The 126,935-nt window shown below is 38.4% G+C and overlaps 2 protein-coding genes and 1 long non-coding RNA gene across 6 annotated transcripts; 1 reads left to right on the top strand and 2 right to left on the bottom strand.

Moving 5' to 3' along the window:
• Positions 1–44,883: 44,883 nt before the first annotated feature.
• Positions 44,884–98,382, bottom strand: TRAPPC8 (trafficking protein particle complex subunit 8). Of its 4 annotated transcripts, XM_039730071.1 has the most exons (31): positions 98,034–98,382; positions 92,266–92,460; positions 89,616–89,699; positions 86,795–86,884; positions 85,207–85,381; positions 84,661–84,814; positions 83,106–83,187; positions 81,419–81,666; positions 80,313–80,428; positions 78,734–78,884; positions 77,322–77,422; positions 75,731–75,836; positions 74,068–74,199; positions 71,862–72,086; positions 70,732–70,840; positions 69,829–70,023; positions 69,513–69,643; positions 68,368–68,442; positions 67,548–67,674; positions 66,371–66,528; positions 65,157–65,599; positions 62,260–62,407; positions 60,930–61,026; positions 60,406–60,474; positions 60,241–60,281; positions 58,483–58,668; positions 57,863–57,964; positions 51,065–51,112; positions 49,597–49,742; positions 47,975–48,064; positions 44,884–45,926 (listed from the first exon to the last, which is right to left on the bottom strand). In XM_039730071.1, exons 1-31 carry the CDS (start codon positions 98,188–98,190, stop codon positions 45,692–45,694), a joined length of 4,416 nt encoding a protein of 1,471 aa, XP_039586005.1. In that variant the 5' UTR covers positions 98,191–98,382; the 3' UTR covers positions 44,884–45,691. The 4 variants fall into 4 exon arrangements, with proteins under 4 accessions (XP_039586005.1, XP_039586006.1, XP_039586008.1 ...); XM_039730072.1 differs by lacking the exon at positions 51,065–51,112; XM_039730074.1 differs by lacking the exon at positions 89,616–89,699.
• A 22,969-nt stretch (positions 98,383–121,351) lies between these two features.
• On the bottom strand, positions 121,352–122,296 carry LOC120512153. Its single transcript, XR_005629950.1, has 2 exons — positions 122,045–122,296; positions 121,352–121,479 (listed from the first exon to the last, which is right to left on the bottom strand). It is a non-coding gene; the product is annotated as an uncharacterized LOC120512153 (long non-coding RNA).
• On the top strand, positions 122,285–126,905 carry LOC120512152 (E3 ubiquitin-protein ligase RNF138-like). The gene is made up of 3 exons (XM_039730160.1): positions 122,285–122,810; positions 123,684–123,849; positions 125,493–126,905. Exons 1-3 carry the CDS (start codon positions 122,698–122,700, stop codon positions 125,610–125,612), a joined length of 399 nt encoding a protein of 132 aa, XP_039586094.1. The 5' UTR covers positions 122,285–122,697; the 3' UTR covers positions 125,613–126,905.
• The last annotated feature ends 30 nt before the right edge of the window (positions 126,906–126,935 follow it).

Below are 126,935 nucleotides of genomic sequence, written 5' to 3'. Positions count from 1 at the left end.
CTTTTATTTTCATGCACTAAACTAGAGCAATCCTCTCTGCTCAGTGCAACAGGAGCCTCTATATTATTGGTAAGTAAAAATTAAATTTTAAATTTCTGGTTAACTTACCAAACAGTTGGTGGAAACTTTGAGTAACAAATATATATATATATATATATAAATAAATTATCCTCCCTCTGTTAATAATCTACAATGGACAACTCTTATAGACCACATATAATATCTAAATGCCTCATCATAAAAAATTGTACTCATCCAGCTACATTGAAACACTGATTTTTGTTCCTCCAGTTTCTTTTGCTGCACAAAATATTTTGCTGTTCTCATTTGCTGATGATCTCTTTTTCAGAGGTCGGGAGTCCTGCCTCATTTTGCTATCTTAGCAGTCTTAAATTGTGATGCTTTCAGAACTATTTCTGTTAATTTTTCAAACACACTGAAAAAAACCCACAGATTTCACTATCAGCACATAGCTAATTTTAAAAAATCTCATTTATAGAGCATTAGCCAGGTAACTGACAAAAGACATTGACATGCACCGTACAATGTCTCAGCCCTAAACAGCAGATTGAAGCACTCTATTAAAATGGATAGTTTGTGTCACCAAACCTCCTGGTCATCTGAGGCACAAAAGTGTAGCAGAATGCCTCAAATTACTCCCTCAGGAGAGTGAAAGAAAATGGGGAGAATAGGTAAAACCTTGGGAGAAAAGCACTGGATGCAGTATTACACACTGCAATACCTTATTAGGCCCTCTTGTGGTTATCAGCTAATTCCATGAAAAGGTGCTGTAAGATACAAAAAAGCACTAATATGATAATATTATATAATTAAAATTAATATTAAATAATACATAATAATCATAAAATAGTACGTGCCTCTTCCTTTTTGTAGCTGGCCCCTTCTCCAAGAAACTGTCAGTTTGCACAAGCAGCTTGAGTCTCAAGGACATCTCTTTTCTTACTTTCTAAGTACACTGTTTGATCTGCTGCTTGTCAAGAGTGGAAAACATTACTGGAGGTCATCGAGTTTCTCCCCTGAGGAAGTCAAGTGCTTCTGTTTCTCTTCCAGTTTTCTCAAAAGGAGAGTCTCCTACCCAGGCAAGCTGTTTCCTCAATGTATGAAGTGCCAACCCGCCCCAGACTCAGCTTCAGAGGGCGGAAATCTGTAGGAACTCAGAAAACCTTCTCCTTCATGGAAAAGTATTTAAGCTTCCAACATTGTTCACCACAGGAACTGCTTTCAGATTTTCAGAGCACAGAGCAGACATGAACTTTTCTGCTTCCCCTTATTACAAATAAAACACATCACAGTAACCAGACCCTCTATTTATAGCAATAAAGTTCAATAGCATGCAAAGACTGGGGGGAAATAGAACGAAGGCTTTGTTCATCTGTTGCAGCAAGAGTGGATTTTGACATTTTTCTTTGAAGAAATGCATAGACCAAATTTCAGATAAAGACACTAAGTACATAAATAGTGCTTTTCTGAGTCAAAACTAAGTAGCACATTATTTTCAGTAAAGTAATTCTGGGATTATGAATGTCCCCAAAACTATAGATTTAAAGACAGAACTCTGTTTGCTATTCATTATGTTAATCCTTCTGTTTTCTTTATTGAAGTTCATATTCTGAATCTTATGCCTTTTCATATTATTTAGGAGTTCACTGTAGGAGGAAAAAGTCAATCCATTAAAGTAATTTGCATATCAGAATAGTTGACTGAGCACAAGACTCAAACACTGAATTTTAAACTAGAAGAAAATAAAATATACCAGCAGGTACTGAGCTAAATCCAAGTTTAGCCTTGGCCACCACTGAGAAATATTTATCATAAACAAACATATGGTTATTTGCCTGCAAGAACTTTTATTTCTTACTACTTGGAGCATGGCGAGTATTCTTGGGCACGAGATTATTTCAATTTCAGAGCGTTGTAATTTTTTTTTTGTTTAGGATTATTACAGAGTTTATAATTTAATTCCATGTCTCATCACCAGTTAAAAGTAAGCTGTGTAGAAGCTCTAGGTACAAGAAAACATGTAGGATCCACATTTCACTTTTTGTTCAACCACAGTATCAATGCCTGCGTAGACAACCTCAAGGGGGATCATTCTAAGGTTTTCTTGTTTTAAATTAACTTGTGGTTGTGCATCACATTAGTTTAATTAATTTAAGTGCCAGTAAGTCAAACAGCTGTAACGGGTAATTATGCAATTACACATAATTACTTCACTGAGATGAGTTATAATGTGAGCATTCTTATTAAGCTTGAAAGTCAGGAGGAAAACACTGTGTACAAGCATTGTTCTCATAATAGCCAGCCATAAGTTGTCTCCACATTCACTGTCAATAACGTGGCATTTAGGTCAGGAGTTGCAACTGATTGCATTGAAGAACTTACTCTTTGGCAAGGAAGTAAATCCATATTGATACTTGAGTCATGAATGAATTGCAGCCCAGAGACAAGAAAACAAGGATTTGTTTCATGATCCCATGTCCTGAAAAGCTCAGTGGAGTTTTTAAAGAGTTATGGTAGTAATTTCAGTCTGTTAGAGTAGGCATTCAGCTCTGGAGAACCAAGAACTGCACTTCTTGGATAAGACGATATGTACAAGGATCTTTTCTCCATTCATTTTTCCCTACTGTGACATGAAAGTTGAAACAAAAAAATGGAATTATTTCTCTGGCACTTTTCCTAGAAGACAGTAATTCTTGAGCTAGACAGAATCAAAATGAAAAGAACAACCTCCATTTTGATGCCTCTTATGTTGAAAGAAAGTGTAAAGAATTTATACCACCTTCTGTCAGCAGAAATTCAATTAAGACTATCAGTCAAATACTGCTGGATTCAAGTATTTCTCATGTGTATAAGTGTTTTGGGACTGGCATAATTGTTCTACTCATCCCAGAAACCACTGTGGACTAACGAGAAACAGTGAAACTCTCAGCATGTTAAGAAAATGCATTGCATAAAACTCTGCCATTGAACAGCTGATTGAGAGTCCTAAAAATATTTAGTGTTTTTGTTATTTGAATAAGGAGCTTAGGGCTGTTCTTGCTAAATAAGTCCAGCAATTCATTTAGGAAAACCAAAACCTCTCCCTGCATGGAAAACAGAAGCTGGCTTGCAAACAAGTCAATTCTTTGAAACATTAATTTATCACAGAGGCTGATTTTATTTGGTAACAGATTTTTTAAAAACTAAAGGAAATTGTTTTTTCCTATAAGACTCCCTACTACAACGTATTGCTTCTGCTGATGCAGTGTCCCAGAGAGACTGGACAAATTCATGGCAGAAAAGTCCTTCAAGAGCTGTGAAAGTTTGATATAAATCTATGATATAATCCTCTGTCTTATGAAGTGGCTTGGAGACAGAGAAATGGAAACAGACTGGAAAAGCAGAAGTGTGTGTGGATAGATAGACTAGATAGATAGATAGATAGATAGATAGATAGATAGATGGAGATATGCCTTGCCATGTTTTTTTTTTCAAAATATCTTCTCCTGAACACTGTTAATACCATAGTACTTAGGTCAAGAGTTGCATCTGAGTTGCATTGAAAAACTCATACCCTTTGGCGAGGGAGTAGAGCAACTCCCTGCAGTCCCAGTGCTTTTTTACTCAATTAAGATCTCTAGTTTTTATCTTTTTCTCTAGTTAATTCTAGATCCCAGTGCAGTCTGAAAAGGGGAGGGGGAGAATGGGGGTGCACCATCAGACAAGACTTGAGATGATGGCAGAAGTGTAAAATTCTGTGGCATAACAGGAGGGTCAACAACATTTTTCCTCACAAATTTGTTTTCCTGAGGTGGTATTTAGCATTCATACTATAACAACTGACAATAAGTTACCATTACTGGACAATCTCTAAATTAAATCCTGCTGTGCTGGAAAATGTATTTTTACATAGATATCAGTTTGCCAGAGGAGAAAAAAGAAGAGTTGTGTAGGATTTGCCCTCTTTCCATTGAACTCTTGAGACTGGAAGGCACCTCTGAGGTCCTAGGGCCAATCTTCTTTCAAACAGGACCAATTTCTAAGTTGTGAGCAGGTCATGAGCTCACACCTCACCCAGTCCAGCACTGAGTGTTTACAAGGGCAGAGATTCCAGGGACCTTCTGCTCAACCTCTTTCAGCACTGAGCCTCTTTCAGAGTAATTTTCTTCCTTATGTCCACCAGGAATTACTCTTGTTCCTTGCTGCAATATGTGCACACTGATCTTTGTCCTTTCAGTGTATATTTTCAAGAGGAGCTTGTCTTCCCTATAATCCCTCCCTAGATCAGTGATGGCTGCCCTCCTTAACCTTCTTTTTTCTAGGATGAACAACCCTGTGGTGATAGCATGGGACAGCACAGCTTGAGATTATAAACCTTGCCTGGAGTTAGCAGCTCAGGCTCAGCACCAGGGTGTCACAAGCAGTGGCATTACAGCTTAGAGCTGCTCGTGGTGCAGTCTGCAGGCAGAGCAGGTTTACAGCAGCCTGCAGCCTCTCTGGTCTCAGGCAAAGCTGTAAGGATGCTACTGAGTTTCTCCTGAGTATTTAATCTGCTGGCAATCACTAGAACAGAGCACAGTAATAACCAGCTTTATCTGCTGAGCAGCATTAGCAGAGAGTTAGAGTCTAAGCTGCTGGAACTGAGCCCAGACACTCAACTCCAGTAACACAGCTTCAGTTTAAAAGGATCTGCCATGAATCTTTGTGACACCGGAGAGAACAAAAATTCCATTATTATTATGGATCTGTATTCCTGTAGCAGTTGGATTCCCCCCATCTTAGGTGAAGACCAAGCAAGCACAGAACAAAAGGCTCATCCCTTGTCAAACACCTTGCAAATACTGTATATTCCGAAAGATATTGCTGTAACAGAGAACAAAAAATAAAATTCAAATTCCTTGAAGAGAGAGGTCAACACATTATAAAATATTGAAACAGATGTGCCAAGAGTACCTTGACAACATTACGAAACAAGTTATGGTTACCAAAGAGATTAGTTAGGTATTGTTATTGCTAACAAAAAAGGTTATCACTGCTGCAGGACAAAGCTGAAAGCATCCCTCCCGACTTGTAATTGTTTCTAACACAACAATTAGGCAGGATATGTCATTCATCACCTTTTATGTAATGACAGACTAATTAGATTCCATCTAATCTTAAAACTTCAGTAGCAACAAATTGCATCTCTTGATTTTTCTGTCACATCTTTAATCATCTCTCTGCTGGAGGATTTTCTTGGTATTAGAGGTGTTAGGTATGATTCCAATCACACATTTTATGTCCAAGTACTTTGCTCAGTGGAAATACTTCCCACTGTGCTCTGGTATTCTTGATAGAGTTTTGGGAACTTGAGACTTGCTAGTTTTCTAAAACTTTTGTAGTATTCAAGGTGGAATTAAATTCTGAGGAATGGAGAGAAGATGTGTTAGACTGTTGGCTTTTGCAGCTAATATTTTCCATGAAACTGTGGAAGAGAGCACATACTGGTGTGGAAAAAACCTCACTATTTTTTCTGATCTGAATTTCATGTAGTAAAACAAAGTAAGGCAGCACAGTTTCTTCACCTGCCCTCTTTCTGACTCAGTCACTACGTTTATATTTGATGAATGTGCCAGGCAGTTCACTGGCTAAGATAGCACAGCACCTCTCAGAGGAAAATCTTAAAATATTTTCTATTGGTCAAGTGTAGGGCAGGAGAAGCTCTGTGTAACTGCAGCAGCAACACTGGGGCATTCTGACAGGACTAACTTGATCTGCCTGAAGTGTGTTGTGCACATATGAACACTTTTAGTTGGCAGCAAAGCACTATTAGGTCATTCTGTCAGCTTTAGCTGAAACAAAGACTGCAGTTTTGTCTCTACAAGTTTAAAGAGAGCATCTCAGCCTATCATCTCTGCCAGCTTCCACTTGATTGATGGTGAGATAGACTCTGTATTTCAGGGTGAGTGACAGCGTAGGAAGTCATTACATGCATGGGTGCTTGCTCTAGGAGTTTGGTTGGAGGCTTAGTCACAGTGTGTTAATTCCAGCAGAAATGATTATTAACACCAACACATCTTAAGAATTCACTTCCTAGTACAATTCCATGTGACAAAACCATGAAGCAGCGGTGTCACACATAGTGTGACTATATAATAGTTACAAATACTCAAATACTTCATCCGCTCTTTAACTGCAGACCATCAAAATCAGCAGCACATGAAAGGTATTTCACATGAAGATGTGGACCAAACAACACTTCCATCCTGTGAACCTTCTCTCACTCATCCTTTCCCTTCTCCTCCCTGATGGTCTGAATCAGTAAATTAATTTCACTTTAAAAATTCTGGAATTAAAATCTTCTGACTTGTTATTTCAAATGTAAACACATAGAGCCAATAGTGAATACATGTCCAAGAGACAGAAAAGCATTTCCACCATGCTTTCAGATATCTGAACACCCACATACATTTAATTTCTTAGAAAGATATCTATGCATACACACAAAAAATCTTATCTTTCCCAGCTCTAGGGTTTCTATATTATTTTCCTGTTTATTCTGCTATTACTACACTATTGCACCTAGGCTGGGCTCAGGGTTTCACTGCCCAGATTTCTTTGAGAAAACATCACTTTGTAAAGTTGGCATGCAGGTTTCCATCCTCCTTCCATCCTGAGCAGAACAGTGCATGCAGTAGTCAGCTGGAGATCACTGCTGACTGCTCACACCTCAAGCTTCAGGCAGATGAACCACACCTGCAGAGATGCAATTTTCTCAGGTTCACTGCCCCCAAATACTAAACAAGAGTGCCATTCTTAAATGGTTTTCTCCTCTTCCTGACAATTTGTCAGGATACTTTGTCTGCAAAAGTAGCATCATTTGAATGTAAAACTAGAAGGAAAGAAACAATTGGGAGATGAATACAACTACAGTAGCCTAAATATACCACAGGCAAGGTAGCCAGACTGGGTAAAATTTATAGTAATTACTAAGAGATACAGCCAAATACTTAAGACAAAAGGATATTATATATTTCCTCTGCAGAGACAGAGGTTCACCATAACCGCTGACTTCTTTCCTCCTGGAACAGATTTCAGCGAACCTTCCCCACACTTTTACCAGAATTTCCTCCAGATAGGAAGAGCAGCATCTCAGAGCAGCACAGTGAAACCTGACAGCACTCACTGCATCAGAACCTACAGGCTCTGATACTAGTACTACAAGGAAAGTACCTTATTGTCCTGTTTTTTTTGGCATTGAATATCCAAAAGACTACTGAGATGTTGGATTCCTGTTTGGTGAAAGGACACCTCCACCTGTTTTAGATACCTCATTTACAACCCTTCCTCTCCTCTCTCTTATTTCTTTGAATATCCAAAAGACTACTGAGATGTTGGATTCCTGTTTGGTGAAAGGACACCCCCACCCTGTTTTAGATACCAACACCTCATTTACATGCCAGCAACCCTTCCTCTCCTTCTTCTCATTTCCTACAGCCTAGAGAAGCCCCCAAGACCCTAGAGAGATTGATGTTATATTAGTTGTTGTCCCTGCCTCCAGAAGCAAACCTCAGACTTAAATCTTTATTAATTTGTTAATGTGCTCAAATGTGTTACTGTGTTTATAGACTACTGAGGAATTCAGTCCTAAGTACTGCATTTTGCTAATATGGACAGTTTATTTTATATTACAATGGAATCATATTCCAGAGCCTCTGTGAAGCCTGTACGTGATTAGAGACTGATGTCTCCCAGGCAATTCACCATCAGGCTCTGTCCTAAATATTATCTTTAATATTTTTGAGTAATTTCAAGTTTTAAAGAGAATTTTAAGAAGGCTTATTTTGTCTTCAGTGTAAATGGCAGACAACAGTGACAAGTGATGAAGGGAGAGCAGTGTTTTGCTGTAAGTCCAAGAACTCAGTGCCCCTCTGTATGATACACAGCATGACAAATGCTATGGCAGTAATATCAGAGTACGTCCCTTGCTCCCAGGCACATGTACTCCATCACAAAACTTGCCTGTGAATGTATGACTTCCTGCAGGTTTTTCTTGTGTATAGGTAGATTTTCAGGTTATTAATGAATTAGCTTTGATATCTTCTTTGGATTGAGATTGTTGTCCAACTATTAAGTTACTAATATCCACTAAAGAATGTTTAAATTGAGGCAGTTTTGGTAGACTCTTTATGGTGAAATACTGAGAAGTGAAAGAGCTGTACAGATACAGCTGATAGAAGTAATTTGACCTGATTTACAAATAGACACTTGCTGACATTAAGGAAGGGGTCTGTTTATTCTAGGACAACAAATAGCAGCTTACTAATCAAAGAATCATAGGAAAGACAGTCTGGGAAGTCGCTACCTTAAATTTAATATGAAAAGGGAAGAAAGTTTGTGAGGAAATTGTGAAGACTGAAATAATTGTGAGCCTCTGGTCATGCAAAGTTTAGTCCCATAACAGAATAATCACACATTAAAACTGGAAAGTGCCATTCATTAAAGCAAAAGTGAGTTTGTGCAGCTTGACAAATACTCTACATGTATACTCAAGGTTTTGTTTTATACCTGAGCTAACATGCAGAGTCTGTTATGCAGAATATATCTGGAGGGGTGGTTTAGTGGGTTTTTTTTGATCTCTTAGGGAATCTGATGGGAAAAAAAGACAAAGGAAAAAACAGGAGGAAAATAAGCTTTTACACAAAACACCACCATTCTTTTTAATCTATTACCTAAACCAGACAAAAATGAAGTTTGGAAAATTTTAAAAAAAAAGTCTGCCTTGCCCCATAGAATTTACTCTGTCCTATTTCCTTACACCAGGCACTGTGGTACTGTGGTAGACCATGCTGCTCTTCTCACATTAAAAGTTCTGGTATGGAAGCAGGACCCAGCCACCCATCTTTTGAAAATTCTCTAAAATTTATATGGGACATGGTAAAGGAAAACGATGCACACATATTTAACTTGATAACTCTCTTACCCGTGAAAGGCTTTCTTTTATACCTGATTTTTAGAATTTTAGAAGTATCTGTGTACTGTATCTGCTTACTATGCTTCCAGTAGAGTCTGACTCCTAGAATTTCTCACTCATGCAGAAGTGTGATGGAGCTTTAAGATTAACTGAATATTCACTTCAGCTTCTCTGTATCAGTCTCAGAAGTCTCAGACAAAGGCATAGTGCAACAAATGGAGATGAAAATATTTTCTATGTTCTTTGGCAGTTGCCACTGTTTTGAGGAATTCCAATTAGATATTCTACAGTTATATATTTCTTAAATCAAAGTACCTTATGGAATGCTATCAACTTTGATTAACTTCAAGGTTAAAAGTCAGGCAGGTTACCAGCAAAAAAGTGTTTTCCAGACATTGTACTTAACCTTCTTTCCTGCCAATGTACTTGGCAGAGTAATGAACTGCTGAAGCTGGAAGATTTCTGATCTTTTATTTCCAGGTAAACCAACCAATAAACTGCCTTGGACCTAAAGCTATCATAATTTTCTAGTTCCCAGCTCCAGAAAATATGAGCAATTTTATTTCACTGAGAATTACAGTTATAGGGAATGCATTCTGGGAAACCGACATGAAGGGTGATGAATGATGAACTGACTGTAGCCCCCATTCCCTGTTCGCCTTGTGCTGCTGAAGGAGAGGTAAAAAATCAAGAGGGAAGTTAAGCCTGGGAAGGAGGGACAGATCATGGGAAGGTGTTTTAAGATTTGGTTTTATTTCTCATTATCATAGTCTGATTTGATTGATACTAAATTAAGTCAATTTCCCCAAGATAAGTCTGTGTCCTGTGTCAGTAACTGCTGAGTTATTACTCCCTATCCTTATCTCTTCCCATGAGCCTTCCGTTATATTTTCTCTCCCTTGTCCAGCTGAGGAGGGGAGTGATAGAAGGCTTTGGTGGGCACCTGGCATCCAACCAGGGCTAACTCGCCACATCCTCTTACATTTTAATACTAAGGATCAAGCTATGAGCTGTTTCCAACAACCCAACAGAATGCTGATGAGGTAGAAAGGCTGTTTTCATGATGCCAAAAATATATTTAAAAGCAATTGGATTTTTAAAAAAGCACAACAGAAAACCCATAAGAAAAAAAGATCTTCATTTGATGAGCAGCCCATTAAAACCATGCTATAAGGGATCATTAACCATAAGGAAAAAGCATAATTAGCCAAAAGCAATTAGTTCAAAACTCAGTTCAGACTGATTGTTATGCAAATGTCCTGGACTGGAAATTATATTCATGGCCACTGACCCTTGGATGCATTAATTTTTAGAGGATATGAAAGAATCTGTGTTTCTTTCTTGGGCAGGATGAGGGGGAGTACAGGTTTTACCACAGAAATTAATCAGTGGCCTCTGGATTCAACTGTGGTATTTTAAAACTGTAATGCACATATTTTATAAAGATAATAAGACAATTTAAGTGAGAAAGAACATCTCCCGCTGACAGCATGATATGAATTTGCTTTTTTTTCAGAGTTCAGTGTAATCACAAATTCAGTGTAGGGCCAATAGCTTTCCCAACACCTTGTTTCCTGTAATGCTTGTACAACCTGGATATACTCAAAAGGTCAAAATATTCTGACAGATCTTTCCACATTTGAAATACCATCCCAGATTGACTAAAAAGTCACCATTTCTCTTTGAAAGCTGTATTCTTTCATGCAGCAGTTGTAAGTTTTGGTGGTCACATTTTTTATATGTGTTGTCTGCTTTTAAGAATGCATCTTTTAAGAATATCCTGGGAGACACTGCCAAAGTTTCTACTAACTGAGGTCACAGTTCATCAGTCACAGTTTTCTAATTCACCAGGCTGGACAGCTTGTCAGGAGATTAGACTATTTATGCTCTGTTCTTAGTAAACCCATTTTATAATCTTGCAAATCAAAATTAATAACGTAAGTACAATCCTTGCTGTTATCAAAGTTCAGGGAAAAAAAAAAGAAATTTGAATGTTATGGACCATCTGCCTTTTAAAAATGCATAATGTTGATTCTTTTGATTCTTTTCCAGTCTTCCAAGACCTTCCCTCTCCTCCATTAAATCTCCATAAGTGGATGTAAGTGCTAGTGTTTTATAGACTACATTGGCTGTTTCTTTAAATTCCCTTATAAAATGCTTTTTAAATTGCTTTGCCAAGGAATTGCAGCACATCTCCATTAGCTAAACACACTTGAGTCTGCTCTTTAGCCTCTCGTGAACTTCTCTCCCTTCTGTAACTACTTCATTAAAATTATCCTATTGTCTTAAATTTTTGTGAAGATTGAAGCAAAGAATTGAATCCTTTAACAATCTTTTATTCACCTCTTACCTGTTCTTTTCTTTTTAATAAGTCCCTGGGCATCCTGAGGGACTTATTGAAGTGGCAGAGGGAGTCCAGCAGCTTTCCCAAAGACTGATGTGTGCAAAAAATGGCTTTTCAGAGCAGCTGGGTTTCAGCTGCCCCACTTAGATTAAGAGCCCACTTGGTGTAAATGCACTCCCATGCTGCAGAAATAACTGGAGAATTTTCAGCCCTCCATCATGTAGGCCATACTGTGTATGGAGTTACCAAAGCTCCTCTCTAGCATCAGGCTCATGGGTTGTGCTTGTTGAACACAGAAGAAAATATCTCCTGAGTTCATTTATGCAAGATTCTTTTGTAAAACTGCAAAAAATGTCACAGGAAAAGTGACAGGAAAAATATTTTAAGTTCTGAAAAACTTTAAAATTTTAAAAATTAAGATTTCTTCTTTTGGCAATGATAAGGACACAGCTTTTTATTAAATTGTCTTTTCAAAAAATACTTAGGGATTTGATTACAAATGTCTTTTGCCCTTTTCCCACTGTTAGGCTTTCTTCCTTTAGGAGGAAAAGGAAAGGGAAATGGTCAAGCAACAACAGAAGGGTTGAATCTAGCTTTTACAGTAGATCATGAGGGCAGAGGGGTTTTGTCCTCAGCTAGGGCAAAGTGTGCTGTCCTTACCAAGAAAAAATTCCTCTTGATCTCCTTGCAGATCTCATGTATTCCTTCTTTTTGCATATCAGCCCACCTAACAGAATGGAGGTTTTAAATCCTCTATCTATGCTGAAAAAAACCCATTGTCTTCACATCTCTAACAAGCCCTGAATAGTGAGTTGTATTTCCAAAAGGATTCCCTGGCAGAAAGCATGTTTTTAAGACTAGGTAAATTGTGAGTACACAACTAACATGGTTTTCTTTCTTTCACTCTTGTTGAAGTTTTTAGCTGCACTCAGCTGCTCTACATTTTGCATCACCTTTCTAAACAGCTGCCACCACCCTCATACATAGTAGCCTACACAGCTTTTTAAAATGAGGTGGTAATTTTGTTCACTATGGAAACATTTAAAAGATACACAATGTTACAACAAAAGGAAACTGCAGTTTCATAACGTGCGCCATAATGAGTCTGTCCTGTGTCAGGCAGTACAGTCTGTACAGTAAGAACATCTTGTCTTTATTTCAGTCCTGGTTTTAACTTTTTCAGCTGAATCCAATGAATACTGATACCAGAAAGCTGGCACCAATGAGTGCATTTGGACCAATCTGCCGGTGCAAACATGTGCTGCAAGAGCATGATAGAGAGAATCATGGAATCAGTTAGGTTAGAAAAGAACTTTAAGATCACTGAGCCCGACCATTAACTCTGCACTGCCAAGTCCACCACTATACCATGTCCCCAAATGTCACATCTGCACATCTTTTAAATGCCTTCAGTGATGGTGACTTCACTACTGCTTTGGGTAGCCTGTTCCAGTGCTTGATCACCCTTTCCATGAAAAAACTTTTCCTAATACCCAATCTAATCCTCTCCTGTGCAACTTGAGACCATTTTGTCTCATTCTGTAACTTATTATCTGAGAGAATAGATCCCCACTTCACTACTGCCTCCTCTCAGGTATTTGTAGAGATCAATAACATTTCCCCTAAGCCTCCTTTTCTCCAGGCTAGACAACCCCAGCTCTCCCAGCTGCTCCTTGTAAGACCTGTGCTCCAGACCTTTCACCAGCTTTGCTGACTTTCTCTGGTCATGATCTAAGTAGGGAGCTGATAGTCGAGACAAGCAAAACAAAATCAGCTCCCTTTCAGCTGGACTGGGCAGGGTCAAGAGTGAAAAATAGAAAGAGCCTAATAGTGTACCTTCTGAGAAATCACTCTGCCTTAAGGTTTGTTTAGTAAGTTGGTTTCATTGGGCTGGTCAAACTGGGTTTAGGGCTGTTTAGGACTGTTTAGGGCTGGCCAGACACAGAAAGATATTTAAAAGACAAATGTGATTATTTGCAATGGGGGAACCATGGGTTGGACAGTGAATGAAAAGCAAAGTATTTTCAAGCTGTGGACTTGGATAGTATTTTAAAACAATGTAACCATTTCTGTTGTACATCTCTGTACATCAGGGAATACACTGACTGTGACCACAGTCCATGGAGAAGCTGTCTGTGTTTATGCATATAGAACTGAAAATAATGCCTGAAGAAAAAAAAATCTTTTCCTGGAGCAGCAGGTAATCAGCATTCAGCAACAGCCTTGTGTCAGCATGAAGCCTGATAGGAAGCAGAGAAGTAAGATAATTGAAAAGGAAAATGTTTCAGCACTCAGGATGACTTCTGCCAGTCTCTCTGAACTAAACCTCAACAACTGACTGGCAGACAGTGTCTGCCAGTGTCTCTCTGTCAATGGAATAGGTTGGCCCTGACCCTCTTCAGAAATTGAGACACATTAAACAAAAGACAACAAGACTCATCCTCATTTCATCTCACAGCTATTAATTTTACGGTGTGACTCCTCCAAATAACAGATGCATATCCAGAGCTGTGCCCAGATTCCAAGTGATGGGAGACCAATTTCCACCACCTTGACTCCTTTAATTACACTGACAAGCCTCCTGAAATCTCTGCTGTGGTTCTTCATCTGAAACGAAAATGCAGCTTATTCTCAATAGCGTCTGTTGAGCTGAGAGGAACGAGAGGATTAATTAGTTGCAGTTCATAAAACAATGAGATGAAAATCCATGAGTAACTGCAGAGTGTAATTGGCAATAATGATACAATCACCTCAGTGCAAGAACAATGGGATTGGGCCCAGATATTTTACACCTGTAACAAAATTCATCACTTGCACTGGGACCATGGGTAGGGAGAAGTCTGGATCACCAGCTGGCTCTTCCACTTTGCTGGATGGTGCAGCTGCCTGCTTCTCCTCGAGGCTGCCATGGGGGCAGAGCAACTGCTCAGCAGAGAGGCATCTCCTCTACATCTCCAGACTTTTTCCTCAAATGTCTGTGGCCAGTATTCAAGAGTGAAATTTAAACCAGTCTGTGGCCCTTTAGAATCAGAAATTAGAAAAAATGCACATTTGAATCAATTGTTGCTTTTCACAGAAAGCTTATTTCACCAGCTTTGCTGACCTCCTCTGGACATTATCTGAGTAGGGAGCTGACTTGCAATTTGTCTTTGGGATTGACATGGCCTTTAATTCTTCTCATGAAAAGACACTTGGCCCACATATTTTCAAGGAGCTCTCAGTCAATTTCTTGAACTGCATCAATGCAGTTTCTAGAGCAAGGAGAGGATTCATCTTGCATAATTTGAACTATTCAAAAATTCTGTAATTCAAGCTCCAATAACCAGCTAGAATTCTATGAATATGCCAGGAAAAAATCTACTTCTGTCTCAGGTAGGTTGTTTCCAGTTATGAGTTCATTTTACCACAAAAACTATTGTTGAGAATAGCTGATCTGTGCATTTGTCTTTTTATTTCATTATATTAGCTCACAAAAGCCACATATCAACTATGCACACCAAGGAGAACTGTTCATAAGTGAATGTGACTTTCACACTGTGAGATAGGTCTACTACCCCATTTCTTTACATCAGTGTGTGATTGGTTCAATTAGCACAGAATCATTGAATCAGAGAATGACTGAGGCTGGAATGGACCCTAAAGATCATCTATGTTAAACCTCCCACGTTGGCATCCACTAGATCAGGCTAACTAGAGCCCCAACCAACCTGGTCTTGAGCACTTCCAGGGACAGAGCATCCACAGCTTCTCTGGGCAACCTCTTTAGTGTCTTACTACCTTCTGAGTGAATTATTTCTTCCTAACATCTTATCTAAATCTCTCCTCTTTTTGTTTATAAGCATTTTCCTATCACTATCTCTCCACGTAAAACGTGGTGCAAAATCTATTCTACACTTGACAGGTTCTAGCCTTTGATTTTCTTCTGTGGAGGTGATACCACCTGAGGCAGCAGTTCCCTGTGCATCACTACACAACTAGACACAGGGAGGACAACAGGCATGCTGGATTACATCCAAGTGTTCTCCTCATTTTGCCTAGACTTAGCCTCTCATTGAAGCAAAGAAGAAACATCTTGCCTAATTTTAGGGTCAGCCAATAATACGCAAGTGTTAAGACTTCAGAAACAATGATCTGAGACTTTACAGAATACAAAGAAATCTGTCATAAGATTGGGTGGCTGGTTAAGGGACAATGTGATGATGTGACTTAGAAAAATATGTGTAAGACTTACATAAATGCATTAAAAAATTAGTTGTTATGGAAACTGTTAGAAAAAGCTAACTAACTAACAGGTACAAAAAAAAAAGGGTTTAGAATCTAAAATCCCTTAGTGTTAGTAAGAAGATGATTTAAATAAACTATAATGGACTCTATTATGTCTTTATCATAAAAATAGAGAGAAATAGCTTTAACTCTGAGTTATCTACTCATAATTAGACACAGTCATGGAAATTTCTAACATCCTTTCTTAACAAAGGGGTCATCAAGCATCCTGCTGTTGCTCTGCAGTATGAATAAAAAAAGCAATGCTTTCTTCCAATATCTTGCAAGCCAGACAGATTTTCATTTTAGTTATTTGTATTTCCACTCACAGATCTCACTAATCAGAAGAGTCCCTGTGGTCCTGATTATCATATGGGGATAAAAGAAAAAATGCTATCACAATACACATTGCATCCCCTATGCACCCAGTAACTGTTTGGATCAGGAAGTCTGACATAACTTACAGAGTTTTCCAAGTATAAATCATTACATAAAATCTTAAAATTCATCAAAGTGTAGGCATATAGCCATATAACAATTTCCTAAAATAAGGCAAGGAGTCACCCTTGCCCTCCTGCCTTTAGTCTGGGCAGTCCTGGATCACAGCTTGTGAACAGTATGGTTTGGCTGAGAGGAATTTCCAAAAATCTTTTAAACGCATCCTTCTCATGAAGACAAATCTATACAAAAACCTTCTTCACAATATCTCACGGGGAAGCAACACAATTACAAGTGAAAAAAATTCTTTGTGTCTGTAAAACAAGCACAAGATATAGTCCACATACCAAATATAATGGCAGATGACGCCACTCAGAAATTTACAGGCAAAAATCTCTCTTGGGGAACTATAATTGAGCTGGAATTTGGGGAAAACCTTGTGGTTTATAAGGAAAGCTTCACAACAAAAATCACAACTTACAGAGTATATTTTTACATTATGGGTACATAGAAAAAGAACATACATGTCCTATACTTGCAGCATTAAGTCATCTTTGTAGTTAGATCTTCAGCTGGTGAATGTCAATTCACTCATGCAGACTGGAAAAAACCTGGCTGTTGGCACAGGCTGATTCAGCTGCTTCAAAACAGACATTTATTAGAGTATGTATTGAGTAAGACAGGGTAAATTCAGCTTGTTGTCACATTTGAGTAAATGGTGCTTAACAGGACAGAACCACTGGTAAGAACATCCCTGGTGCAGTGACATTCAGCTGGTCACCCAGGCACAAAGAGGCAGCAGCACCCTGTTGTCAAGCCTACCAGAAACAAAGTCAAGTTGCTTGTTTCCATGAAAAAAGTGGAAACCATGTGCACATTAAAATCTTTCATGGCTTCCCTCTTAGGATTACAGTTTGTTTCTTTAGTAAGAATGCATAATGACTGGAAAAGATACTGACTTCTAGTGGAAGACAGATTTTATCAAATTATACATTTTGAAAACAAATTGAAAAACATTAAACACTTGATAATTACATTGCTTATTTTAAAAATTATTACAGCAAGAATATCATTGTCTGAATTCTATTTCTAACTTTTAAATGTCTGACTTGTAGAGTTTCACGTGTTTCCAACAGAAAATTAGTCATTTCCCCATAAAAAAAAATGCATATATGCTATTGTGTACATGTATTCTCAAACTATCCATATAAATCCTGTAATTGTACATGCAACATCCTCTGAGTATTGTGACATCCTATCCCTAAGAGGATAGATGCTCCCAAGATCCATAGATGTCCATCATTGAAAAGGAACAACAGAAGTCAGAGGGTTTGCAAAAACTTAAAAATGTTATTTGAGAGAGAGACAATGAATGAATGAATTACCAGTCCTAGTTCCAGCACCATCCTGGCTTTTTTCACAGCATGTTCTTACCAACAAACTTTGGTTGGCTTCATGACCATCCAGCTATAGGTGTTTGAGACAAACACATTAGCACTTTATCTTCTGGGCTTCTAAAAGTATCTGAACTTACTTAAGTTAAAAAAGGAAAATAAAAAAAAAGAAGCCTTTTTTTCACACATCTTTCATCATGCATATGTTTATTTTTGCTTGTCCAGTCCAGATTTTTCTATCTGTCCATCAAACTTATAAAAATTAGAACTAGAAATACACCACATCAACCATGCTTGATACATTCAACAATTCAAATTCTGAAACTACCTATGTTTTTCCATGACCCATCAGATAAAGTATTCTTTGCATCCAGTCTGTTTCCAACTAACAAAATCTCCTGTCCGAAGGAGAGCTATCAACACCTACAAACAGGTTTCCAGATTCTCACTTTTACTGTACAGGAATCAGCACATGAGAACAGCCATTCTTCTTATTTTTAGCTCCCATCTTTCCCTTAATACACTCAGTAAGGTAATTTGCATTAAACTATCCATGGGAAACCATTACTCATTACAATTAAGATAAATTACATGAAGAAAGAGAACACATGCAAGATGAGACAAATGTATTTGTCTACACATTTAATAACTGGTGCAAAGCATTATTTCAAAGTTGTGTTCCAGACAGGTTCTAGCCACTCATTTTGGCTGAAGGGTTTTTTAAAGCCTTCTAGGGAATCCTACTATGAAATGGTCAGTGTATCCTAATTTTTCTCAGAACATACCCCACAGCCTGGGTCCAGCATTATAAACAGATGCAAAACATGCTTACTGCAAAAGTGACTTCAGTGAGTGTCACCCCCAGCCTCGTGCATTTTGGTATCTTCAGGACTTACCTCAGCAGGATAAACTGTTTGCATTACAGAACAGGAAATCCAGAACTGTTGGATGCAGTACTCAAGGTAGGGCCTCACAAGAGTTGAGTAGAGGGGGAAAAGTCATCTCTTTTCACTTGTTGGCCACACTGCTTGTGATACAGCCCAGGATGTCTCCTAAGCAAATCGTAGGACCTTTCAAAATAATAATTTCAGCCCAAACTGAAGCCCACCACTCCAGATTTAATCAGAAGCCAGAGATCTGACTGGGCAAAATATTGTCCTTATTAAAGCAAACAGATTTGGCATCTCAGAAACTGAGCAGAGTAATTAAGGCTTTAAAGATTCTGTTAAGTATAGTACAAAAGCATGTGCAAAGTCAGTTTAATCGCCTTGATTTTAGTACCAGTCCAGAGCAGAAGAGCACTGCAGGCCTGGAGACAGTACAGGGCACTGTCATGATAGAGGTGGGAAAAGATAACTAGGCTGCCTGGCACTGGCAGTTCTCTTCCTAGAAAAACTCTGGTGTTACCACTCATTTTCCTGCGTAAATTATGAAGACATAAAGCTTTCTCCTGCATGTGCTAGCCAGGAAGAGCTGACAAATGAAAATTAACCTTCAGAACCCTCCCAGCACTCCAGCCATGGAGTGGCTTTTTCTAATGAAAAGTGGCTGGAGCAGAAATCACCAGCATTTCCAGCTACAGATCCTCAGATTTATCCTCTTTCATCTGCTGCCATTAGCTTCCTAGACATTTACATTCCCAGTTTTCAGTGTCTGTACCCCTAAAGCAATTAAAAGCACAAGATCCTTTGCATTCTAGTGACATTTATTTCCTCAACAAAATATGTTTCATTTACTTTAAAATGCAAGGAAACAGGTGTGTATTTTATACCTGTGAGGCTAGGCTGCCCCAAGGATTCAAGACTGGTTTATATCACCAGTATTTCAAATAACAAATGGAGATTCAATATAGATACAAATCATGAATATTGAAATATTAGAAGTTACTTTCTTACCTTGTCACAACCCAGCACGGAGCTCTAACTGAAATATTCTGTATATGTCGTATTTAGTTACCAGTATAATAATTACATAGCAGGCTTGCTTTTTAATTATTAAATCTGTAAACACTGAATTATCTGTGTATCTGTCATGTAGCATTTAATTTCAGCAAGTTTTAATGGAAACCATGTAGATGCTTGAGATCACTCTGTCCTTGGTACCTACATCTCAGCACATATGTCACTCTGTTAACACCTGCCTACGATTTCAGACTTGACAGCTACATGTATGTCAATTAGCTGCAAATTCCACTAAATTAGTACAAGCTGCAGATCTTCAATCAGCCTGAAGAACATTAGGTCTCCAAATGTAGCAGCTTCAAGAGAATAGCCAACTTCTATGTTTAAAAATTTCATTTGCAGAAGAATTATATTGTTCAAAAATGTGCACACATTTTGAGAATATATTGTAAGGGTTGTATATTTACACTACACTCCACCATTAATGAACTCTCTTAGGACTTGGATAACTGTTTGGTGTATCAGTGTATTCACTCTATTAAAGAAGATAAGTGAATCATCTAAATCATAAACCTTTAAAAATCTTCACTCTCAACTGATTGTTCTATACCTTTATGGAGACTCTGACTTTATTGCTTAAGATTGGCAGAATTATCAGGAATATTAGGAGAATGAGCAATGCACAGAAAACAATGAAAGGAGAGGTTTTGGTCAAGTTCAAGAAAGACACTTTAAAATTAGGTCATGGAGTTGTAAAACCCTGTGCTCCTACTGCCCTTTTAGGAAATTCCGAATGATTGGAGCCTGTAGGTAAACATGCATGATGTCAGAGACAGCCCATCCCACACACCTGAGACCAGCACCAGGAATAGGCAGGGAAGTAAAACTTAGGATTTTTCATGCCTTGGCTCAGAGTATCTCAACATACAACAGAGAACCTTGCTATCATGCAGATGCTTGTAGTAAAAGAAAAAAGAGTCAGTAAAGGATCATTCACTATAATAATCAAGAAAGTTTATGATAGAAAGTTAAAAGTAATTTTTTTGCTTCTTAAGAAATAAATCACTAAGAGCTATTGAATAAGAAGCCTCAAGCATAAATGAGTTAGAAGAATCATGCCTTCCTGAGATTGTGTAATGTGAATCAAGAGGATTGAGTGCTGTCCTTCCTGTGAATCATATATTGTTCATAATTTCTCTCTTCTGTAGAACCTTTTGCTCATTTCGGCAGCCAAATTAATTCTTGTCTGTAAAACAGAAAGAATATTTGCAGGGGGTGCTTAACTATTCTCAGTTCACTAATGTGATATGCTTACTGCAACAGAGACTTAAAAGATTCTGAGTTACTGGAGGCTACATAGAAGTGGAAATATGCTCTCAGAAAGTAATTAGACAAGCGTATGACAAAGCCAATAAAACTATATTTTTGTCTTTCATTTCAAAAGGAATTGCTATGGGTGAGGTTTTTCTGCTGAGAATAGAAAGTTTTTCCTACAAATTGTTTCTGACAGGCTAAGTGTATCTATTTTCAAATTCTGTAAGACTTAGTCCAAATGAATGCTTATAAGCAGCAAATTAATTCCACTGATTTTTTTTTATGCCTCAAGGGACTATTGCAGCCTCCACTTTGTTTTCTTCTGCAAAATAACAAGCCAGTGAGTCAATGCATTGCTAAAATAGAGGAAGAAGTGAAATAAATTAGAAAATCACAGGCTAAGCTTTGAGAGTTCATGTAATGGATTTTACCCCTCCCTTTATTCAAGAAAGCACAATATAGTAAAAAGAGTGAAAGCAGTAAAATACCATTACAATATTATGGTTCAGAAAAAGAAAACCCATAATTCATGTTGGTGTCTACTCCAAAGCAATTCAACGAGCCACTTTCCAATCATTTCTCCCCCCTTAAAACCTTAAAACAGACCTTTGGCAGCACTTTTTTTAAACAACGTGGCATTATTTGTTTGTTTATTCTTGTGTACATAGAGGTCACTGTATGAGCTCAGTTTAGTGGTACTGACTTGTACAGGTGAAGACAACTCCTCTTCAACTCTCTTGCTAAAATCTGGCAAAATATTTTAATGCTATCTAATTGTTACTGCCCCAAATATTTTGGTAGCTGTCTATTGCTTTTTAAGTGAGTGCTATGACAATATATATCTTACACAAAGTACATATAAATGGGCGTGGCTTCTAATGTAGTCAGGAACCAGCACATGCTGCCTGTAGATCTGAGTAGAAACAATGCTCTAGTGCAGCAGGAGCCTTTCACTGAAAAATTTTGTCAGCTGTATATCTTCAGAGTAATCCATCCTTCCTGCATCACAGACTGCCTTGGCTGGGATCATTATATACATCCCAATGGATTAAATATTTCAACTCCACTTGTCCTTCCTTCCCTAGGGCCACCTACATGTGTGAAGAAGATCTAAATTCCCTCAGGAGAGGAATTCCAGTGGTAGTTTTAGGGCCAAATTTCCTCATGGGGTTATACACCTATGGAGTGTGTCCAAAGCTGTTTTTTCCGGTCTTTCCACTTTCAGAAATAAAGGAGCACCCAGTGCAATTGTGAAAGCCAAGAACAAAGCCTTCCCACTGATCCAGATCACAGATGAAAGTAGGAGAACATAAGCATGGCACTATCCCATAGCCTCTACCAGAAAAGTGTTGGCTCTCTCTGTGCAAACTTTGCTGAGAATCACCTCACCATGACCCCCAAAGCCTGGGGACAGAAATACATAAGAAGGAGAAGCCAACAGGCTAAGCACCAAGCAAAGCAATATTTCCAAATTTGATTATGACTGCACTGATGGTTTGGGCTGGGTTGTTTGATGTTGCTCAAGTTTTCATCAGTAAGGGAGATATTTGCCGTGATTTCCCATACTGAAGAGTTGCATTGTGCACAGAAATCATGAAACTAGCCAGTTAACATTCCACAGAACTGTAGTTTGCTGGCCAGTAAAGCTAAGGCATGTTGCAATTTTTTCTTGTAAAATATTCCAAGGAAATTATGGCAAAGTCTGAAAAGCAACAGATAAGAACAACTGATAGTATTATTCCTGCCCTGGGATGAAAGGGATGAAAATGGTATTCATCAGGCTGTAACAGAAGTCCGATGAACTTGGGATGACTAGAGGCTGTCTCACACTCTTGATCTGTCCACCTTTACCTCTGTAATCCTTTTCCAGGTTTTAAAAAAAACTTAAAGTGTACTTCTTCCCAAGATGCCTGGCAGCTTTGTAGGACCTGAACACCTGGAAAGCCTTGGGTTTTTATACATGCAGCAGTGATCACTATAAATGAGTCGTCAAATGAGAACATGTAAAAATGAAGGCAGCTTTCCTGGAAGGTCTGAAGCATAATGAAAGAGGATTTTTCGTCTGAACAATGCTCAAATAGGGATCTGAAAGCACTTCTTTCAAGAGTCACTGTTATAAATATTTCTGCTACTCAAAAATAAAAGTCAATCATAAATTTGATCACCTGTGCTAAAATAAGGGAAACTCTATTTCATATTCTGCCAAGATGAAACATGTTTTCTTCCTTAACAAGACTTGACAGTAACACACACTCAACATGTTCTTTATCAGTCCTCTCATTTCCTTGCCAAAAACCTTACTAACTCCACCTCTAATCAATTAATATAATTAAGTCAATAGTGCAAGTTTGGCATTAAGATTATTTGTGTCTTCATGTACATTCTTGCCATTCATGTGCAGTTAGAAACAGCACACTGACCATTAATCCCCAAAGAGCTTTGAAATGCCTGCAGCAAACCACAGCACTGCTTAGCTTTACAAATAAAACATCTGTTTAAAGTGGACAAAATAAAATTAAAAAAATCTATTAAATGGGTGTAATTCTTTTTTCACATCAAGAGTAGATTTACACATTGTAATGAATTACTGAGATTTAGCATCTTGTATCCTACAGCTGAGGGTCTTCTGTGAAGAATAACCTTTATCAAATTTGATTTACATTATATTTCCTTCTATGCTCATAGATTTTCCCACCTGTAATTGGCCACAGATTTCAAGACTGCCTGTACCAGTGCGTGTATAATACTTTGAGTTTTAGAGTAGTGTAACACCTTCCATTAATGTTTGTGGTAAAATTCCTAGTAATTTCAAAAATATATATAACAAGGATTGAAAAGTCACAATCACTATGTTAATGCATTGTAAAAAAAGCAATTTAAGACAAATTAACCTCCATGGTGTGCAGGTCAGGAATTTTTCTCCGGAAATTTTTCTCTGGAATTGCATTCCAAAATTTTACAAAATCAGTTTCTCCAATGAACAATTATAGGAAAGAGATGTGAAATATTCAACCTTTTCCTTTTCAGTCAAATGATTAATCAGTGTTTTAAGTCAGATACTTCAGAGGTATCTCAGATTATATGCACAAAGAAATACAAGTTGAATGCCAGTAGTTTTGTCCAAGGTTGCAGTCAAAGTCAGAATTGGAACAAAAACTGAGCACAATCCCCCAGACTAAAGCCTTCATGATTTAAATTGAATGTACTGCAGACAATTCAGAGATGGTACTTGGACAAATGATGAGATATCTTGAAATGTCTAGGGAGAACTAAGCTCGGTTTCTGTAACAGCTTAATCCCAAGGAACTCCTGGGGAAGAGGCAATTTTCTACATCTCTGCTCACATTCATAATATTTATCTGCATTATCTATTATGCTCAGAGCATGTTTTCTCCAGAAGTTGTCAAACCCGTGCATCAGTGAAGAGGTCACATGAGAACAATCATGTCCTCTGTATGTATTATAATTGATTTTTATGGAACTGTATAATAATAAAAGCAACATCAGTTATCCAACCTTGCAAATTCACAAGCACCAACAGCACTGCACAGCTCCCATTAAAATTTTTAAAGGTCTTGCAAATGTCAATCTAAAACAGCACAGAAAAAAACCACTGCAGACAGACGTTTTAACATAGGAAGCAGATTAATCATAACGTTACTTGTGCTTTATTGTTGTTCTTTTTTTTTTTTTGTAAATATATTCAGGTGCTACTAAACAAATAGATTAAAGTGGGCTTAAATTGAATGCTATAGTGGTGTAGTTATGTTAATATGTTTTAGGAAAGGGATGGCCACTTAATGCACAGGGCAAGACAGATTAAAGAAAACTGCAGGAAGATGGTAAACCTTTATGCTTACACAGACATTTCCATGGAGCCTCCAAGCACAGACAGCCTCCAAGAAAGAGCTTCCACAGTCATATTTCTGGGCTTAATCAGAATTGTAAAAGTCTCATTTTAAGTGCTCAGGTCATTTTCTGACTTTAGTTAAGAATATAAAGATTGGACATTACTTAATATCCCCTTAAACTGCAAAAGATTGAACTCTCTCAAATTTCAGGAAAAGGGTTATTAAATTTAGGACAGTCTGTATTTCAGGCATCCTATGTGTCAGCTTTGAACATAACTACAGTGCTACTATAAAATCAAGTAAGATATATATTGCTCAGTTTTCCTAGAAAAATCTGTTGTGAATGGAGTTAAAGTAATGAAAAAGAGCTTCTGTCAGCTGTCTTCATGTTGGTCTGAAATACACGGTGGCACAACTCCAAAAAATGTCAGTGTTATCACTTGCTTTCCTGCTATGGGGCCAGACCATGAGAATCCCCTGAGACCTCACTGCCATGCATGTGAGACCAGGAGCAAAATGAGGACACTGACATGAAAAAAAATGTCAATAGAGCTGCTACAGCAGATATGTAAAATCTCCCACATACAGGGTTTGACACATCACACAATTTAAGGGCAACGACCTCAGATGCAACTTTCTTCTACCACAGTCTGAAAAAAAAGGAAAAAGTCTAGAAAAGGCAAGTCCTTTTATTTATTTTGTTTTTTCTCCTCTCACAGGTTTATTGTCTTAACCAGTATTAAAGAGATCATCTGAAGCTGTTCTTGTCAAATGGAAGTTACCACAAAAATATGATGATGAAAGCTCAGGAAAATCCTCCAGGTATATTCTCAGGCACTTGTTTGAGATAATACGTTTCCATTGTTGGTCATATCTCACTTTCTCTTTAATTTCATTTAGGGTTTTTTTTGCAAAGGAAAATCTCTTGTTTCCTGCTTGATCACTGTGACCTGCGGCTGGCTCTTGCTCCACTGACAGCAGCTCACAATGAAATGGCAGCTCAGCTTTACATGTTTGACTTGAGGGAAATGTGGGATATGTGAAAAAAAAAAAAAAAGGCACCTGGAGAATTTAAGACATCTCAGCAAACAGTTAAAGCTCACACTTAAGTGCTAAAGCACCAAAATCCACTACTTTTGAATTCACTGCTGGGTACCAACACCAAATAGTGACCTTGTAGCTGCATTTCTTTCCTTCAGTGTAATAAGAGAAAGTATCTAAATTCAACTTGCCATCTTCCCTACATCTTCCTATAAGCTGCTTATTCTCACTGTAGCCCATCACTTGGTTCTACATAAAGACTTCAAGGTTTTGTAACTTATTTAATTCTTTCTGTTATGGAAACTCTATTCCTACTAGTCTACTCAGCTCCCTCTGTCATATTTCCAGCACCAGATATTGTGTAAAAATTGTAAGGATAACTGTGTCAGCCTTCTGTGTGATATCAAAATAAGAAAATAAAAACAGATATAGGAATCTTAAAGATGAAGTAAATAAGACCACATCCTCGTTGATAAAAATAAACTCAGAAAATGTCCATTAAACAACATTTTGAGAATCACCTGAGCAGTCATTTCCAATTGTTCTTATTTGCAGTGTTTGGAAATCTGCATTCTTCTGAGCACTGTAAATATTTCTCCTTATTCTTTTGCAGCAAATTTTTATCTAAAATTCCACTTTCTTAGGACCAGTAAAGCCATTGTAATCTTTAATTCCCAAGCTGCTACATCTCCAGAAACCTGCCACCTAAGCAGTTTCCAAGAACCTCCCGTTTTGCAGATATTTGTAATAGTTTTAGAGCTAAGTACAGTGATTAATTTTGCACATTAGAAGTCAATCTCTCTGAATGGCTTACATAAAAAAGGTTTAAAAACAAACAAAGAAAAATGAATTAAAAAGTTCTTGTCACATAAGAATTCTATATCTGCTTTTAAAAAGGTATAAAATGTGGAAAGGTTCTGAAAAATATGCTGAATTACATTTTGAACTTTGTGGTTTAAGAAACTCTAAGAGGGTACCATGCTCACTCTGCCAGCAGTGCTGATGGCAAGGCAAGTGAAGTACTGGAAGGGGAATTGGGTACCTTGAGAACATCTTATCACAGCAGTGCCCTTAACTTCCATCTCCTCAAAAAGGCATTCTTCGGCTTTATTGCCCATATTTCTACAGCACGTCACATCACCTTCATTTTCAATAGCAATTCTCTCAAGAATTCTGAAAATAAAAGCAGAATGCAAGAACAGAGACTAATGTGAGCCCAAAGGTGCAGAGCTGAGCACAGCAAGGGAACATGACAGATAGTCCCCAGAACAGCCAAAGATCCTATTTTGGCTGTTGTCACTGCTGGTCTTATTCCCTGGATTCATACTGTAGTTTTGGCCAGGAGGAGATGGGAAAGGAATCTTCCAGCAAATGAGAAAACATTTCCATCACACCGTTCTGGTTTCTTTAGTTAACTGAATATTCTTACCAAGGCTTCCAATTTATCCAGTGCAATTACTAGAGTATTTGTAATTTTGTTCTACTTGTTTCAATAACTCAAACAGTAATGAGACTCCATATCTTATATAAATCTCTGAATGTTCTCAAGTACTCCATTTCCCGTCTCATTTATAAGGTGGAAAAGGAAACTCAAAATTTCTACTTTCCGTTTAGTTGTTTGCTATAATGCCTATGGGAAGCAGTTATTGTCCTCATTTTGATTTTTTTAAAGTACTATTTAAGAGTCCTTATTTGGTTTTGAGAATCCTTGCCAAAACAAAACCAGATAATGAATGATTTGAAATACAATTTATTTCCACAGTGTAGATTTAATGGAACTCTACATCAAAGTAACAGTGGAGTTTGTGGCCTGCAGGAAAACCTCTCAGAAGACAGTTTTTCCCCCTCAACAAGAATTTAGTAATGAAGTTCAGTGTCAGGATCAGCTGCTGCCATAGGAACCTCCTTGAGGCCAGGAAGTTCAGTGAGAGGAAGTCAGTTCTGAGAAAAGGACTAAAATCTAGAGGTCACAATAAGAAAGAGGTGGAAATATGATGCCTTGTTATCCCTGCAGGAACCTATTACTTCAATTTCCTTTTTTATTGTAAGTAGGATAAATACACCAGGCATTTCTCATTTTCTGTCTGTGCTGCAGGCTTTTCTAAAGTTATTCTGCTACTGCCGCAGCACCCTCTAAGGATCACAGATGGCACTTTCAGAGACCTGTGGGTCTCTTACTAATGGAACATTCTCAACTAAAATTTCCATGCAAATACAGCTGGTATAGGAAGTTAATTGCCAAATGAAAAAAGATACCTAGCCTGCAAATGTCCTCCAAGCCACCAGTTAATAACACAAGCATTGCTTTTTTTCATGAAAATGTCATATCTCTTGTATTTCACAGCTTACAATGCCCAGCTACACCTCACTCATATGCACATGGCCACCTCCATGTACATCCTCACAGGAGGTGGAAAAACATTCCTTAGAGATTAAGATCTGAAACAGATGAGGGAATCTCTTCTCTGATGTCATGCTGCCAGTCCCTGTCTTGTGAGAAAGAAGTTGCATCACTTCAAATTTACATCCTAGGTTACCAAAGCGATGTGGTCAAATACACCAGACCAGCTAGAAGAGGAGTAAGGAGAAGGGGACGTGACTGAAGGAGAAAAACACACTAACAAAGAGAAAATGTGATCCTGGAATGATGGGCTCCAGAACAAGCTGTGCTTGCCAGCTCTGATCCAAAAAGACCCTTTCTGTAAGCAAGTGCTTTGACACTGACACCACAAAGGTCAAGCAGTCACGTGCTGGCTGCTGCTTTACAGACAGACACCGCTCCTCATTCCCTGCTCATCTGACATAGATGAACTTTTGACAGACATATGGAAGGATTTTAGTCCTTTCAGATTAGAATTAGCTCAGAATGGATCCAAACTATTTCTTCAGAAGTGCTGCTTATTTTCACAACCATCCCAGCTTCCAGTGATAAACTGACAATGGATAATGAATGGGAAATATGTCCTCACTATTGTTTCAACTTCTTCCTTGAAAAATTAAAGAGGAGTCTTGTGGGTGCTGTTTTTCTAAATTGGCAGGAATAAGATTTACATATCTATAAACACTTTGGAAGTATCTTACATTAGAAATCATGACAGAATTTTTCTAGCAGCTAGGAAAAGCTGCATGTGTCTTAGCCTGGGATCCTGAGTCTGGGTCAGAGGAAGAGTTTAAAGTCAATTTTTATGTACAACCTTCAGGAAATATTACTGTTCCAAACTAACTTACTGGTCAAGCTTGAAGGAAAGGGGAAAGTTTTTCTAGGAATATGAATCATGAAAAATACATTCTTCAGTGCACAAACAGAAAGTAGATATCAAGAATTGCAGAGTGACATAGTGAGACTAGACATGATTTTTTGACTCATTCCAAAGGCATTCTAAGATTATTTTAATACCACAGTTCTGTTCAAAAAGTTTGCATTGTTGTTGGATTTTGCCACACAATAAAGGAGAAAAGCCAGAGTATTTTCTAGGAGTTTTTTATGGCTCCAAATTCTTGCTAGTGTTTAGAATGACTCCTTGGGGAAAGAAACCAAACAGAAAAGGGTAATAAACAATCATTAACTTGAAAAAGAGAATACCCAGCAATGTGCAGAGGGAGGTCTTCAAGTGAAATGGATTCCTCATTCCTGAAGGATGAGACCATAACTCTGATATTGTTTTTATGAAAGAGAACTAAAATTGCCTTCTCCTTAGGGACTGGGCATGATCTTCCAGCTCAACTACAATGCCAGCTAAGGAGCTGTATCACTCCTCTTTGGAAGCAAGAGAAAACACATTGTAACTTAGAATTGCCTGGACTGTGGCTTTCCCCCAGGCTTGGCAGATGATAATAAGTAGATTTCTTCAATCCTGAGAAGTTCAAATGGAAAAGAATGAGAAAGAAAAAACCTTCAGCCCCCCCGCCATGATTCAGAAGACTGGGCAATGTAATACTTATTCCCCTCCACAACACTATCCTTTCCTGGGACCAAGAAATGAGAAAGTAAAAGACCCACAAGATCAGCATCAAGCATCTGTTTTACCAGGGAATCCTCTTGCTCAGAAGCAGTGTTCAAATCTCAGAAGCATCTTCCAGGCTGAACATGTAGGCAAAAAGTCTTGGTCCCACTGCCACGGGACACCGACATCATCAAGTCCAGAGCCTCTACCTCCCATGTGGCCAAGGGAAAACAGCACAGCGTGGTTTTTCTTCCTATAGCAGTCAGGATCACAACCTGTAGCTGCTTAGAAAATCCCAGTTTTATAATGGTTCTATGTCTGACAGAAGACTGGATTTTTGAAGAAAAATAGTGTATTTCATGTGTCATGAAATATCTTGACTATCAGCAAGAATTTGCTGTTGGGGTTTGAAAGATGTCAGAAAACATATGTGCCATGCATGAATCCTGATTGCTACCAACAAGAACTCTTCCTGACAGGCCTAATACAGCATTCCTGCATTTAAACCTGATAGGCAAAATGCAAAAACCTCACCCTTCAACATTAGAAAACGTTGCAGTAAACAGACAGGACTCAGTTTCTTCATGCAGGAAAGCTAATTCTTTATTCACAATGCTCAAATTTATAGGAAAAATCAGAAGGCACTGTGTTAGACTTAATTGGCTAATAATACATTCACACTTAGTTTATTGCTCAGGAAATGGCCAACATATTTTGTTCACTGATTCTTATGGGATAAATTTTTTGTTTATTACAGGTGCAAACAGTTCTCTTACCAGAATAGTTTGTTGTGCTAATTGCTTTTATTCTTATGATTTTTCACACGGGAAGTACAAGCTGACTGCTAGCTCAGCTAGAGTAGCAGGGCCTAAACTATATTTTATAAGGTCTTTTTTTATAATATCTCTAGTTGTATGCAACAAGAAAATGCCAGCATCATTCAGCTATGAGAAATCATCCAAAACACAAATTGTTCCAGTTCTTACTCATTTCCAAGAGATGGCAGACCTACAATATCATGAGGTGTGTTGATGATCCCCCCATTCATTCCAGCATTTCTCTGTAAACAGCAACACTTTTCAGTTTGGGAAGATATGTAGTTATATCTGACCAAACATTCCCAATGTCATAATAGTCCCTGCATGCAGCCCAGAAGATTTACAAGTCCAGTCACATCATACTCTCTTTTAAGCTTCAATTCATTCTGACACAGAAACCCCTGTTTGCATGATAATTAGTCAGAACAATATCTCTTAATGGAAAAAAAGAGATATTTTTTCTGTTTAAAGTGTTTCTTGTTTAATTAAAAAAGAACCTCCTTTGGTCAGCTCTGACAGCAATTCTTCTTATGCAACCAGAAGTACCTCTCAGCTAGAGAAACAGCATCTGGAGCAAAAAGACAAAAGCTCTTGGCATGAAATTCATTCTGTCCAGTGCCTGCTCCCCCAGCCTCTTACACCCCTTCTTAGGATCTCACACATTCACAGCCCCTTGGTTTCTCTGCAAGGGAAGATGTGCTCCAGTGCTGTGCTGCACCTGAGACTTTGTGTCTCCAAACATCAATAACTTGATGTTGAGATCTCAACTTGATGTTGAGATCAATAACCCCTGATCAATAACTTGGTAGTTGAGATACAAGACAGATGAAAACCCAAAGTTTGCTTCCACAGCCCAGTCCTTTCCAAAAGTGTTGATATTTGAGATTCTCAATCTCAAATATCAACACTTACACAAACTGAACAATCATAAGCTTGTGGCCTCTGATCTGACACAACTGTGAGTGCCAAGTGAGCACCAAGTGAGCTGGCAGATGATACCAAGAGGTCACACTCTATTTCTGAAATGGCATGGTGATCAGGGGAGGTTCCCAAGGACTGAAAGAAACTCACACTAATTTCCCACTTCCTTTCTTAATTTATTTTTAAAGTCTTCTAAAGTAAAGCTAAAATAAAGCTATTCTTTCACAACAGAGAATACAGCTTTACCAGGTGTTTTTATCTATATAGACACACTTATATACAAATATCATATACATATATCTCCCAGGGAGGATGTCTTTCTCTGATAGCCATTTTTAATCACCCATCCTGCTCTTTCCTCACTTCTATGTAAGAAAGTCTTTCAAAAGAGCCAGAAGGGCTTTGAGCCCTCCTTGAGGGCCAAGAGCACTCCTTGAAGTGTTGACACTGATCAAAAACAAAGGTAAAGATCTTTCACCTTACAGAAAACAGATAAATAGAAAAGTATGATACGAGACCAGCATGCGCTCAGGCAACTAAAATGTTTCTGCATGCTCAACTAAAACCCATGTGCAATGCAGTGAACACTTATGGAAGGTCACCACCCACCCCATTCCACACAAAACCTTTAAGTTTGGCATTGCCTGATTTTTGTAGAAAGTGTCTTAATTTCTGGTTGTTCAGTGTGGATCTCGCCCACAGGATGACACAATGTGGCCAGTTCTAGTCTGCTCTTCCTGACAGATACTTCTGTGGAGCATTTTTAAGAATGTCTCATGAGGGATATGGTATGGTCCCCTTATGGCACTGTTGGTGGTCTACAAGGCTCAGAAATATGTCACTGTTAGAAATTTTGTCCTAATTCTTCCTGATCTATCCAGGATGGCTACCCAAAATAAATTAATGCCCTTTCCTCTTTGCAACAGCCTTGAATAATAGTTAAAATGCTGTTATATTCCCCTCCCACTTCTTCCTCCTCTGAGCTAAACTCCTTTTCCAGTATTTTTCATGCTTTCCTTTTAGGCAGTATTTTCTTTAGTCTCCCAATCCATTGTTTTTCTGCATGCCACACTTCATCCTTCAGTTTACAGCCTCAAAGATGTTGCCATGACCTCCACAACCCATAGGCACATAGCTGTGGCTCCTTAACCAAGCATAAATTTGAACTAAATTCTGCTTGCTTTTTTATTCTGTTTATAAAATCTGGAATCCTTTGCAGTCACTGGCGGCTTTGGAAATGAGTAGTTTTATAGATTTTCCATTCTTGCATTGCAAGTTTTTTCCCCTGTGTTGAACAGAGATCATTAGAAACACAGTGGGTTATAAATGTTAGTGCCTCATGCCCTGATCACATTGCCATCCCTCCCAGCAGTTACTCTGCTGACAGACAAACACTACACAGAGCTCAGGGAAGAGACTGAACAGATGCCTATGGCTCCACCAAACAAGCCCTTTTTCCCTGAACAGCAAGTGCTTGGGTTTTGGACTTGGTTTGGTTTGTTTTAAAAGAGCAATTAACTCACTGGCCCAGCTCAGTGGTCCACAACCTCAAACCAGCAGATCATAAAGGATGATTCTCTTTAGAAGCTTCATTTTTTTGGCATTTTGCCTACAAAAAGTAATGGTAGGCATAAAATAGTGGAATGCAGCTAGGAGCAAATTCCTTCTTCTTGCAGGAATTCTTTTCTAGACCTTTGATATTCACTGTGCCTTTTCTCATCCTGCTACATAGTTTTGGGGATGCACAGGCTACGGCCACAGGTAATACCAGTACATTGTGGAACTCCCACCTGTAGCTGAGTAACAACTGCTCTCACACAAAGTCCATCAGCCCTTCAAATGACTTGACTTTATACCAAATACTTAAGACATTCTGTTCTCTACCTCAAGCCCTTTACTTAAGAATTCCAAGATTACTTTGTTCAGCTTCTCAAAAGGACAGGTACAATACTTTCATGTAACTGTATCGTTTCTGCATTTGTCATTGTCCTTGTCTGTTTCTCTTAGCTGTCCCTTATTCTACCTTCTTGCACACCAAATTTATTTTGCTATTTTTTTTCCAATTGTCCCCCTTTTGTTCTTTAAAGCCAAGTTTGAAGATTACATGTCTTTTTAACTTTTCTCCTTGTATTCCTTTGTAAACATTTTTATTGGCTGTAGTATCCTGATATTATAGAACTTCCATCATGTCACAGGAAAAAATTATAAAGAACTCTCCTTCCATGACCTCCACCAGGACAGTTGTGACAGAGCCCCCAGATCATCTTCATGGCATCAGGCTTAGTCATTCACTGCCTGAAGAATCCTTTCTGTAGGGAGTCTAATTCCCTGTGACTTAAAGGAACATTTCTTATGTCTCATATGATATTTCTGTAAGCCCTGAGGTCTTGCAGGATGCTTGGAAAGCTGCTTCAAGGTTTTTCTCATAAGTGAGAGTTTCTGGAGTTCTGGGGCTTTTGAAACTTCAGTGATTCTAGATATGGTGCCATAAATGTGCAGGTGCAGAAACATTGCTAAAGAAACCTGGCACAGACCTACATGAAGCCATGTAATACATTTGCAGCAAAATTAATGCCACCTGGATATTATCTACTCCCAGGAATTCCCACATGTGCTTTCAGGCACATGGTGTGATTCTTGGGGATGTGCAGGGCCAGGAGCTGCACTTTGATGATCCTTGTGGATCCCTTCCATCTCAGAATATTCTGTGATTCCCTGGTACCCATTCCCTGAAGAATCACTTCCTCAGTTTTGGGGGAAGAGGAGGATGGTGAGGCAAAGAAGGGAATAGCTTAACCTTGAGTTTTGTCTCCTCAACTGATGACTTTAGCCACTTCTGCTAACTTTGTTGAGTGTTTCCATTCATTCTGGTTTCTCTCTCAGAATAAATAATTTGCAACTCCCTAATCTAAAGGAAAAATACTGTTTGTAGAATATCCTTGAAGCACCCTGAACCTGTCTGAGGTTCAGGTGCCATGCACACCCTACATGTGATACTGAAAGTCTTTGAAACCCTCTGATGGTGGTTACACTCTTTCAGTTGACACTCTATCATCTGGTTTGGAGCTCTGAGAAAACCTGCCCAAGTGCGCCACTGTTTGGACACAGCTGCTCACATTTCCTGCTGTCACACAACAGCTCTTGCCTCCCTGTGTAGGAAAAGGTTAGTACACATTGCTCTAAAAATTGCCATAATCCTTTCACCATGTGACTATTAGTGGAAAAACTGAAGATGAACTGCAGAAAAATGTCAAATCCAGTTTTCTATTATCACATGGGAATAAAACCACACCTCCTGGTGTTTAAATTTCTCTTCTTATTCACTTGTCTGAATTGAATTTATATTTACCATTCACAAAAAGCCAGTAGGAAACTGATTTAAACACTGGATGTGTTTACTACCTAAGAAATATTTTTTGTTTCAGGTCAAAGTACAACCAGCTATGAGGTGCTAAAAAAAATGAGGAACAAATCCATCTCCTGTACTTTCACTAATCACATCTCAACTTCTCAAACAAATATTCGAACACCCAGAGAAATAATTTTCTAAGCTGTGACAGGCAAAGATACATTAAAAATATCTCTATGCAAAGGCACTGCAAGAATAATAAATTGTATTGGCCCTTCTACTAACCTCAGGAACACTAAACTCATGCAGTGTGGCTCCAGAGAATCATTTAAATTTTTTATGGATCCTGGGATTTTATGAGAGTAAATTCCAAATTTCCATTCTTTGCCTAATGTTTTGAGAGTCTAAGAAGTAATGCCTTCAAGCTTTCAGCTCAGTGGATAGAAGCCTACTGTGAATGTACAGATTTCCTGTAATTCCCTGGATCCCCGAACTGGCATTCCAACCATGACAACGAGGCAATGAGGAACAAGCAATTCACGAATGGACATCAGCAGGATGAACGTCTGTTCAAAGTTCCATGGATTCCACAACAGCATCACAGATATAACACCCCTCATGGTGCATCAGCGAATGTCCCGGGACGCCTTTGGAGCAGGAGCACCCCAGAGCTGCCAGCAGGCAGGTGACAGAGGACGAGGGCGGTGAGAAGGAGCGCTCCGGGCCGGGGACACCGAGCAGCTCGGGGCTCCACTCTGTGCTGTGCTGTCTCCTGTCTCGCCGGGAAAAATCTCCACCCCGGGCTCCACAGCACCGGGGTAAAAAAACCCCAACCAAAACGCAAACCAAACCTTTTATCTCTGCCATAAAATCTGGTGTGCTCTTGCCAGTTAAAAGCCCACCCCTCAAAATCTACTCCTGCATACATAGATGTGAAGCGGCAGCCTTTCTGATTAACCAAAACAGCTCTAGAGCAAACCTGGCTCAGCCTTAGGCTGTCCCTGCTGCCACACCGGGCTCTGGGACTCACACCACATCCAGGCCAGTGCAGAGGAACCAGGGATGCTCCACATCCCTGCAGGGACCCAGGTCCCCACAAGCACCCAGGGGCCACTGCAGCCAACCTCTTCTGTCCTTCCCAGGTACCAGAGGAGGCCACCGGGTCAAATACAAGAGAGCCAAAAAAGTAGCACACACACACATCCACACCCACACCTGGCAAGAAACAGAGATCTATTTGTCACACTTTCAGCACAAGCTGAACCCAAAACGTCTCTGAAAATAGAAACTACCCCCAAAAGAGCAGCACGTGGTGCTGAGGCAGAGGGTGGCATGCCAGCAACACCACCAACCACACAGCACCATTTCTGAGTGTCCTCTAAGCCACGACACACAGGCACTGAGTTGAAATTATTGCTCCTAAATAGTAATATTTTATCATTTTCCAAAAAAGTTACAAAGGAAAAAAACTCTAATAAAAACACCTCTACTTAAAACCATTGATTTTTGTACCAAAAAAGAAAAGCTATTATTTTCCTTAAAATTCACATTTTATTCCCATCAAAATATGATAATGAAACAGAGGAGAATGCAAAACAGCCTTCTTGCCATTTTTTATTTTCCCTGAATTGAAATAGCCTTTATTTTGATTTATTCCAGTTCTGCAAATCAAGAAGTCCCATAGACTGTTGATGTTACAAGCAAAATTATGGCATAGTATATAAGCATATCTCCCAGAAAACCAAAATCTTGTTTTCAAATCTAGTGCCCACCTGGAAACTGTTCTGACTTTAACAAAAGCCTCCAAAATATCACCAGTCTCTGAATTTATAGAATAGGAAGCAAAGTAACAATATGTACTAAAACATTCTCTTCTTTCCCAAAAAGTAACACTTTTAAAGAAAGTAGGTTTCTTAGGAAGCAGTATAACCTTATAGTCATTTTTGATCTGAAAAATTAATAATCAAGGAATTGAATTGACTTGCACTGATTATTAAATTGAAGCAATACTTTGATGGAATGCAAAGAGAAAATACCAGGAATACTGAAAGTCCCTACCTTCCCTGGTTCTTAAACTGCTCCTTTGCATTTTGAAGCTCTGCCCAAAAACTTCCTGCCTCAGATTTCTGTCTGAGCCACAATACAAATACTTCTCCTTCTGTAATTTTTAGGTTTGTTTTGCCAGTTTCATTTTGTTTTTGCAGAAGACAGTTGTCATAAGCAGCAGTTTTAGAGTGATCTGTGATTATCTATTGAAGCCTTCTGATCTCCAGCCTAATATTCTTTAAAGCAGTATAAAGATAATACAGATTTCATCTCAAAAAAAATAAAAAAAAAAAAAACTTACAAAAATCAAAATAAACCCTTTAGAAAAGCTCTTTATTATAGGACACAAGTCTCATGTGAAAAATAAAAAGCTCTATCTAAAAAGCATATTCCCTGGGTTTTGCCAGAAATACCCACCAGAGCATATCTGCCCCTGCTGGTGTTCCTGATATTTCTACAGGAATCTGAGGGAGAAGGAGGCTAAGGCTTTTATGCTTATCTCCTTTTCTCATCCAAGAAGAGGAATGATACTTACATCTTTCCTTCTTCCATTCTGCTCATGAACTGAGAGTAGGCAATTTCAAATAGCAAACTTATACAACTTTTCAGATATCATTTTCCACCCTCTTCCTTCTCTTGGCCACAGGTGCAACTGCTCATTGTCCTCATTTACCCTCTCACTTTATCTTAGGTCCAGTATCAGGACAGAATAAATTTAATTGAGATTAAATATTTATTTGGATTTTTCCCCCTCTGTCCCTTTTTAGTTGCCTAGTGACTGTCCTATTTGCAGATGGGATAGAGTTCATTTTTTCTTAGTAGAATGAGAATATGGACTTAGACATTTTTGTCCCTGCTCCTAAAGAAATATAGCAATCTTCAATTAATTTCATAGACACAGACACTCTATCAATCAGTGATTTCCAATGTCAAACAATAGTAGAGTGTCAAACAGTTGGCTTTGTACTATTAATGTGTAAAAGCAGAGTTTTGAAATGGAGACATTGACTTTTTTCTCCTCAGTCAGGAGCCAGTGCTGTCAAGTGCTGTCATTTCTCATCTCTGTGTCTTTGGAAACGCTGCATTGATCAATGCATCCTTCATACAGGTGCTGTATAAGGAACACCAGACCTGACTGTACGATGATAAGCAGCCACACATGACTGAACACCTCTAACAGGAATAATTACCTGTTTAACAAATTTAACTGTCTACAGCAGCATACAGGACTTTTACTAAGAGTTGATGCAGAGTATTCTTAATGAAACAGCAGGATACCCACAGCAGACAGTTCTATTTGGTAAACTGCCCTGATTAAGGATATGGATAACATTTCAGTCCTCATTTCATTGACCACCAAAGTGTTATAATTTAGCAACTTGCTTTTAGTTGCTAAGTTCCTTCTAAACTATTTTTGCAAGCAGGAGATTCTGGGCTGCTGTCTCATCTGCCCTGAGGGTGCCGATGCAGGCGTGTTGGTCTCACAGCCCACTCTGGGATTGCTCATGTGATCAACCAAAGAGCAGGTCCTTGAGCTCTTTTTTTCCATATTATTTCTCCAGAGCTGCTTGGGGCTGCAGGGATTCCAGAAGGCTGGAATCGTCCTGTCATGCTCTCCTCACTCTCACTGGGATACAGAACAGTGTCTGCACAGGCAGAGCATCTACTCACAAAAGGATGTTGATTTTGAACCAACACACCTAAAAGCACAAGTTTTCATTGTAAAGGAGGGAGGGGAAAAAGCCACAAAGCTGCTCCTTCACATTTCCACCAATACTTAATGAAGCCAAAGTGAGGAAGAGGGTGGTACCACAATGAAGAAGGTTTCCCTACATATCTGCCCTTCCACTGTCATCTCAATGCACAAATTTTTCTTAGTCTTGTGTAAGAGAGACATACCACTGTGCAAAAACCTCCAATGAAAAGGATTTAAACATCCTAGTTTTAATTGGCATTTCCCCATGCTAAGGAAATAATTGTGTTTTCATGGCAACCTTCATCAACGTCACGTTTCACACACAGAAATTATAGTGTAAAATGCTGAAAGCACCTACCAAGCCTTCTGAGAAATTCCAGCCCATAGCACAAAAGTAAACTTTTCTCAGGAATATGTTCAACCCCCACACATATTTGCTGAACTCTGGCTTACAGAGTAAAAAAAATCTTATCTGTAGGAAAAAATGTGGTGACAAGCAACAATAAATTATTCCCTAACTCCTTGCAATCTTTTACAGATCCATTATTGAAGAAGTCCTAGATATTACTCTAAAAATATATGTACTTTTAAATGTTATTTCAATAAGATAACAAACTAGTCTGCTCTAATTTGCATCTGTAACAGAACAGATTAATTTAATAGTGTTTTTAGTACATCTGTGGATAAAATTCATCTAGAATGTTTAGCACTCATGTGACCTACAGATGAAGAGAGTGGATTTGAAAAGCAGCCAGAAAGAGAACATGAACCTCTAAGGCAGTGACATGTCCTCTCTGTGATCTGGAAAATAAAGGCTGTGATCGTTGAGGACAGATGTTAAAATGAAAAACAGTATTGCTGTGATTCCTGAGTCTTGTCCTCTTAACCTGACTGACGTATTCAATCAGTTCTGTCAGAGCAGGAAAACTTTCTGGGATAGTCTTCTCTTGTAAGCCTCTCACTGCTCCTCCCAAGCAGAGCCAGAAGTGCTTTGAACTGCTGCTGTCCTTTCCTCTCTCTGGCAGCTCCCTCCAGTTGCCCATGGCATTACAATTGGGATGGATTTTTATAGAGGGGTTTTTTGTTGGTTTTTTTTTTTCTTTTTTTTTTTTTTTGGAGGGGGTGGGGTTGTTTGTTGGTCCATTTTTTAAAATTGTCTCATGGCTGCAGAACTTTTGGTACAAGCCAATCATGTTTTCAAGTATTTCCCGTACATCATGAGAGCTACCAGTGCATATTACAATAACCTGATATTTTCAAAGCATCTCCTGGGTTCAAGAGCTTAAGGTTAACTGCCACTAAAACTAAATGCACCTAATACAACCTTGGTGTCAGCAACTACAAGTGGAGCCCATGTCCTGAGTACACTTTTGTCCCTCCCTCTGGCATGCCCCCAACAACAGCATCTACACTGACAAGTGGGGAAAGCTGGGTCTATCACTGATGCTTTCTTCACAAGGATAGCAAGAAATATGTTGCCTGTGAATTTCAGGAAGTATTTCTGTTCTTGGTCAGAAGGGGTTCTTATTTCCTCTACAGACTCCTCAATACACAGAAATACACCCGTCATTCTAGGGCTTCAAAGTACCTAAGGATCGTGGAGTAGCTGTTTAATGATCATCATTAAGTTATTTCCCTCAGTAATTAAAAATCTATAGGCACAGTCTTGTTTTCTTCTTTTTTTTTCTTTTTTTTTTTTTTCTTTTTTTTTTTCTTTTTTTAAGCAGAATTTTAATCATCCTGGAGGAAATGGTAAGGAACTATGCCACAATAATTCAGGAAGAGACCAATACATCTGTTCTAACTTACAAAGAGGAAAACCCACAGGAATAACATTTGCAAGCATCAGCTGAATTGATGTATACACTGCTATTTTAAACTCTGTTCATTTTTCCACTTCTTCAGCTACCACTAAGCAATTAGCAGAACTCATTAACCAAGTGACATTTTACAAATTAATTATTTACTCCTGTAAACTAGAAATGTGTAGTAAATAAATCTTGAGTTAAATAGGATCAGGAAACACTCAGTGTTTAATCTGTACTCACAGTTTTAAAAACAGAAGTGTTGAAAAAATTATCTTCTGTTCCAGCCAAGCTTTTACTCTATAAGAATAATTTTTTTCATGAAATTGTTCAAGAGACTGAAGAAAAGGCAATGAGCATATGAAGAAAGACTGAAGTTCCCTCAGTGGATTTCCATTACTGCAAACATCTTTATATTTTAGTATATTCAGAAATAATCCCTTATCTCACTGGAGCAAGAGTGTAATAAGTGAAAAACATCCAGGAGTCTCTACTGCATTCATTGCAATTCAGTGACCTGACTTCTGATACACCTGGGCTGGGTGACACCTTTGGTGCAGACAGCTCTGTGTCACAGTAGATTCTGAATTAAAGACAACCTTTAATATTAAAAGTTCTGCCCCCATTAATCTGACTGTGGCTGTCGTTGCACCACATGGTTCCATTTTCCAGGCAGTCTCACAGGCAGGGTGATGGCTTTTCAGTAAGGCAGCTGTACTTACATTTACAGCTGAAGAATAACAAAAATGATGATTCTGTAGTTTAGTCATAGGAGGGAAATTTTAACTTTAGACCAGTAAGAAAGCTTTGGTATAGTGCCCAGATTCTTTACATTGTGTGGTTTCTTCAAATCAGATCTTTAAAATGTGACCTCAGGTTTAAATAATGAAAAACAACCTTTTTTCTTTCCATTTTCATTATTCCATTATACACTATCCTCTTTTCCAAGGCATGTTCCAGTCACTCTAGCACTCTGACAGAATTTTTCTCACAGCTTAATTATACTCTCTTTTTATCTTAACCAACATGCTAAACATGTACGTCTCTGTGTTACACAGGGAAACAAATTTGGTAACAGCTCAAAATACAGTCCATGCAGTGGGACCCACACTGGCCATGGGTATTCAAGTATTTTTTCTGCAGAAATTCACTATGTCAGTGAATCCAAACTTGAAACTCTTCTATTTTTATCTTGGAACTTTATATATTTCTTCTGGAGCAGCACACAATTTGAGCAACTGCCAAAGAACAGCTACTTTGAACCTCTATTCTGCTACTGGACTTGGCAAAATCCTATCACAAAAACAACATCAAAATGCAGCTAAGTTTATGCTTCTAGAAACAGTAGAATTTCCTAATACTAAGAACTTTTTCAAAAACATCATGAAATTGTACTTAACAGCTTAGGTACTTTTCCCATCCAGAGGGAAGAAATACATCTCCAGGAGTCCAAATTTATTTTGTAAACAAAACTAAATATTTTTTTGGTGGAAAGTTGATGTTTCAAGGCACAGGTCACTAGAGCATTTGTATCTGAACAAAAACTAGTTACTATCAAACCTGGAAATGAATTGGTGCTCATTTCCTTTGCTAGCTTCAAGTCTTGGATCCTGAGAGTCAGTAATAATTACCAATGACCTATATGATATGAGGGATAATAAGGAATACTATTTGGCTTTCTGTGTAAGGACTCAGTGGGAGAGAAACAGATCTTCAAATCTGCTATTGATAAGTTTCTGAACACAGAACTGACCTCTCCTTACATTATTTTTGCCTCCTGCTATTTTTACCTGAATCTTTGAATGACACCAAAAGGTTGTTACGAGTTGCTGAATCTGTCCTAAAGCAAGTATCAAGTTCTTGACAGAAAGAATAATAAGATAATTTTCCCTCCCTATAATGGTCATATCTTTAAAGCCATTGCAGTGGGTACATCTCAGTTACTGCAATTTATCCATAACCTTCCCAGTGCATGTCTACGGTGCTTTTCCCAAAATCTACCAACATTTTTGGGCATCACAGTCAGTGTTTCTGATTTTGCTTTGATTTTTTTACATACTCTCTATCTATCACAGGATGAAAAAGTTATTTTGAGTGGAATTTTTAGAAGTCTCTGGGAAATCTATTAGGAAAAATTTCCTTTTATTTAGGGAAAAAATGTTATAAAAATGCAATGGATAAACTGGTTCAGTGCCCTTTTTCTAGTTAGGAAGTTAATGTTTTATTATTTTGAAACAAAAAAAAAAAATACTTCTTTTTCCCCCTCATCTTTCATTCTAAATTTTTCACTGACCCTATGTGTCTAGTCCTACTTGTTTCAATGTACAGTCTTTCCAGGACAAGCAAATTATTTCAAAAACCTGGCAAATTTTAAACTTTACAAAACTGTATTTAAATGAAGGGGACTTCAGTGGATCTTGTATTAATTGGTATCAAGTCAGGCTGTGTGGCAAAGACCAATTATCTCCAAACTTCCAGACCTGGAACTGTAACCAACTCCTGCAGAGAGCACAGGTTTTCACACATGCTGAGTATCAGGAGAATATTCCCTGTCTTAAACCATGGTAAGAATGGACTTTTTATGTAATTTGCCAGACACTTTTCTAGTAAGAAAACAATAATAAATTAAAATTACACCAACCACAAGAGTAAATAAATGGCCATTTTGTCTACAAGTTAAGCAATTAATACTGCTTTTGCTACAAACTTAGATATTTACTGCTAGTTAAGTCATTACTGCATTACTCAATATTTAGACAGGGTTTTAATAATGTCATTTCAGATAGAGACAAAGTGAGTTTCTGTCTTAAGTAATTTGAGCATTAAAGTTATGAAAATTTTTCCTGTTTTGAAGCATTGAAAAGTTTTGGTTACAAGACAAGGCAACAAATTCAGAAAACTCCACAGCTTTATCAGCATAACCACCCCTTCAAAATAATTTTTAGAATAGAATACTGTCCTACTTTCAGCTAAGAAAAGTACACAATACAAAAAATATAAGAAGAATACCTCATTTAGAACAATTTCTACTATTTTTGAGGAAGCAGATGGGGATTGCTGTTTGAGACAAGTAAAAGCACCAGACCTTGCTATGTTATCACAGTCATCTCCTACAGGATTCGCACACTCTGACTAACTCTGTAAAACCCTATCACTCCACATTTGCATTGCACAAAATAGTAATCTGTCAATGCAGCATTTCAGCAAGTTTTGGCAAAGCAACTTACAACCACCTGTATTCCCCTAGCAAAGGATAGAGCAACACATGCCACAATCTATGGAAGGAATGGCAGAATTCACCTCATCTCAGGAACAGACTTGTTGGTTACTCAGCTCAAAAGAAAAGCCTAATTTTATGTATATTAGTATATGGAATTATTTCTGTATTTCAAGTAAAACAAGATAAAAATTTTCCCAAATTCCCCAGACTGAAACGGGGCATTTTATTTTTCACCAAAACCTCCAGCTTGGCAAGTTTTCTGTTGCAACGGTAGCAAGACAAAAAAAAATCAGGAGATTCCTAGTGCAGAAAAGAACCCTTGGATCTCATTGTCTTTGAGAGCTTTTGCTAGATATCTCAAAAGATGTGATATTATGATCTATTGTGAGCCACAACATTGCTGTGACAGAAGCACAAGCATGCCTTTGCAGATTACTTATTTACTCAACAGCAAGACAAGAATAATTTTCATTTCAATAGAACTCATCATCACTGGAGTCCAAAATGTGGACACACAGTTTGCCATGCGAGAACCCACTAAGGAGGCATGCTTAGTTCTACTTCCATGCTAGTTCCTCTCCCAAGCAATCATGATTTTTAGAGCTCCCAAAGACACACTTAGAATTCCTAATGACACACCAGGAGAGACAAAGAACATGTCTACAGCTAACCATTGCTACTGCAATTCCAAGACAGGAAAATTTAAATCCAGAAAAGCAGACTGCCAATGACCCTCCTCCCCCAAACACCTACAGCCCCTGCTGAGTCTCAGACTGATGAATCACAGATGGCTCGGACGCGCAGGTGAGCGTCAGAGCTTACGCATTTGGGTCTGCAGCGCTGAGAAGCTCCGGGAGCTGCTTTGCCCTGCATCATCTCATCTCACTGCTCTGTCATTCAAAGATTCTCAAATTCTCACCCGCTTTTTACCTGCCAGCCACTGCTCAACAGCCAGATCTCACTCTAAGTTGCCATTTGCATCATCTGCAGCCTCCATCAGAGAACCCCAGTTCCCTCTACAGGGTCTCTCTTCATCCAGTTTCTAAACATGATGCTCTTGATAACCTGCTTTGGACAGGCTGTCTTAAAATATACACCAACTGTGACTTAGAACATTGTGGCCTACAAGAGCTCAGCTGAATGGCATCAATAATGATTCTTCTTTCCCTCAATGGGCGTGAGACAGAAAAAGCAATGATGACACAGCTTAAAGCTATAATGCCAAGAACCTTTTAGATTATTCCTTCAAGCTGTACATCAGCAGAGGACTTGAGGCCTGAAGCAACATATTCATTGGTAGAGAATATTTCAGTATTCTACTCATATAGCCACATGATCCACAGTCCTATTATGTTTGACTATGAAAGGTTATGTGCTGTAAATGGGTTCCAAGACTTGCAGGAAGTTTGAAGTCCTGGAAACAGTCGTACCAAACACAAGTAAAACTGGAAGCCTTACCTAAAAAGAATAAAATGCATCAGAAGGTAGATGCACTGTCTCATACACCAGCTCTGTCCTGTGATAGCAGCAGCACCTGTGGATTGCTACAGCTGTATGCAAAGAGATGCAAAAAGGCCACAGTCCATACAGTGAATATGGTGTATGCTTTATTCTATTTACAGTACATTTGTTATAAATATAATACATTTCTTGAAAATCTTGAGTAGATTTTTTTTAAACAGATCAGTTGTTATAGTTACATAATAAAGTAAGTGACAATTTAAATGACAATCTCATGGTTGTGAAATAGTGCATTCTGTTTTGAGATGAATGAGAAAATACTCCAACTCGTTCAAATTTTTTTTAAACACCCTAGGCAGACTTTTATGTAAACCTTGAAAACTCACCAGTTTCCATAAATATGAAACCAAAATCTTAAAACAAAAGAACCGAGAATCAGAAATGGATTTGAGAGACCTTATTGAACTTCACAGTAGGGTTGGGATTTACCTTGACTAATGGCTTCAGACAGGAAAAAGCCAGTGAGGTTTTCTTCCTGAATCATATCCTAATACAGCCACAAATATTAAACACACCATGCTGGAAGTTGTAACAGCAGTCAAGCTGCATTTTTGACAGGGCATTGGACATACAGTTATGTTCAGATCTGCAGTTAGAGTATTTTATGTTATGAGTATCTTAATTACCAGAGAAGAAGTACATTATAAAAGGATAAACGTATGTTCAGTCCAACGTGCATTGCATTGAGAAACAAACTGACAAGTCATCTGAATATTTTGCTATTTTCTTTTCTACACAATCTTTAGTAACAAGTTAGATGTTTGAGGTGCTATTTCAAAAAAACTGCAGCAAAATGTCAACCAGCAATGTAAGAAGAGAATCCCATTTATTTTTTCTTTTAGTGCCTTTTTTTTTTTTTTTCCAAGAAGTGGTCAGATATTATTGATAATAATCAGTGCAGGCATGGAGTTCTGCTGACTTGTTTCAAACAAAGTAACTTGGTCCACGAGCTTGGCAAATACTCTGGGGGTTCCAAGGTTATAGACACCTGTATGAACGAAGCAAGCTTTGAGCTGCAAGCTATAGACCTCCTGGCCTTTCAGTTGAAGCTTGTACTGTGTTTGCCCAAGCCATGTAAAAGATCCATGTATTTCTAGTGCTTCAGAGCTGAAAAAAAAAAGGATTAAAATGTTAATTCTCTAAACTTGAAGCATGTATTACCAATTTACAGGACTCCCTCCAAGTTTTCCCAAGATTTTGGAATGCACTGTGCCACCCTCACCAGGCCCTTACAAAGCTTGATACTTTGTAAAAACTTCTTAGAAGTCAGCAGGGAACTTGTTACTATTCTGGCTGTCCTTGGATGAGTGCCAACTGCCATTTATCTTTGATGCTGCTGAATCTTTTTGACTGCTTGCCTATAACCACTACCCTTAAATCACTGCCTTCCCCAAATGCATACTGCTATCTTTGTTCTGCAAACCCTCCTTATCTTTAAGAGTAGGTTTTCTAGCAAGACAAAGCTGGATTTTGCAAGGATTAACAGCTGCCACCATAGCTTCAGATAGAACTCCAGTTAACATTTTATCGAGATACTGTAATACAACTTAAAAAAAAGAAAAGAGCACTTGTGTTTGTCTTCTTTCCTACTACATCCCTATCCACTCACACCCGTTTCCCCAAATACATGCAGACTCAGAGTGCCTAGGTAAAAAGAAAAGAGCACCTGTGTTTGTCTTCTTTCCTACTACATCCCTATCCACTCACACCCGTTTCCCCAAATACATAAATACATGCAGACTCAGAGTGCCTAGGGTACCCCTGTGTAAATTTAGGGATGCTTATGTCCATCTGTCAGCTCAATTTAAGTCTGGGTCTTACCAATTATTTTTTAATGTTCTCTGTCTCACTTAAAAATCTTTAGAGTGGCTCTCCCCTTAGCTCAGATGAATCATTACAAACCTTTAATGCGTTTCTTTGGTTCCTAATGTACTGTACACTATACACAGGACATTAATTACACAGATGTATAATGAAGAACTCAGTGTATTCTCAGCTTTCTACAAAACTGGCAAATAACACTAACACTAAATGTAGTAACAAGATTCAAATTGCCACAGTTTAAAGAATTCCTATTTCGGGCATTCTTAGGTCTGTCCCACGAGCTAGTTAAATCAGACTGCATGTCACACAGGAATAATCAAGATGGTGCTCTAGAAACATTACACTAATACATTAAGAGAGAGTGTGTGGGGGCTTTCTTTTTAAGCAGTTTCAGGGTACATGAGGAGTACTCTAACTTTCCAGAGACACATCTCACAATGTAACACAACATGACTACCTTTTAAAAAAACAAGAGATCAGTGAATGGCTTCCTAACTGCACCTGAAAAGTAAACCACACTTAAATTTTCTGTCTTCTATTTCTGAAGCCATGTATTAGGCTCTAGGCTTTTAGTATCTTATTTGGCTTCACTGACTGTTGACAAGAAGGCACTGCTCCACCATGACTGAGCCCCCACAATGTCTTCACAATCTTTCTCCCTTCCCTGGTGGCAAACAAACCAGGTCATATTATAGTTAGGAGGGCAGAAGGGGAGCTGTCACCTGCACTGCTCATGAGTTGTAGTTGCTTTGTTTAAACAGAAGTCTCAGAATTACAATGGTATAGATATCATGGTACTGAATTCTCTATCCCACAAAAATTCTTCAGTAAAACTTTTAGAAGCAATTCATGAACACTTCCTCAAGGCTAATATTTTCCCACATGCTACACTACTAAGCAAAAAGGCAGTCATAAGGATCAGGTGCTAAACGTAGAGGAAGTCTTAAAAATATCCAAGGTTCTCTGAAACTTGACACTAAGCCAAATTGCGGGAGGAAGTTGTTGTCTCAGAATTTTAAAAATGAAAACCTAACAACTTATGTTTAATAGAAGTTGGTGAAGCTCCTATTTCACTAGTGGAAAAGCATTTGCCTTTCTCTAGGAAAAATCTGCTGAGTTTTAACTATTCAAGAGACAGAATTAAAGGCCCTGTCTTAGCAGAGACTGAAGACTTACAACTGTATGAACCCTTTATCAACTTTCATTCTTTCAAAGAAGCCACTGTTGAAAAAAATCCTATTCTAGATATTCAATATATTAAAATATTACAAGACTCCCCAAGCTAGGAAGGGTTCTTAAAAAATACTGGTTTATTAACATTTGCACACTACCTTGTTGGTTTATGCCGCAAATCAATCATCACATCTACAACAGCCTGGGAACAATTGGAAAGCAGGAGAGTGACAGGTACCAGACAGAGGCTGCAAAGAGAAACAGTTCCATATTAAAGAAAAAAGAAGTTATTTTGGATAGTCTTAAATATACTCCTAAATAGTTAAAATTAATTCCAGTTACATGGAATTTATATATAGTTGTCAATTATGCCAGAGTCAAGACATTGTAGGTAGAAATACAATCATTTACACTGGTGGAACTACTTATAATAGAAGTTGTCAATTAAGGCAAACAGCATTGGCTCATTTGGGCCAAAGGAAGTTACCACCTCCCTTCATCCAGCTGAGAAAGGGCAGAAAAAGCGTAAATACCATCTTAGTTTACAGGAAATGCGCTTGTGTGACACGAGACATTCCAGAATGGGATAAGGTGGTCCAGTACACTATTTTCTGAATTGCTGGTTGGCACACTTTGACTGGATACTTTTCTTCTGCACTGCCTCCTGTAGCAGAGTTGCTGATTCTGAACAGTGCCCAACCAGAACAGGTAACACATGTGTACCTGGATTTAATGTAGGCCTTTATACTAAATAAAACTGATACAGTTAATTGATATTCTGCTTATTCACAATTACTATTATCATTTCTATGAATAATACTGCAGCAGGAAAGACCCCAAGATACCAACAGGCAGGAACACAAACTACTGCAGCTAAAACAGCTCTATGTACTCAGCAAGTCATTTGTGCCACTGGAAATCCTTGCCATTGCCTAACAGTTTAAATATCCTAAACTCGAATTGTAAGAAAATAACAATTAGAAGCTATAACCAATAAAAAGTGAATGCTTCTTCACTGACATTAAAATATAGCACCTTATAGAACATTTGAATGCTAGATTTTAGAAACACATCCCTTTCTTTTGACAACTTACATTAACTGTTATAAAAACTGCAACACAGTAGAGCTTTCAGATAAAACAACTCAAGCCTAAATAGGTACCTTCATGTTTCAAGTTCAACCTATTTAGTGTTCAGAACTTAAGCCAGGGGGTTTGTTCATATCATTAAAAGAATTTTGAAAGACTCATGGATTTTACAGGCTCCAACCAATTCACTCTAGCAGCAGGCTTTCTGAGACAGATTAATGCTGATATTCTTCCAGGAGACAAGCCCCAGTGATCTGAACTGTTACCACCTTTAATCTGACCTAAGTCAGAACCTTGTGCAGCTAATTTGGCAAGTGAGATGCTGTAGACATAACAATTCCTTTGAGCTAAAAAAGTACATCTTTCTTTCTGTCTGGCTTCTCAAAGAAATCACACTGTTTACTCTGACAACAAAAATAAACACAAAGGGAGCAGACTATTTTTTTTCCAGTAAGTTTGATAACATTACTTGTCAACATTAAAACTGTGAGCTATGGTATTACAGTCCATTCTTTTTTTACATGAAACTTTCATTTTACCTATAAACATCTGAAGCAGTGAGTTAAAAAATTGAACAAGATTTCACACTTGCATACCAGACTTTAATATCATAACGCACATAGCAACTCTCAAAAGGATTTATGTCCAAATAACAATATTTTTGAAGTTTCTAAAGGTAATGTTTCACTAACCTTTTTTGATGAAAAGAATGATTAAAAGACTCTGGATAATGAAGACTTGTCTTAATAAGGTTAGAAAGCTGCTCTTGTGTTGGTCTTGCAGGTACTGGTGTGTTTTCTGGTCGAAAAAACTTTAAGAGAACTGTTTCTGGTAGCTCCTGAAACAAATTTAGAGTAACATTGAAAATAGTAACATAAGGTATGAGAAATCCATTCACAGAAGTTACAATTCTCCATTATGAACTATAAGGGAAAGAAGTTTGCAGCATCATGAAGCTCACATTTTTTTCCAATGTGGTTTGTATTTAAGCATGCTGGATGAGGAACTGGTATGATTTGTCTATTATCTTCTTTTGAGACAGATTTCACAGTTGCTTATGAAAACACTATCTGTGCAAGTTTCACAAAAGCACACTATTGTTGCAGTGGTTTGCTAGTGCTTGGGTTTGGCCTCTAGGGAAGAGGGACAGCATTTACACTGTTCCCTGTTCAGCAGCTTTACCTAACAACAAAAAAAAATCATCACCTGCCCTAGGAAGTTCAAAACAGGAAAGCCAATGCACAAGTTTCCCTGAACAGATCCAAAGTAAAGCAAACAGAAACTTACAGGAACATGTGAACACTGATAGAAGGATTGAATAACAGAGTTTCTTTGAAATTGCATAACAAGCAGTTACCTTTCATCCCCAGCTGAAAGCCCAAGACAAGCTCTAACACACTACTTGGGATTCCCCCCTAACCCTTTGGATGGAATGAGTCTCTGAAGCAGAAGAAATTAAGTGATAAAGAAAGCTGCAACCAGACTGCATTTGGTGCAGCATTTCTGTCCAACATCATCTAATCTGGTTTGTGAGCAGTATTTATTCAGGAAGGGGCTGCCCTTTAGTACCTCCTTATGAACCTACTCTGCAGAAAATCCATCTTTAAAGGAAAAAAAGAATTTGCAGCAGTAAATGTCACTGCCTACTAAAAACACATGAAACAAGATTTTTAAAAAGCCACAAGTAAATTGGTACAGTATAATGAAGTTAATACTTTTCATTAAAAGCTGATAAATTGTACCTTTTAAGTTGAAAAGAAACAGTACAGGCAATGAAACCTGACTTAAAAACGAAACACACTGGGCGTTTGGAAATGTGTGCAAACACCTTAGTCGCTGTGCTGATAATACCAGGAAGACACCAAATGCTTTCACAGGCTTGTAAGTCTTCCCTTTGAAAGGAAGAGTAGTTTTTTTAAAAAGTAATTTGAGAAGAAAAAAGATATTCCATAGTAACAATAAAATATATTTGAAGTGTATTTGGTGTTTCCATCCTACCCTATCTAACAATGCAAACTGACAGCATGAAATACAGCAGAGATTATAGGCTTTCATTTAAATTATTCTGTCCCCTCAAATAATAGTCCAACCAATTTTCAAGGCTGCCTTCAACCACACAGCAATATCCTACATACTGTAGTTTGCCCTAGAGTCAATTACCTGTTCCAAGTCCTCCCAATCAGAATTCCCGAGTATTTTTTTAAAACCCTACAAAAGACAAATACGAATATTTACCTCTACAAGTAGACAAGAACATCATGAAATGCAGCAGAAACATTTACTGGTGAAAGTGCAGAGTGCTGTTAACACTTCAAACCTTCAGCTGTAATATTACACCTCATATGAAGGACTGGAAAGCAGCAAAATTAATCATTTTCCAGCAGAGCTAAACCTTAAATCCAGCCACCTTCTGAGTGTCAGAGACAGAATATATGTCTGTCTCTCCAAGTTTAGCTGCTCAGACTCTAGGCTTTTTGTGATTGTGTACCTAGAACAAAGGCTAAGATACAATATTTAGCCCATTTTTCTCTTACCTAATGAATGGTTCAAGAAAGAATTAAGGACTTCCAAACAATAACCAAGAAGATGCACATACAGATCAGAAAGCTACCTGGAGACTGCTAATAAACGTTAAGTTTAAGGATGCATTAAAGTCCTGCCCTACTCTGGAGCTTGTGAAACTGGATCAAGGCTTAAAAAATCCAAACCAAAAGCCCATACCTACTTGGCATCCGTACCTTCCCTTCAAGAATATACACCAAGCAGTAACAGCCTTATACTCACAAACAAAGCAAAAGAAAAATCAAGAACTGAACAGGTGATATTTTGTTGCTGACCTCCATGATTATCAGCCTAAGTGAACTAGTGCCTTTTAACATAAAACAAAAAAACAAACCCCCCCCCCCTCCCCCCCAAAAATAAAGAAATTCTGACACCTAAAATCTGCTTGCTGACCCAATGTGGTTCTTTGTAAAGCCTCCAGAAGTGTCACAAGCTCCAGTAACCAATATAAGCTGCATACAAAAAAGCCACATCAACAGTTAGGATTGTCCCTTTTGAAAAACAAGTTATAGTGTAATTTGAGTGTCTCATCTATACAAACTGGTAGAGGTAGAGAGGCTTGACTGGAAGAGGCTGGAAGAAGAGTGTGTGTTTTAGTTACTGTTTTACATTTTACAGCTGCATTTTAAAGCTTTTTCCTTTTTTTGCCTAAAAATACACAACAAGCATTAGAACCAAAATGACAGTGCTCCCTCAGTTATGTTCCCCAGAGCTACAAACTGCACAACTGCTGCTTGGAAAGTTGTTTTCTATTTTTAGAAAGCTTCCTGTTGCCCAAGGCCATTTACAAAGGCCAGCTTCAAACAAATACACTCAAATCTAGACAAAAGATTTCTAATTCAAATAGAATAATCTCAATAGCTTCACTTTTTGTGTTACAAGAAAGTCATTAGTATCTGGTATTTTGCTACTTTGAAATAGCTATAAATCATCTCTATATACACTTCTGAAACAGTGCTTTAGTCATTCATACCAGTTTGAGCTCTCTGCTGCAACTGTACTTAGCTAAAAGCTGAAAAAGCAACATTTTAACAATTCAAAGCATCTTTTAATAGATGTAACAGACAGATCTACCCATAATACATTCCTCAATATCTTAGAATACATTTTCAAATTGAAAAGTTCTTCCTTTCCATCAGACAGAGAGAAGTGATGGTATCTTCACATACAGTCCTTTAAAAGATTTTTATACTCAATATTACACAACCTAAAGTTTTCAGTCTCATAAACAGTATTCTCAGAGACTGGGTCAATGTGCTCTTAAGCACACCAGAAAAAGGTAAGCACTGTAATTTGATTTCCAAGTTGTACAGAAAATCAGCATATTTGCCCCATAAACCACAAGTCACAAGTAGCCAAAAGGACTGACGGCTCAGTAAAATATGAGGGACCAGTATGCACAGCACAGAAGAAAACCTAAACAGGAAACCCTTGAATGGAACTAAGTATAAGTAAAAGCAGAATATATGAAAGCAGTAGAATAAGAGTGAGACATTTAAATTATGTGCTTTTCTCCCTTTCCCATTTTAGATCTGAGAACTTCCATTTTAAAACCTCAGTTTTAAGTTGCTTCCTTCAACATGTGACTCATCTTTATTCATTCTAGCTCCCAACTACAGAAATGACAACTCCAGGAACAGTATTTTACTTACACCAGGAATAATACCTTTGAAAACAGATACCTTCAGCTCTGCAGTCCATGATGGGTAAAGCAGCAGATCAAATGTTGCAGCTATTTGTAATATCTCATTAATGGCAATAACATAAACCAGACCTCCCAAACTGGTACTCTATCTGCTTCATTAATTGACAGAGTGAAAAATGTGTATTTCAGCTCATAATGTTGATTTACCCTTAAGAACTTTGCTTTTTCTCTGCTGAGGTGGTTTAAGGAAAGTCTGAAATCCATTCCAACAATCTCAGTTTTATTCAACCACTTCCTCCCACGTTTTCTGTAAAAAAAGTCCTGAACTAGCAAAAGATGTCACTTCCAATAATAGGAAAAACAGTTACTTAAACCCTACCCTCTCCTACATTTCAAGAATTCCTGCTTCCAACCAAACTGTTGCTGACTCACTAAGCTGCATGTATTTTAAGAAGTAGTCTTACCTAAAGTTATCCCCTCTGAAGTGAAATACTGCCAAAAAGCCTGCATCCGTTCTATACACATTCTATGGATTTTACTTTGGGCTAGCACTGGTTTAATCCACAGGACTAAATGTGCAGTGATGAAGCACACCTGGAAAGGATGGATGCTATTTCCAACATGCCAACATTCAAATGACAAACCTCTAGTCTGCTTCTCACCTTCCACTGGTGTGAAGTCTGCAAACCAGAAGCATGTCAAATGTCCTATTACTTCCACTACTGCTTCCATCCCACCATATTATGCTGCACTTTTCTTTTGGAATCTTTTGGTTTGAACTCACCAGATTAGAAAAACAGGGAAGAGAGCAGTAAGAAATAATATTAATCAACAGCCCTAACTCTGACTGGATGTTTAATACATTTCACTAATTTAAGGCAGAGAAGTCAAAAAGAGACAGGGTAGCTGTATTTCAGGTGCAATCTTAAATTGACCTTCAGTTAAAACAACTTGATTCCAAAAAGCATGCTTCAGAAGAGAAACACAAGCTACAGCAGTACCACACTCAAAAAAATCAGCCATGATTTACAAATACTCAGCTGAATTGATAAGTGGGGCTTTTATTACTTGGCCTCAAATGGCTCTATACAAAGCAATTCACTTTACTTACCCCTTATGTGATTTTTTTTCTTCATATACTGTTGCCTGTGATTATTAATACATCACTTTGTGGCATGTTCTGATTCAAGGCAACAAACTATATTTAGCATTTTTTCCCTACCTTCAGCCAAAGAACATTTTTTCAAAAAAACAAATGAGAGGAAGAATAAGAAGATATAAGTTTTCCATATAATACAGAGAGATTTCTAGAAGAAACATACACTTTAACAAAGTGAATATTCTGTAAGTGTTCCTTTAGCACACTACATGTTACGACTCCAAACTTCTAGAACATAAAAGTGTAAGTAGCTTGTCACATCTCCTGGTAGGCCTACTGTGTCCAGCAGCCTATGCTCAAAAGTAGTGCTATCTTGTTATACAAAAAAAAACTCTAGTGTAAACAACAAAAACCATCTGTATTTAGTGACAGAAAATCAGAGCCTATGCTCAAAAGTAGTGCTATCTTGTTATACAAAAAAAACCCTCAAGTGTAAACAACAAAAACCATCTGTATTCAGTGACAGAAAACCATCTTTAAAGCCATAGTTATTGTAGTGGTTGGAATGAAAAAGGATTAGTATCTCTAATTCTCTTTTGAACAAACATGGGAAGAAAAGAGAGCACATGAATTTGATCATCAAAGAACTTGTACAGAATTTTACTGTTACTTACGTTTTAATATGTCTGTACATATAGAAATTTTGCCCAGAAAAACATTTTAGCCTTTTCCCAAGTCCCACTGTAACCAGAAGTTATCATCTCTTGATTTTATCAAGTACTACAGCAAGATATGCTACTGTGAAACAGGAATAATTGCACCCTGTTGACTGTTCCACATCCCTGTTGTGCATTAAATGTCCCAAAAGCAACGAAGCAGAAGTAACCACCCATCCTGAGGCTCAGTCAGCAGTCTAACATCTTACAGACATATGAGGATGAATTTATGTCAGTTCACCCAACTACCAATCTACCAGCAACTGCTGGAACAACCTAAACATAGCAGTGCTGAAAAATATCCATCTCCTGTTCTTCACTACATTGCTTTACTGAAGCTTTGTTTCCCTGAACAGTAGTAGACAAACTACATATTTAGAAGCTGGCAAAGAGTTAATATGAGATACACCACAATTGACAATGTAGCAGAAGCCAACCGGTGCAGAGAATTTGACCAAAATAAAAAGTAAGTGATCTAATCTTGTTCAACAGAGTTATTTGATTGATTTGGCTAAGATTTGAGCCATTTCTCAGAGATCTAAAAGAAAAAAAAGGGGTGGCGGGAAGAGAGGAATTTTGTTCATGTTTCCTCAATGTCCATTGTAAGACTCTTCTTGGACTGGGGATAATTATCTGTGCCCGCCAGACAGACAAAAATTCCTTTGCTGGATACAACAGCATGAAGCAAAAGAAGTCAAGAAGAAAGTCACTGTAGAGAAGTGACAAACAAAACTCGGCAATAAATGCAGACAGTGAGCTCTTGCATCTAAGGTAACACCCTGTTCAGAGTCTGGAATTTTTTCTTTCCCTCAGATCAGAGCAGCCCTCTATCATTTATGAACTGGTAACCCACATGTGTTAGTAAAAAGCATGCATCTCCATCTCCCTCTGCTGTCGAGTCCTCAGAAAACAACCAACTTCAATTCTGTCAGCACAAGGCAAATCAGAAATAGTCTAGAGTAGTTTCCAACCCTGCTCATGACTTATAAGAATAAATACATGTGTACAAGACAAAATTATATACTGAAAATACTAAATCAGCTGTAAATTCTGAGTCTAGGATTTTCTACCACTACTCCCTCCAGATTTTCACTGCTTGTGTCACTTTAAAAGAGCAAGATAATTCAAAGACAATATACAATTCTTAAGAGATTAAGTACATTATTTTCTTTATCTAGACTAATTTAATTCTATTTTGGGGTGTCTTAATTCAGAAATGTGGACTGAATAAAGTAAACTGCTACACAGTCCCAAATCAATTAATTAGTTACACCTCACCTCCTACCTCAGAGCAGTCTATCTGCTCTACTCACACTATTAAAAGCCAATTAAAAAAAAAAAGTAGTATGTGAGGATACGCAATTTCTTAATTCTTAGCAGTCCTGAAATCCTGGCATGAATTACCATGAATTTCAAGAACCTGAGACCACATGTTCTTAAAATTCATGCTAACTCTGGGCTTTGGTTATCATGAGGACACAGAATTTACATGTTTATTTAAAAAACCACAAAAACCAATTACTCTTATAGCAGATTTCAACTGCATGACAATGCAGATGTTTTTCTGCTTCCAATCAAAATACAGAATGTTTCAAAGGAAGTGTACTCCTCATGCTCAAGGAAGTGAATACAATAATCAATGTAGAATCTATATGAAGACAGTTGCAATAAAACCTGGTGAGAAACAGAATTTAGACAGAGAATGTTAATATAGTAGCATTCATGCCTCAAAAAAACATTGTACATACAGATCTTCCTTGTTGCTGGTGACAGGATCCATTTCTTTAATTTGAAATCGACTGTGATACAGATAGAGTTCCAGTCAAAAAGAAACGTGAATTTCTACCCTAATTCAGTAATTTGTTTATTTTAGGATGCCGATGCGATTAATTTCTATTTTCTCCTCCTATTCATTTGTGAGAACCAGAACTGGATGATATCAGAAGCTCACAGTATTATCCCTCCTAACCTTGGATGTCTACAGTGTCATCTACTGTTCTACATACACATTAAGACAGGGAAAGTAATACGTGAGGGGGCAGTTGTCATTAGATTAATATAGCCTCTTGCACTGCTCAGTATAGCTAGAGCATGTGTGCCAATGCCCATTTATTTCATAGCACAAATAACTAAGTGGAAAAAATTATCTGAGCAATGTACAAATACTTAAAGGCTGAAGAACCAAAGCCAAATGCACAGCTTCAGAGTAATTCACAATTGCATTATAGCATGGTATTTATAGGAAGACATTTGTCCCGTATTGTTTTCTTGATAAAATTAGTACATTGTACTCTTTCCTGCAACTTTAAGAGCTCACTAAAAGCTATATATTATGTTTACAATATTGATAAAAACATTAAGAATGACACCAAAATAAGAGGGAACAGCAATGTGCTGCTCAGGAGAAGTCTAAATAAGCACCAATTTATTTCCTCTTTTTCTAAACATTAGTCTTCTTCATCCACATAAACTGAATTTAGTGCAGAACCATGTTTTTACAGAACCTTATCTTTAACTTCCATAGTTGTTATCAATTCATGTACCAGAAGACAGCCACCAGTTTCTTATAGATGCTATTTTCTTTAATCAAGCTGAACAACTAAACTTCACCATTTTTCACTATTAACGTTGTTATGAAATAATCATTACCTTTCATACCATGAACAAGTTTCTAGTTCTACTTGAAACACCAAAGAAGAGTTTACTTCAACAGCTCAGCAACATGCTTACCTGCATATTGCTTTTCTCATGTTTCAACTGGGCTTGGCTAGGTCAATACAGAAGACTAAGCAAATCTGGAGTCAGCCTGAATTATCTTGTAATAACACATATCTGATGTTAAGATTCTACAAAAGCTTCCACTTACATACTAGGGAATTCATTAAGTCTATTTAGAGAAAAAAGCAATTGTAAAGGAAAACTTCACAGTAGATTACCTGCTTCTGAGGAAATGAAAAGGCCTCCTTCCCAACTGTGTTAAGGGCAACATGATGCTGGCCCTCCAAAATAAGCTGCTTGCTGTCTTCCACAACATATGCCTACAGAACATAATACAAAGACATCTGCAGACCAGAAACCATCATAAGATCCGTAACACAGAATTACTGACTGCTCCCTAACTTAGGTGGAACATGCTGTACTGATCAAAACTTAGAGACTAGCATGACATATTTATGCCAATTTCTACTTCAAATGAGACTCTTTTCTTCAAAGCAGACTGGGTCACTCTTACAGTTCTGCAAGACCAAGCATTAACAAATCTCTTAGTTTAAGATTTCATAATTTTCTCTTTCAAAAGAGAAATTAGAAGAACTGGGTGCATCCAGAGTAATGTAAAACCATTTAGGACACTTATTACAGTAGATACTAGATACTAATAGATACTAAGACTATCTTTGCTGCTTATATCATTATAGTCTGATTGTTTTCAGGGAAAAAAAGTCACCTATAAATTTCATATGTTCATATGCCTGTTAGGTCAGCATACCACATAAAATTATTTTCTAACTGTAATGTTTCATGTCCAAATTACCACAAAGGCCACAACCATACATACCTTCCACAGTACCACAATGTTCAAATCAACTTCACTGCATTTTTGTATCAATCTGACTGTTTCATCAAACGTTTGTTTCACTGCCCTTTGAGATGCATGAGTATGAGATTGCACATGTGTTCTTTTAAATTCAGAAGATAAACTTTGGAAAAAAAAGTCTGCACAAGGACTGGTCGAACTTATTATCTACAAGAGAAAAAAAGGAAGAAAGTGTTCAGACAGGATGTGAGCTGACTCAAGTTGCTCTAACAGAGTTAGCTCATCATTGTAGCATTTCAGTTCCATCATCCCAGTGGGCTTCCAGGATGCCAGACACTTTGGTTTCTGTGCCTGACCTGTTAGAGATCAGTCTATCTAAAGGGCTGCTAAAGGTAATATAGGGAACACAGCACTGTAACTTGCTAGCTTAGAACTACAAATACCAAATTTAGAAATAGGAGCCTTGATTACTATCACAAAACAGCCTACTGTGATATTTCAAATCTATTAAAGAGAGCTGAAGCATCCAACTAATTCACACAAAAAGTCATTTTTGCTTACTAATATTTTCCTCAGCTTAGCTAGAATTATTTATCTAAGTTTAGAAACATACACTTTGCTAGCAATAGCAGTGATAATAGATGTGTACAGCACATCCCCACAGACACATGGCACAAACAGAAGCACTGTGCTGCCATGTGTACCAAGCTCTTCCAACACCAAAAGCCTGGTAAAGAAACTGGTTTCTAAGAGCAATAGCAATGATACTGTGTCCTGTTGGAGGCCTGTCCTGTTCGAGGCAACAAGCTAAGCAAGGAACTTTGGCTTTGCAACCCCTCCCTTTCAAAAATGCTAGCTTTTCCAGAATATGCTGTTGCAAAGCTCCTAATTATTGCACTAGCAAAATGCTGATACCCTGGGAGAAAATCCACCTTTGGAGCCACTGCTTGGAAGGGAGGACTCCCTCCCCATCTTCCCACTGTAATAAAATGTTTGCAAGGAAAGCTGAAGTTCCTGTAGCTCACATTCCAACTCTAAAAATGCAGAGGTATCATCTACCTCACATTTTTAGTCTTAACTTCAATTTATATGCCTATGAAATGAAATGGCAGTGAATAGGTTTTCTTTGGCATTAAAGGCTGAATAAATACAGGAAAAATGTATGCTCAGCATAAAATAAGCAATCTGTCATTCAACTGACTAAATCCACTATGCAGATTTCTGACCTAATGCAAGCGGCCTATTTTCCTCAGGCTCTGGGAAAGCATTTGTAGTACCAAGATAATTTAATGAAAGGATTATTCAATATCTGTATGTTTAAAAAAGATTGGAAGAGCATGGTAGTCTAGAATCCTGAACTTCTAGAAAAATCAAACAGACTCCTTGAATTCACTGCAACCTCCTGTAGCAGTTCTGAAATTCTGGGACCAACATTGATTAGTTTTCCAGTTTTTCAAATAAGCTGTAATTAGAATTTTTAGCCTGTCTTAGTAAAAGTATAATCAAAAACAAGAATCTAACATCCGCAGGCCTCTACTAGAAAACTAGAGGGCTGGGACATATTTAAATTAACTACTCCGAAGAGGTGAAAAGGAAGGAAAAGCATTTGCAAAAAAACCCAGCATTGTAATGTGATTCCAAAGTAGTTCAGCTGTGGAGCTGGGATCCTAATATTCCTGACTACAAGCTAGCCTAAGTTACCTTACCACCTCTTTGTCGTTTCACGTGACAGGGACACCTTACACAAGACAAAAGATGCAGTTGTACCCATCCACCTACCTGTTCATTTCCAAAGACAATATCTGCAAATGTGTAATTTTCTAAGGGATAAAAAGAGAAAGCACTGTTTTAGCATCATGGGAAGTTACAACTTCAACATACAGTATCCAAAAAAGTTTTTTTTTTTTTTTTTCAAAAAGTTACCACACTGAGGAAAAAACCTACCTTCTGAGTTTTTGCATCTCACTGCTTTAAAACACAACTTCGCTCTCTCTCTGCTAGCCAGTTTAGTATCTGAAAGAAAAAGGTGGCAAAATTTTTTTATTTGCCCTCAGTATAGTCAGAGTCCCTTAGACAAAAGCTAGAAGTCTTGAACATTCACAAACAAGAAACACACTGATAACACTCAACAAGCACAGCTAATCAGGCATTGCAATGGCACACAACACAACCATATTTCTTGTGGGGAAAATTATCAGCCATCCCACACATGGATTTCTCTACATCACAGAAATAATTTATCTGTAAATTAAACTTATTTTTAAAATTCCTTAAGTCTGATTAAGTTATCTGTAAATATACCTTTCTTGAAATATAACAAAAGAAGAGCTTTAGTATTTTTGAAATGGATGAAGTTATTAGAAACTAATTATTCTGAAAGCCAAATTCAGCTCCATGTAAGATTCTTTTAACTGTTTTTATCAGCCAGAAGCTAGACTTGCTATCATTTTGGTGATAAAGATACACACCTTTGTCTCCAGAGATGTTAACAGATTTTTGAAGCTTCCAGTGCTTGCTGTTGCTTGAAACTTGCACTATGTGAAATTCCTTAACACCCGTCTCACTCTACGGAACAGACAGAAGTTATGTCAAAGAAAACCAATCACAACTGTGATGTGCTACATTGCACAGTAAGTGTTCACTGCAAGGTGGCACTGTTAGAATCTCAACTCATTATTCACACCACTCATAACACACAGTACGTAGAGACAAGGAGAGATTTAAGACCAACTGTAAAGTAAAGCAACAGTCCCAGATCACAGCAACTTCCAATTCCAGTAAACAAAGCCACACAAAGAGGAAATAAGGATCCCCCAGAGAAAGCCCCACAAGCTAGTATTTTAGATTAAGAACAGCTTCAACAAAAACTAGGCTTTTTAACTCCAATGCAGAACACTGTCCACAAGGCTGCTTAGTTTCTAGGATTACTTTAGGAGTATTGCCATATCATAAATCCTAGAAACTCAAGATCTATTTTGGGTTTACATATATATATACAATAAAATGTAGGCTTTTGGAGATGGCTTCCTTTCTTGTAAAGAGTGAGGCGGTAGTAGAAAAATAAGCCTCACATTGTTAACTTGGCAAGTCCTTTATAAAAACATTCCCCCCTCCTTAAAGGAGTGGACAATATTCAGTAAATGAAGAAAAAAACCAGAGCGTACACACCTTTAAAAGAAAACGACAAATCAGCTCAGTGGTTCCATTACCAACTAAGTGTCTATGAATTTTATGAACAGACAATTCAGTTACCTTGCTTTGTGACTGAAAAAATGGGAGCAGCTTTGCCAAAAAAATGAGTAAATTTAAATTAGCATGGTTTGAAAAACTGAGGATTTTCATCTGCTTTAGTAAGTCAACAGACATATCTGCATTTGGATTATATTAGTAAAAATGTCTTTATAGTTTGGTGATAAATGTAAACAGAGAAACTACCTTCAAATTTAAGCTTAAATTCTGACATTGACATTACCACTAGTTCTAGCAGTGTTTTCACTGAAAGGGGACACAGTTCTGAATTAGACAACCTTGGAAGCTGAGATCAAGAACACTCATCCATTTGGAATAAATCTTCCTAAAAACACTATGAACTATAGTCTTGTAATATGATTAGTATAGGAGATTTCCACAGTTAGGATATAACTTCACATTAATACTCTTTCCAACAGTAAGTGAATAATCAAATATGCAAAGTTTAAATTTTTGTTTGTAAAGTTACTGTAGAAAAACTTGAGTCTTGGTTCACATCTGCTGAGCTTCAGGACAGCACAATTATTACTAATACAAATAAGAACTTACAGTATTGATATTTTCTACATCCACAAAGAGTAACATGTTGTCCCCTCTGCCTTCTTCATCCCCAAGTGCATTACTTCTGCAGACAGTAGCCCGAATGTGCAGAGATCGACTGGTACAAATAACTGCAGTGTGCCTTAATACTCTGTGACTAGGAAAGGGAGGAGAAAAAAAAATAATATTTTGAACAACCAGGACTGCCCAGAATATGACATCAAGAAATTTAGCTTTTATGTTTGTCAATATTAAGGCGATTAGACAATTTGTTCATTTCAACCATGAAATATACAATTTTCACTGACGATATCCTAGCAAACCTACTTTATTTTTAACCATCTTGCTGCAGGGGTAGGTGGTCTTTAAACATGCCATCTAAGCCAGCGTTAAATATTGGAGAGAAAGGTTCAGGTGTTACCATGAGGCAAAACACTTCAGAAATGCTTCAGATATAAGACAACTGGCAGAGGGAAAGCAAACAGAACTGTATTGGCACACAGACATTATTAAGCTATTTAATGCCACCAAATGCTCTGGAAAACAGTTTCTGAGTAAATAAGTGAGAGAAAGACCACTACTTAATCACAACTCGTCATAAATATTTACTAAAAAACTTAGAATACCACTGCATTCAATAAAGTCTCCTGAAAAGAGAATTTAAAAAAACAAAATCAAACCATAGCTACTCTGCCTATTCCAGGTATGCTCAACCTCCAGGACAGCAGACCCTTTCTGAAAGTTATCTTCCCACTTTTCTAAAGATGAGTACAATTTCATTCCTAAACACCAACAAAACACATGAGCTTTTCCTATGAGTTTTTTTTAGTTTACTTTTAGTTACTATAACTTCCACTTGGAAACATTTTAGAGGCATGTAAAAGTTTGATACACAATTCTTACTAAATATGCTGAAACATCATGTGACACTTGGCAGGACAGCAGACCCTTTGTGAAAGTTATCTTCCCACTTTTCTAAAGATGAGTACAATTCCATTCCTAAACACCATCAAAACACATGAGCTTTTCCTATGTAAAAGCTTTTGTTACCATAACTTCCACATGGAAACATTTTAGAGGCATGAAAAAATTTGATACGCATTACCTACTGAATTTGTTGAAACATCATGTGACACTTGATTTTGGGAGGGAAAAATCAGTGGCTTCCTAAACTCTACTTCACAATGTCACAATTACAGAAGAAACTCTTAAGTTTTGCAGTTAATTTTCAGATATACAGGTATATGTATAGCTTTCAAGTGGTACAGATTACATAATTTTTTAAACACTATGCTCAGTCTACCAAAAGCACTCTTAAACCAGAGCAGTTCCCTTAAGTTCCTCTCAAAACTGCAGTACAGTAAGGAACAAGTACATTAGACAAGAAACTCTCTTCCATCTCTCAAGCACCTCCATTTCTGAATACTATGAGTTGTGAGGGGACAAATTCCCTATTCCTACAGAATTCCCTATTCCTACAGAATTTCCTATTCCTACAGAATTTCCTATTCCTTAGAAAGCAGTTCCCTTAAGTTCCTCTCAAAACTGCAGTACAGTAAGGAACAAGTACATTAGACAAGAAACTCTCTTCCATCTCTCAAGCACCTCCATTTCTGAATACTATGAGTTGTGATGGGAGAAATTTCCTATTCCTAGAGACTAGCTTAGAGCCAAATGAAATGCTAACTTTGGTATTTCAGAAGTTACAGAAAAATCTAAACCAAGGGTGCATTTGCATGACTTCAATTTTGCGAATATGCTGCTGATCCATTCTCTCAACCATCTTCAACTTACTCTGCTTTTGTTTACACCCCAAACCAGTCTCACAGTACACAAACTTCATTTCTCTATTAGAACTAGCCTAGAAAATAAGCTGCAGCCACAACAAGACATTCAGTCCATCTTGCTAGAGCTTATCTGAAGTAACCTTGGTACAGACACCAAGCAGGTTTAGGCTAGGATAGCTAATTTTCTTCACAATAGGTGGTAAGTGGCCATGTTTTGGATTTGTGCTAGAAATTATATTGACACAGGAAATGTTTTGTTATTGCTGAGAAGGGCTTGCACAGGATCAAGGACTTTTTTGCTCTTCACCCCACCCCACCAGCAAGCAGGCTGGGGTTGGGACAGGGGGAAAAAATGGGTGGGAGGGGACACATCAGGACAGCTGACCCCCAACTGACCAACAGGATATTCCATACCATATGGTGTTATGCTCAGCAATAATAGGAAGAAGGACAAATCAGGGCCTGATGACATGTCTTCCCAAGAAATCCTTAAACATGATGGAGCCCCCCCCTTTTCTGAAAACCTGCCTGCCCACAGGAAGTAGTGAATTAATTTCTTGGGAGTGTTTTAGCTTGTGGTGTCAAACTTGACTGGATTCTCTAAAGGTGGTCCAAAAAGGAACTATACAACAGCGTGCAAGTCAAACTTGGTATTTAACCCGTCCAAAGAGACCATCCTTCATCACAATACAATTACTAACCAAATTTTAACTAACAACAAAATCTTTCATTCAAGGTAGACAAGATTTTGTTTTATAAAATGTAGAAACAAATTATGATTTTTCATACCTCAGAACCTATACCTCAGAACAATGCAGTTCCAGAGGAACTAAATACAAAGGTTGTTTTAACAGAATTCCATAAGCCCTCCTTCTGTTAATGTATTAAAATAATTTAGTATTTACTACTTCAATAAAAGCAGCATAAGTTACCCAATTTTCTATGGAAATAAGATCATATAGTAGAAAAAATATTGCTTAGAATAGCAGATAACAGGCCATTTTCACATCATCACAGAGACTGAGAGAAATTCAGTAATATTTTTACTTTTATCATTACAATCACAGAATCTAATGTGTCTAATAAGTATGACAGAGAAAATAGATTAAAAGAACTTACCACATTTTTGAGTGCTTTTTAATACTTTCATAGTAAAACAAGAAGTTAATTTCATGAACACCTTCTTCATCTGGTCCCCGTAACCACATTGGCAGCTGCACTGAAGCCCCAGGAAGAAGAACAGCATCAGGAAGCGGAACCTGTATTACTTCAGGTGAACCTCCCGTGCCAACCCCAAAGTCTGCAGAAGAAGCTGAAGACAGCAGTGCTGTTCGCACAGAGGTAGGATCTGTCACAACAGTCTTGTAAGCACTACAGTTCTCAGAGGCTGAAGGACTTAGTGGTGTTAAAACAGCAGTATTTCCACCAAAAGTGAAAAATTCTGGATGCTTGGACACGACCTTCAGTGCAGTAAGAGGACACTTGCTTACGTTCACAAATTCTACATACGCTTTTCTGATTTCTCCACAGAGAAGCCCTGTAGGAAAATTTATAAAGAATACCTGTATAGGAGAGAAAAGGAAAAAATAAAAACCTGAATACTGAGCCAAGTTGGGAATGCCATGCAAACAACCATTAACACAAACTATACTGCTGCCTAGAGCTTCCTGAGGGGAAGAGGGAGATGCAGATCTTTTCAACCTGAAATCCAGTGATCAGACATGTGGGAATGGCTCAAAGGAGCACCAGGGGATTTTTAGACTGGACATTAAGATGCATTTCTGTATGGAGAATGTGGCCAAACAGTGGAATAGCTTTCCAGAAGGTGGTCAATGTCCCAAGCTTGACACTGTTCAAGAGGCATTTAGACAAAGCTGGACTGGATGATCACTGTAGTCCCTTCCGTTCCAGCTGATCCATCCCACTCTATAGGCCCCTGTCATTAACCAGTTACCCAGACCATTTTCAATAACCCTACAAAGGAAAAGCACTGTATTTTAATTAACCAGCTGGAGTAACTTTTCTGCATGAATGGCAAGCAAATAGAAAAAAGCTTCTTTGCCTGTTCCCTGTTTACTTTAAAATCTGGCTACCAAAGGTGTTGCCAACTAAAATTCTAAAGGGAATATAGCAATTTCAGAAGGATACTCATTTTGAGGCTTCAAGTTTCAATTTAAAAAAACCCACACAAGTTTGTCACTGACAGATCAGAAATTACCCGGAAAGATTTAGGCATTAATAAAATCCAATGGCAAGCTGCCATTGCTAGAATTATGTTTAGAAACTGCATTCAGCTAATTTCTCAAAACTGCCAACAGGAAGCAGCTACATACCTCTAACAAAGGCATTTCTTCTGTAATAATGGGATCTAACCGTCGATCGGGTCCATATTTAATCGATGTTTTTTCCTCTTTTGTGTTATTAAGTCGAGGTCCTTGGATTTCTAAATCTTGTCTTCCTCGTACAGATAACCCATTGGAAACAAACTTTCCTGAAAAAATTTTTAGAACGTTGGGTTTTTTTAAGTATTCCTGACTTTGTCTCTAAGAAATGACCCAAAGCTCAATCCAATTTCAAAAGTTAATTTTTGTTATTGAGCTCATGTGGTGTTCACTGATTAAGCAGCATCACCAACAAAGAACTATTCAAAGCTTACAGTCATGTAACACATGGCTAGCTCAAGTTCCAACAGCCAGTTATCCATCGTTGTGGATTTACTCTGCCCTTCAATAGTTTGACTACAACTGGAAGGGAAGCGGCAGACACAGTGCATGAAGTTGATGCATTTATTTCCTTTCTCAATTTCTGCCAGGCTGGAAAAGTCACTTAGAGGATTATTTCCTTTAAAGACAGCCACCATTCTCCAAATGGTTTTTATTCAAAAGGTTTCCAGCCTCTAAACAAGCTTCTTTTTCATTCAGACACTTTCACACATTTTGGTCTCCATTTCATCTAGCAACTACATTCTCCATGTGAGAGACAGTTTCAGATGAATGATTCAACAAAACAATTCAAGTAGCATGCAATTTTCAATTTATATAGTAATATAAAGGAAAGAGAATTCAAGCTGCTAAAAAAAACTATCCGCCAAATTTAAATTTAGAAATCTATAAAAAGAACTTCAGTGCAGCATTTAGACAAAAGCTGAAAGTTAACAACAAAAAAGATGCAGAAGAAAAATAAACAGCAAGAGAGACCATGGAACTTCTTATAGATTCAACACGGCTTAGATTGAATATTTACATTTTGATTTTTTTACTGGTTTCAAAAATTCAGCAGATTTAAAAGCAGCAATGAAGTATGGATCTGGTATCCTTCCTTGTGGGATTCCCACAAGAGCCAATTTGTTCTTTTCCCATTTCAGTTGTTTCTCTTATTTCTACATGCCTACCTGATGGAAGACCTTGTGTCATGGTAGTCAAACACTAGACACTAAAATTTAGCTCTACTCTACAGGAGCCATGTCTCCTCCTTCCAGAAACACACAATTTAAGGTAACAATACACTTACCTGACTGTAATCCAATAGAAGGATCTAGCCCATCTAATGACACAGCACCTTGAACACTGCCAAGATTATAAACGACTCCCAGAATATGTAGCTCCCCTGTTTGATGGGGAAAGAGCTTTAGTCTTGCCTGTGGAGATATGTTAAATTTTTGTTGTTGTTGCTACTAGAAAGAAGTATTATTACAGTTAAATGTCCAATTGCTAAACACACAGCTACATTTACTTTATAGCTGTGTCAGCTATAACTGCAACAGTAAATAACAGATAATTTACTAGACTGAAAATTTCATATACACAGAATTTACCAAACCAGTTCACAGCTGAGAAATGTTCATTACATTAGAAAAAAATTCCTTAAAGTTCACTTCTACTGTGATTAACAGGGGCAGAATCATAGAATGATTGAAGCTGGAATGGACTTCTGGAGGTCATCGTGCCCAACTTGCCTGCTCAAGCAGGGCCATCTAGAGCCAGCTGCCAAGGACCACATCCAAAGGGCTCTGAACATCTCCAAAGATGGATACTCCACAATCTCTCTGGGCAGCCTGTGCCAAGTGCTCAAGCACCATCACATTTACAAAATAAGTAAGTGTTATAAATGCAGCTATAAATGTTTCCTGATCTGCAGGAGGAGCCTCTTGCGCCCACTGTCTCTGGCCCTGTCACATTTACACAAATTGATAAGATATGAGATACTGGAATTTCTGATTCAGTCATGTTCTGTCAGTTTAGTGTTAAGTTCAGATCATAACAAGTCTGAAATGCACACTCACTAAAGTTCAAAGCTGAAAAGACTTTTTAAAACAAAGTATAGTACTTACCACTTTTGTCTCCTCACTATTAATTAAAAATTCTGCTATTGCTTCAGTTCCTACCATATCTTCATCACATGTACCCTGAAAAGAAGAAACAGCTCTTTAGATACTATTACTCCTAGGCAGAGAAAGTACCATAAATAATATTTCCAATACTCTTCCTAAAGTGCTCAAGGGAAAAAAAATTATACAAATTTCCAAACAGTTAGGAAAAGCAAGTGCTACATGCTCAGCTTCTCAGCATTTACGAATTTAAAAAGCAGCTTGAGAGATTAGTAAACATTTAAGAGAAATATAAGATTTAGCACTGTAAATTGGAACCATTCCCAGTCTGTCACGGATATTCACAGAAATATTTATCACACCATTAAAGTAGCAGTTCAGATCAGAACAGAAGGGAAAGTGTATGGTAAGCCTTGAGACTTAAACTATGTAGAACCATGTTTAGAACTTTGGTAAATACTTACAGAACCCTTAGAGATCACTGTGTTCCCAAAGTTCTGGCCAGGAAAACAAATTATTGAGGAATTTACTGTACTATTCAGTATTAGAATTTATTAAAACCCTTAAAACCTGGATATGACAACAGTCCATCAGAGATTTTGCCAGCATTAGTTGAAGTCAAACAGTAGCACAACAGCTCATCTGAAGTATTCAAAACATTAGTTTTTAATACAATAAGTTTTCATTTCTCTTCTAATCAAGATACTAATATGATTCTATGTTATATGAGCACACTTTTTCAGAACAAACATTTCACTATGTACAGCAGCTCAAAGAAGAAAAGGGTATTTGATAATCTACCTACTGACACTCACATTGGCAAGTCAAGGCTAGTGTGATTCAAAATAGCCACGGTACATATATAATGAAATATTGTAAGTATTTTGTTTTGCATTCAGCTTTACACTACACATTAGAATTTTTTGCTAACTTGGCTGCTTTGTGCCCTACAGACCTAGGAAAATCTAGATAATATAAAAATTATTTCAGTAGCTACTGTTTTTCTTGCCTTTTTTTTAGTTTACTCTTAAAACCTTCATGTTTAATGTTTATGCTTAAACATCTTCATACTACAGAATTTTGAATACTCAATATACACCTCCATACCTGCAGCTGTTTGGGTTGGAAAAGGATGAAGCTTTCTTTACCTGCTCTTTTGTTTCTCCATCATGCTTTGCACTGAAGTCTTTAGGTTGAAACTTCCACAGCAATGAAAGGTCAGTCAAAAGAAGCGGAACTTTCAGAGGATTTCGGAAGGACACTTCTACAGTTATTGGTTCTATCAAAAAAGTGCAAGAAAATAATAACAATACGCTTTCCCCATCACAATCTGAAGGCTATCTCAGAGAATTCACATAGAAATAATTTGCATGAGAATGGTGGCTCAAATCTCCAAGACAGGAAATATCAATACAAATTTATCTAACCCAGTTTATTTCTGAAATGCAAAAATCTCAACTTTACCTTCGATGACAGCAAGCGGAAATTTGGAGTTATCTGAGTAGCGATTCAAACAGAACTGTGTTGGTTGAAAGTTTGAAGGTATTGTTCCTTTATTTATCACAGACACAACCTGCTCCTCAAGCTCCTTCCACTGTTGTGATGATTCTGAGTCATACTCCTGATCCAGGCTTACGTGCGTAGCTGCCTGCTTTTCACCTGCAGAGAGAAAGGTGGTCTTAAAGGTGAGAACGGCAATGTGCAACAGCTGCATCAGAAGGTTGCACTGGTAGTTTGGTAACTATTCTCAAAATATCTAAGTTCTAGGTCACTACCATTCTTATGCTACAATTGATTTTTAAAAGTGAAGTGCAGGACATTTTGAAATACACACATGGAAGACAACACTGAGAATAATTTGAGTATCGTTCCATTCAGATACCACAGCATTCCAAGATTTTAGCATGCCACATAGTATACTCAGGCTACAGATAATTTTTACTTTATAATTTACTACAACCCCACAGTACAGACTTGGAATATACAAGAATTTCCAGTCAGCTTTCTTTACGCTCAGGAATCAGTGTTTACAATATTTCATCCTAGAAGAAGCTAACTGTAAAGCTAATTTGTAGCATTGCCACTAGCATCCAGTATTTACTACAGCAATAATAATCCCTTTCATGAAGTTCATTATAGACGATCATTGAAGCTTTCCAGGTGTGAAAAAGAGTGACAGTCCAGACAACCCCATACACAGATTTCATATTTACACTAAAATCAAGCATTTCTTTTGAAATATTTTTAAGTTACCCAGTCACTTTAGTTTTACATAATGACAGACTTCTTTTAAATGGCAGCAACTCTTGCATGTATTTTGGTTCCTTAAAAAACAGACCTGAAAGTGTTTACTTAAAATTTTCTAACCTTCTGCTGGTCGTCGATCATGGCCAAAGAAAACACGAGTTGCTGAGCTGTTAATATATGGTAAAGGAAGCTGTGGTAAGGGACCATCAGGTGACAGCTGGGTTGCATTCTGCAGCAAAGGATCAAGGAAACAGAGTGTCACGTACATTAGCAATGGTTAAATGATAAGAAACCCAAGCTAAAAAACACTCAATGTTTGAACAGGAAGTACTTTTAAGATGAAATAAATAATTTCAATTAACTGTTTGACATAGTTTTGGTTTTTTTCTTTAATAGGAGTTTGAAGTTTGTGAAATCCTTATGGGAAAAGGAGAATAATTATTTTAACCCTGAAACCTAATCACTACCATGGTTGCATTGCTGTTAGGAGCGTTGATGCAAAGCTTGACTCTCCAACTCTGAATGTGATAAACTATATCTAATATCCCAACACCATTAAACAAGACTCTAACCAAGCTGAGCTGTGGATTCAAACACCAGCCTTTGAGTAAGGTCTGCCTTACTTAAACACCACAGAAATTCTGTTTATAAGCTTTAAAGACAGTATCTACATGGCTGCATATTGTGCGGCAATATCAGCACTAAACGCCCTGTGATGTATATGGTATTCTGCAACCCATAATCACCCATGAACTTAAACACAACTCAATGAGTCACTTGATCCATCAAATTCTACCCTTATTAAAGAATGAAATTCACTATATAGATGACAGAGCTACCTAGTCTTTATTAAACATGTATTATCAAAAGCCCTCAAAATCATTATACATTGATCAAAACAGAACAGATCCATTTCCTCTAAAAGACTATGAAACTTATCACAACTATAATTCAGCTATGACCCTCAAAAAGAAGACTTTATTGTAATAAAAACACATATATTACTGCGATAATAACCCATACTTATACCCATCTGTGAAAGTACTACACATGTGAAAAGCAACATCTGCAGGTTTTTTTTAAGTCTGAAGTAAAAAATTGAACATATCAACTAGATTAAAAAAAAGAAAAGCCCAAGTCTGGAACAAAGCAGATAAAACAGAAAATTAAATTATTAAATGATTTAACAGAAAATTGGTGACAATAAAATTACTTATTACTCAAGAAACAGAGACAAGGAAGTCAGTTACCTTATAGACATAAAGATACTCTCTTAAAAAAGCTCCTTGCTGAGCTGGAGGTTGTTTACTGTCATTGATCAAAATATGTCTGAAGGCAGACACAGCGTTGTCCAGCTGACGAAGCGTAAAGGACTGACGCCCGATGGTGAAGTTAATGTGGTCTTCTGCAAGAGACCAGCCCTTCCCTTTGTACACCTGCATGGCTTGACAGTAGCAACGTAAGGCATGTTTCTTCTGCAAGAAAAAAGGTAATTTGTCAAATTATCCCATTATCCACTGACTGTAATTATAACATTACGAAGACTGAACACTAAGTCAGAAAAGTACTTTTTACCACATCCCTGCCACTATGTGAACTGTAACGATTCAGAACTGTGCCTCATAGAATCTGGTCAATACTAATCTAAGCACAGAAGTGCTTCTTCCTACAGTACAAAGCCTGGCCTCCAGATTAAGTTCACATTTTCAAAGACTATAGTAACAGGCAGTAAGTTAGAAAAACAAATAAGAAAAGATTACTTTTAAAACAGTGTTTGAAGTTCCTTTAGGACTGACTGCTAAAGTCTACAGAGCTCTACTGCCAAGCCTCAGGACATAAGCCAGACTTAATACATTTCATTCCACCCAAACTGAACTTTCAGTGTGATACTTGCAGCCAACTGTTGCTCAGTATATATATCTGGGACAAAAATCCATGTCAAGAAAACCAACAAAACACAGCCCTACATACAAGAAAAATTACCAATTGCCATATCAGCCACTGGGAAATAGATGGTCTGATCCCAATCAGCCACATAGCTCCTTCCCTGCACTGCAGGACCCAGGCATTCAATCCCAAGTCTAGGTATTGAACAGCTGTATAGACGTTCACTGTACAGCTAAGTCTCAGCTTCTAAAAAATGGCAACAGCATTCCCTTATTTACAGCACTAATGGGGAAAAAATGCAATATACATTCACATTGGTATGGTGATGACAGCAGAGTACAAGCAGTAAATCCTTAACAGCAGCACATACTAGTGACACTTTAAAATAAGGTATTATGGTCTGCAGCTAAACAGCCTAGCTGATTTCTCTTCAGTAGCATTTTATATTTTCATACCTCTAAGGAAAAATAAAATAAAATAGCTACATTTCCTGTAACACTGAAAAAGCACTTCTTGGAAACCAGAATCCCTACAAATATTAGACACAAACAACAAAGAGAACTGTTACACAAAGTCAAAACTTTACAAAATGCATTCACTTTCCCAGACAAAGGAACAGGATATAAAAGAATGAATACATGAAAAACTGCTCAATAGCTTCCTGTCATTACTGTTCTGTCATAACAATAGACAGGAAAACTATTGCATGAAGAAAACCAAGGAGGGGTTGAAGTACTCCTATTCTCCCACATCACAGAAGCCAACAATGCAAAAATACTTTTTCTAGTCCTTACCAGGTCAGTGAGACTGAGATTTGGTAGGGTGGGAGAAAATCCCCAGCCAAGACCACAGGGCTTTGTTCAAACAGAATTTTAACACTTTGGTTCTCCTGTATTACTGTCTTGCAATAACAACCCCAGCAGGAATCAAGCACAAGCTATCTTTACAGAATGTATCCCACAACTAATGCAAAAACAAAGCACAAAAGTTTTATCCAAAAAAGTGTATCTACCACTGTTAGAGCTGCCCGCAAAGGAATGTGAATGGGAGCCAAAACAATCTGATCTGTATTGCTTTAACTGCCACTTAAGTCTAACAGCCACAGAGAGACTTTGGTTTGTCGTGTAGTAATTGTTCATGCACCTGCACCTCCAATAAAGAACATGCCTTTAAGTGACCAGGAAAAACAAATATCTAAATTTTGCTATTATTCTAATAAGCTGAGTTTAACAAATAATTATCTCCTGTAATTCACTCTTATCTCAAGAATAAAAATATTCCTTTGCCCAAAAAAGCAAAATTACTGTGTATAAAATGAGACCCAGAAATGAAAACACACATCACTTAAGTTTCAAGTCAGCGATTTTCAGCATTACTTCAAAAACAGAGGTAAAAGGCTAGGGTGAACATCCCAGAAATCATTTTCAGAAGACTATAGAACAGAATAATGCAGACTAACATGTAAGCGTCATAAGCCAAGCATCTTTTTCCAGACTAATGACACACTTCACATATTTTTCAAAGTATCTAATACCAGGCATATTTTCCATATGGAAAGATAATACTTACCTGGCCTGCTTTACTAAATCTGTGGCCAGCCAATATCATATGAAATGCAAACTTTCTAACCATGGGACTTTTCATGTTTATAAAACAATGTGCTGCCTGCTCCAACAGGAGTGCACTGCGAAGATCTGAATCCTGTTTGAAAGGAAAAAAGAAGAATTAGCCTAAGTTGAATAAAACCATAAAGGTAACAGTGGCTTTGTTTTAATGCTAAGAGGGACAGTAAGTTGTAAGATTTCTGTGAAGCTGAAGATTCTTTTATATGCAAACATTATATACATATATGAGCACATAAAAATAAGACTGGAAGTATTTTTCAATAGTATTCAATACCATGATGTTCTTATTTATTCTAGTGAAGCATATATCAACCTGTTGCAATCTGAGCAACAAAAGAAGTATTTTCTGCTTTTTCAGTTACTCAGGCTGCAGTTCCAAACACTAACCATTACTCTAAAGCACTCTCCCACCTTTTCCCCTCCCCTTCCCCTGCAGATATTAAGGCTAAAATCAAAAAATAAGACCTCTATCAGAGGTCTTGAAAAATACAGGGAGCAATGAAACTTGATGAATTTTTATCACATGAATCTTTTAAACCTATTGATTTCTTAATGTACAATTTCTTACTATTGCAAGACACAGCTATATTACTTTAACCAACCAGAAGAGAATCTACTTGATTTTACCACAGCTGAACTCCATGCTATCAGTGATGTTCAAGTATGTATCTTGACTACAAATATACTCTGGGACACCAATATATTATCCTGTGAAGATTTTCCTCACAACTACCAAAATGCTCCACAGGCATACTATGTGGAATTTTAAGCTGTAAAATGACCATGCAGACCTAACAGTATTTAAACTCCTTGCTTAAATATCTTAGGCTGCTCTTGTAAACACTGGTAGCAAGCTTAAGTTGAAAGGGAAAGAATGAAGCTACAGAGACACTTGAGAAAGAAAATTACAGAACTAAACAGATTTATTCCATGCTTAAGCAGTCCAAGGAAGGTCTCAGAAGCATCACATTTGATGCAGCTGCCCATGAAATCACAACTACCAGCTAGACTTCCCTCCAAGTTTTAAAGGAGATGCTACACTATTACTGGAATTACATTTTTCTTCACTCCTTTTAAAACAAGAGAATTCCTGGATTAGAAGCTGATCCATGCTTAATTTCCACCAATTAAGATCATAAAAGTGTAGGGTTTCACTAACACAGCAAGGTTCTAATGATTCATACCAGCTGAGCTACAGTAATCTCTTACTTGCTTAAACTATAGAGAACTTCTGATTATACATAGGATAGCATCCATTATGGCTGTAGCAAGCCATGCTAGTACTTTTAACACATGAGTTTGTAAGCTACACCATCCAAGAGCTAAGCAGATGCCAAAGAAAATTAGTTACAAAGCCGAAGATAACATAGTTTGCATGGTTAAGGAAGTAAAGCAAGTCATTTGACTAGAAAAAGAATAACTGTACTAGTTCCTTCACTTACAATGTGCACAGTTTTCTTCACTTCATGCTCTATACCTGTTCATTTGCTACCTTTGGCTAGAAAATATCAGAAGGTGAGCATAAGAATCAGAAGGTAACCTAGAAGTGTTTGGGTAAGAAAACAAATAGTGAGAGCGCAGAAATGGAAAAAGCTACTAAGTTTTACCTCACTGGTCAAACGAATCAGAAGAGCAGCTGCCTCTGAATATTTGCTTTGACTTTTTAAGATTTCAGCACTAAGCAGTACACAGCGTTCAGCCAGAACCATGTTCCTAAAGTAAAAACATGCATGTATTAATAAATATTTATCAAAATAAACCTCAGAGAACATTCTCATCTCAAATCTTAATAATTTTCTACACATGGCATCAGACTGAGGTTCTGTTGCTTATTCTTGTTAAAGCAAAATATATGAAAGTTCACGCCCCACAAAACAACCACATACAGATTGACACATTAAGTGTCCAATCTTACTATAACAGGAGTTTTATTAAAGTCAAAGTTGGAGAGCATTTTTTAGAACAGTACTGTATTTGTAAGAGTACCAAATAAAATGATCTGATAAACAAGAAGTCCAACAGCTAGAAGCAGGTTGTACTGGCAAGTTGTACCTGTGTACCAGGTGCCCACCAAGCTGTTCTTTCACACCCCCTGCTCAGCAACACAGGGGAAGAAGATCAGACTAAAAACCTCACGTGCCAAGAAAGGGACAGGGAGATCACTCACCATGTAGCCATTGGCAAAACAGAGTTGTTTTGGGGAAGTTTGAATTAATTTATCAGCAATTAATAACTGAACAGCACAGTGATAAATAAAAGCAGAAATAAAACACCTTCTCCTGACAAATCCTCCTTCCCAGGCTCAAGTTCACTCTGAATTCTTCTACCTCCTCCTCCCCACAAGCAAGGCAGGGGAACAGGGAAAAGGAGCTGTGGTCACTTCATAACATTTCTCCTCCACTGTTTCTTCCTCCAAATCCTCCTCCCTTGTTCCAGTGTGGGGTCCCTCCCACAGATGCAGTTCTTTAAGAATTGCTGCAGCATGTATCCTTTTTGCAGTGTACAGTCCTTCAGGAACTGTTTCAGTACGGTTTCCCCACAGGTCACAGCTCCTGACAGCAACCTGCTGTGGCATAGACTCTGTACAGACTACAGCCACCTTCAGGGTACACCCACCTGCTCTGGCATCGGGACAGAGGCTACAGGGTAGATCCCTGCTTGCCCATGCACCTGCATGGGCTGCAAGGGAAAATCTGTTTCAGCATGGTCTTCATCACAAGCTGCAGGGAAGTCCTGCCTTGTCCTGACCTTGACATCAGTAGGGCTGTTTCTCTCATTTTCTCACTCCTTTCTCACAGCTACTGCACAGCTATTTTTACCCTTTCTTAAATGTGTTATCACAGAGGTAACAGCAGCACTGCCAGCTTGGGCAGCAGCAGGTTCATTTTGGAGACGAGTGAAAACTGATTCTGCCACAGGCAGCTCCTGCTGTCTTCTCACAGAAACTTTCCTTGCAGCCGCCCCACCACCTGAAAATCTACCATGTGAATTCAATACACAAGTTTAATAAACACTCTGTTAAGAATAGCCCAGACCTCCTTTCATACTATCCTAAATATGTTAGTTTATCTTACTCCTTAAAATGTTACCATCATTCCGTGATCATCTGGCACTGTTACTGTTCAAGGCAAGAAAGTTCAGCCACCAGATCTTTCAACTCTCACTGTAGAATGATCAGTACAAAAGTAAACAACGTACTTGCAAATATCTCTATAGGTCTGAATTGCTGTCTCCATATAATGAGCAGGATATGGCCTAGGAGCTCCAGGCTGAAGAAAAGCTGATACCGCTGCCATTTCCTACAAGAGAAATTCAGTAGTCAATGTATGTTTTTCAACAAATCATAAAAAGACTGAGGAAGAGGAGCATGTTTCAATAACCATTAGATTCAAGATCTTTATCTAATCAGTTACTGGCTTATAAAAGTACACAATACACTGTAACTGATGAAAGGTTTAATACAACAGACTATTTGTGGCTCTGCTTATAATTAGCCAGAGAGTTACACACCAGTGTTGGCTGTTGACAGTACTCCCAACATTGTGCAGAAGAACTGATTCAGTACAGTTTTACAAATCCAAAAGAACTTCCTGTTATCAGGAAGATTGTTCCTGCAAAATAGCACTACCATGTACTTTAAAATGAGGACTGTTTTTTGAGTTTTGCTTAACTGAAATGACATTAGGAGCTTCCAAGGAAACTCTAGTAAACATGCAGTCTGAAATTTTACTTTTTTCATGGATTGAAAATATTATAGCAAAGATTTTCTGCAGAAAGTAAACACTAAGACTAATAGATTGCAAAAAATTTGTTATTAAGACTGCTGTCATTCATTAGGAAATTAAGATTTCTTAATATCATTCTGCTTATTCAGAATATCCAAATGCAGAGCAACTTTCTGAACTGTAAAAACAGGCATTTAAGTAAAAGTTTTAATCAAGATGAAACGATGTACAATAATGCTTCCATGGCTCTGTGAAGCAGAGTTTCAAATTTTAGCAAGTTAACCAGACTAAAGTTTACAATACATATCTTCTAAAAATTGATAAAATTACTCATTTTCCCCCAGTACTCCCATTTATCTTGTTGAAAATTACTTTAGTCATAAACACCTTCATTCTTAGGAGGAAATTATGAATGAGTTTGTGTTTAGAGTAAAATTCAGTAGTGACATACTCAAAGTATAGCCTTCAACTTTTAAGTAACCTGAAAACAGGTACAATACCATATTTATAGTGACAGAGTCCTAAATTTCTGGCAAATAAGTATTTTGCTTAAGTCTAAAAGAGATACTATAAAGCTATTTTATGTCTGGCTTTGAGTTACCAGTTTAAAGATCAATTTTTCTGGAGGTTGCATTCTAGGTTTTCTCCTTTCCATATTTTAAAAATTAACTGTCCAGTTTTTATTCACACCTTTATTCCCTTCCCGTAAGAGCAGAAAACAGATTTTACAACACCTAAGAGTTTCCTAAAGATATGCAGCAGATTTGGGGAGACCCTTACAAATCTGGAGGTGGAGGAAAGAGATTGCATTTTGTTACCTTCAGACAAATGTTAGAGATTATTAGAAAAAGTTCACAGAATGTTCATGTTATGTGAAGTACCAACCAGTGCTCCAGCTGCATAAAGCATTGCCTGATCATTTAAGAAGTCCTTCTTTGCTGTATGGTAACAGCTATATGCAAGTTCATAGTGTTGTACCAAAAAGCACAAGTCTGCCATCTTCCGGATTTGAAGCTCTGGCGCTTCTGGTGGATACCTATAAATACAAATATATAAATTCAAAGTCATCCTTTCTCAGCCTTGCCCCAAAACAGTCAAGAAAAGTGAATCTGCTTCCTTGTCACCACACGTAACTTGGTTTCACATCCTACTTGAAGCACAAGTCTGCCATCTTCCGGATTTGAAGCTCTGGCGCTTCTGGTGGATACCTATAAATACAGATATTTAAATTCAAAGTCATCCTCTCTCAGCCTTGCCCCAAAACAGCCAAGAAAAGATGAATCTGCTTCCTTGTCACCACACCTAACTTGGTTTCACATCCTACTTTGACTAGCAAGATTCATTGTTTCAGTAACATTGAAAGCACACACTCCTCCTTAGCCAAGAAATACTGAATGGAGTTTATAACTACCACTGAAACTGCTCAGTCAGATTAACCATTAGAGCTCAGCAGAGCTGTATGACAAAGAAAAAAAATAAGACTTTGACTGTTCACTTGGCTTCAAGTTGTTATTTCTCCACATTTCTCTTGAAATAAATAAGTCCACTAAAAACTATGCTTTATGTCAAAACACTGTGCAAGTTCCTGTCCTCTGCAAGCATCAATCTAATTTTTGGTTATTCCAATGCATATGATTTACTTCAGTGATAATCAAATACATTTTAACAAACACTTGTATGTCAAATGCTGTAAGAAGCGACCTACACTTATAAGTTCAAAACAGAAAGCTGGAATTAGCAACATTTTGATTATGAATCCAAAGACACACAACACAGACATTTGAAGTTGTATGTGCATGTCAAGGACATTAAACTTGACCAGACAATGACCAAAATTATTCAGACTTCTGTGGTCAAGACAGTTGGAGAGTATTTTTCAAGATTATACATCCTAATTCACAGAGGGAATTACCAAATCATACAAAATTAGTATTTTGGTAACACTCAAAACCTGGTTTTAGTGTATGCTAAGACACAGGCGCAGTAAGTATGAAATTCCCTTTAGTTTAGCTCTTGAACACATTGTAAAAAGAATATACTCAATACTCTGCTGGAACAAATTGCATAGTTACATAAGCAAAAAAACCTATACAAGGGGTTTGGCTGTAATGAGAGGTGGAAAAGCTTGTACAAATTCTTAAAAAATCCTTCATGACAAACCACAGCTTCTTTTTATGACTATTACTCTTAAAATCATGTGTTCACATTAACTTCATTGTAAATAGAGCAGGCAGATTACGATGCAAACAGCTTTTTTCATCCCCTTCTTTAAATTCTGCTATTCCTTTATTGTACATATTCACTCACAGTACTTTTCATGATTTTTCTAACTGAAATAATTCACAACATTGCTGGTTTAGTTCACTTTGCAGAACACCATCAAACAAACACATGCTTTCCTTCCCACCCCTAAAAGGGCTACATTTGCAGTTTAGAACTAAAAATAAGGACTGAGATTACTTACAGCAAACCAGAAGTATTCTTGAGCTCATTTATACTTTTCTCTGGAACCTTGCTGCCACTAAACCATTTTTTAGTAGCAGAAAACAGTGATCGGCTCAAGCCTTTCCTGGATATTAACTGGAGGAAGACATTGAATTAGAGCACTACATTGCAAGAGATGTAAGTTAAACTAATATAAAAAGCTAAGTTTCATTATAGCTTTGTGAATTGATTTTTTTCCATAAAACAATAAATAAAAGGGGTAAAATGACTAAGAACACTTTCTTAGAATTAATCTCTGACACTGAGACAGAAGTTCATATATTTATATTCATATACTCAGAATTCATATGATTATTTTATCTCAGACAGTTGAAGTTCACTATTTTTTCTGTAAACTGGGGAAACAGCCATCTTAAGACCTTGAACATTTGATACATCTGTTTGAAAACTAAATTCTAAGTAATTAGAATATCTAATTTTGTGTAGTAGTCCAACCTAAAATCTAGACTACTTATAAAATAAAGCAGTTCACTGTGATGCAAATACTTTAATGCATGACTTTGACTGAACGTGGACATGATATTAATCCCACTTCCAAAAAATCCTAACTTGAGAGAAGTATATTCAGCTGCAAAACTGCTGAAATCAACAGAACTACACAATTCAGGGTGCCCCTACATTTCTTCCCTGTGAAGTAGTAACTGAAGGATATAGCTTTTTTTTCAGATGATTACTGATTAAACAAATTTCTTAAATTTAGTTGTGTATTCTGATATTGAAACACTAAGTCTATTTTGTTTCCCATGCCAGAATCATCCAAAAGCATAGAATATTAAGATTCAACAGATTTCCCTGGAAACAGCTCACTCAGGCTTTCACCATGAAGCCACGATGCACTGGAGCTGTTGATACACACTAGTTATTGTTTTTTTAAAAGACAAATTAAGCAATAATAAGAAATTTTCAGTTATTTCTCTTAAATCTACTAACAGTTTTCAGCAAGACTGTTGAATTGTTAGATGCAGAAGGAAGTAATACTGTCAAAACAGATTTCTGGATAACTGGATTTATAGCCCAACCATTTTGCCTTGTTATAGCACAAAGTGTTTTTAAGGGTAAACTGACCTGATCATTGAGCTGTCGAATTGTTTTCTCTATGTGTGGCAAAAGTCCTCGAAACGTGAATTCCTGTATGAACTGCCTAATTCGATCGTGATCTGTGAGAGTTAAACAAGCACCATGAGGTGTCCCAGAATTTGACTTCTTCGAGTCTTGAAGTGATGTAGAAGCCTTCATGTAGTCAGTGCTATCCAAACTGCCACTGGGATGATCCAGTTGAAGTGGGTGAGTCTTAAAGTTATTTGACAAGCCATCTGTTCAAAGATTGAAATAAAAGCTCCAGTAAGTATAAAGCTACTTAAATATTTTGGGTTTTAAAGGTCATTTTTACTAACCTACTTCAAAGCTTCCTTTGCTCACAACTCTGGAAAGCAAAGCAATTCGCCAACTGTTCTGCACTACAGATCAACGCTGAGCAGGCAGCAGCTGAGCACTGAGTATTGCATCATTCCTGCAATCCTCAGAAAGCTCAGGGAATCTCAAGAATTACAACATGACTGAATATGTATGGTTTTGATTCTCAACTACAGTGCAAGAAAATCCTCCAGTATGCTGACTAATATTAACAACTTTGAAGGGAAACTATGGAAACATTAAAATCAAAATAAAGCATTCATCAAAGTTGGGATTGCAGCCATTACTACAATGACTCCACTGGGTCCATTCTCTTTTCTTCTGCTTATATTTTAAGGTTAAAAAAACCAAACAAACAAAACAACACAACAAAAGAAAACCTAATTTTCCATGTCCTTCCAAGCAATCATGATGTGTAACAATTTCCTCCAAAGTCCTCTTTGTTCAATGAGAAGGGCTACTGACCACTATTGCATTTAGCTCTCTGAAACAGACTGAGACACTGCTTCACTCTAAGACTCAAGCAGTTCTCGTATTTATAAGAAAATCAGCTTGCTCTATCTGGCACCAAGGAAAGCTGAGCTGTGAAAGCATATCCTCATTGGATATTACTCATTAAATCTAATCTTGAGTTTGTAAAGTTCAATTGGTAGCTCCCAGACTACATCTGGGCTTCAAGGCCTTACAGAGATAGCAACTGTAGGGTCTCCTACCCATGCTAGGTCTCCACGTGCCTTTCAGGTGAGATATGAAGGATCTGGGCCAAAGTAGTCCAGGCAATGCAGGGTACCTCACTTTTTCCTTATCTGGTGATGCCTTTAATCCGAATCCTACACAGTTATCTTAATTGCTCTTAAGGGTGAAATAATTTGCACTCAATTTCATTTACTATCCTCTCCCATCCACAAGCCGAGTTCCAAAGCAAGTGCTTCCAAACAACTTACAAACTAAGCACTCCCTTAACATTTACAGATTTAATACCAAAACCAAACGCCGAAACCTCAGCTTCCAAGTTATAGCAAAGCATACAAACCAAAACTTTCATTATTATGAAAATTGAACATTTAATCCTATGCTATTTTCACTAATTACCAGAGTTTGCTTACAATATGCTAAGACTTACAAAATATGAGCCCAATACCTCATTAGCCATCTCATTAAGGGGATGCCACCAATCCAGTAGGTCATACCACAGCATTTTTCTTTGAAGACAATTAAAGCATTTAAAAAACCATTACTCTTAGTTGCCTAAGAGACCATCTAATTAAATACTGTCCTAGACAAAAGACAGTTGTGTAAATGCTGTAAGATCAAGGTTTTCATAAAGTTACAAAAATACCTTTAATTTCACCTTCTATGCCATCTGATATCAAGTGATCAGTATTCTTGTTAGAAACAACAGTACAATCTTCATAAGAATCCTGCCAGAAAAGAGGGGGGAAAAGTCAGAACTTTAATACTACTCAGCCACATACCAAAAACCATTAAACAGGAATTGTCAATTTCAATAAGTTCACTGAATTACTACCACAGCATGTTTGCTCATATGTATTAACTTCTTTAAGTAGTTTCTGAGGCTTTAAGAAACTGGTCTTAAAGATGAAAGTTATATACACCAAATGAAGCAAGTACCTTCTAACTTGCTCAACAGTCTTCCCTGTCAACCAAAGTAACTCCAACTCTTGCACAGCAATGCCTACAGCAGCAAAAATACATTCCCTAAAGCAGTCCCTGCATAAACTCACACACACAAAGATCTATACTGCACAGTTGACATGGGACAGAAATAAAAAATATCTGATTAGTTTATGGTGGACTGTAACTCACTTGTCCTCTTAGCTTACAGAATATGGAATGTTTTGACTTTTCAGTTGCAGCTGATGCCAAGAATGGCTACCTACAACAGACAGCTACATTTGGTAAAGAAATATGATTCCAGAAACCTTTTAATCATAAGGAGTTATAACTGCAAGTCAGTCAAAAGCAAACTCAAAAAAGAGTATTTTTAGTTCTAAAGCAAAAATACAGATATTTATGGCAAACTCAAAACACACTATCCCTTGCAATCTTAGCAGATGACAGACCAGACTAGACCCACAAGAAGTTATCACAAAAACCACATATCACAAAAACACACCCAGACTATTCAGTGAAGTACAGAAGACCCAGGGGAAAAAATTAAGACTGAGTAAGACAAATAAAAATGAAGGTAGAAAGTTACTATGAACAGGACACTTTTGAGGTTACTTCCTCTTACAGCTCTTATTATTTCTTATTTATTGTCTATTATTTCTGTGCTCCTTTCAGTCTATTTCAGTCCAGTATTTCAGTGCTTCTTACTGTCAACTTAAGTAGTTCTAAAGCAAAAATACAGATATTTATGGCAAACTCAAAACACACTATCCCTTGCAATCTTAGCAGATGACAGACCAGACTAGACCCACAAGAAGTTATCACAAAAACCACATATACTCCCACGAAACAACACACCCAGACTATTCAGTGAAGTACAGAAGACCCAGGGAAAAAATTTAAGACTGAGGAAGACAAATAAAAATGAAAGTAGAAAGTTACTATGAACAGGACACTTCTGAGGTTGCTTCCTCTTACAGCTCTTATTATTTCTTATTTATTGTCCATTATTTATTGTGCTCCTGTCAGTCTATTTCAGTGCAATATTTCAGTGCTTCTTACTGTCAACTTAAATAGCACAGAGGACAGTTCCTACTGAGAACTAATCTTATGCCCTCACAAAAAGCCACAGCTGTGTCAGAAGTGTCTGGACTGCCTACTCAATCTGTAGAAACACATACATAACACTAAGGTGAAACTTAATGCAACTAAAATGGACTTTCACAAGGACAGTAAAATCTGGTTTTAGAATACTGTAATACCTGGTTCTGGATACTGTTCTTCTGAAGGTACTGACTCCAAGGATCTGGTATCTGTTCGTCTGCTCCTCTGTTAGACACCCGAGAATTTATTTTCAGCAAATAGCAACCCTGAGTTCCATATCTCTGTTTCATCTCCTCATAAATGGAGTCAGCTCTGAAACAGTAAAACAACATTTATCCTGTCTTGATATCAAACTAACTTTAAAGCATGTACTGCAACAAACTATTTCAGATATTATCCATAGTGCTTAAAAGGAAAATTCTCCTATTCTTAAAACAATCCATTATGCAAAAGTAAAGCTGAAAATCTTTGAGAATTAGTTCAGAAAGCTACCAAAGAAAGCACCTACCCCAAAAGCTGAGACTGATTAATTTCATTTTACATGACCAAAAGAAGATCTAAAAATAATGCTTTCAAATATCTGTCTTGGTAATAGCATACTGGCTATTGGATCCTGTTGCATGTCTAATCTCAACAGAATTTATCAACACAAACATTTTGGCCAAAGAGCTCATCTGTAAGCTCAATGAAGGCAGATGACCCACCTTTGTTCTTCTCCTGTGCTTACATCATGCAGTAACACATAATACTTGAGCGTGTTTGGTATAAACCACTTGGGATATGAGTATTCACTACTGTGCTGAATCCGATGTTGTTCTTGGGACAGCTTCAGGAACTGCTCCACAGGGTCAGGTTCACTAGAAGAAACTACCAGCATACCTGAATTCATTAAGGACATATACCCAAAGAACACAGGGACACCACTGACCATAGAATAAAACTGGAAGTGTATAAAATAGAACAGGTGAGTACAATACTTCAGATGAGTACAATACTTCGACCATAGAATAAAACTGGAAGTGTATAAAATAGAACAGGTGAATACAATACTTCAGCATGTAAAACATGCTACCACAGAAGTACGTGCAATCAGAATTTGGCCTTACTCTCAATAACAATCAGTTAACTAACATCTGTAAAATGAGATGCAACAGGAGTTTGCTCCAATTCTGACAGTGAATCTAAGTTTAAGCTGCTACATGATAGCCAATTTAAGATTTTAGATAGAAACCAGATGTTCGCATAGCAAACGTGTAGCTGAAATTCATCCCCACTGTATTTTAGCTTTCAACTTCCAAGGAGAGTTGGGGCTTTAAGTTATCACCTGAACCACAGTGATGACCAGCATTCATAAACACAGCAACACCTGGGTAAAAAGCAGAAGGGTTTCAGATTTTTACCTCAATGCAACTACACAATCATTAATAAGGAACATCCCACCCTGCTACATCTACTCACCAAATCAAAAGACATTACTTCAGAGAAGCCAGAAAGCAAAGTCATAATTTAAATGTTATTAAAATTCAGAAGCCAGAATCATTATTTTGCAAAATTAATTCTGCACAAGTGTGGCCATTATAATACCTTTCCACTATACTGAAATTATAATGTTCAGTACAGACTTAGGAACAGTGTCATAAAACCTGCAGTATCATAATTACTGTAAAGCTTAACACCAGCTACATCATGAAACAGTGATTATTCTCAATTTCCCTGTAGACAAGCAAATTGGGCCTAAGCTTTGGTGTAAAAAAAAAAAAAAAAATTAAATAAAAGTGAAAGCATTCAGGCATCATTCCAGTCTTTCCAGACTTCTTTTTATCCAGCATAGCTCAAAGTTCACCAAATTTCCAAAATATCATCTCCCCAACCTCCACCACTCCATCTGCTTACAAAAAGCTATTAAAAAGCAACAGATGCATCCCAAACACATATTCCTCTGTTGCAGATAAGGGACAGACAAAAGATATCTAAAGAGCTACAGCAGAAAGTGTCTTAGGACGATGGAGTTTCATTTACAGGTATTGGCTTTGAGCTCACTTTGACACAAAAACAGTGTGTAGAAAAGGGGGGAAAGCCCCAGTACAAACACTACAAAAAAAACTCAGGCCAAACAGTCACAAAGAAAACCCTGACACCCTTATGAAATCAGTCTGTGTAGTCACATATAGTGGAAAAATAAATACGCTTCAAATCATAATTGTGAAAGAGTTACTGCAAAATTTTCAGTGTCTCCTACATTACATTTTGTAACAGCCTTCCCCAGAGCAGCCTGTAACGTTCAAAGGATACATGCAACATAGTGGTTTAAGAATTCGTGATCAGATGCAGGCATGGACTGAAGAAAGCATTCTCTGTAAGACTCAAACCAAGGAGTAGTAGCTGAAATACACAATAAAACAGGACAAATTAGACTATGTGTGAAACTTGTTTATCCATTAATGAAAAGGAAGTATGAAAGACTACACCTGAAAGTGAAGCCTGCAAACTCTTGACAAAGTTTGCACGGCTGGTGAAAGAAGAGGGAACAGTCCAAGGAGAAAGTATTTTAGATGCAACACAAGCAGGAGAAACAGTAACACTTGAATCAAATCCTGTGAAACTGAATGTGGAACTGAATAGCACCTTAAGCACCACATTCCTCACCACTGAAAGCTCACATGCATGGTGAGTCCTTATTAAAGGTCTACTCTTTACCACCCCTTTAAACACCCAAACACTTGGCAAAGAAAGAAATAAATTCTTCTAAGTCACTGAATTTCTGGGCCAGGTATATAAGAGCTGACCAAGAAACAAAATTCATTTTTGAGTATGTAAAGGAGCTAAGGATTACCAAAACCCTATGCTGCCTGTTTTCTACAAGTGTTGACTTGGCTTGACAGCAGTCCCCTTCCCATGACTTGCTAAAACAAACCGTTCAGCTGGCAAAGATCCAAGAAGATAAAACCTGAGATCCAAGTTGTGCCATTAATGCCTAATATTTTAGCCTGCCATGTTCAATACCCTTTTACAAGAGGGATTTCATTTTCTTAAGAGTAACAAATCAAGGGAAGCCAAGGATGTCTGGGACATCAAAAAAGTGTGAACCTAATATTGTCCATTTCTTTCCACTCCAGCTATAGGTCAAACAATGAACTATTATTTCTTCTTTTAAGCATATTCTATTATATCTTTATTCTCCAACTCCTTTCCCTTGAGTGGGAAACAGACTCCAGAGCACAATAAATTCACTTTCAATAACCTGATTTCACACTGAAGTAACTGGAATCCAGTGTCATGTCACCTGCAAACTAGAAAACAGTAACTAGTAGAGAAAAAAAAATTGTTAAGAAAATCTGAAGGTATTTTCTTTGTATGACCCTAAAAAACCCACATCGCTAGCTAGACTTTAGTAAATAAAAATAAAATAAAAATTTCTAATACTTTGTAAAGCTCTCATGCACCCCCTCATAAAAACCAAGCCAAACCACCACTTTGATTTCACAAGCTAACTTTAACAGGTTCATTTTTATGTTGGAATTATCTTGTATGGCAGTAATTTAATGCATTTGTTTAATCCTACATTGTCAAGCCATCTTAGATTGGCTTCAGACACACAGAAGTCAGATACAGCCACACTAGAATTCAGTCTAGCAGTCAGTGCATGTCACATTAAAAAGAAGCCTAATAGGAGACAAGCTTCCAGCTTTTGGTTACAGCCTTTCCAGAAACTGCTCTCTGAGTACTCATCTAGGATATAAAAAGCTCTTGGCTTTACTGAGCCCTACATGCAAACATGCCAACTATTTAAATTGAGGAAAACACAGCTTGTTATTATTAAAATCAAGCCATAAGAAAGTGACTCATATGCATTTTTCCCATGTATAACAAGCCGTGCAGTAACTCTGGTTCAAAGTAAACACTGTTAAACAACCCAAGGCAAAAAGTTTTCACTTCTGTTTTACAGCTGAGTCACAGCGAAATAAAAAATCATGTATTTTTTAAAATCTGACAATTACAAACACGGAAGTACTACTTTGTTTTGTGGATTGGTTCCCCTGCCATCTTTTTTCATTAGGCCTATTTAAAAACCTTGGAAGCAGCCTCAAAGGCAACTGGACTCCCTCTACACAGCAACATTAACAGGATTCACTTGAGCATTTTACAGAGCTGTAATCACTTATCATAGATACTTGATAAACACACAACATACTCAAAACAAAAGCAGTATTTGAAAAAAATTTCACAACTGTAACATCTCATAACACACTACAGCAGTGCAGACCAACACTGTCATTCAGGTCTACACACTTTGCATTTTTCCAGTAGGCTGGAACAGAACTGAAGTTTTGGCAAACTTGTTAACATGCTCAGAACTTAGTAAGAAAAAAAAAAAAGTAATACGTCTACATAACAGCTCAAGAATGGAAAGTCTACTTCATGAAGTTTTGTACCCTTTAGGCATTTAGCAGGATCTGAACAGATACTACTGAAAGGATAGCTATTATTAACCAAAGGCATAAACTATATTAATATACAAAAATGAAAAACATCAAAACCTGGCTCTTACAGACCCCAATGCAGAGCCTTGAGAGGTCAATAACCAATGTGGCTTGGTAGGAATAAGTCTCATAAACTACATAAAAATGTATTAGGAAGCTTTTTTTTAAGGATCATACTCCAGAAAGAATATCACTATAGCAGAGACATATGTGCTCCAAGTCCAGTCAGCAGCTGAGTTCCAACTTAAAAAGTGTTACTATCCTGTGAAAAAGACATTCCTCAGAGAAGCAGAAAGTACATTTGAAATACAGCACAGTGAAAGTATACAGTTCCATAGGATCAAATAATCCAGTGTTTTTAACAGCATCACATAATTTACCACCACCACCGTTATTGATTGTATGGAAAGACCACATGATTTTGATTAACAAGAGTAGAAATGTGATTAAAGGAAAAATTAAAACAACCACCACCAACGATTTTTCAGTTAAGGGGAAAAAATGGAGGAACACACATCTACGTCCAGAAAAGTGCTGAACAGTTGTAGCAGATGGTAAGGAAAGGTGGATGGGGCACATGGAAAAGGAGTAAAGGGCAATTTGGCAAATCGGCACCAACCACAAAAAAATACCTGAATAAAACGTGGATGTGTTCAGTTCCATCAGTGTCTCTTTCCAATTACTGTACCAAGGAACACTAGCTTTAACTGAGCGATCTGATAGAAAAAACATGATATTATTATACTAAAAAGGGTCAGATGCAAACACACTCTTGGATTTTACACTCTGGAAGCGTGAAGTAGAAAAAATCTACACCATGCAGGCCTATGAGGGGCATTGAGGAGATTTGACTCCAGCTAACCTTAACCATGAATATTTCAGGCTTCTCAACATTTGACAATGTACTTTAATGGAAATCAAGATTAATTTCTAGTTCAGACCCAATTCTAGGCTTGTACAAAAATGGAAATTCTATCAAGTAGCAAAGACTGAAGTTGTATCTACACTTTATTCCTATTTCACTAGATGGAAGATACTCTAAATCTAAGGCACTAACTTGTGAGATTTCCAAGCCTATAGTCCTAGTTAAAAGTACCTGAATATATTAGTTGCTGCAAGTGGTTGCCCCAACATTCTCTTTCATCTCAAACATATTCCTCCAATGCCTTATGCCAGCATTCATATCATGCAGCCCTGAACAAACACAGCCAGGGAATTGATCTAGTAGAAAAAATTCTTCCCTTCTCTCAAATAATTTAGTTCTTTAATGGGATCTTTTTTTTTTTTAACTTTATATGTGCACCAATACATGGGAGAAGCAGGCATGGCTGACCATGAGCAACTTTTCAGCAACCAAATGAGTCTCCCAGCACTAGATTATGGAACTATAAGAATATTAAACAAAACTAACTAAGAAGGATTACAAACAATTAAATCAATACAACACAGCAGTTCCAAAACTTTTATCAAAAAAAGAGCAGGATTATGACTCCAATGCCAGAAACATCCTAACTCAGCTTCTTAAACACTGTTTATCTTCCTTCAAAACGAACTGCAATTGATCACCATTAAAATTAAGGATATATATTTTAATATCATTAACCTAGAAAACTAATTCACTCCCAAAAAAGAACAAATTAAGAACTGATGAGAACACTTCCCATTTGCAATGCCAAATGATTATGTTCTGCTGTCGGGAATTAATGCATCCCTTGGTTTGAATAAAATGCTCTAAGAAAGTTTAAAAGAAATACCCTAAATGTCTTAGTAAATACTCATATTCATTTAAGCATAAAGAAACCCTACTTGATACTTCTTCATATTCTCTTAGACTGTAATGAGATACAAACTCCTACATCAACAGCACTGTCAGTGTTTTGTGAAACAGGGTTCCACTGAATGACAAAGCTACTACATGAAGTTGTCCTTCTGTGTCATCTTAAATAGCTTATACACCTCTCCTCCTGTCAAATAAGCATATAGCCAGTCTGGATGGAAGTAAGAACCTAATCACTGAGAGATAAAAGATAGTCAAACAGTAATTTGTACATCCAAGGCTCCAGCAGCAAATACAGAAAACAAAAGGAGAAATATTTGCTTCTATAACTACAAAGCATTGCTTAATATAGCCACTATTTTTCTTCTCTTCTTTCCACACCTTACTTCTAAACTAAGGTCATTAAAAACCTCATGGAAAAGCCTCCTCACTGAAATAATTCTGCTTTCTTAGGGTCTTTCCATCTCTAGAATTGAAGCAAACTTTCCATCCAAAAAAAAAAAAAAATTACAAGGGCACAGAAATTTAAAAATATGTGGGATTTTCAACAAATCTCAAAAACAAGAGGTTTCAGGCTCAGGTCTTTTGCTTTATAACCAACACAGGATATCAAGTTGAAGACTTATCTTGTAAATTAGGTATCCAAAATATAAGAATTATGCCATTTTTCTATTATCAACATTAAAAAAACTTTACTACAGCAACATCAGTCACTAATCCTCATGAAGTTTTATCAGTCCACTGCTATCGCAGAGCCAAACTCTTCACTGCAGGCTGAACTTTAAATACAATAAATTACGCATGTTTAAATAGGGCAGTGCATACATGCTTTGAACTAAGTACATGCTCAGAGGCTTTAATGGATTAGGATCTTAATTGGGAGGAGTTCAATCTTCTCAGCTCCTCAGATCAGGTCTCATTTAGCATTATTCACAATGCCTCATCCCTTGGAGATTTGAGAAAAAACATTTTTAGAATACTCGAGTCATTCTGACGGTGAAATATGAAGCACAAGTTCCACAGAAGATAACAAAATTAAAATAAAAGAAATCAAAGGAGGCGCATACCTTTCCTCACAGTCCCTTTTCCTTAAACTTTTTATGATTTTATCATAAAAATAAAAGAAGCTAGGATAACTAACTTCCAGATAAAGCCATACATTAGTACCAACACTCTAAGTTCTGATATTTATTCAGCCAAGTGCAACAAGTCACTGCATCAGTTTTGTAACAACAAAATTACAAAACCAAAGCATCAGTAATGGCCACATTAAAATAATGATTTAACAGAAGTAGAGAAGAACGACAACATTAGAAAAATTAAAATTATTAATTCAGTTCAACCATTCTTTCAGCATTATATAAAGCCAAAAGTATTTGATAAATCCAAAGTTTCAGTAAACTGATAAACTCTGAAGAATTCTACTACATGCCATGAAGCTGAAGACTAGAAGCCTCTCAGCCAATTCCAGTTTACTTTATGAAAAATACAATACCATTACATACCACTGATGTTGAGATCATAATCTCCAGCCGTGATCACATTAGCTACCAGTCCTTCAGCAGGCTGACTGACAGACACAACATCATGCAAAAGTTTCCGAATAGCACCGGGCTGAGGTGGGTGAGTAATGATGTTGTTGACAGCGATCTTCAAATTTTTGATGATGTGAAGCTGATTATTAGGATCTCTCATGTGAACTAAAAAGGAAAAAGAAGATGATTTGTTGAGGAGTGTAACAGACAGTTGAAATAGTTGTCATAAGTTAGTCTTTTTCCAACACATTTTCTCTTTAAAGGTTTCTCCACTAAACTTCTCCATCATCAGTTTTACATCACAGTCCATAAAGCTTGACTACCAAAAACGGAGGGGGGGAAGGTGGTAACAAAAAATGACTTTATGTTCAACAATAGGCTCATCTAGGCAGACTGATTAAAGAACAGCATAGGATCTTGGCTGGTAAGAATATCCACCCCATCTAACACAGTATGTGCAGATCCTACACTGATACACTCGTTTCCTTGTATAACATATCAGCTTTCATGGAAAAGCCATAGGAACCATGTATGGATTTCACGTAACACATTGTCAATTTCCAAGAAATCCCCTACACACAAATAAATAGCATTTAAGAAATTTGACAAGGATAACATAGTATTAATTCATCCAAAATTAACATATCCTAAAAGACAAGCTGAGAGAGTTAGGGTTGCTCATCCTGGAGAAAAGGGGAGACCTCAGAGCAGCCTTCCAGTACCTACAGGGGGCTTTCAAGAGAGCTGGAGAGGAACAAGGGCATGTAGTGACAAGGGGGACTGGTTTAAAACTGAAAGAAGGCAGATGTAGATCAGATATTGGGAAGAAATTCTTTACTGTAAGGATGGTGAGGCATTGGAACAGGTTGCCCAAAAAAGCTGTGATGCCCTAACACTGGAACTAGTTCAAGGCCTGGCTGAACAGGGATGTGAGCAGCCTGGTCTAATGGAAAGTAACTCTAACCACAGCAAGGTAAACTTAGAACTAGATGTTCTTGAAAGTTCCTTTAAACCTAAACCATTCTATGACTTTTAATACTATAGCTTCCTTTGTAGAATCTTAGTGAAAATTGCTCCCTAAAGCCATCTGTTTTTTAAAAACTGTTCACAACATTTTCAACACTCATTACAATTCTGGGCGTGCTGTGATTTTTCATGTAATTTCACCCTATTTCAAACTACAACCACCACCAAGCAAGCCAGACTGTGAGCGCAGGCAGGACACCCTGACTAAGGCTGCCTAAGCCACCTGGTGCCACCATGTGCCACACAGCACAGCCTGCCTCCTCTGCATGTTATTTCCACAAATTCCTGTATAGCATATAGAAGGTAGCACAAATGAAAATTCTTACTGTTTTCTTCATCTTTAAACTAACTACAGGATTCACACCATAAAGGTCTGAAACTGAGTATCCAATCTGCTCCAGCCTGGAAAGCAATCCACACCTTCTCCACAAGCCTCTTCAGAAGTGACGAGTACACAGCTAAAGTCAGATCACACTAGATGTGCTCACAATCCATCTTAAAACAGATTTCTAATGTTTGACTTGTGTAGTTCTACTTTCCTCAATCACATATTCACTCCCAAGCTTTACCAGCACTCAAGCTCATGGGAAAACACAGTAAAGCAGGTTAGAAAACTCATCCTGCCAAAAACAACCTAAAATTGTGTGGGTTTTTTCAACTATAAGTTTCAGACTGAACTCATACATCATAAGGCTTTATCAACACCAGAAAAGGAACTTGTGCTGGCTAAACATTACTTAGTTCAGCATTTCTATCAGAAAGCTGAAGCAGTTGTTTTGGATGGGGCTTTTTTCATCTTAGCACATTGGTAAATTATCAACCCTATTTTGAAATTATCAAATGTAATGGAAGTGGCAGGAACAAACAACTAGGAAGCTAGTTTGTTTGCACCAGCACAGCTGTAACACTACAGCCCATTCTTGCTGTCTGTGCTAAACATAACAGCCATAATAATGAAGAGCAACCACATTTCCATACAGAACACAGATGACATCTCTGGCACATGTTTAATATTAAGGACTGAAATAACAGGCATACTTGGAACCCCAAAAAGTGCTTGTTTTAATAAAAAAAAAAAAAAAGACATGACTAGTGTTACACATTTCCTTCAAATGTTTATAAGATCATTTCAAAAAGTACTTTGCCGAAAGTGGCAGCAGTATCATGTATTAGAACAGTATCTTTCTCATCCAAAGTTGAAGACAATCAGATGCTAAGGTGCCGAAAGTGGCAGCAGTATCATGTATTAGAACAGTCTCTTTCTCATCCTAAGTGGAATCAGATGCTAAGATACACATGAACAAGGAATTCCTAACATCACACTAAGCTTGAATAAGCACAGTGTTCCCATTACAGTTCCTTACATCTTGCACATACTTAGGGCTCAGAATCAGATCGTTATCAGAAGTTTTTGGTTTTTTTTTTGTTAAGGTCAAACACTTTGATTTAAGAGTAACCAATGCTATCTTAAAGTGATACTTGCTAATTGACATGTGTACTGTAATCCTCCCTCCCACAAAGACAGTATTAGTTCATAGAGTATTTTTAAAGAGTTTTAAAAACAGGATCCTATTTTGAAGAAAACCTACCTACATATACAATATATGCCTACCATTCTATACAATGCATACACTTGTTAAATCAGGCATCAGTTGTTACTAAAAAAACAAAACATTTAAGAAAGACAGTCACTTTGAGAATAAATATGAAGGTATAAAATCCTCAGTATACTTCTGGTTTCCTTTATTAAAGGAAGCTGAAAGTTTGGGGAGGGTTCTGGTTTTGTTTTCCTCAAAGTCAAGATTTATGGAGACAGTAAAGCTGTCCTTTCACTTCTTTAAACATTTCTGCTTCACTAACAGGAGGTGACTCACTTGCAGAAGTCAAGAGGCTAAAAACTACAGGACAGAGTACCCTGCATCTGTGCTTGGGACACACTACCACTGCAGTTTGCTGAGTATTACAAGTGTATTTTTGGCTATGTCAACATTAGCAAGTCAGTGATAGGCCAAAGTTGATGAGTAGATTAAATACCAATTTGTGCAAAGAGTGGTCCTGCTGCATCCACATTACACATCTTTGTGGGGTTCTACTTGAAATCAGGTAGAATCTGGCCTCCTTAAATTGAGCAATCCCAACAGTGTGTGGTGTTACACTACCTGAAGGACTGTGCTGTGTTCTGGTCCTTCCCATCTCTGTCAGCACATGAAGGATGACTGATACATGCACAGTAGAGAGCTCAGCTCAGTTCCTGTTTATCAGAATTGTTTTGCACATACATCAGCAGATTGATTTCCTACCTGTGCTGCTTCTCTAAGCAAGAAGGCTGATGAACACACGGCCTTCAGCTGGTTCAAAAGCTACATAATTACTAATTTCAGACAAAAATATGTATTGCAAAAGGCCTCTAAAATGCAGTAGCAAATCCATGACTGAGCATTTCAAGTTATAGAAGAATTCTAGAATCTATTCATGTACTTTAAACTTCTGCACAAGCAAGGGACAGTTTATTTCTAAGGGGATGAAATACCAATCCACCTGACTTCATGTTACAAATTCAATGAAATCGCCACTAAGTAAAGAGAGATGGATTAATTTAAAATGGACAGCACTTCCCACCCCCTTAAGAAAAATTGTACTTAGATAGGAAGACATCAAAACAGAATTAAAGAATCACAGAACTGTTATGGTTGGAAGGGACCACTGCAGATCATTAATTCCAGCCTCCTGCCAAGCCAGGACCACCTCGAGCAGGTAACAGAAGTGCCCAGGTGTGTTTGGAATGTCTCCAGCAAGGTAAACTCCACAGCCTCCCCAGGCAGCCTGTTCCAGTGCTCTGCCACCCACAATGGAAAGAAGTTTTGCCTCATGCTGAAGTAGAATTTCTTGTACATTAGCTTATGGCCACTGCTCCTCACAGAATCCCAGAACAGCTAGCACCACAATATCATAACCATACATGAGAATAACAATATTTTAACCATAAGCATGTAATGTACACACATTCTCCTGTACCACAATCAGACCATTTAATCTCTCTGTCCTTATCCTCACACATGCTGCTTCTAACACAAGAACTTACAGTCAGCATACAGCAACAATTTTTCCAAGAAGCAGGAAGTCACTTTGGAGTGAGGAACTGGAGTCAGGCTTGTGGCCTGCTGGATCAGAATATACACTAAGTAGTGCAGCAACAAAACCCACTGTGCCAACTTTCACTCAGGGAACACTGAGGATAATTCGGGTTTGCAAGTTCCTTAACTGTCACAATAACTGGACCAAAAGAGTTGCAACCAAGTGAATTAATTAACCTTTCAAGTGAATGCTTCATTTTGGATACTCTGCCTGGTTTTGTTTGCTAGATGCATTTTGAGATCCTTTCACCAAAAGAAAGAGATAATTAACTTCAGAACTCTAAAGATGTGAGCATCTGCATTTATTATTTTTATCTCTGCTGCACTCTCACACAGCTCATAAGCATTGTTAAACAAAATGGAAAACATTTATGAACAAGTTATAGTTGATAATTTACTAAGACTCACCTGAAAATTAAAGCAGATTTTTAAGACAAAGTAGCTTGTAAGCTGTTGCCATTTTTAAGAGAGAAATGCAAAAATCTAACAAGAATGACAGTACCAGCTTCATTTTCTTGCACTCCTTCCTCAGCACATGACATGCAGAGGCTGCAGTTTGAGCTACATGTCTGTCAGAAACCAAATCTGACAAATGTCACTGCATCACTATTCTGACAACTGCAAACTGCTGTCCTGCACACCACTGTAATGAGCAGCAGCTTGAAATGCATAGCTCACCTAAATTAAAAACAAACAAATTCCGGATACTAAGTTAAAGCATCAATCTAAAAAACTCTGTTGTTTCTCTTAAGTGGTCAACCTCCTGTTTTCCCGCTGCTTCACCACGTGGTCATTTTGCCACATAAGCAGCTCGATGATTTCCACTTCTTTGGACAGGTCTTGCAGAAGCATCAATCTAAAAAACTCTGTTGTTTCTCTTAAGTGGTCAACCTCCTGTTTTCCCGCTGCTTCACCACATGGTCAATTTGCCACATAAGCAGCTCGATTTCCACTTCTTTGGACAAGTCTTGCAGAAACATTAACAAAAACAAAAAAAAAAAAAGGGGGGGGGGAAGATAAAGCATATAGGATAAAACTACAAGCAAGAGAAAGGAAAGCCCTGCAACTGAAATTACGATTAGTGTTTCTGAAAGACTGGCCATACTTTCAAAGCCTGGCTACGGCAAGTGTGCAATCCAGCAGAGTCTACAGCAAGGGTCAGGTACGAGTACTAGGGAGGTAACAGCAAAGACAAAGATCCGTCTGGAAGAGCTGAATTTGCAGACACCTTCCTCTCCAGCCGTGGGAGAAGCCTTCTCCAGGAGAAGCCAAACCTCCCCGGTTCCGCAGACCGAATGAAACTAAGCTGACTTAACAGCTGTCACCTGCGACCCAGGAGAAGCCAAACCTCCCCGGTTCCGCTGACTTAACAGCTGTCACCTGCTATAACCGCGGCAAACGCGTGTCCCCGCCAAGGCTGTCTCGGCTCCCGGTGACACGGTGCGGGCGCCGGGAAGGGCTGTGGGGCCCGTCCCGCCGGCGCAGCCCCGCGGGACCCCCGAGGCCGCGGGCGGAAGGGAGCGGCGGCGCCGCCTCCCCCGCCCCGGGTAAACAACGCGCTCCGCTCCCGGCACCTACCTTCCGACGTGAGGCGGCAGAAGGGCCTGACGAGCTCGGCGAAGCTGAGGTTGTTCCTGCGGGTGAGCCGCTCCGCCTCCTCGCTGCACAGCGCGGCCACCAAGGGCACGAACGAGTCCTGGATGAACTCCTGCACCGACTGCACGCACTGGGCCATGGCCGCCGCTCGGGGCCGCCCGAGACGGCCCCGCCACCTTTCTCCGCAATTCTCCGGGTTATTTCGTCCCTCCCTCCTTCCCTGGCCGGTGTCCGTCCGCGGCTCCCCCGGGCCCCGCTCAGCGCCCGCCAAGCGCCGCCATGTTGCGCCTCGGCCGAGCCCCTCGGGGAGCGCCCGCTCCCGGCGGCCCCCGCGCCCGCTCACGTGATCGGCCAAAGGGGCGGTGCCAGCCCGGGAGGGGGAGGCGACGGTGGCCGGCCGGAGGGGGGGAGGAGGGAGCACAACCCAGCTCCCCCCGCCGGAGCGGGCAGTTGGTGCGGTCCGGGCGGCCCGGGATGCTCCCGGGGATTCCTGGCGCCGGGAAGCGGCGTTGGCCGCCGAGCGGGAAAAACAGCGCTGTCGGATTTATTAGGGGGGGGGGGGGGGAAGTAAAAAAAAAGAACAAAAAAAATAAACAAACAAATAAAAAGCCCCATATCAGCAACCACAAGAACACCAAAATAACCCCAAAGCAAAACAAGAAAAATACGCAAAACAGCAACAAAAAAGCACCACAATTGCCCTCCCCCCAAAAAAGAAAAAATATGGGTGGAGAAGGGGAAAGAAGCCCACCAAAATAACCCCCAAAACAAAAAACACACACACGAATAAAACTACCCACATAAAACCCATGAACAGTTAGCCATAAACTAAAACACAAGTTCCGCTTCAAGATGGGGAAGAATTTCTTTCCACCGAGGGTGCCAGAGCACTGGAACAGGTGTCCAGGGAGGACATGGAGTTATGGAGTTTCCCTACATTCACCCACCTGGACACATTCCAGTGTCACCTGCTCCAGGCAACCCTGCCTTGGCGGGGGATGGATTAGATGATCTCCAGAGGCTCCTTCCAACCCTAACAATTCTGAGGTTCTGTCAAAAAGTAAAGAGTTGCTGGGGTGTTCTCTGGCAGATCTGCACAGTTCTATGCAAGACATTCAAACTGGGCAAAATAGTTTCATTTTTAAAGCTTTGCCCATTAAAGCATGATATTAAAGAAAACCCTTGTGCACAGCGTGGTGGGCAGCTGTCCTGGGGGATTTTATGGCACCAGGAATCTGCTTTGTGGTGGGATAAGAGCTGGCATTTGGCCCCAAAAACCTCCCCCAAAGGAAGGTTCCGTAAAAAAAAAGGAAAGAAAACAAAATCCCCACAACAACAACCATCACCCCAACAAAACAACAATAATAAAAGCAGAAAAAAAATCCCAAATAAAAGCACACAAAACCCCCCAGAACAGTTAATTTATGCACAGGAGGCTCCACGTGAACATGAGGAAGAACTTCTTTACAGTGTGGGTGAATCTGCTGTGATTTCCTGGAGAGGTTTGCTGTCTCCTTCACTGGAGATACTGAAGAACTGTGTGGATGCAATCCTGTGCCCGTGCTCCGGGTTGACCCTGCTTGAGCAGGGATGTTGGACCAGATGGCCACTGTGGTCCTTTCCAACCTGACCCACTCTGTGACTCTGTTAAAAATTAAGGAGTCGCTTGGGTGTTCTCTGGCACCCCTGTCCCTGCTCAGTTGTATGCATGAAATTCAAATGGGATGAAATAGCTCCTTTTCTTTTTTTTTGAGATTTGCATGTTAAACAGGATTATCACCCAAAGTCCTTTTGCATTTGTCACCTGAGCAAGGGAAGTCATGAGGAAGACAAGAGTGATTATCAATGGTGAAATAAATTATTTTGAACGTGTTATTTACAAAAAAGGAGTACTGACTTTTAACACCCTGCCAGGGACAGTCTTTGGGACAGAGTTTGTAAACATCACAAAAAAGACCATCCTCCATGAATGAAAAAATAGTTTTTAATGTAGGCAGTAAGAAAAAAAAAAATCTAATAGCCCATACAAGTTGCTGTTGTTCAGGGTTGGGTCCTGGGAGTGTTATCTAAAAGCTACTAAATATTGCAGAAAAAATGGGGTTTTTTGCTTCGATAGATTATTAGAACAACGGGAATGTTGCTGTTGTTCAGGGTTGGGTCCTGGGAGTGTTATCTAAAAGCTACTAAATATTGCAGAAAAAAATGTTTTTTTGCTTTGATAGATTATTAGAACAAGGGGAACACAAACTTCCACAATATTTATAGCTTATCCACATTTCAAAATTCCCCAGAGCTGTTCCAAAATCCTGTTTTCACCTCCACACAGACACTTTGTGAAAATGGTGTTTGTCTCCCATTCCTCTTGCATTACTTCTGAACACTACATGAGTTATATCCAGTAGAGTGAAGTGGATCAGAGCTCCTGCTCCTGTGCACACATGATTTGAGGTTAAAAATTCTTTTAAAATTCTGACCATTATCATGTCCTTCTGGCAGACATTCAATTTTTAATTTAAATTTCTGGCAGAGATTCAAATTTCATATGGCTATTATCAATCTTCGGTAGCCACTACAGAATGACAAATCATTCATTTTAATTGTAATTGTGTTGGAGGTTTGTTTTTTTTTTTATTTTTATTATAGCAGCTCTAAGTTTATATTTGTGTGCTCAGAATTTATTCTCTCTGAATGCAAATGTTGTACACATTTTCTTTTTACCCAGTATTCTAAACTTTGTGCTTAGAATGTCTCTGTTTGGATGATCTCTCCCAGTAGGACAGTGTCTACACAACTGGTTTTGTCACTCTAGTTTAATGCTGTTCTGCTGTCTCATGGACTGCTCTCCTCAGACAAGGTAACAGAATCACAGGATCAATTAGGTTGGAAAAGACCTCTGAGACCATCGAGTCCAGCCTTTGACAGAACACCACCTTGTCAACTAAACCACAGCACAAGTACCATGGCCAGTCATTTCTGGAACACCTCCAGGGATGGTGACTGAGAACCTTTTGATGCAGCCTCTCAGACTTGCCTGGAGTACTCAGGAGGGATGGACAACCCCATCTTCAATGAACACAGCAGCTCAGGGTGTTGTATCCCAGATCTCTTACTAAAAATTGGGCAGTCAATTATTTACAAGGCAGAAGATTCACTAGAAGGAATATAACAGATCACTGCTAATGTGATCTGTTGTAGCACCCTAAGTCTGGCAATGTGTGCACAACACTTTGCTTTCAGATTCTGACAATGTACAAGAGATAGCAAGGACAGTGGACAGAAGTACAAAGCGATAATGCAATGTCATGAATCCATGTTTTAACCATCTGAATTGTTTAACTGAAAATACTGGTTATTACAGAGAAAGCAGTGGATCAAAGGAAATGGTATCTGAGCAGAAGTCAGAGAGTATAGGATGAACAGTGACAGGGGAGGCCTAATCAGGGAATAGAAAAAGAGAACAAATAGTAAGAAATTGTGAAATTAATAGATTGGAGCATATCCACTGCTTCAATTGTAAGAATAACCAGAATATGACTGTAAAATTTGGAGCTGAAACTGCTTAGCCTTTACCCTTTCATGTTTCTTTGCTGCTGCCAGTTGTGCTTTTGTACTCCTTTTGGGCTGGAAGATTCCTGAACTTGTAAGTTTTGCAATTCTTTTATGCAGATAACCAAGCTAGATCTTTCTGCTGAACTCAGCTGCTGCTGCTGCTGAGGAAGTTCATTTGAAAGGGTTTTTCCATCTGTTAATAAAATATTTGTATTACTGTGTAGGTTTAAAACAGAGGAAAAGGAATATAGAATTGCAAGAATCTCATTGTTGAATATTGAATATAGAATTCAACAATCTCATGTTGAATCCAATACTTTCATTTGCAGTCGTTTAAATATGGGATGTAGTTGTTTCCCTGTGGTAGTTACAGGTTAAACTATGTCCTTGAAAGTATACAACGTGGATTCCCAGCTCCTTGCAAACTTCAACTGCACATTTGAGTTTATGCTCAGTTCAAATTTCTGAGTTACAGAATTAATGTTTTTCACAGCAATCCTCTGCAGCATAACTTGAAATGAAAATTTTAAGATTTAGCTAAAATCACACAAGAAGCTATCTATTGGAGGGGTGGAATTGGTTGGTTGAGGGGTTTTTTTAATAAACCAGAGCAATACAAATAATTTCAAGTTCCATATCAACATGGATTTATAACCAGTTAGCTGTTGTGTGGTAACTCCTCAGGGTTAATCTGGGACCCTGATTTTTCAACTTTTGGATTTGGTTATGACCTTCACAAACCTGAGCATTGTGGTCATCTGTGTTAGCAGACACTGGTATGGAAGACATGTAAAACAGATTGCTGCCAGAGCGGTGTTGTGTGGTAACTCCTCAGGGTTAATCTGGGACCCTGATTTTTCAACTTTTGGATTTGGTTATGACCTTCACAAACCTGAGCATTGTGGTCATCTGTGGTAGCAGACACTGGTATGGAAGACAGATTGCTGCCAGAGTGAAGCTGTGGTTCCTGCAGTCTGCCATGCATCAGCAGCCTTCTAAGTTTCACTGCCTTCCACAAATCAGGAAAAGCTCATTAAATGCCCTTCTGCAGCTTGCAAGACAAAGGAAAAACAACACATGCACAGAAGAAAGAGGAACTCCTCTTAAGCTGAATCAACACAGCTTGTCATTTCCCAAAAGACAAGGACAAAACCCCGTTCTGAAGTAATATTTTAGAGAGCAAGGCAGTAAGAACTGCTCCAGGGGCCTCAAGTGTATATCAAGGGTGGCTGGGACATGGTCCAGGTGATCTTCTGGACAGAGTCTGCTGGCTGAAGCAGAAGGTCAGATCTGAAGCTACAGGGATTAATGAGAAAGGTTTGCCCAGCTATGCTTCAAGGCGGTAGCAGGGATCAATCTCCTGCTCTCCTAAATCAACGGTACACTCTCCCTGACTACTCAGCATCCCAGTGCCCTTGATGGGCATGGGATGAGAATGTGTGATCATGCAGTTCTCTTTCCAGGCATGATAATACAGTTCTTCTAGTGAACAGCTCCTGATTTTTAGAGACAGCTAGGAGTAGCTCCTGGGGATCCTGCTTCGGCTGGGAATTCTGAAGTCACCATTCTCCATAACCTCTCTTTTTTCCCCCAGAACCAGCCCTCTAGCACCCCCTGAGTCAGCCCAGGATTAGCAGCAATGTTCTATTCTTTGCCAGTAACAAAAGAGTAGAAAACAAAAATAGAGTAACAAGTAGAAAAAAAAAGAAGAAATTAAGTAAAACAAGTAGATCAAAACTCAGCAACACAGTCCTTGGATCCATTCACTACAAAGGCTTTGGACACATATAAATATTGCCACTCTCCTTGTAAGAAAAAGTCTAGTTCTCACGCTCGCTCTCTCACACATTCTCATACTTCCTTTTTCCTAATTATCGCAGATATTTCTACCTAAAGTCTATCATCCTTGCTGCTCATTTATTTTAAGCTTAGTCAAATAATCTTCCTGATTCTGGGATCCTTTGTCAGGGAAATTCCTGGGGTTGTTGCCCGCCAGTTGCTGAAACTAAGTCACTAAACTAACAAAGGACTAACAAAGTGGTTCTTCATTTGTAGGCAGCATTTGCACTAATTTCTCCAAAGCTGTTCCATTTTTGCAGTCCTAGTCACATGCAAAAGCCTTACATGTAATGTGTCCCTATAACAAGGTGTCTACTGCAGTATTTATGACTTTGTGTGTATAGTGTGCAGCTTTGATTTTTAGGTGATCCAAAGCAAGCAGGTGCATTTTAGTGGATGGGAGGCAAGCACTGGTTACAGTATGCATACACATCAATGTAGACAAATAACTGAAAGTATGAATAAAAACAGACAAATTAAATCCAGTTCCTCAGATTCCTCTCTGCTTTCACTGAGCTTAGCTATCAGAGTGATGTTAAATTTAAGCAATAAAAGGGAAAAAACCCTCACTGGAGCAATAATTAGAGAAATGACAGCTGGGAATGTGGAAAACAGGTGGATATGTGATTTCATGAGTAAACTACATATGTTCACCTGAGGTGAATCCATATAATTTTTTTAAAGTCAAATGGCAATGTCCTTTATGCAGAGGAATTTACCAGGGCATCTTAATACTACATTTTTTCTTATCTTTTTTCCTTAAAACAGAGTCATGGCACATTATTGTTGTATCCAACCAGATTTTCTCTTCTATGTTCAACATATTTAAGTAATTACTATTGGAGACAGAAGATGAAAATGAACCAAACAGTAGATTCTCACCTAGAAATCAGTATTTTCCTAGTTCACAAAGAGTATTTTTTCTGAGGTTTTTCGATACATAAATACAGTCCTATGTAGTGTAAAGTCATAAAATAATAATAAAATGCTGTGAGATGATAATATCAGTTTTCCATTGTTCACCAGATATTACTCCAGGGGATACAATCAGTTTGAGATTTCCGGTCTTTCCTATGATTAGAATCACCTCTCTATCCTTCTACAAACATACTTCTTGTACTACGTTTAAGAGATCAACAAATGAAAAAATCTAAACAAACTTTTCCTTGTAATTTAAAAAAAATTTAGTCTTTGAATCAGCAGTTCAGATTTTCACATCAACAAATGAAAAAGTCTAAACAAACTTTTCCTTGTAATTTAAAAAAAAATTTAGTCTTTTTATCAGCAGTTCAGATTTTCAGTGCAAAATGTATTTCAATGCATTGGAAACAATAGGTAGGCATAGAAGGGCCATTTTGAGCTTGACAGAATTTACCAGTTGCAATAGTCAAGTAGATGAGATTCATCTGTCCCATCACAGGGGGATTTGACAGAAATTGACAGAAATTTTTAAAACTGTCTTTATTATATGCTTAAAGATGTGAGAAGTAGTGTTTCCAAACAAATCATTTGTTATTTGGGTTCTAGTTAATAGAATTTGCTGTATTCCCAGAAAGTGCATTGTTTAGACTCTCTGTCACTGTAAATTATTATTTTTGACAAAAAAAAAAGTAATTGAAGAGGAAAAGCAAACAAGAAATGCTGCTCAAAAGATTTATAATCTTTTTACTAATGGCATTATCAAAAATGCTCTTGGGAAACGTTAAGTTACATATTCCTTTTATTTAGGGAAATACGAAACTGTCCAAATACCCTCTAAAATCTATAAGGTTTTCTCATTTTAATATATCTTTCAACCGTAATGCTTGTTGAATAAGAGCAGCATTAAAAATAAATACTATTTATCTTAGCAGCCATCATGTGTATTTTAGTCTATGATATTATTCAACATCTTAATTGCTTCATTATCATTTAAAGAACAAAGGAATGAATTCTGATCTGAATTATCAGGAGCCACTGGATTTAGTGTGCAAGACATGACTGCACCTATATTCTTGTAAGGATATAGGCCTCAGCTTAGGAAGAGATGAGGGTCAAATTGGATAAAAAATCAGAGCACACCACTCCATCAGCTTCCAGACAGCATAATGCAAACACATGAGAGAACTATCCTCCCTCCTGAGAACTAGAATTGAATGCATAATTATATTTTTGCTGTTTGGGAAGGAAGGAAAATGGAGGAAGGAAAGGAGTGTGATAGATTCAGTCAATACTGGTTCCCAAATTAGAAATGACAATACTGGTTCCCAAATTAGAAAGCCCTGACCAGAGGATATAATCACTTTTTGTTCCATGTCTTGTGTCCTGTACCAGATACGGCAAGGTAAAATCCAAACTTTCCAACCACTTCTAAACAGCCTGCTTAAATTTTTGCATTTAGTAATTCTGTTTAAGGTATTTCACATTCTTGACTTTTTCTACCCCCAAAATGCCAGCTGGTAGGAGATTTCAAAATTTCAACTCTTGTTCCAGTTTAAGGGGGAAAAAAAATAAATGAGGTCATTTCTTGAGGCACAGGAATTAACTGTTAGTTCTACACCTACTATATTTCATCAAAGTCATCTTATGCTCCTGAGCTGAGCCTGGCAAAGAGGTGTAATGTCACTAATCTGAGTGTGGTCGCTGTGGCTATGCCCTTCTAAAGGCAATTTGAAGTTTTTGTCACAGCTTTCTTCCCCTTTCCCTCCTATTCATGATTCCCCAGGGCCTCTTTTCACTCACTTGGTTCACTTTCCAAAAGTCCAGCCTGGTGAATCAATCAATCTGTCCAGATTCCCGAGCTAGGCACCAGCTCAGGCTTGCTGGTTCCTTCCCAGGAAAAATTTCTGCAGAGAAAATTGCAGGGAAGATACACAGAAAAATTGAACATTCAGACAAGCATCATTCTTGCATGGAGGAAAATAATTTACTCATTGCAAATAATTTCTACTTCAAATTGATCAGGAAAGCAGTGAATGCTTTCACCCACTGGTCAGGCAATAAATACTACATGGCAAAACAATAGACAAATCTAGAAAGCAAAGCCAGCAGACATGGGTTACTAACTTGCAAAGAAACATGGGTGGGAGAAAAAAATACACAGATAAAGAAAGCTGGACTTGGAAGAACAATACTGCAAGGAAAAAGCATTGGACTCAGATGAGGATGACAGAGCAGTACTCTGGGGGTAAGTGAAGGACAGGCAGGAGGGAAGGTCCTTGTGACTGAAGTGGGGTGGTCAATGAATCTGTGTGGAAGCCACAGCTACAGGTAGGATCAGAGCTTGAGGCAAATACGAGGAATGGGGAAATCAAAATATTGAAGGAATTTTCAAAAGTTTTCCTAAATGTTGATACAAAAAAAATTTTGGGCACTGCATTGCCACTTTGCCATCAAAGACATGGTTTTATAAATTAACAAAAGGATTTAAAACCTTCTCTTAAAATCCTAGTCATTAAAGAGATCAGTACTTACACAGCTTATCTTTTCCGACATCTTTTCTTATTCACAAGGGTTTTCCCTGGGGGAACTATAGTTTCTCAAGGTACAAGCAGAAGCTAGAAAGTACACCATGATTTTATAAAACCAGCTTCATGTCAACACATGCTGTCACCAGGCACCATGTGTCTACTTCAATTGACCTTACCCAATTACTTAATTGTATGACTCACTCTAACAAAGGTTAAGATATTGAGATTTTAGAAAGTTACACCAAATAACATAATCATCACAGATTACTTTCTCATATAATAGTGTCATTAAAATCAGGTAAATAGATGAAGGGTCATGATGTAAATAAGCTCACTGAAATTAAAATTCACATTTCAAGGCAGAAGCACTGCTGCCTGACATACGTGCATGGTGTAATGTCTCCTTTTTGGGAGTAGGAAATCCTTGCCTCTTTCTGACTTGAATAAATGACAGGAAATTCATATGAGGAAATCCTCTACAATCTTAGCATTTTCAACTAGGACAAGGGAACAAAGAGGAAAGGCAACTTGGTGTGCTCTTTTCAGGTCAATCAACAAACATCCCTTGTTGTGCTTCAACATGTATCCTCAACTGTAAACCCATAGCTTCTGTGTGGGTGGGAAAATGCCCTGTGGTTTAACAGCAGTGTTCATTATATGCATGCTCAGGTTACACCAGAAGAATGTATCCCAGACCCTCTGCTTGGAAACGCTGTCCTGTTTCTCATCCCCTTCCATTATCCTCCTGTGGTTGTGCAGATTTTCTGTGGGCACAGGTTATCTGATGTATGCTATGCCCTGCACAAGAAAAAAAATTAGTCAAGTTGCACTAGCAGAGTTTCTTTCACTTGCTCTTCATTTAAGAGCAGTGAATCCAATGCAATAAGGATCCTATTTTTCAGTTTATACTGTTGTTTTTCCCATCAGAAGTAATTTGGCTTCTTTGATAGCAGAGCTACCAGGGAAGTGCAAGCTGCTTCTCCAACCTGCTGCCAGGTTGTGTAGTTAATCTTCCAGAAATATAGCACCCCTTTTTTTTTTTTTTTTTTCCCCTCTGGATTTATGATTATCTGATGTATGCTATGCCCTGCACAAGAAAAAAAATTAGTCAAGTTCCACTAGCAGAGTTTCTTTCACTTGCTCTTCATTTAAGAGCAGGGAATCCAATGCAATAAGGATCCTATTTTTCAGTTTATACTGTTGTTTTTCCCATCAGAAGTAATTTGGCTTCTTTGATAGCAGAGCTACCAGGGAAGTGCAAGCTGCTTCTCCAACCTGCTGCCAGGTTGTGTTCAGGCACTAGTTAATCTTCCAGAAATATAGCACACTTTTTTTTTTTCCCTCTGGATATATGAGATTGCCAGGTTGTGTAGTTAATCTTCCAGAAATATAGCCCCCCTTTTTTTTTTTTTTTTTTCCCCTCTGGATATATGAGATTGTACTTGACATTTTAGGATCTGCTTTCTCTGAATGGGTCCAATTTATCCTGGAATGCAGATTGTGCTGTGCAATCTACATTACCATCATGATTTATCTTTTCATCTCTGCTTCCAGCATCTGCAAATACAGTCACTTGGTGATTGTGTATTTGTTTCCAAAATGTCTACAAAAATATTACCTATGGTAAGGTCAAGTATGTATGCTTTTGATGCTACTTTGCAAGACCTGCCATACAGCATTTATTGTTTCCCAAGTATCTCATTTATATTATATAATTTTATTTTATATTAGTTTGAAGGCCATGAAAGACTAAATTAAATACCTTACAGAAGTGTATTACATCAGCATAGTTACAAAACTCAATTATAATTGAAGTTCATCAGAGTACAACCTGAATTGAGGTTGCCAAGTCCTGTTTCTAAAACCAAATTAGTGAGCATTGATATATTGATAGTACTTCATATTTTACATTTTATAGCTGATGGGGTCAAACATGTTGTTTGAGTCCAGCATTGGAGGACTTCCATTGCACGGTCAGAATTATTAACAATGATTAACAGCAAGACAAAAGATTCTTCAGCCAGTTCATCTGGGGTTGTTGTATGCAAGTTTTTTCTTTTCCTTCCTTTTAGAATATTTATTTTTTAAAATAATTTTTATTAATGCAGTTTAGAACTTACATTTGCATTTTGGCAAATTATCCAGTACGCTGATCAGATGTAAATACATCCTTTCGCTCCTTGTCAAATGCAGAGTGCTAACATTGGCACTCTCCTATAAATCTAGCACCAAATCTTACCTGCAGTTTTACCTTCTCTTATTTCTACTTTAGATTTTCTTCTGTTGTCCCTCATTTTACTAGGCTTGAAGTTTCTTTGGATTTGTGCAGTAATTTTTATTGACATATTTATGTTTGCTATCTACTTCTAACTATTGTCTTTCCTTCCTTTTCCAGAAATGGTTTTAAATAAAATAGTTCATTTTAATATTTAAAATACTGCTTAACACCATGTAATGAAGTCTTCTGATACACATCCCAATTTTCATTAATACTGTTAATTTTCTCATCTAATACAGTCTCAGTTTTCCTTATTTCTTAACTATTTTTTTTCTAGGAAACTTAAAATCAGGCTTACATAGAATTTATTTGTATGTGTGTATCCACATTAAATGCAAACACTTCTGTAAATGCCTACTCAGCTGTAAACACATGCACATGTAACAGAGCTTGGCTGAGCCTGTTCTCCCTGTGACCTCATTTGATGTAATTGGTTGTGAGCATCGTGTCTGTCTTCAGGCCACCACAAACTTTCAGCCTGGTGCTCATTCCAGCCCTTCCCACCACAATCAGATTTCTATGTGTGCCATCTATTGACTACTGGAAAAATATCATCAGTAATCCCTGAAATCTGGTAACGCAGTTTTACCACTGTCTTCATGAGACTTCCATTCTTCGCATCAACAATGAGAATGCCATTTCTGTTTTCACATATTATTGATAGGCACTTAAGGGCTTATTTGCTGGATATTTTAAGGTTGGTTTGTTGGTTTGGTTTTTTTTTTTTAAAAAAAAGCTCTTTACTTTGTTAACCTTCCTGATTTAATGCTTTCCATATATTATTCATTCTTACATTAAGTCAGATTTTAAATGCATGTGTGATTTACCAGAAGAAAAACCCTACAGATTTAGTCCCTGATTGATTTTTTTAATAATCCTAGCACTTAATTATCTTAGAGTGGCTAATGACCTTTTATCACATTAGATTATTAATGCCGTCATATGCAAAGAAATTGAATTTGGGTCTAATTCAGATCTAAATCTTAACCAAGTGACACCAAATGTAATGCACTAATAGACAAAATTAGAGTCCAGCCTGTGGCATGGTATTACTATTTCCCTCCTGATTTATTGGACACTAAAAGAAACCAGTAGCTGTCAGAGGAAATTCATTGACTTGATTCTGACTGACAAGACTGCACATGTGCTGGAACATACTTTGTTGCCGTTTCTATAACAATGCATGCTGCTATCCTGTTTTTTGTGGGTTTTACCTAAGATGACATACAATTCTTAGATCTCCATTTATTATTCATTGGGGGATAGCATAGGAGTAAATAGTGAGGACAGGATTTCCTGTCCTTCTGCTGTCATTACATGTTTGATTTAGCAAGTTAATAACATGACTGTAAAGCCTGTTTATATGAGATAATAATCACTGCAGAGTTTGGGCCCAGAAAACGCTGATAACTTCTCCAAAACCAAATCTGTGATGGAAATTTCCAAGAAAATCACTTTGACAGGAGATTACTAGTTTTACTGCAGGCCAGATGCAAAGTGAAAGATAACTGAACATGTTGATGCTTTAATCTTGGAGGTGCCAAGTCTACTGCATTTCCCATTTTATTTCTTACTCAAAAGTGGGTCATACTTGACTTCACTTCTGTAAAAATATCAAGCTGTGGAAAATACATTGGATACTGGAAAATATATTCATAAATTGCCAGATATTAGTTTTTTATTATTCTATATTCAAATTTTCTCAATAATAAAGAAACAACAATATTCTGTCATGATAAAAAAGACAATGCCCAAAAGATATTGCAACCTTTTCCAACTTTTTTTAATAAGGCAGATGCAGTTTTTAGCCAAATGAGAAGAACCTAGACAGATCCCAAAATACTTATATGCATTACTGAATGTATCATATATTTCCCAGTACCTCCAGAAATAAGTAGAACACTACTTTGTTCTTTGAGTGTTCAAATGCCTAAGGATACCTAGAAGGAATCTGCCTTTTTTTTTTTCTTCATTACCACCAAAACAAACCCAACAGTTGCTTTGGTAGATTGCTTTGACAGCTGCATTAAGGTCACTGTGAGATGTTTGTACGTGTTCAACTTCTTCCATGATTTTCGCTTGGCTTCAGCATTCATTTCCACTGTTGGCAGAGAAGCTTGATGCACAGGGATGAATGATGTGAGAGAATATGACAAGAAAAATCACAGCTTTGTTTCCACAGCTCAGCAGTCCTTGAGCACCTTAACTTCCTACTAAAATTAACCTACATTTGTGTCTGTTAGCCAACACAAGGACATGTCTCATATCTTTTGTTGCCCTATCTTGTCATTTGCCACAGACATCCCCATCACAGCTATCATAAGAGTACTGAGTAAAGAAATAACAGGCTGAAAACAGATAAAAATTAGAATTCTTCATAACCTTTATAAAGAGAGCAACATAAATTTCTCTGAAATATCTGTGGTCATTGTTTTTAACATTTAGCCATTAAGTCTTTCCCTATTTTCTTTGACAGAGGTAGTTGATGGTCTGTCATGCCAGCACAAGGAATGTGGGCCACAGCTGCCCACACCTGAGAAAACAGCATCTCCAGTGCTAATGGAAATGTGTTTTTAAAAGTAATCGATGACTGAATCATCAGCTTTGAGATAACCTACCTCTGCTTACCAGTATTTTAAATGCCTTTTCAATTACATCTGTGCTCAACAGTTGCTCCCTTTCCCAGCCTGGCACTTGGCACAGACCTCTTTCTGCTCCTCATGGCAGGCAGAAGTGTCACTTAAGCAAGTGTTCAGGAGTAATTCCGGGGGCAGAAAAATGAGTAAAAAGGATGAAAGGTTTCCTTGCATGTTTCTGAGTCCCCTTGTTTCCAGAATCACTCACTGGCCTCCGAAGCTAAGTCAGCTTTGCAGTGTTCCTTCCCATCAGTGATCCGGCTAAGCACTTGAGCCTTTTCCGCTATTCATCCGGAGGAGCTTGTCTTCACTGTTTATGCCAGGTCACAGATTATGGACAATTAGGTGCTCCTGAGCTGAGACACACAAATATATGCATGCATGTCTAAAAGTGCAACTGTTTAGAGCAGCCTCAGCATCTCCTAGATGAACTAATGTATTAGCTTTTGTGGGATTTGGGAGGTGTTAGGCGGCCTCTGGCTAGAGACTCACGGCAATTGTTTGGAGGCTAGGCAGGAAGGGAAAAAATGTAGGGCTTAAGCAGTGTTCAGAGTCAATATCCTGAGATACTTAGGTTTTATTTAATCTATCTGCACTGTGTTAAGTTTTGTTTGTTTGTTTTATGTGTTTAGATGCAGTCTGAGCTAACAAAATGATAAATTGGGTTGAGGGTAGAGGGAGTTTTGTGGTTGAACCTGAACTTTTTGCAAATTGTTTTTATATTCAAGTGAAGAAATCACTGGCTAACAGCATAAGACCATTTGCATATAATGCATGAGTGCAGTTGTTCTTCACCAATCCATATACTCTTTATATCAACTTTTTTTCCTGCTACTGACAGTTTTAGAGGGAGGGTGAACAAATTGGCAAAGGGTAATCTGATTTTATATTCTGTTACATTAAAAGGGGAAAGCTCTCAGACAGCATTTGTGAACCTTGTACAGGGTTATTTATAGAAGATTCATCTGTTCCTGAGGGAAACAAAGAAACCTTTTCAACCCTGTCTAAAGTACAAGAATGATCTAAGTTAAAACCTGCCTGCAGGCAAACAGTGTGTAACAATTCAGAGTTTATCCTTGGGCAGGGAGCATGTGGGTCTCTGCTGTACCCTATTTGCACCTTGTGCAATCATTTATACTTCTGTGAAATAACTGCAAAATACCACCTTTTGTGTGACTTAGGCTTTGATTGTATTTTATATGGCTCCATGGAGCTATAGATGATGGCGGCTTCCGAAGAAGAGATTTCATCTGCAATACTCCCTAGATCGATCACAGGCTGTTAAGTATGTTAGAAATGCTGTTGCAGAGTGCTCTGGCAAGCTTGGCAGGTTGTTTTACAGTGGTCTGAGGTTTTGCCTCAGTATCCAACCCCACTCCCTGCCGGAGCTGCCTTCTACATTGCAGAGCTGGTGGGAGCACGGTGGACTCCTGCCTTAGCAGCTCTGGTGCAAAGATTAGCATTTTAGCAACGGGGGAAACAGGTGGATTTGCTCTAAAATGGCCAACTTAGTAGAAGTATCTGAGGAAAAGTCTGTAATACACTGAAAGTTGCAGTCTGGTACAACAGCTTCCTCTAGCTCCTCCAAAGTCAGTGAGTCAGTCAGTGTGCATCCTTTCTTTCGTCCTTCCATGCAGCCCCAGGCTGTTATTTAGAGTTTCAGATCCCTATCTCGACAAGACAGAAAACAGTAAGCAAGTGTAAAGGAAGGCCTTTTCCTCTCCCATTAGGACCAGGAGTTTTCAATAGTGCTCAGACACTTAAAGGGCAGCAATATTTTTTCTACTTCTCTGCAAGAAAATTCACCAAAACTTATCCCTCATATCTGACAAATTTTACAAAAGCTGAAAAAAGCTTTCAAAAGTAGCTGCAGTGAGCACTAATTCAATCTGCTGTTATTCCTAAAACCAGAGATGTGGCTAAAATACTCCCAGAGGTAGGTGTGCCTTTTCCCAAGCCAGACCCCGAGATGGCTAAATCAAGGAACAACTTGCCACAAAACAGCCCAAAGCTTCCCCTTCAACTGCTGCCTAAAACACGGGAGTGTAACAATCCATCTCCTGACTTCACCACGTGGAGAAATTGCCTTGTCTCAACAACGTGGATAGTTTATAGCATCATAAAATATCCTGAGTTTAAAGGGACCCCCAGGATCATGGAGTCCAGCTCCTGGCTGCACAGGACAGCCCCAAAATGGTTGTCTCTTACAGGAGCAGCATGAAGTATTCTTCTGTTTCTGGGCTCAGGAAGGCTTTAAGTAAACTGTTAATGTGCATACTTGTGACATTGTCCAGCAGCAACCCTAAGAAAATGAAATAATCTTCGCTGTGATGTTAGGTTTTCAAATCACTGACTGTGGGCTTTGCCTGGCCCATGGGGAATGAGATCCTCACTTCTGCTCTCAGTGAATCCTCACACTCATTGTGATTTTGGTGCTACCAGGAGGCTCAGCTTGTCTGTTTTCAGCTCTCTGCTTGATGCAAACAGGGCTGCAGGACCAATTAGCACAATCTTAACAACATATTCTAAGAAGAACAAATATCCTGCATGTTACACCAGGGATGTCATGTGGTGCAAAATGTTTTTTTCTTTTTTATACACCCTGCCTTATTGAAAATGCCTATTTTAAAGCATTTGGTTTTGTTTCTTTCTATGTAGAGATTCTGTCATTTCTGTATTTCTGCAGGTCTAAATAATATGGCATGGATGTGTCCTTACTGTTGCACTTATCTTCCTTCTGCAGGAATTCCAGCCACTGATATGGCCAAGACAGAAAGTACATACCGAAACTGAACAGAATGCAAAATATGGGTTTGCAGCCTTGAACACTAACTGCTAAACAATTCCAGAGATGTATCCATGCATGAGAACTAACACTATTAAGATCTCTTTTTAATGACATGTATAAACATGTCTGTATAAACAGAAATTCCACCTTTTTAATGACATATATAAACATTTCTGTATAAACAGAAATTCCACCAGCATAATGATGGAAGAATAAGTTTTTTGAATTCATCAAGCTGATATCTAAAAGACCTCTAAAACATTCTGCCAGTGCCATTGTAAATCTTAATCTCAGACCTAAACCTACGGGAGCTGAATCTTCTTGACCCACTACATTGACTGTGACCAGATAAAGGGCATAAAAAATACCTCAGGATTGTGCAATACCAGAAGTATAGTACTTCACTGTTATATGGAGATTCGGAGTTCATGGAAATCAGACAGCCAGTAGCAGCAGCACTATCAAACTCCAGTTATCCTTAATGAATCTGCAAGAAAGTTTGGCTGAAGACTATTGAGGTCAGAATCAGGCCCTCACATTGGAATATTTTTTGATTTTAGTGCAGTTGGTCTAGATTTTCATCACAAAAAACAAGCCAGATCTGATCTGGGAGGATCCCCCTCCCCAAACTAAATTTTTTTCCCTTTTGCCTTCCAGGTTTAATTAAAAAATATTAAGAGCCAATATAATGGACAAATAAATTCACCACAAATTAATAATTATTTCACCCAAATGGACTTTATTTTTATAACCTGCATGTTATTATTATATAACATATTAGTGCAATACTGACCCAGTAATACAATGCTTGAGGAACTGAGCCAGTAGTCAAAGGAGATTCTTCCCTAGGTATAGCCACAATGTTGTAATAAGGTTTGAACTAGAATATATTGAGTAATGATTTAGCATGAATAAGTCATGGTATAAACCATAACAAGTGCTGCTTCTCACTGCTTAGGTATGTCTGAGTAAAGTAATACTTCACTTAAGAACTTAGGAAAAATATGTAGAAAAATACAGACCTACATAGAAGCTTGGACTTGCTGTAATAAGGTAGACCTCAGTGTTGAAGACTTTTTAAAAGGACTTTTAAATTTGTTATCCCAACATAGTGAATTCAGTTTGGTAGAAGAATTCTTTGTTGATTTTGTTCTATTTTGTTTTAGTTGGAATTGTTGCTGTTTCATGTAATTCAACATGAATCCTTTACAAATATTTTTAAATTATAATACTGGAATAGTACTTAAGATGGATGCTAATTTTTGTGTATGGCTACAAAACATACATTTTACTGGCATTTAGTAGTTTGATAGACTTTAGCTCCACATGACTTGCTTTCTAGAAACAGCCATATATTGATAAGATTTGCTGTTTTTCTTGGGGGAGAATTATGTTTACTTTCAAATAAAACTCCTTGAAAATGTTGAATAAGACTGATCATAATTTAAATGTAATTGACCACCTCCTAAGAATTTGTTCTTTAGAAACAGTTTTGAATTATGAAGATTGGCAGCTCTTACTATTAATATATAGTATATAGAAAGAATATATATATTTTAAAATGTGTGTATTGTATGTCAAAAGTTCAAATTCTCTGTTCCTTTCATTCTCTTTCAGAGCAGGACACATTAGAGAATTTGATTAAGTGTGTAGCCATTCTAAAATTACTCAGGTCTTGAAATTCAGTGGCCTGTAGTTTTGCTCATTAATGATAAGAAACAATTTTGATATAATTATTGAAATGTTTTTATTTATAAGTTTAAAGTCCCTATACTCTTTGCTGTGTAAATTCCTAAATGACATGCTATTCAGGTTGCTGAAGACAGACTTATCTCCTTTTTGGTTACTGTTCTGATGCTCAGAAAAACTTGAACATTTGTCCACATACATTTGAAAATTACACTGAGCTGAAAAATTGTCTCCACCATGCAAAAGGACCATGCTCTGTACTGAAAAATGAGTAGGAGTCCTCTGCTAAGAGGTGTCAATACTCAATGAGCACTCCTGAGAATTGATAGTTTGGTCACGCCTGCTCCAAGAATATCACAGCGATTAAATTATGCTTTCAGAAAATGCCTGTAGTGGTAGTGATCAGTATTTTCATCTGTTCTTCCCTAAGGTCATGGATAACCATAACATAAGTTGAGTGCTTTTCTGGATCGATATCCTGACATGCTGGCAGAGAACTGTGCAGCATCCATTAGCAAGGCTGACCTCTTGCCAGCATAACATACATCAGGTGCCTGTTACACACCCGTGCTGCAGTCTGGCAAAAGAAGGATCCTTACGATGTCTGGCCAAAGCAATCTCAATAATTCTTTTATAGTTTGTAGTAACAAAAATGTATCACGTACTCAGTATCCACTAAAAACATAGTACTTCTTATTCCCAGATCCTCTTTTCCTTATTGCCCAAGCAAAGTTGATGAGGGTGAGCTAACGGGCCATGTCTCATGCACCACAGATCAGAAGGGACAGCGGCAGTAATGTACATAAGCATATTATTTTACTGAATTTCCACATTAAACTGATTGATTCTAGCAACCATTGCTGATAGGAAATAATAGAGAAAGTGTATTAATTGTTTAATTGATTTTGACAGCAGAGGACAAATGTACCTATATTTTTTCCCCCTCCCCATCTCTCTTAGACAAGCAGGTATGCATATAATATTTAAAATTGAGGCACTCCTGTCATTGTGAGTGCTCGTTGGACCACTGAAAATGTGTAGTAAGTCTTATTATGGTTACAACAAACAGTTACTTACAGCCAGGTCAAAGAGCATTGTTCAGTGGCTTGCCTGATTTTAAATCCAGCACGTGCCATTTCTACTTCCCATGTGTAGAAATGGGAAGTATGTATTATAACTTCTTGTCTGGGTTTTGAAGTTATAATTTGAAAACAGCTTATGTGGTCTTATATAGGACTCTGTCATGGTGGGAGGGTTAACTTTTTTTTTCTAAGTTTTGATAATTTCACATAAATGGCTTAATTCTGAATGCCCATGGAGGGAAGCTGTGGGGTCTTACTGACACCATTTGTAGGTTTGAGGTCAACAGGGTGTAGACTTGGATCTTGATAAACATAATTTACTTCTCTGATGATTATTTGCCATGGCATTTTAGACTCTGACTCTCACATTTCACAGAAGAGGTATTTTAGAGAGGTTACAGTCTCAAGGACCTGTAGACAAATCAACCAGCACTCCCATTTCTCACAGTGGGTGGGATGGGGGGAACACACTCAGTTCCCTTTAACACTGCAGCTTAGTTTTCACCACTTTAACCACGATCATCTAAGAGACAGAACCCCAAATAAATTAAAGGAAACATTCACACAGAGTCTATGCAGTCTGCACCTTTATATGAGCTAATGCTTTAATGTGTACAGTATACAGGCACACTGGCTTTTACAGCAGCCTCTCCTATTTGTCTGCAGCTCCATTCCAGGAGCAGGCCAATCTTGTGTGTATTGAGGATGACAATGCCATGCTGGAGGTAGATGACAAACAGCAGCATTTCAGATGCAACAGGACCAAACAAATTGGAACAAATCCCCCCTCTAAACAGCGCTGTGTGTACTACCCACTGCCAAGGGCTGCACATAAGTTTCCATTTACAGTGCAAGATGAGACTTAAAATAAGCAAAGTTGGTTAAAGGAAAGCTATTTTGAAAGGATAGCAAGAAGCGAATATTCTATTTATAATAAGAAAAAATTGAACTCTGTTCAAGAGAATGGAATCTTTTAACTAATCTCCATTCTTACTGTGTAAGTTTAAAAAAGCATGTCCATTTTTTTACATGTACAGTATAGCATAGTATCTTTCAAAGATGCATTTGATCTGTAAAAAATTTAAATTCATGTTCATTCATTGAAGCATATACAGTGATTAGAGCAGCTTTACTTACCTGGTAACATATTAACAAGGAAACTGCCCTCTACACTTAAGGTTTTGGAATCAGAAAATGGCTCCTTTTTGGGAAAAGAATGGTTCAATGTGTCATGTGCCTAGGAAAGTTGCCTTCATTTTCTCTGAAAACTGCCCTTGCAAAAGAAAACTCCTCAGCCAGAAAAGATGGACAGTGTTGTTCCAAAGGTGTTGCTTGATATGGTGGGAAGATTTGTGTAACTAAAAACACATCTAGTTTGCCAGAGCACAGTAACCTAAAACACAGCGAAAAAGTTGATTTATTGCTTCCTGGACATCCAAAAAACTTTTTACTTGTATGAAATAAGCTGTAGGAGTGTTGTCCTTAGTTTTGTCTGTGGCTGCTAGTGTTTGCAGATACACCTGGCAAGAGCAAAAAAGATGTCCTTCCCCTTGCACATGGCACCTTTTAACCTCTCTGCAGTTACACAGCTTTGTCTCTTTCCCCTTCTGCTCACATCCATCTTTGACTGCTCCCACAGAACAAATCTCTGCATTTTTCATATTGGCAAGTAGATGGGCTGTTCTTGCACCAGCATTGTCAAGAAAGCAACAGAATTATAGTTGTACAAAAGTATTTCTACAAAGTTGTACAATAGTTGTGCAAGGTGATCTAAAATGTGCTTTTTGAGTGTCCGTTTACCCCTGCAAACAGTAGTTTACAAGCAGTTCTAAAAGTTTTCACTGTTGAGATTTCATTTCACAAACACATTTTATCACAAGGAATAAAAAGTTGGAAGGGCCATTGGTTTCATTTCATCTAAAAAGTCTGATTTAAAATGCTCTCCTTCAAATAAATGTGTTTCATAAACTTCATCTGCCTGATTTCTCTTTACATGTTGTTTATGTGAATGGCAAAAACTACGTAAGATTTACAAGGCTTGTGCCATGCTCTATATTGCTCCACAGTGCACCAGTTGTCAGCTCCAAGGTCACAGCTTTATTAAAGGATCAAGATTTACAATAATGTTAACAAGAGCATGAATGCCTTCACCGACACCTTCCTGTAGTTTACTTCCCTGAAGTCAGCTGCACAATTTCTCCCCCTGCCAAAGCTACTAATCAATAAACACTGCAGTCTCCTGAAGAAAGTTCAAATGGATCTATCATGTTGCATTAGTAATAAATCTTTGCTTTTGTTTAACACCTGCCTTCAAAAGACATAACCTTCTTTACCTGCAGTAATTAAACTTCCAAACAGCCTTATTTGGTGATTAAAATCTGCTCCCTTTTTAAAGATTGAGAAACTGATGCATAAGGCCTTGTTTTGCTGAAATCCTACAAGAAGAGTAAGACTTGGGAGCCCATCTCTGCCAGCCTCCCATGTGCTGAGGCTGAAGGCCATGCTGCCTGTACCCCAATGGTAGTTGTGTAGCATCTGAACTGAGGCTTCTGCAACTCTTCCTTTTCGTGTACTTTCACAGCCTGGCTAGTGTGTCCCTGAAGCTGATATACAGCCGTGGTGTCATCCTCACTGACACAAGCATGTACAAGAAGCACACAGCAGCTATTTAGCACTTAAGGTGTAGCTCTGTGTCTTCTTCTGGCTGTCCCTGCAGTGCTGATGAAGTTACTGCCACCAGCTGCTGCTAGTCACCCACTCAGATTGACTGGTCTGGCTTCCTGCTCCATTCCATGGAAGATAATCAATCACTTTAAACAGTAGGGGGTTTGCCAGCCTATGAACAGTCCAGATAACCCATATCAGCAGGATGAGAGCAGGACAGCAGTAACCTCCTGAGCTAGCACAGCCATGGTTACCAGAGGACAACTTACCACAGCATCTCAAATCCCAGGCCTGTCTTCCCCTGGGAGATCCCTGCTCAAGGAGTTCTGCCTTTTCCACCAGATTTTCTCCCAACCTGAAGTATGGGCAGCAAATATCCCAGCCCAGGCAACTTACTTCACTTTGGGCCAAAGGCTTTAGAAGTGCTTCTTCCCTTGAGAGTCTCAGAACTCTTGGTACTTAGAGGCATGCAAATTTTGTCTCCATGTGGTCTAAAAAGAAGGCATTCAGGCAGTGATTGGTTTTTGTTGTGCTGTCTCTGCTCTCCTTTAGGAAGATACTAACCTTAATAGGTAATAGTCATTGTGACACATACTGAACAAGAAGAACATCCTTCACAAAATCACAGGATGGTTCATCTCTCATCTTCACCTGAAGAGAGACCTTGGCTTCAGCTTCAGTGCCTGCAGATCCCTCTCCCTTCCAAACCAAGAACCCAGATGGTGTCATGGGCATTGTCTCTTGCTGCTGATCACTAGCAGCTACAAGAACCAGCTCTGGTGGATATCTAAAGCATTTAGGCTTTCATTTGGTTTTGAAATGCTGGAGTCTGAAAGAATACGTGAACCACAGCTCTTGATGTTTTGTACTCTCTTTTCTGAAAGTCTAACCTCAGGTCAGAGAGAGGGCAATCTGCCCACCTAGAGATCTCCTCTGAACATCTATGGTACAGACAGCTGCAGTCAAGGAGACAGGGGAACCAAGATGAAGGATCCATTTTCTCTCAGTCCTGGCACTGGAACAGGTTGCCCAGAGATGTTGTGCATGCTCAGTTCCTGGAAGTGTTCAAGCCCAGGTTTCGAAGGGGCTCTGAGCACCCTGGACTAGTGAAAGTTGTCTCTGTTCAGGGAAGAGCAGATAGAACTACATTGTCTTTAAGGTCTCTTTCAACCCAAACCATTCTATAATCTCTAAGCAAAAAAAGACCAGGCCTAGTCTGAATCTTAGATTTATTATGATTACAACCTTCACAAATTAATATAGTTGATATACTCTCTACAAATCTGTTTCTTTTTAAAGCATTCTCAACATTTTAGGTTTTTTTTTATATGCCAAGATTTATGTCCAGATGAGGTCAGTGCTAGATGTGCTTAACAGATCCAAAGTCTTCTCCACCTGCAGAACTCTGTTGGCATCAGTATACAGCTAGATAGATATTCTTTATAGTTCTTATTCTGGAAGAAAAACACAATCATACCACTAAATTAAGTTTTTTTGTTTTGGTTTGGTTTTTTGGGTTTTTTTTTGTTTCGGTTTTTTTTTTTTTTTGTCAGGAGGCAGAAAACTTGCCCCCACTGTCAGTAATACCACTAAAACTACTCCATAAAATCACCGCTAGAACCAGCCACAGAGTTCTATCATCAGTTAGGTTGGAGAAGACCTCTGAGATCATCAAGTCTAACCTATGACCGAACACCACCAAATCAGCTATAGCACAGCACTAAGTACCATCTTTTCTTAAACATCCCCAGGAATCCTGATGCCATCACCACCCCGGGAAGCCCATTCCAATGTTTGATCACCCTGAAGAAATTCCTCCTGCTGTTCAGCCTAAATCTCCTCCAGCACAGCTTGAGGCTAATTCCTCTTGTCCTGTCACCCGTTAATGGAGAGAAGAGGCCGATCCCCACCTGGCTACACCCTTCTTTCAGACGGAGAGCGATAAGGAGCCTCCTTTTCTCCAGGATAAACAACCCCACCTCCCTCAGCCGCCCCTCACTGGTGCTCCAGACCCCTCACCAGCGCTGCTGCCCTTCTCTGGACTGGCTCCAGCACCCCAGTGTCCTTCCTAGACTGAGGGCCTCAGAACCGAACACAGGCTTCGAGGTGCGGCCTGACGGGTGCCGAGTACAGGGAGACTGGACAATTCCACCCAGGAATAACCCAGCGCCTGAGCTCTGCCCCCGTGCCGGTCCGGCAGCGCTGCTGCTGCGCCGAAGGGCGGCGGGGCGGGCGCAGCGCGGTGGGCGGAGCGGGGAAGCCTCACGGACAGGGCGGAGCGGGGGCCGTGTCGTAGCAGCCCCGCCGGGCCGGGAGGCGATCGCCATGGAAACCCCGGCCCCGCCCCTGCCCCCCCGGGTGCCGCCGGGAGCGCGGCCGGAGCTGCCGGGTCCCTCCTCCGCGGGCAGCGCCAGGTAGAGCGCGGGGCGGGGGCCGCTCGGGCCGGGCGGGAGGAGCCGCGAGGGGCGGCGGGCGGAGCGCAGGCCGGGCTCGTTCCGCTGCCCCGCCGCAGCCCGGCCCGGATCCCACCCGGCGCCGGTGCCCCCAGCCATCCGCTCTCGGACCCCGGCAGCGCCCCTCGGGAGCGAAGCGGGGCCGGGCTCTCCTCAGCCCGCCAGGGCGGGGCTTGTTCGTCGTCCCCGATCCTGGCGGAGAGGCCCTTACGTGTTGCCATGGCCGAGGGGGCCGCGGCGGCCCCGGCGTGCTTCAGCGAGGATGATTTTTACTGCCCGGTGTGCCAGGAGGTGTTCAAAACGCCCGTGAGGACCGCCAACTGCCAGCACGTGTGGGTATCCCGACCCCCCGCCCCTTCCCAAGCCTTTTCCTCGATTCCTCCGGCTCTCCGCCTTGTGCTCCTCGGCTCCCCCCGCTCCCGGCGCACGGACCCTCGGCCTGGAGACGCTGGCGGTGAGGATGCGAGCCCAGCGCTGCTCCAGCCTCCCCTCGCCTCTTTCTTTTGTAGCCGACGAGGACCGGTCATTGAGGAGGAGCCCCCCCACCTCCCCGGGTGTCTGCTCGGCGGTGGGGGAGTTTTGCTGTACCGTCTGAGCTAACTCGCGGTTTTTAACTTCATGGTTTTCCCCGTTCCTTTTCGAACAAGGACGGTAGTGTGAGTTGTTCTCTCTTTTCAGTTCATCTATTCAGCATTTTTTTTTCCAGAGGGACGTTTGATTACAACGTGCTACTTTGTAGAAAAGCAAAATAGCTTTGGCAGCTGGTGCGTAAGGAAGGAGAGCTGTAAAAGCTGGTGACCTGAGGTCTCTGGAAACGCGTGCTGAATGAAGCCTTGCAGTGGTTTTGGCTCTGCTTAAGGACAATAAACAGGAGTTACCCTGATAAGATTGTCCAAAATCACGTGCTTGCTGCACCATTTAATATCTCATTAGTGATCAATCTGGTATGCAGCTCGGTAATACCAGTCAATAAATAAGAGGAGTTTTATCTAGAGTGCATTTCCAAGCTCCCCTGATTTCCATATACTTTATCATAAGCACCATTATTTCATGTTTCTTTTAAATGTCAAACTTTGTATTTGGTAAACTATTACTCTGCTCCTTTTTTTTTTTTCCCCTAACAATCTTCAGTCTCTCTTCAAGGACAAAGTAACTAAACTCTGTATATTTTGCTAACCTGTGTTTGTGGTAACTTTTCAATTTAGGTTTTGCAGGAAGTGCTTCTTGACGGCTATAAGAGAAAGTGGAACACATTGTCCTCTCTGCCGGGGGAGCGTGACTAAAAAAGAAAGAACGTATCCCAAAAGGGCTCTAGATGTTGAAAACAGTATGAAGAAAGCTTCTGGGGGCTGTAGATGCTGTGAGAAGCAGGTAGAGTAAAACTTTAAAAAAAGTTGAATAAATTGTTCATGTTTTTGTCCAGACACGCCTTTACTGTGTGTCATTCTCATCTTGGAGCTCAAGAGCCTATAGTAATTTGAACTGAGCTTTGTATGGCTTGTTCATATACTGGGCATGCAGTGCCTGCCAGCTGTAGCTAACAGGTGTAAACTGAAGGAGCATCTTGAATTGTCAATAAAGGCATTTTAAGTGGATTGCCGGTTTTCCCCTCAAAAGATGGAAAAAATGGATATAGCTATAAAACTGGCAAAAGGAAAGTTGAGGAGCTGAACATGGAAATTGCAGATATATGGAAAACCTCAGAAACTCTCAGTATGGAAATGAAACTGCTTTGAGCTGCTATAAAATTTATTTTAAAACCAAGATATGTGAATTGATTAATTGCAGTGCCCACATGATTAATCATGTGTAATTTCCTCCTTCCCCATCAGTCCTTTTACATTCCTTTCGATTCCTTTCTAAAGGGATCATTATTTTTGGAACGCTGGGTGAAATCTTGACCCTCATTGAAACCAAGAGTTATGTCTCTTTTTATCTAAACAGATGCAGGATTGCAGCCACATTTCTTGTTTATAACAAAATGCATCAAATCCAGGTAGTCTTTACATTGGTTTCATTTCACTTGGGACTTCTGTCAATGTGAAGACCAGCACTAATGGAGCCCTCAGCTGCTTACATTGTTCCACATGATTCATTGGGATGAAAAGGGGGGAAAAGAAACTGATTGCAAGTTGGTAAACTGGACGGAAGAACCAAACAGAATATTTCACCTGGGACTTCTGCCAATGTGAAGACCAGCACTAATGGAGCCCTCAGCTGCTTACATTGTTCCACATCATTCATTGGGATGAAAAGGGGGGAAAAAGAAACTGACTGCAAGTTGGTAAACTGGATGGAAGAACCAAACAGAATAACTTTAATGGAATTTAGGCACAGGCATGTGAGATATGATCTTGTTCAGCCCCTAGACCTGTGAGAACCTTCTGACAGTGCTGTTGGACCTGAAATTCAGGGGCATGTCCAACACAACTGTCTTCTGGCAAATCCAAGCAACTCATTCTCTTAATTTGAATTAAAGGTCAATAGGCAGCCTTAAGCTGGTGATCATTCACCTATTTGTTTCCCTTCCCTGCCAATGAGTAAACAAACACACCTAATGCAAAAAGAAAATGTTCCTTGCATGAGGTAGCAGCAGGCCAGAGAAGACTGAAGGAACAGTAGTGTTTATCCCATCCTCACAGCCACTCTCTGTTGTAGCTCATCACCTATTGATCCTGGATCTGGGAGGTGTAGTTCCAGTGACTTTGTTTCAGTTAAATGGTGTTTTCTTGCATCTAATCCCTGAGAGAGCTCTCAGATGTCCAGGAGTTTGAGTGGCAATGTTCTCCAGTCTCACAGAGTGACACTGGCTCTCAGGAGAGAGGAATTGGAGATGTCCTGTTGGTGAAGAAAGTGTTCATGCTCAGAAGTGAGACACAACTTCTGGTTTCTGCTGCTCATGAAGTCTAAATAATTCCTGCATGCATTGCTTTCTGTTGGCAGAATTATCTCTTCCTTCTATCTATCCCTGGATTGTTTAGTATGATTTCAGTAATTTGGCATTTTATTTTCAGGTTAGATTTTCATGGATGAGACAGCATTATAAAACATGTAAGAAGTATCAGGATGAATATGGTGTTTCTTCAATTATGCCAAACTTGCAGATTTCTCAAGATGCAACAGGGAACAGGTAATCAGGGTGTTCTATGTGTAACAGTGCATCTTCTTTCCCCACTCCCTCCCCCCATGGAAAGTTTTTTTTTTTTTTCCAGGGCATTTCTTCTTTTTGCATTAATTATTATCCATATTTTGTGCCTCAAAATAGGAGTTTTTCCAGGTCTTTTTCTCTACTCTTAGCAGACAGAAGAAAACCTTTCTGTATGATGGCTTTGAAATGTCTTCTAGAGACTCTCCTAAAAAGTATTTAATATTTATATTTTGCTTTCCTTGCCTTGGCAGCATTTGAGCAGTTTACTTTGTAACATACTTCATAATATTTACCTCTGGAGAACTTCCTGTCTATTTTTATTCCCCCTCCCCTTTCCTAAGTTTGTTTTAGTGGGTATCCTGTTTCAAAACATTACTGTGCAAGCTTTTGCTTTCTGATTGAATTTATTTTGAACAGATTTCTTATGAAATATATAAGGAATTCCAGTATGTTACACACCATAATATCAAATTACACTTGCCATTTGTTTTCAGGCAGTAAAGCTAACCTTTTTTTCATATATTCTCACTGATGGCAGGGGTTGGGAATTTTTGGTTATTTTTGAAAAGCTTTTTTATATGTCCATTTTACAGAGCTTTATTATATATAGCCCTTTTTTTGCCATTGATTTTCTATTTTTAGCAGTCTGAATTTTTCTGTGTTTGGTTTTCAACCCATCGGTCTATTGCAAGTTGAAGCTGTTACTGGAATTAGCTGCAGCCGTGTTTCACTGAAATGTCTGCATATTCTGATATCACTATTTATGCAGTTTGCTACAGTAGAATACCTGTGATTATAATATCACAGAAGTATAAAAAAATTTACCATTGCTGTATTTGCGCTTGTAAATATTCATGTTCTTAGCATGTCTTTACAGTTTCTTCTGGCTTAGCTAGAGGTGCATATACAGTCAAATTTACTTTCTAAAATGTTCTTCTGCTTTACTCTTCGTTTAGGAAAAAAGTTTATTTTGTGCTTAGCATAAGAAAACTTACCTTGTTGTAGCTAAAAATTGCAAATAATTTGTGTGAATACATGGCAGTTAAAGGCCTTTTACACCTTCCTAAGTCAAAAAACTTAGAAAGTGCTACCTCTTTACATTCATATAGTTCATAATACTTGTCTGTCACCTGCATTGCCAATCTTGTTGACTAAATGTTTGTTGTATTATATACCATTTTCCTGTAAAGTTGTGTAGTATGGCACCAAGCATAACCATGACAATTAAGTTATCCAGAGAGGTCCCAGTTGATTGGAAACTAGCAAATGTAATGCCCATCTACAAGAAGGATCAGATGAGTGATCCAGG

The sequence above is a fragment of the Passer montanus genome, unplaced genomic scaffold (genome assembly GCF_014805655.1).
Source record: "Passer montanus isolate IOZ18808 unplaced genomic scaffold, ASM1480565v1 scaffold70, whole genome shotgun sequence".
In the NCBI taxonomy this organism is placed as follows: Eukaryota; Metazoa; Chordata; class Aves; order Passeriformes; family Passeridae; genus Passer; species Passer montanus.
This window is presented reverse-complemented; position numbering and strand designations above follow the sequence as displayed.

Bases quoted from the DNA above. Each gene is read 5' to 3' on its own strand.
- LOC120512152 (XM_039730160.1), top strand. From the start codon at position 122,698: ATGGCCGAGGGGGCCGCGGCGGCCCCGGCGTGCTTCAGCGAGGATGAT. The intron at 122,811-123,683 runs GTGGGTATCCCG...TTTTCAATTTAG, and splicing joins ACCGCCAACTGCCAGCACGT to GTTTTGCAGGAAGTGCTTCT. The intron at 123,850-125,492 runs GTAGAGTAAAAC...TTTTATTTTCAG, and splicing joins GTAGATGCTGTGAGAAGCAG to GTTAGATTTTCATGGATGAG.
- TRAPPC8 (XM_039730071.1), bottom strand. From the start codon at position 98,190: ATGGCCCAGTGCGTGCAGTCGGTGCAGGAGTTCATCCAGGACTCGTTC. The intron at 70,841-71,861 runs GTAACTGACTTC...CCTTTGCTGCAG, and splicing joins AGTATCTTTATGTCTATAAG to AATGCAACCCAGCTGTCACC. The intron at 49,743-51,064 runs GTAATTGACTCT...AATTTGTTTCAG, and splicing joins ATTGGGAGGACTTGGAACAG to GAGCTACCAGAAACAGTTCT.